Genomic DNA, 144,179 nt, shown 5'->3' with positions numbered 1-144,179 from the left:
TGAAATTTTTTCGGTTCACAGTTGGAGTTTACGTTTGGAGGCCTGAACATGCACGAAAACTCACCAAAATTTGCACATACATGCAACTTTGCGTAAATTTTGATAATCTACAAAAAAATTTAACAAAATCGCTCAGTGGCGCCCCCTTGAAATTTTCAAAAAGGCCTGTCCTATTAGGTTTTTTCAACGTAGAATGATGAAATTTGGTGAGTCGATACATTGTGTAAAACTGCTCCAAAAAGTCTCTTGCACCCATATTCCAAACCCAACAGGAAGCCGGAAATTTTGGATCAAATGTGAAATTTTATCGATTTACATTTGAGACCTTGTCGCTGAAGAAAATAGTTGGATCGTCTTCAAAATTGGTCAGACTATTCAGGAGACATATGAGATCTTAAGTTTTCAAAATGGTGAGTTTTCACTCAAGGGTCTGACCTGGGCGTGGTCCCAAAGTCGGCCATTTTTGGGCAAAATACCAAATTCAGAATATGATTAAAAACTCGGTGATACAACGTTCAATCTTTTTCATTTCTAGCATGTATATGAGATATCCCAGCCTGAACACGACTGCATTGAAATATTACCCATTAGGCCTGGCGCCCCCTAGTGGAAACAGGAAATGGCCTTCTTTACGAGACAGGCTCCTCCTCCAAGGGAAAAAAATCTATTGACCTCAAACCTGTTTCAGGGGAGCCTCAAGACATGTGTTCAGGTCCCTGATGAAAAATATTGAGGTTTCGTTGAAGCGGAGAGGTCCAAACTGGAAGTGAAAATGACCGTCAACAATTTGTCTCGCCAAAAATTTTGAACAGTCATAACTCGGCAGATATGCAACATATCTGCGCCAAACTTTCCGTGTTTGTTGAGAGTCATACCCTGAAGGTTTTTGTAGGGGTCATTTGCATCAACTCTACAGTGCCCACTAGTGGCGACAGAAAGAAGTTTTAAAAAAGGCCTTTCCTATTGGGTTTTTTCAACATAGAGCAAGGAAATTTGGGGAGTAGATACCTTATGCAAAACTGCTCCAAAAAGTCTCTTGCACCCATATTCCAAATCCAACAGGAAATCGGGTATTTTGGCTCGAATGTGAAATTTTCATGGGTTCACAGTAAGAGTTTACATTTGGAGGCTTGAATATGCATAAAAACTCACCAAAATTTGCACATACATGCGGCTTTGGATAACGTTCGATAATCTTGCAACGTTACGAAACAATTTAACAAAATGGCTCAGTGGCGCCCCCTTGAAATTTTCAAAAAGGCCTCTCCATTTAGGTTTTTCTAACATAGAGTGATGAAATTTGGAGAGTCAAAACTTTGTGCAAAACTGCTCCAAAAAGTCTCTTGCACACACATTCCAAATCCTACAGGAAATCGGGTATTTTGGATTGAATGTGAACTTTTTATCGATTTACAGTGTGCACATTTTACACCTTGGCACCTAGGGAATTAGTTTGATCATTCTCAAAATTGGTGAGACTGTTCATGAGGCATATGAAATCTTAAGTTATAAAAATGGTGTGTTTTCATTCACGGGCCTGACCTGGGCGGGGCGCCAAATTCTTCCATTTTTTCGCCAAAACACCGAATTCGGAAAATGACTGATAACTCCCTCATACAACGTTCAATCTATTTTAAATCTGGCATGTGTGTGAGGTATACCAGCCTGAGCAGGACTGGATTGAAAATTTACCATTTGTGCCTGGCGCCTCCTAGTGGGAACAGGAAATGCCCTTTTTTACGGGACACACTCCTCCTCTAAAGGGAAAAAATCAATCTACCTCAAACCTGCATAAGGGAAACCTTAAGACCTGTGTTCAGGTGCCTGATGAAAAATATTGAAGTTTCGTTGAAGCGGAGGGGTCCAAACAGGAAAGTGAAAATGACTGTCAACAATTTTTCTCTCCAAAAACTTTGAACAGTCATAACTCGGCAGATATACAAGATATCTGCGCCAAACTTCCCGTGCTTGTTGAGAGTCATACCCTGAAGGGCCTTGTAGGGGTCATTTGCATCAACCCTACAGCGCCAACTAGTGGCGATAGAAAGTCACTCGTTTTTCCAAAACATGTCCAGTTCTTTTCATGTTGGTCATTGTAGTTTCAAGACCTATTAAAATACTTTTTTACGGCCCATGTCCACGTGTCTCTGTCTGTTGCCGTGACGACCCTTTGTTCGCCATTTAAAGGAAATATTTTTTTTCAGAGACTCAGGGAGCTTATGGAGCCACAATAGTTGGCACACTTGGTCGAATTGGCCCAGTTAGAAGATTAATTTTGGTTTTGAATAAGGGCTTGGCTGCACAGCTCAGTAGTGGCTCCTTTTTTGTAGTACTCTTTCCAATAGTGGTTTTTATCTCTTGGGTGTGGGAATGTAAATAGGCGACTTTCGAGCATGTTAGGTTCTAATGAGATGATTAGAGAGGAGGATCTGCCACCACCCTGACCTGCACACAGTCCGAGTTGCGTGACGTCCGAGTTGCGCTAGATTGCGAGGGCCCGTTCAGTCCTGCTTGCAGGCCTAGTTATTATTATTATTATTCTTCTTTCTTCATGGCAAATGAAAATGGCCAATTTGGAGGCCTGAACATGCACGAAAAGTCACCAAAATTTGCACATACGTGCAGATTCGCGTAAAATTTGATAATCTAGCGTCGTTTTGAAAAAATTTCAAAAAATGGCTCAGTGGCGCCCCCTTGACCCTTAAAATTTTCAAAAAGGCCTTTCCTCTCAGGTTTTCAACGTAGAGCGATGAAATTTGGGGAGTAGATACCTTATGCCTAACTGTTCAAAAAAGCCTCTTGCACCCATATTCCAAATCTGACAGGAAATCGGATATTTTGGATCAAATGTGAAATTTTTTCGGTTCACAGTTGGAGTTTACGTTTGGAGGCCTGAACATGCACGAAAACTCACCAAAATTTGCACATACATGCAACTTTGCGTAAATTTTGATAATCTACAAAAAAATTTAACAAAATCGCTCAGTGGCGCCCCCTTGAAATTTTCAAAAAGGCCTGTCCTATTAGGTTTTTTCAACGTAGAATGATGAAATTTGGTGAGTCGATACATTGTGTAAAACTGCTCCAAAAAGTCTCTTGCACCAATATTCCAAACCCAACAGGAAGCCGGAAATTTTGGATCAAATGTGAAATTTTATCGATTTACATTTGAGACCTTGTCGCTGAAGAAAATAGTTGGATCGTCTTCAAAATTGGTCAGACTATTCAGGAGACATATGAGATCTTAAGTTTTCAAAATGGTGAGTTTTCACTCAAGGGTCTGACCTGGGCGTGGTCCCAAAGTCGGCCATTTTTGGGCAAAATACCAAATTCAGAATATGATTAAAAACTCGGTGATACAACGTTCAATCTTTTTCATTTCTAGCATGTATATGAGATATCCCAGCCTGAACACGACTGCATTGAAATATTACCCATTAGGCCTGGCGCCCCCTAGTGGAAACAGGAAATGGCCTTCTTTACGAGACAGGCTCCTCCTCCAAGGGAAAAAAATCTATTGACCTCAAACCTGTTTCAGGGGAGCCTCAAGACATGTGTTCAGGTCCCTGATGAAAAATATTGAGGTTTCGTTGAAGCGGAGAGGTCCAAACTGGAAGTGAAAATGACCGTCAACAATTTGTCTCGCCAAAAACTTTGAACAATCATAACTCGGCAGATATGCAACATATCTGCGCCAAACTTTCCGTGTTTGTTGAGAGTCATACCCTGAAGGTTCTTGTAGGGGTCATTTGCATCAACTCTACAGTGCCAACTAGTGGCGACAGAAAGAAGTTTTAAAAAAGGCCTTTCCTATTAGGTTTTTTCAACATAGAGCAAGGAAATTTGGGGAGTAGATACCTTATGCAAAACTGCTCCAAAAAGTCTCTTGCACCCATATTCCAAATCCAACAGGAAATCGGGTATTTTGGATCGAATGTGAAATTTTCATGGGTTCACAGTAAGAGTTTACATTTGGAGGCTTGAATATGCATAAAAACTCACCAAAATTTGCACATACATGCGGCTTTGGATAACGTTCGATAATCTTGCAATGTTACAAAAAAATGTAACAAAATGGCTCAGTGGCGCCCCCTTGAAATTTTCAAAAAGGCCTCTCCATTTAGGTTTTTTCAACGTAGAGGGATGAAATTCGGAGAGTCGATACCTTGTACAAAACTGCTCCAAAAAGTCTCTTGCATGCGTATTCCAAACCCAACAGGAAATCGGGTATTTTGGATTGAATGCAAATTTTTTATCGATTTACAGTGTGCACATTTTACACCTTGGCACCTAGGGAATTAGTTTGATCATTCTCAAAATTGGCGAGACTGTTCATGAGGCATAAGAAATCTTAAGTTATCAAAATGGTGTGTTTTCATTCACGGGCCTGACATGGGCGGGGCGCCAAAGTCGGCCATTTTTTCGTCAAAACACCGAATTCGGAAAATGACTCATAACTCCCTCATACAACGTTCAATCTATTTTAAATCTGGCATGTGTGTGAGGTATACCAGCCTGAGCAGGACTGGATTGAAAATTTACCATTTGTGCCTGGCGCCTCCTAATGGGAACAGGAAATGCCCTTTTTTACGGGACACACTCCTCCTCTAAAGGGAAAAAATCAATCTACCTCAAACCTGCATAAGGGAAGCCTTAAGACCTGTCTTCAGGTGCCTGATGAAAAATATTGAAGTTTCGTTGAAGCGGAGGGGTCCAAACAGGAAAGTGAAAATGACTGTCAACAATTTTTCTCTCCAAAAACTTTGAACAGTCATAACTCGGCAGATATACAACATATCTGCGCCAAACTTCCCGTGCTTGTTGAGAGTCATACCCTGAAGGGCCTTGTAGGGGTCATTTGCATCAACCCTACAGCGCCAACTAGTGGCAATAGAAAGTCACTCGTTTTTCCAATACATGTCCAGTTCTTTTCAGGTTGGTCATTGTAGTTTCAAGACCTATTAAAATACTTATTTACGGCCCATGTCCACGTGTCTCTGTCTGTTGCCGTGACGACCCTTTGTTCGCCATTTAAAGGAAATATTTTTTTTCAGAGACTCAGGCAGCTTATAGAGGAGCCACAATATTTGGCACACTTGGTCGAATTGGACCAGTTAGAAGATTAATTTTAGTTTTGAATAATGGCTTGGCTGCACAGCTCAGTAGTGGCTCCTTTTTTGTAGTACTCTCTCCAATAGGGGTTTTTATCTCTTGGGTGTGGGAATGTATATAGGCGACTTTCGAGCATGTTAGGTTCTAATGAGATGATTAGAGAGGAGGATCTGCCACCACCCTGACCTGCACACAGTCCGAGTTGCGTGACGTCCGAGTTGCGCTAGATTGCGAGGGCCCGTTCAGTCCTGCTTGCAGGCCTAGTTATTATTAGGGCCCGAGCACTAAGCGTGCGAAGGCCCTATTGTTTTGCAAAGGATTATTATTATTATTATTATTATTATTCTTTTTTCAGGGCAAATGAAAATGGCCAATTTGGAGGCCTGAACATGCACGAAAAGTCACCAAAATTTGCACAAACGTGCGGCTTTGCGTAAATTTCGATAATCTTGTGTCGTTTTGAAAAAATGTCAAAAAATGGCTCAGTGGCGCCCCCTTGACCCTTAAAATTTTCAAAAAGGCCTCTCCTCTCAGGTTTTCAACGTAGAGCAATGAAATTTGGGGAGTAGATACCTTATGCCTAACTGTTCAAAAAAGCCTCTTGCACCCATATTCCAAATCCAACAGGAAATCGGATATTTTGGATCAAATGTGAAATTTTTATCGGTTCACAGTTTGAGTTTACATTTGGAGGCCTGAACATGCACGAAAACTCACCAAAATTTGCACATACATGCAACTTTGCGTAAATTTTGATAATCTACAAAAAAATTTAACAAAATGGCTCAGTGGCGCCCCCTTGAAATTTTCAAAAAGGCCTTTCCTATTAGGTTTTTTCAACGTAGAACGATGAAATTTGGCGAGTCGATACATTGTGCAAAACTGCTCCAAAAAGTCTCTTGCACCCATATTCCAAACCCAACTGGAAGCCAGAAATTTTGGATCAAATGTGAAATTTTATCGATTTACATTTGAGACCTTGTCGCTGAAGAAAATAGTTGGATCGTCTTCAAAATTGGTCAGACTATTCAGGAGACATATGAGATCTTAAGTTTTCAAAATGGTGAGTTTTCACTCAAGGGTCTGACCTGGGCGTGGTCCCAAAGTCGGCCATTTTTGGGCAAAATACCAAATTCAGAAAATGATTAAAAACTCCGTGATACAACGTTCAATCTTTTTCATTTCTAGCATGTATATGAGATATCCCAGCCTGAACACGACTGCATTGAAATATTACCCATTAGGCCTGGCGCCCCCTAGTGGGAACAGGAAATGGCCTTCTTTACGAGACAGGCTCCTCCTCCAAGGGAAAAAAATCTATTGACCTCAAACCTGTTTCAGGGGAGCCTCAAGACATGTGTTCAGGTCCCTGATGAAAAATATTGAGGTTTCGTTGAAGCGGAGAGGTCCAAACTGGAAGTGAAAATGACCGTCAACAATTTGTCTCGCCAAAAATTTTGAACAGTCATAACTCGGCAGATATGCAACATATCTGCGCCAAACTTTCCGTGTTTGTTGAGAGTCATACCCTGAAGGTTCTTGTAGGGGTCATTTGCATCAACTCTACAGTGCCAACTAGTGGCGACAGAAAGAAGTTTTAAAAAAGGCCTTTCCTATTGGGTTTTTTCAACATAGAGCAAGGAAATTTGGGGAGTAGATACCTTATGCAAAACTGCTCCAAAAAGTCTCTTGCACCCATATTCCAAATCCAACAGGAAATCGGGTATTTTGGGTCGAATGTGAAATTTTCATGGGTTCACAGTAAGAGTTTACATTTGGAGGCTTGAATATGCATAAAAACTCACCAAAATTTGCACATACATGCGGCTTTGGATAACGTTCGATAATCTTGCAACGTTACGAAACAATTTAACAAAATGGCTCAGTGGCGCCCCCTTGAAATTTTCAAAAAGGCCTCTCCATTTAGGTTTTTCTAACATAGAGTGATGAAATTTGGAGAGTCAAAACTTTGTGCAAAACTGCTCCAAAAAGTCTCTTGCACACACATTCCAAATCCTACAGGAAATCGGGTATTTTGGATTGAATGTGAACTTTTTATCGATTTACAGTGTGCACATTTTACACCTTGGCACCTAGGGAATTAGTTTGATCATTCTCAAAATTGGTGAGACTGTTCATGAGGCATATGAAATCTTAAGTTATAAAAATGGTGTGTTTTCATTCACGGGCCTGACCTGGGCGGGGCGCCAAATTCTTCCATTTTTTCGCCAAAACACCGAATTCGGAAAATGACTGATAACTCCCTCATACAACGTTCAATCTATTTTAAATCTGGCATGTGTGTGAGGTATACCAGCCTGAGCAGGACTGGATTGAAAATTTACCATTTGTGCCTGGCGCCTCCTAGTGGGAACAGGAAATGCCCTTTTTTATGGGACACACTCCTCCTCTAAAGGGAAAAAATCAATCTACTTCAAACCTGCATAAGGGAAACCTTAAGACCTGTCTTCAGGTGCCTGATGAAAAATATTGAAGTTTCGTTGAAGCGGAGGGGTCCAAACAGGAAAGTGAAAATGACTGTCAACAATTTTTCTCTCCAAAAACTTTGAACAGTCATAACTCAGCAGATATACAAGATATCTGCGCCAAACTTCCCGTGCTTGTTGAGAGTCATACCCTGAAGGGCCTTGTAGGGGTCATTTGCATCAACCCTACAGCGCCAACTAGTGGCGATATAAAGTCACTCGTTTTTCCAAAACATGTCCAGTTCTTTTCATGTTGGTCATTGTAGTTTCAAGACCTATTAAAATACTTTTTTACGGCCCATGTCCACGTGTCTCTGTCTGTTGCCGTGACGACCCTTTGTTCGCCATTTAAAGGAAATATTTTTTTTCAGAGACTCAGGGAGCTTATAGAGCCACAATAGTTGGCACACTTGGTCGAATTGGCCCAGTTAGAAGATTAATTTAGGTTTTGAATAAGGGCTTGGCTGCACAGCTCAGTAGTGGCTCCTTTTTTGTAGTACTCTCTCCAATAGGGGTTTTTATCTCTTGGGTGTGGGAATGTAAATAGGCGACTTTCGAGCATGTTAGGTTCTAATGAGATGATTAGAGAGGAGGATCTGCCACCACCCTGACCTGCACACAGTCCGAGTTGCGTGACGTCCGAGTTGCGCTAGATTGCGAGGGCCCGTTCAGTCCTGCTTGCAGGCCTAGTTATTATTCTTCTTTTTTCAGGGCAAATGAAAATGGCCAATTTGGAGGCCTGAACATGCACGAAAAGTCACCAAAATTTGCACAAACGTGCGGCTTTGCGTAAATTTCGATAATCTTGTGTCGTTTTGAAAAAATGTCAAAAAATGGCTCAGTGGCGCCCCCTTGACCCTTAAAATTTTCAAAAAGGCCTCTCCTCTCAGGTTTTCAACGTAGAGCAATGAAATTTGGGGAGTAGATACCTTATGCCTAACTGTTCAAAAAAGCCTCTTGCACCCATATTCCAAATCCAACAGGAAATCGGATATTTTGGATCAAATGTGAAATTTTTATCGGTTCACAGTTTGAGTTTACATTTGGAGGCCTGAACATGCACGAAAACTCACCAAAATTTGCACATACATGCAACTTTGCGTAAATTTTGATAATCTACAAAAAAATTTAACAAAATGGCTCAGTGGCGCCCCCTTGAAATTTTCAAAAAGGCCTTTCCTATTAGGTTTTTTCAACGTAGAACGATGAAATTTGGCGAGTCGATACATTGTGCAAAACTGCTCCAAAAAGTCTCTTGCACCCATATTCCAAACCCAACTGGAAGCCAGAAATTTTGGATCAAATGTGAAATTTTATCGATTTACATTTGAGACCTTGTCGCTGAAGAAAATAGTTGGATCGTCTTCAAAATTGGTCAGACTATTCAGGAGACATATGAGATCTTAAGTTTTCAAAATGGTGAGTTTTCACTCAAGGGTCTGACCTGGGCGTGGTCCCAAAGTCGGCCATTTTTGGGCAAAATACCAAATTCAGAAAATGATTAAAAACTCCGTGATACAACGTTCAATCTTTTTCATTTCTAGCATGTATATGAGATATCCCAGCCTGAACACGACTGCATTGAAATATTACCCATTAGGCCTGGCGCCCCCTAGTGGGAACAGGAAATGGCCTTCTTTACGAGACAGGCTCCTCCTCCAAGGGAAAAAAATCTATTGACCTCAAACCTGTTTCAGGGGAGCCTCAAGACATGTGTTCAGGTCCCTGATGAAAAATATTGAGGTTTCGTTGAAGCGGAGAGGTCCAAACTGGAAGTGAAAATGACCGTCAACAATTTGTCTCGCCAAAAATTTTGAACAGTCATAACTCGGCAGATATGCAACATATCTGCGCCAAACTTTCCGTGTTTGTTGAGAGTCATACCCTGAAGGTTCTTGTAGGGGTCATTTGCATCAACTCTACAGTGCCAACTAGTGGCGACAGAAAGAAGTTTTAAAAAAGGCCTTTCCTATTGGGTTTTTTCAACATAGAGCAAGGAAATTTGGGGAGTAGATACCTTATGCAAAACTGCTCCAAAAAGTCTCTTGCACCCATATTACAAATCCAACAGGAAATCGGGTATTTTGGGTCGAATGTGAAATTTTCATGGGTTCACAGTAAGAGTTTACATTTGGAGGCTTGAATATGCATAAAAACTCACCAAAATTTGCACATACATGCGGCTTTGGATAACGTTCGATAATCTTGCAACGTTACGAAACAATTTAACAAAATGGCTCAGTGGCGCCCCCTTGAAATTTTCAAAAAGGCCTCTCCATTTAGGTTTTTCTAACATAGAGTGATGAAATTTGGAGAGTCAAAACTTTGTGCAAAACTGCTCCAAAAAGTCTCTTGCACACACATTCCAAATCCTACAGGAAATCGGGTATTTTGGATTGAATGTGAACTTTTTATCGATTTACAGTGTGCACATTTTACACCTTGGCACCTAGGGAATTAGTTTGATCATTCTCAAAATTGGTGAGACTGTTCATGAGGCATATGAAATCTTAAGTTATAAAAATGGTGTGTTTTCATTCACGGGCCTGACCTGGGCGGGGCGCCAAATTCTTCCATTTTTTCGCCAAAACACCGAATTCGGAAAATGACTGATAACTCCCTCATACAACGTTCAATCTATTTTAAATCTTGCATGTGTGTGAGGTATACCAGCCTGAGCAGGACTGGATTGAAAATTTACCATTTGTGCCTGGCGCCTCCTAGTGGGAACAGGAAATGCCCTTTTTTACGGGACACACTCCTCCTCTAAAGGGAAAAAATCAATCTACTTCAAACCTGCATAAGGGAAACCTTAAGACCTGTCTTCAGGTGCCTGATGAAAAATATTGAAGTTTCGTTGAAGCGGAGGGGTCCAAACAGGAAAGTGAAAATGACTGTCAACAATTTTTCTCTCCAAAAACTTTGAACAGTCATAACTCGGCAGATATACAAGATATCTGCGCCAAACTTCCCGTGCTTGTTGAGAGTCATACCCTGAAGGGCCTTGTAGGGGTCATTTGCATCAACCCTACAGCGCCAACTAGTGGCGATATAAAGTCACTCGTTTTTCCAAAACATGTCCAGTTCTTTTCATGTTGGTCATTGTAGTTTCAAGACCTATTAAAATACTTTTTTACGGCCCATGTCCACGTGTCTCTGTCTGTTGCCGTGACGACCCTTTGTTCGCCATTTAAAGGATTTTTTTTTTTTCAGAGACTCAGGGCGCTTATAGAGCCACAATAGTTGGCACACTTGGTCGAATTGGCCCAGTTAGAAGATTAATTTAGGTTTTGAATAAGGGCTTGGCTGCACAGCTCAGTAGTGGCTCCTTTTTTGTAGTACTCTCTCCAATAGGGGTTTTTATCTCTTGGGTGTGGGAATGTAAATAGGCGACTTTCGAGCATGTTAGGTTCTAATGAGATGATTAGAGAGGAGGATCTGCCACCACCCTGACCTGCACACAGTCCGAGTTGCGTGACGTCCGAGTTGCGCTAGATTGCGAGGGCCCGTTCAGTCCTGCTTGCAGGCCTAGTTATTATTATTATTATTATTCTTCTTTCTTCATGGCAAATGAAAATGGCCAATTTGGAGGCCTGAACATGCACGAAAAGTCACCAAAATTTGCACATACGTGCAGATTCGCGTAAATTTCGATAATCTTGCGTCGTTTTGAAAAAATGTCAAAAAATGGCTCAGTGGCGCCCCCTTGACCCTTAAAATTTTCAAAAAGGCCTCTCCTCTCAGGTTTTCAATGTAGAGCAATGAAATTTGGGGAGTAGATACCTTATGCCTAACTGTTCAAAAAAGCCTCTTGCACCCATATTCCAAATCCAACAGGAAATCGGGTATTTTGGATCGAATGTGAAATTTTTTCGGTTCACAGTTGGAGTTTACGTTTGGAGGCTTGAACATGCACGAAAACTCACCAAAATTTGCACATACATTCAACTTTGCGTAAATTTTGATAATCTACAAAAAAATTTAACAAAATGGCTCAGTGGCGCCCCCTTGAAATTTTCAAAAAGGCCTCTCCTATTAGGTTTTTTCAACGTAGAACAATGAAATTTAGTGAGTCGATACATTGTACAAAACTGCTCCAAAAAGTCTCTTGCACCCATATTCCAAACCCAACAGGAAGCTGGAAATTTTGGGTCAAATGCGAAATTTTATCGATTTACATTTGAGACCTTGTCGCTGAAGGATAAAGTTGGATCGTCTTCAAAATTGGTCAGACTATTCAGGAGACCTATGAGATCTTAAGTTTTCAAAATGGTGTGTTTTCATTCAAGGGTCTGGCCTGGGCGTGGTCCCAAAGTCGGCCATTTTTAGGCAAAATACCAAATTCAGAAAATGATTAAAAACTCCGTGATCCAACGTTCAATCTTTTTCATTTTTAGCATGTTTATGAGATATCCCAGCCTGAACACGACTGCATTGAAATATTACCCATTAGGCCTGGCGCCCCTAGTGGAAACAGGAAATGGCCTTCTTTACGAGACAGGCTCCTCCTCCAAGGGAAAAAAATCTATTGACCTCAAACCTGTTTCAGGGGAGCCTCAAGACATGTGTTCAGGTGCCTGATGAAAAATATTGAGGTTTCGTTGAAGCGGAGAGGTCCAAACTGGAAGTGAAAATGACCGTCAACAATTTGTCTCGCCAAAAACTTTGAACAGTCATAACTCGGCAGATATGCAACATATCTGCGCCAAACTTTCCGTGTTTGTTGAGAGTCATACCCTGAAGGTTCTTGTAGGGGTCATTTGCATCAACTCTACAGTGCCAACTAGTGGCGACAGAAAGAAGTTTTAAAAAAGGCCTTTCCTGTTGGGTTTTTTCAACATAGAGCAAGGAAATTTGGGAAGTAGATACCTTATGCCTAACTGCTCAAAAAAGCCTCTTGCACCCATATTCCAAATCCAACAGAAAATCGGGTATTTTGGATCAAATGTGAAATTTCTGTCCATTTCTAGTACAGTTTACATTTGGAGGCCTGGACATGCACGAAAACTCACCAAATTTTGCACATACATGCGGCTTTGTGTGGATTTCGATAATCTTGCAACGTTACAAAAAAATGTAACAAAATGGCTCAGTGGCGCCCCCTTGAATTTTTCAAAAAGGCGTTTCCTATTAGGTTTTTTTAACGTAGAGCAATGAAATTTGGGGAGTCGATACCTTGTGCAAAACTGCTCCAAAAAGTCTCTTGCACCCATATTCCAAACCCAACAGGAAATCGGGTATTTTGGATCGAATGTGAAATTTTTATCAATTAACAGGGTGCACATTTGAGACCTTGTCACAGAGGGAATCAATTGGATCATCTTCAAAATTGGTTAGACAATTCAGGAGACCTATGAAATCTAAACTTTTCAAAATGGTGTGTTTTCATTCATGGGTCTGACCTGGGCGTGGTGCCAAAGTCGGCCATTTTTTCGGCAAAATGACAAATTCAGTAAAGGACTAATAGCTCCTTGAAACAACGTTCAATCTTTTTCATATCTGGCATGTATGTGCGGGATCCCACCCTGAACACGAGTGCATTGAAATATTACTCATTAGGCCTAGCGCCCCCTAGTGGGAACAGGAAATGCCTTTTTTACGAAACAGGCTCCTCCTCCAAGGAAAAAAAAAATCTATTCACCTCAAACCTGCATCAGGGGAGCCTGAAGACATGTGTTCAGGTGCCTGATGAAAAATACTGAGGTTTGGTTGAAGCAGAAGGGTCCAACAGGAGAAGTAAAAATGACTGAAGCCATTTCGTCTCACCACAAGTTTTGAACAGTCATAACTTCTACAACATATCTGTGCCAAACATATCGTGCTTGTTGAGTCATAGTCTGAAGGGTCCTGTAGGGGTCATTTGCATCAACCCTACAGCGCCAACTAGTGGCAATAGAAAGTCACTCATTTTTTTAAATATATGTCCAGTTCTTTTCAGGTTGGTCATTGTAGTTTCAAGACCTTTTAAAATACTTATTTTACGGCCCATGTCCACATGTCTCTGTCTGTTGCTGTGATGACCCTTTATTCGCTCCTTTTTTGTAGTCCTCTGTCCAATAGGGGTTTTTATCTCTTAGGTGTGTGAATGTAAAGAGGCAACTTTCGCGCATGTTAGGTTCTAATGAGATGATTAGAGAGGACGATCTGCCACCACCCTGACCTGCACACTGTCCGAGTTGCGTGACGTCCGAGTTGCGCTAGATTGCGAGGGCCCGTTCAGTCCTGCTTGCAGGCCTAGTTATTATTATTATTATTATTATTATTATTATTCTTCTTTCTTCATGGCAAATGAAAATGGCCAATTTGGAGGCCTGAACATGCACGAAAAGTCACCAAAATTTGCACATACGTGCAGATTCGCGTAAATTTCGATAATCTTGCGTCGTTTTGAAAAAATGTCAAAAAATGGCTCAGTGGCGCCCCCTTGACCCTTAAAATTTTCAAAAAGGCCTCTCCTCTCAGGTTTTCAACGTAGAGCAATGAAATTTGGGGAGTAGATACCTTATGCCTAACTGTTCAAAAAAGCCTCTTGCACCCATATTCCAAATCCAACAGGAAATCGGGTATTTTGGATCGAATGTGAAATTTTTTCGGTTCACAGTTGGAGTTTACGTTTGGAGGCTTGAACATGCACGAAAACTCACCAAAATTTGCACATACATTCAACTTTGCGTAAATTTTGATAATCTACAAAAAAATTTAACAAAATGGCTCAGTGGCGCCCCCTTGAAATTTTCAAAAAGGCCTCTCCTATTAGGTTTTTTCAACGTAGAACAATGAAATTTAGTGAGTCGATACATTGTACAAAACTGCTCCAAAAAGTCTCTTGCACCCATATTCCAAACCCAACAGGAAGCTGGAAATTTTGGGTCAAATGCGAAATTTTATCGATTTACATTTGAGACCTTGTCGCTGAAGGATAAAGTTGGATCGTCTTCAAAATTGGTCAGACTATTCAGGAGACCTATGAGATCTTAAGTTTTCAAAATGGTGTGTTTTCATTCAAGGGTCTGGCCTGGGCGTGGTCCCAAAGTCGGCCATTTTTAGGCAAAATACCAAATTCAGAAAATGATTAAAAACTCCGTGATCCAACGTTCAATCTTTTTCATTTTTAGCATGTTTATGAGATATCCCAGCCTGAACACGACTGCATTGAAATATTACCCATTAGGCCTGGCGCCCCTAGTGGAAACAGGAAATGGCCTTCTTTACGAGACAGGCTCCTCCTCCAAGGGAAAAAAATCTATTGACCTCAAACCTGTTTCAGGGGAGCCTCAAGACATGTGTTCAGGTGCCTGATGAAAAATATTGAGGTTTCGTTGAAGCGGAGAGGTCCAAACTGGAAGTGAAAATGACCGTCAACAATTTGTCTCGCCAAAAACTTTGAACAGTCATAACTCGGCAGATATGCAACATATCTGCGCCAAACTTTCCGTGTTTGTTGAGAGTCATACCCTGAAGGTTCTTGTAGGGGTCATTTGCATCAACTCTACAGTGCCAACTAGTGGCGACAGAAAGAAGTTTTAAAAAAGGCCTTTCCTGTTGGGTTTTTTCAACGTAGAGCAATGAAATTTGGGGAGTAGATACCTTATGCCTAACTGCTCAAAAAAGCCTCTTGCACCCATATTCCAAATCCAACAGAAAATCGGGTATTTTGGATCAAATGTGAAATTTCTGTCCATTTCTAGTACAGTTTACATTTGGAGGCCTGGACATGCACGAAAACTCACCAAATTTTGCACATACATGCGGCTTTGTGTGGATTTCGATAATCTTGCAACGTTACAAAAAAATGTAACAAAATGGCTCAGTGGCGCCCCCTTGAATTTTTCAAAAAGGCATTTCCTATTAGGTTTTTTTAACGTAGAGCAATGAAATTTGGGGAGTCGATACCTTGTGCAAAACTGCTCCAAAAAGTCTCTTGCACCCATATTCCAAACCCAACAGGAAATCGGGTATTTTGGATCGAATGTGAAATTTTTATCAATTAACAGGGTGCACATTTGAGACCTTGTCACAGAGGGAATCAATTGGATCATCTTCAAAATTGGTTAGACAATTCAGGAGACCTATGAAATCTAAACTTTTCAAAATGGTGTGTTTTCATTCATGGGTCTGACCTGGGCGTGGTGCCAAAGTCGGCCATTTTTTCGTCAAAATGACAAATTCAGTAAAGGACTAATAGCTCCTTGAAACAACGTTCAATCTTTTTCATATCTGGCATGTATGTGCGGGATCCCACCCTGAACACGAGTGCATTGAAATATTACTCATTAGGCCTAGCGCCCCCTAGTGGGAACAGGAAATGCCTTTTTTAAGAAACAGGCTCCTCCTCCAAGGAAAAAAAAATCTATTCACCTCAAACCTGCATCAGGGGAGCCTGAAGACATGTGTTCAGGTGCCTGATGAAAAATACTGAGGTTTAGTTGAAGCAGAAGGGTCCAACAGGAGAAGTAAAAATGACTGAAGCCATTTCGTCTCACCACAAGTTTTGAACAGTCATAACTTCTACAACATATCTGCGCCAAACATATCGTGCTTGTTGAGTCATAGTCTGAAGGGTCCTGTAGGGGTCATTTGCATCAACCCTACAGCGCCAACTAGTGGCAATAGAAAGTCACTCATTTTTTAAAATATATGTCCAGTTCTTTTCAGGTTGGTCATTGTAGTTTCAAGACCTTTTAAAATACTTATTTTACGGCCCATGTCCACATGTCTCTGTCTGTTGCTGTGATGACCCTTTATTCGCTCCTTTTTTGTAGTCCTCTGTCCAATAGGGGTTTTTATCTCTTAGGTGTGTGAATGTAAAGAGGCAACTTTCGCGCATGTTAGGTTCTAATGAGATGATTAGAGAGGACGATCTGCCACCACCCTGACCTGCACACTGTCCGAGTTGCATGACGTCCGAGTTGCGCTAGATTGCGAGGGCCCGTTCAGTCCTGCTTGCAGGCCTAGTTATTATTATTATTATTATTATTATTCTTCTTTCTTCATGGCAAATGAAAATGGCCAATTTGGAGGCCTGAACATGCACGAAAAGTCACCAAAATTTGCACATACGTGCAGATTCGCGTAAATTTCGATAATCTTGCGTCGTTTTGAAAAAATGTCAAAAAATGGCTCAGTGGCGCCCCCTTGACCCTTAAAATTTTCAAAAAGGCCTCTCCTCTCAGGTTTTCAACGTAGAGCAATGAAATTTGGGGAGTAGATACCTTATGCCTAACTGTTCAAAAAAGCCTCTTGCACCCATATTCCAAATCCAACAGGAAATCGGGTATTTTGGATCGAATGTGAAATTTTTTCGGTTCACAGTTGGAGTTTACGTTTGGAGGCTTGAACATGCACGAAAACTCACCAAAATTTGCACATACATTCAACTTTGCGTAAATTTTGATAATCTACAAAAAAATTTAACAAAATGGCTCAGTGGCGCCCCCTTGAAATTTTCAAAAAGGCCTCTCCTATTAGGTTTTTTCAACGTAGAACAATGAAATTTAGTGAGTCGATACATTGTACAAAACTGCTCCAAAAAGTCTCTTGCACCCATATTCCAAACCCAACAGGAAGCTGGAAATTTTGGGTCAAATGCGAAATTTTATCGATTTACATTTGAGACCTTGTCGCTGAAGGATAAAGTTGGATCGTCTTCAAAATTGGTCAGACTATTCAGGAGACCTATGAGATCTTAAGTTTTCAAAATGGTGTGTTTTCATTCAAGGGTCTGGCCTGGGCGTGGTCCCAAAGTCGGCCATTTTTAGGCAAAATACCAAATTCAGAAAATGATTAAAAACTCCGTGATCCAACGTTCAATCTTTTTCATTTTTAGCATGTTTATGAGATATCCCAGCCTGAACACGACTGCATTGAAATATTACCCATTAGGCCTGGCGCCCCTAGTGGAAACAGGAAATGGCCTTCTTTACGAGACAGGCTCCTCCTCCAAGGGAAAAAAATCTATTGACCTCAAACCTGTTTCAGGGAAGCCTCAAGACATGTGTTCAGGTGCCTGATGAAAAATATTGAGGTTTCGTTGAAGCGGAGAGGTCCAAACTGGAAGTGAAAATGACCGTCAACAATTTGTCTCGCCAAAAACTTTGAACAGTCATAACTCGGCAGATATGCAACATATCTGCGCCAAACTTTCCGTGTTTGTTGAGAGTCATACCCTGAAGGTTCTTGTAGGGGTCATTTGCATCAACTCTACAGTGCCAACTAGTGGCGACAGAAAGAAGTTTTAAAAAAGGCCTTTCCTGTTGGGTTTTTTCAACGTAGAGCAATGAAATTTGGGGAGTAGATACCTTATGCCTAACTGCTCAAAAAAGCCTCTTGCACCCATATTCCAAATCCAACAGAAAATCGGGTATTTTGGATCAAATGTGAAATTTCTGTCCATTTCTAGTACAGTTTACATTTGGAGGCCTGGACATGCACGAAAACTCACCAAATTTTGCACATACATGCGGCTTTGTGTGGATTTCGATAATCTTGCAACGTTACAAAAAAATGTAACAAAATGGCTCAGTGGCGCCCCCTTGAATTTTTCAAAAAGGCGTTTCCTATTAGGTTTTTTTAACGTAGAGCAATGAAATTTGGGGAGTCGATACCTTGTGCAAAACTGCTCCAAAAAGTCTCTTGCACCCATATTCCAAACCCAACAGGAAATCGGGTATTTTGGATCGAATGTGAAATTTTTATCAATTAACAGGGTGCACATTTGAGACCTTGTCACAGAGGGAATCAATTGGATCATCTTCAAAATTGGTTAGACAATTCAGGAGACCTATGAAATCTAAACTTTTCAAAATGGTGTGTTTTCATTCATGGGTCTGACCTGGGCGTGGTGCCAAAGTCGGCCATTTTTTCGGCAAAATGACAAATTCAGTAAAGGACTAATAGCTCCTTGAAACAACGTTCAATCTTTTTCATATCTGGCATGTATGTGCGGGATCCCACCCTGAACACGAGTGCATTGAAATATTACTCATTAGGCCTAGCGCCCCCTAGTGGGAACAGGAAATGCCTTTTTTACGAAACAGGCTCCTCCTCCAAGGAAAAAAAAATCTATTCACCTCAAACCTGCATCAGGGGAGCCTGAAGACATGTGTTCAGGTGCCTGATGAAAAATACTGAGGTTTGGTTGAAGCAGAAGGGTCCAACAGGAGAAGTAAAAATGACTGAAGCCATTTCGTCTCACCACAAGTTTTGAACAGTCATAACTTCTACAACATATCTGCGCCAAACATATCGTGCTTGTTGAGTCATAGTCTGAAGGGTCCTGTAGGGGTCATTTGCATCAACCCTACAGCGCCAACTAGTGGCAATAGAAAGTCACTCATTTTTTTAAATATATGTCCAGTTCTTTTCAGGTTGGTCATTGTAGTTTCAAGACCTTTTAAAATACTTATTTTACGGCCCATGTCCACATGTCTCTGTCTGTTGCTGTGATGACCCTTTATTCGCTCCTTTTTTGTAGTCCTCTGTCCAATAGGGGTTTTTATCTCTTAGGTGTGTGAATGTAAAGAGGCAACTTTCGCGCATGTTAGGTTCTAATGAGATGATTAGAGAGGACGATCTGCCACCACCCTGACCTGCACACTGTCCGAGTTGCATGACGTCCGAGTTGCGCTAGATTGCGAGGGCCCGTTCAGTCCTGCTTGCAGGCCTAGTTATTATTGTTATTATTATCAGTGTTGCTAATAACGGCGTTAGAATATAACGGTGTTACTAACGGCGTTATTTTCTTTAGTAATGAGTAATCTAATTACCGTATTGGCCCAAATATAAGACGGCTCTGATTATAAGACAACCCCCTCTTTTTCAAGACTCAAGTTTGAAAAAAGACTTTTTGAACACCAAATTATTTTTTATACAGAAAATAATTACAGTACATCTGAAACAAATGATTATAACAATATATTTGAGAGAAAAAGCATGTTATTTTGCCTCATTCATATCTTAATATCTGAACATTTAAATATGTAAACTAAAGTGCAATCACATTCGTAAATGAATGGGTTCTGGTTTTTGAAATGTAAATAAACCAATCTATTCTGATAAAACAAAATTGTAATAACTGCATTAATCATCAAAGTGAAGTCTAACTAACTGTAGTCTTGAGACAAATCTGAATAAGGAAAAACATTGCAATAAAATAATGCAAACTGGTTAAACTTGAGAGTAGCTGAGATCTGTCATGACAGAACATCGCTTCAATGATATCTGGCAGCACCTAGTGTCGTGAATGGGTATAATGTCTACACCGCGAATATAAGACGACCCCCTCTTTTTCAGTCTTACTTCAATGCAAAAAACACCGTCTTATATTCGGGCCAATACGGTAATTGCTTTTCTCATCTTGGCAACGCCGTGACCGTTACTGAGGCGGGAAAGGCGTGCGTTACTATGTTGGTTGACTGACACGAGAAGTCTGGAAAAAGACGGACTCACGGAGACGAGAGAGCAGAGCAGGAGTGGGGAGGAGGCAAGGGAGTGTGACGCCGTTGCAAACGCGATGCTACTATGCTAGGTGGCTCCAATAATAGCCGATAGCCTACAAACTACACCCACATGATGCTTCGGTAGATATCACATCTATACAGATCTAGATGCAAATGACAGACACGGCGGCATTAGCAACAAATATAATACTAGATGCGTTAGTAAACAGACGCCATCTTAAAGCAGTAGACTTCTCATGAAGGCTCTGTTGTGGAGAACCTTCCTAGCGAACCTAAGTCACTTTTTATCTAAAATGCTCCTAAATTGGCAAAATCTAACTTAAATCTATCTTTAAATGATGAAACCGTTTTAAAACTTACGTCGAAAATAGACGGAAGGGAACTAATGCATTAATGGGAGCCACACTGACTGACACACAATGACTTCCACACATAGCAAAGGTTATTATCTAGTTTTCGCAATATCCGCAATACCCCTGTGTCTAGTTAAGTTTAGGGTAAAGAATTAGGCTAGGGACAATTGTCCCAAAAACTCTTTAAACTTCACATTGTGTGACCTGTATTTATTAAGGATTTAGTGTAGGTTTTTGGGCTGTGGAACGAAATACTGGGATTATAATCAGGGGGGAAAGTGGTTCGAATTTCTTGCCGGAACTCCCCGACGAGAAGGTCGCTATAACCCCAACCTCCATCTCCTAATTTTTATTTTCCCTCTTTTCCTCACATACTAAATCCCAAATCTCAATTTTAACTACTTAAGAACATGGGATGCACATTAAAATTGAAGATAGTGTAAACATTTACTTTTTGTTGTGTTTTTTTAATAATAAAGATATAAGTAACATACATTCAGAAAAATAAGTACAAATGACTTATATTACGCAGAGTGAAATGAAATATATTTTGAAGATTGCGCAAACATTGACTTTTTTAATCATAAGGAAATGAATAAGTAGCCTAACATAAATGAACAATATAAGTCCAAAGTGCACATTGGCAGCTAAAATGTTCTGAACCTCCCCATCAGAGCACATAAAAGTAAATATGATAAAAAGGCCAACTTAACTCTTTCTTTGCTCTTAAAGATTTGATCCATTTTCTGTTGCATTACTTTTTTGCTGTTTCAGAAAACATGCACATTTGAACCAATCGGAGCTAACTATCTCTGTTGATCACATGTCAGTATGTCAGCCAATTGAACAGATAAATGAGTCCAGGCGTTTTGCTTTGCTGCGTGCATACGCACATTGACGTGACTCGTCATCGTCAGACTCAGATAACTGCAGCAGCTGGGGAAACCTCCATGCAGTCTGTGGAATAAAAAAATAAATATCGGTGGAAACGGATTACCCTACACAAGCACTTTATTATGCTTGTTGTTAACACTTGTGTATGTAAATCTGATGTTGGTAGATTGTTTACTTCTTGGAGATGAAATGCATGTGTGGCAGCTTTGTATTTTTTTGTTTTTACATAGCGCTTTGACACTTGGTCTTTTCCACCTTTCAAGGTGCTCAAAGCGCTTTACACTACATCGCCATCTACCTACTGGTGACGCAGCACCAGGTTCAGTATCTTGCTCAAGGATACTTAGGCGAGTTCATCAGGGCAGAGAATCAAACCCACAACCTCTGGGTTGGGGGACAACTACTCTACCACTGCGCCACGCCATCCCTCGCCGTCAGTTGCCATCATATTTTCGGAATCAAAGCACCGTAGCTGTCCCGGCCCTGAATCTTATACCGGAACTGCGTTCCAGCCCTGAATCTTATACCGGAACTGCGTTCCTGACCGTTCCCGCCCACTTTCACCCCTGATTATAATATATTTTTATGGGAAAATCCTACTCGACATACAACCATTTCGACTTACAAAAAAGGTCCTGGAATGAATTAACTTCGTATGTAGAGGTACCACTGTGTATGGTTATGTTTGTTTTTAAATTGGCAAAAATAGTCACTTGCTCTATAAAGGGATAAATAATTGGGCGATTAAACATGAATCATCTAATCATCTAAATCATGAGTAATTCAAATAAAACATGAGAGTTCACTTTCATTTCACAACAAAATACAAATAGTACCCGGGTAACGACATATCCGACTTACGTGATTTCCAGCCTAGTTTTTTCCTTTTTTTTTTTTTTTTTTTAATTAATTTTTTTATGTTGACTTTTGTTTTGTGACGCATGCTTTTATCTTGGCGCAAGAAGTGTAGAGCAGGTAGTACGAATGGCACGTGAGTAAGAGCTCATGTACACATGAAAAAGAACGTATTTGCGCACACGAAGAAGAGCGCACAGGCACGAGCACACACGAGGAAGAGCGCATTGGTTCCAATGAAGAGGTCGTGCACCTTAGTCATTGCAATGTGGGAAAGTCTGTGCGCACATTTGTTGCTTGTGAAGTATCCACGGAGACAACACCTGTACATAACACCTATTGTACTGTTTATTGTGCGTCTTCGATTGTGGTCGAATACTTGGGGCGAGTTTTTGAGAGTGTTTTTGATGATGTGCGGACGCTAACTGCTAGATGATAATCGTTGGAGTGGATTGTTATTGCTGTATCAGCAGCTAGATATAAACACAAATTTGAATTGCTGCTATTGAAGATGAAACTGATTTAATTTCGTTTTTATCAGCAAAACACACAGATGTCTGACATCGTCATTTAGGAGCTTAAAGGGGAAGTTCGGAATTTTTTTTTTTAGATCAGGCTTAATAACGAGTTGGGGGGGTTAAAAAAATCTGTGCAGTTTATTATATCTTTATTATATTCAGAGCTCCAGGGTGGCTTAGCTAACGCAATGTAATAGTCCCCTCCTAGCATGGCAATAAAACAACATATGCACGCAGGAAAATCACCGATAACGCATGCAATCAATAGTGTTGGCTATGTTTTCAGGATAAAGTTATTAAAACTTACCATTGCATGTCAATAACTGCAGTATGAACAGCAACATTAGTAATTCAGCTGCTCTGAAGAGAACATGCTGCAAGCAGGGCAGAGGGATATCACATTGGTCTTTTCAGCGCTGATTTTTTTGTTTTGTTAATATGTTTGGTGCGACATTGTTTTGGTTGCATGGTATTTTTGAACATTGAGCTGCATTTTGAATTTATTTGACTATGTTAGATCTGTTAATATCGCTTTTTATTGGCATGCTAGGAGGGGACGATTGAGTTACGTTAGCTTAGCCACTCTGGAGCCCTGAAAATAATAAAAAACTAATAAACTATACGGAATTTTTAAAAATCAACTCCACAGACTAATTAAAACCCCCCTAACTCGAAACCTAATGTCAAAAATCCTGAACTTCCACTTTAATAAGCTCGCTGTGTATCTAGGACTTAGCAACAACATCTTGGGGAGGACAGTACAATGACGTATAATACATGTTATTGGATAGTTATTTTGACATTTCGGGGGGTGTTTAGGGGTACTAAAAGGGTTAATTCCGACTCAAGCGGAAATTCAGGTTACGTCGCCAACTCGTTCATAAGCCGAGGACGACCTGTATCTTATTTCACATATTTTACGGACATGTTTGAACTTTCAAATGGCCTAAAAATCAAATGTAGTCCTCGATCTCCATCATGTCGCATCAATAACACTGTGCATTTGTGTTCCCCGGATGGCTGAAGCAATAGCACTGAGGGACTTTGAGAAGGGCCTGCGGGAAAACCAGCCTCAGTATGTTTTCTTGTTTTGTTTTTCAGCTGAGGTCTCAAAGCAGCTAAAGGAGTACGACGAGGAACGCCAGTGACGGCAACAACTCGCACAAACCCAAAGAGGAATCTTCCTCTTGTGTAAAGCCAGCTTCACAACAACTCATCATTCCGTGTGCAAGTTAAACTGAGCTGTCTTCATTTACATTTGTGCGTTGTGTGTTTGTGTGTTCCCATGAGGTAAATAGTCCCAATTCAGTTTTTTGTTTTGTTCAAATCATATTGCAAAGTCCAACTTTTCACCGTGCAAGTTATTCACCAGGGTATACAAAAATTTCATGACAATACAATATTGATTTATTTGGACAACAATACAATATTACAAATATTACAAAGTCTGCCACCATTTGATTCCAATCAATCAATTTACCCCTTTTTAGGGAAAGTGATTATTATTGGTCATTTGGAAAAAAAACCCCAAAAAAACAGTTGTCCACATTAGAGATGTCCGATCCGATATTTGGATCGATCGGACGCCGATATGGGCAAAAAAATGCGCATCAGTATCGGATCGGCCGACACGGCAAAATTCCGATCCAGACTTCCGATCCAGTTTTTTTTTTAAATCCGGTCCGGGTTTTCCAGCGCACCGATTTACATAATCCATTCTAGTTTTTGCTTCGGTTTCCCCAAAATCCAGTCCGCATTTTACGGCACACCTTCTACACACTACATTACTGTCTCCCAATTTACCGAGAGACTATCGGTAAAAATGTCAGCTGTGTGGAATCATTTCACCTTAAAGGACAACAAAGACGAAGAGGCAGAGTGCAACATATGCCACAATAAAGTCAAGCGTGGTGGTAAAGCTGTAAGAAGTTTTAATACAACCAACCTAATCAAGCATTTAGCGAAATATCACCACAAACAATATGAGGAGTATGTTAAGAAAACCGGGGACAAAAAGAAAGCTCACACGCAACTAACACTGGCAGAAAATTTTGCTATTCGTGACAAACTGGCACTCGACAGTCCCAAAGCCCAGGGAATAACAAGAGTCATCGCCGATGAATTCATTCTGGATGACGAGCCATTATCTCTCGTGAGTAAAGACGCACCATCCAACAATTAAAACCAACGTACAACACGCCCAGCCGTCATTACATCCTTGAGCGAGTCGGCCATGGAAGATTCGAGAGCGATTCAAAAACATCCAAATTCCGATTATTGAAATATGTCAAGTAAAGCGGAACTAATACACAGCACGGTCTTCGGGACGCAATGAGAAACGGACTGCATTGCGTCCCGAGAGTAAATATCATGCTTGTCATAGACCCGGGTAATGCCAATGCTCGACTCACGGCTTTAGCTAAACTCATGCCGCTGGATAAAAAACACAAGAATACCTGACTGCTGCTGACAGCCACTACAAACTACGTCAACATCGTTTTACTGTAGATCATAGATATATATTGAACTAGATGCAAAATGACAGACTCAACGGCATTAGCAAGATTGAAGTATAGAAAACTAGATGCGTTAGTAAACAGCCGCCATCTTAAAGCAGGAGACTTCCCTAGTAGGCTGTTGTGAACCTTCCAAGCGAACCTAATTAACTTTTTATCTAAAATACTCCTAAATCGGCAAAATCTTGACTTGAATCTATCTTCAAAACAGTTTTAAAATTTTCACATGTCGAAAGTAGACAGAAGGGAAATTATGAGGTTGTTTGTGTGTTTTGCTTTTTTAAGACAGTTTACAATATTATTTGCACGTGTTACTGACTGACTATGCCATTTCTGTTTGTTATTTATAATGTTTTGTGTTGTGTTTGTCACTGAATAAACAGGTCAGTTTCTTGTTACCAACCGTTGTGTGTTATTCAAACTCACCTAATTCAGCTGGCTAGTTGTTATCAAGAGTACTAAAACCCTTTTCAATATGAGTCTGACAACTAAGTAAGGAGGCTAAATAACTTTAAACTTTAACACATGCTCAGATAGGCCGGTATCGGTATCGGCCAGTATCTGTATCGGATCGGAAGTGCAAAACAATATCGGTATCGGATCGGAAGTGCAAAAACCTGGATCGGGACATCCCTAGTCCACATACATGGAAGTGTGGTTTGCTTGATGTCTACATGTGTCGACACTGGGTCTCAATTACAGTGCTGGCCAAAAGTATTGGTACCCATGCAATTCTGTCAGATAATGCTTAATTTCTCCAAGAAAATGATTGCAATTACAAATGCTTCGGAAGTAATATGATAGCACCGCAGACGGACGCACATCGGATTTTCTTGTGAGAGAAATCAACACATATTTCAAAAAGGTTGGTAGAGGTGGTCAGGTGACGCTTACCATTGAAATGAAGATGCAAATGATTGACAAATATGAGCATGGGTTGCGCATCCGTGAAGTCGCTCAACAATACAGCCGTAAAATGTCTACGATCTCCATGGTCCTCCTCAGACCACCATTCGCCAGTTTTTATAAGTTAAGGTGACAATTATTATTGTGGTAACATCGCCAAAATCGCTACCTTCGTCAGGTTTATATCATTTATTTCAGATCTTGTCCAACACAAAATGCCTACTGCCTGCCGCAGGTGACGGTGTTCTCAACAAAACATTAAAAGGGAAAGTAAACTCTCAACCGCACCGCTCCCTGCCTCTGTCACGCCAGCCACGCGGTGCGTTTAGGTACAGCAAAAAATGTCAGCCACATTAGAACACGATTCGTTACATTATTACAGGAATTATTAGTATTATTATTAGGGCTGTCAAAATTATCGCGTTAACGGGTGGTAATTAATTTTTTAAATTAGTCACGTTAAAATATTTGACGCATTTAACGTATATGCCCCGCTCAAACAGATTACAATGACAGCGCAGTGTCATGTCCATTTGTTACTTGTGTTTTTTGGTGTTTTGTCGCCCTCTGCTGGCGCTTGGGTGCAACTGATTTTATGGGTTTCAGCACCATGAGCATTGTGTAATTATTGACATCAACAATGGCGAGCTACTAGTTTATTTTTTGATTGAAAAGTTTACAAATCTTATTAAAACGAACACATTAAGAGGGGTTTTAATATAAAATTTCTATAACTTGTACTAACATTTATCTTTTAAGAACTACAAGTCATTCTATCCATGGATCGCTTTAACAGAATATTAATTATGTTAATGCCATCTTGTTGATTTATTGTTATAATAAACAAATACAGTACTTATGTACAGTATGTTGAATGTATATATCCGTCTTATGTCTTATCTTTCCATTCCAACAATAATTTACAGAAAAATATGGCATATTTTATAGATGGTTTGAATTGCGATTAATTACGATTAATTAATTTTTAAGCTGTGATTAACTCGATTAAAAATTGTAATCGTTTGACAGCCCTAATTATTATATTATTATTCCGATTTTTATTTATAATTTATTTGTTTTGCTATGTGTAATTGCCATTTGTAATAGTACCAGCAGTATTTATTAAAGATTTATTGGGCTGTGGAATGAACTAATGTAATTTTAGTGTATTCTGATGAGAAACTCCTGCTCGACATACGACCATTTCGACTTACAAACAAGGTCCTGGAACTAATTAACTTCATATGTTGAGGTACCAGTGTATTTGGATAACATCAATAATAATATATTGAGAATTAGTACGAGTTTTACAATGAAGTGGATGTATTTGGAAAGATGAAATTCTGTTTCCACACAATACAACACTAGCTGTCTTCATTTACATTCATGCTTTGCATTGTGCGTGTTTGTGTGTGCACAGCTTTGCTTATTTTGGCCCGCATGCTCCAAAAATGAGCATTATGATCAAAACAAAGGTCACTTAATCCTGCTTTGTGGAGCAGAGTTCCATCACTTTGTTCTGTATACTTTGTGCACGCATGTGTGTGTGTGTGACTTTGTGTTGCCAGGCAACCGCATTGTCATTTTTACCTCCAGTGAAAATGATTTTGTGAACTCACCCAAAAGTGCACACCCGCCTCTGTGTCTAACGCACACACACTTGTGTTTTGCTGCAGTAAGCACCAACTCAAGCGTAATTTTACTTGAGAAAAGGTGCAGTGTTAATTAGAAGTTGATGTGAATGAAGTCAGAATATTAAGAGTAGTCATTTTAAGGGAAATGTTTCATTTTACCTGAATCCTTTGTTAGATGAATGGTAGGTGAATACTCAACATATGATGTGGGAAAAGTTATTTTTCGCATGTAAAAAGTTGTATTATTGTGCTACTTTTAGGGTCTTTTCTTAACCCTTGTAGGCACAGCGGTGACTACAGTGGAAAGCTATTTAATAGTTGCCGTTTAACACTATTAAAATATTATTATTTATAGGGCAAGTGACTATTTTTGATAATTTAGAAAGAATATTATGAATTATTTTTATTGTATTTTATTTATTTTTATTATTTTTCATTGATTTTTTTTTCTTATTGTTATTCATTATTGTATTTTTCTATAATATTTTTGATAATAAATAAAATCAGAAATGGACGCTGGTTACGACCCCAAGTAAAACTACAGTATTGCTGGCAGTGAATGCTCATGTTTCAGTGCCATTGACGGGGCTAGATGTCTAATCCATTTTGACTGGGAGGGGCAGATGAACGAACGTTCATTCACCCCTCCCACTCAAAATGGATTGGACGTCTAACGTCGTCAGTGGCAGCCAATGAGTTAAAGAAACACTAGGTAACTTTTCAAACTTTTGAAAATATTTTCATAACATTTGTGGTGATATGTTGACTGACAACCAATGGCGTACCGCAAGCAACACGTCACTTCCGTTCATTAATATTCATGACATTAGCTACTGTTGCTAAGTAGGGACAAGCCACCGTTTGTCCCTAATAGGAAATGAATGGAAACTGTGTACGAAGGAGATGTTTACAGAGCTAAACCTACCAATTCTCTCCCAAAATGATGTGCCTGGTGCCAAATTCACTGGCAAAGAAGTGGAAGAACATAAAAATGTTCAGTTAAAGAGATGGCTTGAGTGTCAAAGTCTGAAAAAGACGAAAAAAACGAGCCGACCTAAGCATAGCCTTAGCTTTTTTATCGACGCGACTGACAATGGCATTCTCCTGTTTCAACCAGCTATCCTTTACCATCAGCCCTGTCTTTCTTATATACTATCCTCTGGTTGTCCTACGTCTCTGACCGTTCTTGGGGGTAATTTAGTTTTGTGTAGCGATCGCAAATGCTACTCAGTGACAGCCAACAAACACTTTAAATTTTTTCATTGATAACAAATCTTAATTCTATAATTTATTTACACTTCCCCCTTACTAAAGTTGTTATATATATATATATATATATAAAACAGAAACGGTAACAGTGGCAGTCAGATACCATTGTAATTCTTTTCAGGTCATTCATTGTCAGACAGAAGCAGTACGGCACAACGTTACGCTAAAAAAATAAGTTCAAATATAAAAATGGCTTACCTCTTTGTCCTCTGAAAGACCATGCCAACCCAACAAAATGTTTACTGCATATGAAATGTGAATGGATTCACCGAGCTGGTGTTAAAGTCTGCGCAAGTTGATTCGGTCTTAACATTTTTTCTTCCTGAGTTTTTGGTTTCCGGAAACGTATGGAGAAAACATTCTTCGTGTGTCGTAATGTCAAGAGTCGTTTCTACAAGTTCCAAAAAAGCAATGTGTGATCGGCATGTTCGTTTTTGAAAGATTACCGGCGAAAAGTAGCACAAATTACGATGTTTCTATGCGAGGGCAGGTCTATAATATCCCACTTCGGCTTTACTTCTGCTTTACGATGCGACGTACCGGTCTAAAAATAGCATGCGTTCGGTACGCCATTGAATGACACCTCTTTTATATCTTCAGGGAGTCTATATCGCTTTCACCGGCACTAATTAACTTTGAGAAGGGTTGCAGGAACCCTGCCACACAAAAAGAACTACAAATGTGCTGCCTGCTTTAATGCATATGTAACTTCCCCCTTTCCCCATTCATTATAAAAACAGAAGTCAATGTACACGCTTTCGCTCCTGCAAAGTTGGCAGAGCAACAAAAGAGACAAAAAGTTTTGTCCGAGGAGGAAAAAAAAAGGGAGTTTACCAGGATATACAAAAGAAAGATTGGACCGGCTTTCAATCACTGGCGTGACATACGCTCCCCCAAGCCGAACTCGTCAGCGGGGTTGGGGGGGTAAGCCAAACTAAAGCCTGAGTTTTGCTTCTGCGTTGGGGTGATGGCAAAGCGATACGGCATCAATGAACATTCGATAGTTCTGCGGCTAGGGAACGCGTTGCTCTATAATTCACCACCAAGCCACTACAGGGGTGTGGCGTTGTATTTGTAGGGTTTGGGGGACTCTTGTCGACTTCCTCTAGTTTTCTACCGGGTACACACAAAAAAAAATAATGGCAAAGGAGATGGAACACCTGAATGTGGATCTTCAGCTCATCAACATTGAACAACAAATGTTGATCATACAAATGTTGAGGCGCAGGCGATGCAGAAGACTGTTTCGCAGGTGGTCTGTCCGACTGTTGATGCCGCACATAGACTTCTAGCCTTGGGTGGAAGCCACCAAGCTGTGGCGGCTAGCTTCAAACTGGCGTTGAGCACTTTGTCCAGCGTTTTGTCCGAGGTCTATTGAGTCTCATTTTTTTGTGTTGTATGTCCATCCTAACAAGTTGAATATATATTATCAAGCTTCAAAACGGTTAGTCAAGCATGTTTGGTTGTTAATGGGACATCAATATTATAAATATTGGGTCCATAATGTTGATTATAATTGGTCCGTGAAGAACAGTTTGGACATGAAGGTTATGGTGTCCTGAAAAAGGGGACCCGACCAGGACACTGAGGATATTTTTTTCTTTGAAATATAAAGGCAACATTAAAGGCATGCAAATTCAGACTGAAGGGAATAGGTACCGTTCTCGCACGCACCATATAATTGTTTGCATTGGTCTAACACATTCATCTAACTATAGTTTAGGCAGACTTCACTCCATGCCCTTGGACACAGTAAAGTGAATAAGCTTATCAGGGCTCATGAGGGGGAAATGGAAAAATGGTACCGTTTCTCGTAGGCACCGTCTAACTGTTTGCATTACTCTAACACACGTAATATAATTAATCAGGGAATAGTATCATTTCTCATATTTACTGTAGGACTGTACTATTTTAACACACACCTAATATAAAATAAATAGCACACCATACTTTAATGAAAAGAAGCAGAATAGATACACAACGCCATCTTATCACAGAAGCCCAACGTGTGCGTCACGAGCAAGACTGACGCACCAACTCTTGCAATCAGTTCTCCCGAACACCAACAAGGACAAAGAGCAGCATGCCTTGTCCTAAAACAAGTAGAGCCAGCCCGGATAACAAAGTTGATAGCAGGCGCTTGGGATGTCAAGACCAGCGTCGGGCATTGTGGCAACCACGTCCCATCCATGGACGAACCTAACCGCCCAAAACTGGCCATAGAGGGATGGCCCCAAAACAACACTCAGCCACAACTTCGGCCCGGCCTACTCCACCACGGACTTACAAAAACACTGGACACTGAGATAACACAGATTTTGCTGCTCGGAGACTTTAGTATGTAGCCTTGTTTTGGATTTAACATTGTTGTTCCGTCGTCTGTTTTTGCCTTGTTTTTGACCATTGTCGACGAATAAATTGTCAACCTGATTTTGGTGAGTCTTCTTCAAACTTTTGAAATATGGAGTCAGTACAAAGGGTTAACAGAAGAGGAGAACGCGCGGAATTTTAGCCCTCCCGGTTGGTGCACAGAAGCGGTAAGCAGCGGAGCACCATTTCCGTTCGGCTGTCGCTGTTTCCGTGCAGCTTGGCCGGGGGGGGGGGGGGGGGGGGGGAATTCCTTCAGGACAAAATTAAAGGGTTAATCCATCTGCAGGCGACCATCATGATTTCACAACACTATGCGGGTGTACGCTGGTCCGCATGGGAAACTCAGTCTTCCTTACGGCAAAACACTCCCACTTTTGTCCTACGGCATTGTTAAAATTAACCAGAACTGAAAAGTTACCAAGTGTTGCTTTAAATGCGTGACCAGTTGACTATAAAATAAAAATACTTTTGCACGGAAAGCACTAGCCTACAATAATTTTTTTTTTTTTTTTTCCCCTCTTATCGCAGTACGACACCGCCGTTCCCAAAGTTTGCAACTCCCTCGTCATTTTGCGTGTTTTTCTTCTCTTTTCTTCTTCTCCCCTGGTGACTTCTGCCTACGATCCAAATAAGGGCAGTGATGATAGAATGAGGCAATCTCGGCTCTTTAGGGCACTTGTGTGTGTCAGAGGAGAATGCGAGGCGCAAACATGGCAAAATGAGTGGAAATAAGAAATGTGTGTAAGTATGTGTGCGAGTGCTCATTAAAAAGGAGGGAAAAAAGGGGAGGATAAGCCCGGCCGTGGCCGTCAGCGAGGATTTAGCGATGAAGAAGTAAAAGGTCTCTCATCTCTCCTTCTCCCTCACCGTCCATTATTAATTGCCATTGTTCAGGAGTGTCAATGTCCTTTGCCTGTCAAGACACCCCCTCCGACTTATGACCGCTTTCAAAGGGAACTTTGACGCTGAAAGGAAGGGAAGCGCCTTCAGCCTTCAGTTTCCTCACGTTGTATTTAATCTATCGTTAAAATGCTCTGTACCGTATGAAGAAAAGGAATACAGAAATCTCTACCACACTGGGTTTCCCCGTAGCTTCAAAATGTGCCATTCATCAACGGGAAACTGAAAAAAAAGGAAAAAAACTGCAATGAATGCACGAGGAGGAACGAGATGCAACTATGAAAGAAGAGAAAAGTTGGGGAGAAAAAAAAATTCATTCCAAAAATTTCATTTATTTTACTAGGAAAAGGTAGTACACGGGTGTCTTGAGAATCTCAATGGGATATGCCAACCAACAAGTTTGCTTTGACTTGTGAGCAGAAATTTGAGATACACACATTGTTGGTGACCCATTCTTACAACAAGAAGCAATTTGACTGATATGATTTTTAAATAATCTTCAAAAAATAGACCCTACTCACATGACGTCACAACCACGCCTCCGCGCCATATTGTCCGTCTACTCGTCGTGTTGATGCATTACCGCTACGTAAATTCCTCCTATTATGGCGTGTTTTTCTGCTCGTTAACATTAATAATCAAAATGGTGCAGGCGTGTGTGGCGGTTGGTTGCAATAACAGAGAAGATAGACGGAGAGACTTGAAGTTCTACCGTCTTCCGAGAGACCCGGAGAGGAGAGCAAGATGGACTGCTGCAATTCGACGAGAAAACTGGGCTCCAAACGATTACCACGGATTATGTAGTAGTCATTTTATATCTGGTAATATATATATAATATATATTTAGAGGGTTTTGGGCTGACAACCACAATTAAGATCATTGCGAGGCTAATCGCCGACAACATACAGTTTCAAATTCAAGATGCTTATTTCTTCCACCATCATTACATTTTGAATAATATTTAGCTGGTACCAAGTGAAAGAAGCTGGCCTCGTCTACGGATCATCAGTTAAACAGGTGTGTCCAAACCTTTTGCAAAGGGGGCCAGATTTGATGTGGTAAAAATGCGGGGGGCTACCTTGGCTGATTTACATGGAACAATATATTTAAACAAACTTTAGCAAGCCCTTCTGTGTGTCACATTTGCTTTATTTTTTATTTTTATTCATAATTTCAACAGTCTCGTCTTTGTGGCTTTCTCTTTCGACACTCGGACTCTTGCGAAATACTGCTGCTGTGAAAAAATAAACTAGCTTCAAGTTGCTATAATTTCTCGCTGCGTATCTTCCCTTTAATGTGGTCGTACATGTCAGCGTGTCTTGTCTAGTAATATTGCGTCACATCGAACTCTTTGAAAACAGAGACTGTCTCTTTGCAAATGAGGTAGACAGTTCTTGCGTGTTTTATTGAAGAAATAGTCCAATATCCACCTATCCTTGAAGCGTCCGCCATCGCAGTCAACTTTTTTTTTTTTTTTTTTGATTGTCGCCATTTTAGAAATCACACAGGGTAATGTTGCTTAGAGTGCTGCTCTTAAAGTTTTTCAAACTTTCGTGAGAATACGCTGATTTTGTGTGGACAAGATAGTTGTAGATATCAGAGTAGCAGATGTCAGGCAGAGAGGGCGAAGACAGCGGGTCGAAAAATATCGATTTAGGCATCAAATATGGATCTGGCGAATGGATAGACTGAAGCTTTTCCACATAACGCCTTATATGCAACGCATCCAATGCGTTTACAGCGTCTGAAAGCACCGGGGCTTCCATGAATTGCTCTATAAACTGAACGACTAATTGAAACCATTGAGAATAGGGCTGAACAGAGACGGACAATATGGCGGCCAGATACAGCGACACGTCATTCTGTGACATTGGTGAGTAGGGTCTATAGGTTGCACTAAACTAAATAAAAGAGAATAGCGTACCGTGCGAATGATATTCTTAGACCGCGAGGCTGCGTGACTTCACCATCGTAAACCGCGCTCGCATACAACCAATGCTAGTACTGATTGTTTTCTGCCAGTAGTCTTTCAGAAAAGAACATGCCAAGCAAACACTGTTGCTATGGAGAACTTGTAGAAACCACTCTAGACATTACGACATATGAAGGATGTTTTCTTCGTACGTTTCCCGAAGCCAAAACCTCAGAGGAAAAAATGTGAACAATGGATCAACTTGTGCGGACGTCCAAAACAAGCGTCCATAACACTACCAACTTTTCAGGATGCTCAAATTGTCCCCACCAACTTTTACGCAACCTTATTTGCATCATATAATGACTTTAATTATATAGGTAATTTAGATTGTCTTCACATGTTGCAAGGATAGAATTAACCCTACCGTTTTTAAGTGAATTACAGTACTTTCAATATTTTCAGACTTACATTGACCCCTTTTTTTCACTTGCTAAATGGGACAGTCCATTTTTTCCCCTCAAACTCACGTTTGATTGGCCGACGACCCCCCACCCCACCCCCTAACACACATGCATTCACAGCCGGTGTTCTGTCAGATTTTTCACCCATTATGATATTTTGCTCCCGAAGCTTCTGGGGTGGTGCATAAGCACTCTTTTACATTCAGTTGGACTCTCAAATGTTATCGAAAGGTGCTAAATAAACAAGTTAGATCATAAACATTCACGTGCAACACGAATATGGCAAAAATAAGACTTAAGACATGGCGAAGACGTTGCCGGTGAGAGAGCGGCGTGCAGTTGAGTTGTGTCCAGTCACATGGCAGGATGTGTCTGAGGAGATGTTTTCTACATGTCCGTCCATGAGCGAACATAAGTAAATATCCCCTTATCGAAAGATTGTAGTATTGACTTTGGAACCGCTGCATTCACAGCCATTTTTAACATTACGTGCATGCACAGATTGGATTGGATATTGGATATTGCAATTTAAATCTGCTTATAAAATCCAGACACTTATTCTGGAAGTTTTTGAAAACAAAGGTTTGAATTGAGGTGTACCACACATACATATACACTGCAACCCCCCCAACAAAATTTTTCCTTGTTTACAGTGTAAATCTACAAGAAATAAGTAATATTATCTGCCAGTGCCTCAAGAAATTTTACTTGGTTACATTTGTTGAAATAAAATAGCTAGCTGAAAATAAGCTTAAAAGACTTATTTCAAGCAAAAAGTTTGTACATTTATTACATTTTATTTATTACAATTCTTAGATGTATGGGCTTAAAGTGATCCTCTAACTTATAGGCTCTAATAAACCACAATTGTTCTCTTGTACTAAAATATGTTGTTAGAAACACATAAAATGTTAAATCAATGGCAATATTTCATCATATTTAGTCCATATTTTGACCGTCACTTGATGGTTTGCGGGCTCGCAGTGATGATGTCATTGGTATCTTTCGTGTTCAACAACTGCTTATTGCTGCCTAGACTCGCGAAGTAAAATGCCACGATGTGCTGCTTTTGGATGCAATTTCCAGTCAAATGGAAACAAGGGGAGTGAAGTGAGTGGTCAAGGTGGAATTATTATTTTTAGTGAATAAATGTGCATATGTGGAAGCTTCTCCCCCTTTTTGGTCCCTGTATGCACATATCCTAACCACCACGCGTTACAACTAGCGCCCGAACATTTTTCCTGGATCCTCAGTCAAGTAAGGGATCCGTCTATTTTCTGGATCCAACGGTCCCACCGCGTCTGCAATATTGGTTTCGGATCTGTCCATTTTTTTGATTCGTCGGTCCCACAGCCGCTTTTCGGATCAGTCTATTTTGTGGAATCGACGGCCTAATCGCGGCTGTGACATTGCCATGGTATCGGTCTAATTCCTGGATCTTCAAGTGAGTAAAAAATGCGGATTTGGATTACTATTGCTATCTTTTTTGTTGACTATTCTTCGTGGGAGTTTTCCCCAAATCATACTAAATAATTAAAGCACTATGGCACGCTACAGTGACCCTGACATGGACCTTACAACAATGTTGGGAGTTCGTCAGGGAACGCGTGTTTGCGTACTGCTGAGCTCCCAAGTGAAGTGTGGTCAAGGTGGAAATATAATTTTTTTGTGAATAAATGTGCATAAGTGGAAGCTTCTCCGCTTTTTGGTACTTTTATACAAGTATCCTAGCTACCACGCGTTACAATGTACAAGACATGGATTACACAAGATATGCTCTTTGGCCTGTACTGTAAGCACACGACAGCTCTGGATGCTAACAATCTACATAATTATATCGGGATAAGTTTGAAAACGCAATATGCTTACCTTGAATATCTGCTAATAAAACCGGACAGCATACTCTCGCTCCCAACCGGACTTACTCTCTCGCATCACCAGTTTTGCCCAACTTTTGTCTTATCAGGTATTTGCTGCACGCATTTTTCCCTGAAGCCCGTCTTGTGAACGACCGACAGTGCTGTCCTGCTCTTCACTTTTCAGATCTAGTTCAAATAGGAAGGGTAGAACTGACGAAATGTTGGGAAAGCTAACGAGTGACATGCTGGAATTTCGGCACCGGGGCCAGTGACGTCACGCACTGCGACGTAACAAGAATGGCGACCTATCACTTAAAATAATTTTACAAACTTTATTAAAACAAAAACATTAAGAGGGGTTTTAATATCAAATTATTATAACTCATACTAACGTGTATCTTTTAAGAATTACTCGTCTTAAAAACAGAGGATCCCTTTAATAAGAACAAATACATGGAAATACTTAAAGTCAGTGTTGGGAATAACGCCGTTATAAATAACACAGTTACATGACGGCGTTATTTTTTCAGTAACGGGGTAATCTAACTAATTATTTTTTCCGCCGTTACCGTTACTGACGGTCAAAAGCGGTGCGTTACTTACTCTGAATAAATTGAAGAAACTACCAGCCGTAACGAGTCTACTCTGCTCTGTTTATTTGTCATCCAAGACTCAGGTTCCAGAATAGCGCCCGTGTTTTGTTTTGTGCTTTTTCTTAGCAAAGATATACCACACAGGACGTGCTGACACTCCGTTTCTTTAATAGCACATATAACTTCAGCATTAACACAAACGTACAGCTCTCGGCAGGCCGTGTCTCTAACTCACTCCCACATCATATGAGCAAAACAATATTGGCGCCGTGTGCACTTTAGGGTGCCTCGGATAATTCTGTATTAGAATATTACAGCACGTACTTCTTATGACTCCAGGCTGTTTGTCCCTGCTCACTCAATTAGAAAATGCTTTCCAAAGCTTGCTAACATTTCTGTTTTTGCTACACCTGAATGCTAGCCTCGTTCCCACTGTCAGCCAGCAAGAATGCTGCTTCCATCTTGAGGACGGCAGATGCTTTGAGGGTGACCAGAGGAGTAGGGGGACAAGGCTACCTGAATGCACCACCTGGATAGATGCGATGGAAGTGATTGTAATTTGCTGAGGGTTAGAGTGATGTGTCATGGTCAGCCGATCAGAGCCGGTGTTTTCACACACAAACTGGAACAGCGTGTGCGGCAAACACACACACGCAAAACAGATGCAGAGGGATATGATGGCAAAGCATTCAGAGGAAAATTTGTCCTTTACGAGGTGGAGATATAAACACTATTTCAAGTCAAAATACTTGAAGTACAGTAGGCTATGTCTACTTGACCAGTTGTCTCAGGTTGTGAGAGTTAGATTTAATTGATTAAACTCACTTTATATTGTTTACTGCTGATTGTTATTTTATTATATTGTTTACTGTTTATTTTTATTCCACTTCAAATGTAGGATAAATCTGTGGCTGGTGAGGTGTAATAAATATTACAAGGTTCTATATCACAACTACCTGTCTGTTCTTCTCTATTCAACTGACTCGAATACTGCTGAAAATTTCAAATTCTTTGACATACAACAACTTCTTTTTAAAGTAATGGAAATAATTACTTTCCCTAGTAACGAGTTACTTTTACTATAGAGTAATTCAGTTACTAACTCAGTTTTTGGAAGAAGTAGTGAGTAACTATAATTACTTTTTTAAAGTAACGTGCCCAACACTGCTTAAAGTAAGTGGAAGAATTTGACGCATTAATCTGTTAATTAGCATTTAACACTCAAAACAAGATGGAGAAAATTATTCAACTAGATTTAAGAAAACATATCAGATTAAGAAGTTATACTGTGTGCTTTTTAGTCTAAATTCAGCTGGTCTCCAGCAGCTGCTCACTATTTGTGCCAGGTACGGGGAACTACACGATATCAAATATAACGATGCTAAGAGTGTCGTCATGATCGTAAGGTCAAATGGGGATAAACAATTGGTCTTCCCTGACTAAGTTGGCTGGTCAAGTGTTAAAGTCCTGCAGTCAGGTGAAATACCTCGGCCATATGATCACCGACACGCTGACAGACAATGAGGACATATTTCACCAATGCCGTTCTCTATATGTCCAAGCGAATATCCTTTTCCGTAAATTTGGTCAGTGCTCTGATGAGGTCAAGGTGGCCCTTTTTAAGGCCTATTGTACACCACTCTACACTGCGCATCTGTGGTCTAATTATAACAAAGCAAATTTCCAGAGATTACAAGTGGCATATAACGATTCTCTGAGAATCTTGTTGAAAAGGCCCAGATGGACCAGTGCTTCAGAAATGTTTGTAGCAGCTCGGGTGAATACCCTCCAGTCTGTTTTAAGGGTATACATGTTTAATTTTATCAGTCGTCTGAATGGTTCAAAAAATGTGATCGTGTTGGGCCTGACCAACATTTTGTACACGGTACTTGTCACGGTTTTGGAGGCACTGGTATACGTGCCTTCTGAATGTGGGTCGCTAGGAGACCCAGTGCTGTGTTATTGTTTTACTATTTCTTCATTCTTATTTTATTCTTTTTTTTTTTTTTTAAAGCGATTACTGTGTTGTGTTGTTGGACCATGAGTCTGCTAATAAAAATCTATCTATCTATCTTATACTTTAAATTTGCAGTCTGAAAGTTAGTATGAGTAAATACAGATTTATTTTGCAATAATCATTTAGCCTATCAATTAATTAGGTTCTTATTGGTGAGAAATGTAGCCCTGATCCCTGTTCACCCAATCTGTTTGATCTTATTGTTGTCCAGTCCCCAGCAAAAAGTGTACATGCAGGTTATGCTGTTATATCATCCCTGCCAATATTGAGCCCAAACCTACGCCCTTGGTCCAAAAGACCAGTTTTACGCAAGCAAGGTGAAGCCATTCACCTTCATATGCAGTAAACATTTTGTTGGGGCCATTGTCCTACAGATGACAATCCTGATCCATTAGTAAGCCATTTTGATATTTTTACTGATTTTTTCGCGTAGCGTTTTGCTGTGCTGCTTTAGTAGGGGGAAAGTGTAAATAAATTATAGCATTAAGAATTGTTATTAATGAAAAAATTAAAAGTGTTCGTTGGCTGTCACCGAGTGGCAGTTGCGATCGCTACACAAAAATATAAATATAAATTACCCCCAAGAACGGTAAGAGATGTAAGACAACCAGAGGATACAGAGGATACCTTGGGCGCCTCTGAAGTCGATTTGTACGACGGTTCAAAAAGTCTGAGGAGGTGCGCCTTGAGCCCCGTGTACTTGCCCACCTTCGGCGGATAGACCACGAAGCGCTGTGCTCTAACCGCCGTTAAGTATCCGAGCGCGGCCACCACGTGGTAGAAGCGCATGGTGTCGTCGGAAACACTACGGAGGACGAACATCTCCTCCGCGTTATCGAACCACGCGGCCGCAGAAGACTCATTGAACATCGGTAGCTTGAGAAAGCCAGTAGCCGCCATTGCTAAAAGTGTTCAAAAATGCCTCTGAGACTTCAGCGAGGCTCGTCGGGGTCACCAGTGAAGCGGCATGCAATGTTAAAGAGTCTTGTGAGCTCCAATTGCTGTGTCCAGCGCGGTAACTGCTGCACTCTGCGAACTCTCGTGCACTCTCTGGAACTCTCTAATGAGCCGGAACGCATGCGGCTCTTTATAGTGTCTGTCACGTGACTGTGACGCAGCCGGTAACGCGCTCGGCCAAACAGACACACAAGTACGGTGGGTGAATTATGACAAACAAAGGGTCACCACACCGCGTTGTGGACGACAAAGAATCACCTGTTGCTCTTGCTAGCCTCTTAGCATCTATTCTAACATAAGCAAATTTAAACCATAGGCCCCCAACTGAGTGTGCACTTTTCAAAATAAAAGTTGTAATGAAACAGCATTGCTTAAGACAAAACAAGATACTTTGACATTTTAAATACTAAAAATTAAAAATAAAAAAAAACAAGTGAAAGCTTTATAGACTATTATCCGTCAAACACCTTTGAGTGTTCTCCACAGTCAAGTGCACTAAAAACACTAAGCAGCTAAACAAAAGCAGGTTGTCACCAATTACATTTTCAACATTTCAAGGACCAAGCTGACATTTGGCAGGGAGAGGACATTTTTTTTCTTCCCTAGACATGAGATAAGACCACGGAATTAAAAAGTCCTCCAGCCACGGTTGTGTTGTTTTGCCTCTCTCCATATCAATTCATCAGGTTTGGCCTTGGCGAGCTAGTGTGCGACTCCGACAGGCGCCAAACAGCACATTTCTCCATCTTCTTTACTCTTTCAATCTGCACTTAGTTGTTATCCAAGCCATCAGTGGGAGACGAAAGGGTGGGGCTTTCATTGAAGGCCCACTTTGGCATCGGCAGCTACTTCAAATTGCTGACGCACACCGCAATAAGGTTTCCGCGTTCTCCACTCGTAAATCTCCCTCCCCGAGACCAACGGGATAATGTCAGAGAGCCGTTGTCGTCGCCACCGTACAAAAGCAGAATAGTTTTTCCTCTGTTAATCCAGTGTGACTTTGTCAGAACACTTTGCAGATGAGATTCAAACTGTGACCCAGCCAAAAAGAAATGATAATTTCACGAGGGAAAAGTTTTTTGTCAATTTTACCAAACAAAAAAGCCTGGGTTTATTGGAGTGTAATATGGAATGAGTTATATTAGTAGGGGACTAGTAGTAGTCACCCTCTCACACGCTCTGGATAAAATCAATCTTAAATTGTGTCCATCTAGAAAAAATCCGGTGTACGCTCGGCGGCTACGAAAACAAATTTTATGCAAGGTGGACCCCTTTTCTGGTGTATGTGGGAGCCATGAATTTCCCTCAGATTCCAGAATAATGTTTAGTTTATTTTTGCTGTTGTGTGCATTACAAAAAAACTTTCGGTTAGTAACGTACGGTATGAGACTGCTCCTTCCGCTGGACCCAAAAGTTCATATATTTCCATGTATACAGCATTGGATTCTGATTTTTGGGGAGCACTGTGTAGGACTAATTGCTGCTGCTGAACTGCGTAGACAGAATGCTAATATACAGTATATCTTAGGACCGACGAGGTACTGTTTGTGTGTTTAAGTATGATTTTTTGTGTTTGCATGTATGGTTTGATTTGTATTTTCTGTTTGGGGGGGGGGGGTATTGTTCTTTATACATTGTCACATAGTTTGCTAGTTTGATTCCACTGCTTAGAAATGAATGCTCAATGTAACATGTGACTGGAAAACAATAAAAAACAATTTAAAATATATATATATTAGTAGGGGACAGGGGCGGACTGGGACTAAAAAGCAGCCCTGGACTTTGACTAAGCCCAGCCTACAAGAATTGCTGTACGAAGGGAAACACAGACCCTCTTAGGGGGATCCGGGAGCATGACCCCCTGGGAGAATTTTTTTTTTTTTTTTTACATTTTATTGTAAAATGCATCAATTTCGTGCTCTTTGAGAGAAAAATGAAGCGGCTATGAAGAACTACACATTGCATTATTATACATATGGCGGAAAACACAGACAAGGCTGAAAAAGCAGTTTCTGCTCTTGCACCCCTCTTTAAAATAAACTGCTGTATTTTAAGCTGAAAGAACTGTTGTGTTTGATAGAACAATATGTCTATATGCTGCCATAGCAGATTCATGGTGCAATTAGCCCCCGAACTATTTTTAATTTGTGCGTTTAACCCTGAAAACCGCCGTTTACAGACATCACGCAACCGCTTTTGTTTCAACCTAGCCATAAAAAGAAGGTAAGTAATCGTATTTATTATTCGAAATGTCTGTCATTTTTAGCTTAGAATCATCTATTGATGTCTAATATTTAGTAAAAAAAAAAAAAACGACTTAAAAAAATTATTCACTTGCATTTTTTAAACTTTTAAACAAATTACGTCACAATGAAAAAATTAGAGTCTGTAAAAAAGCCACAGATATCTGCCTCATAACCAGGGGTGAAAGTGGGCCAGAACGGTCAGGAACGCAGTTCCGGTATAAGATTCAGGGCCGGAATGCTGTTCCGGTACATGGCGCTTTGATTCCGAAAAATATGACGGCAACTGTCAAAACGCTATGTGAAAAAAATTAGATTAAAAATATGCTAAGCTGCCACACATGCGTTTCCTCTCCAAGAAAAAAACAATCTACCAACATCAGATTTACATACACAAGTGTTAACAACAAGCATTTTAAAGTGCCTGTGTAGCGTCATCCGTTTCCACCAATATTTATTATTTATTTTATTCCACGGACGGCATGGAGGTTTCCCCAGCTGCTGCAGTTATCCGAGTCTGACGATGATGAGTCACGTCAATGTGCGAATGCCCGCAGCAAAGCAAAACGCCTGGATTCATTTATCCGTTCAGTTGGCTGACATACTGACATGTGATCAGCAGAAATGGTTAGCTCTGATTGGCTCAAATGTGCATGTTTTCTGGAACAGCAAAAAAAAAAAAAAAAAAAAAAATGATGGGGAGGTTCAGAACAACTTAGCTGTCAATGTGCACTTTGGACTTATATTTCTTCATTTATGTTAGGCTACTTATTCATTTCCTTATGATTTAAAAAAAGTCAATGTTTGCGCGATCTTGAAAATATATTCCATTTCACTCTGTATAATATAAGTAATTTGTACTTATTTTTCTGAATGTATGTTACTTACATCTTTATTATTATTTAAAAAATGTTTACATTAACTTCAATTTTATTATACATCCTATGTTCTTAAGTAGTTAAAATTGAGATTTGGCATTTAGTATGTGAGAAAATGAGGGAAAATAAAAATTAGGAGATGGAGGTTGGGGTTATTGCTGTTTTTGTCAACTTTTATTTTGCAAATCATTGAAAAAATTCAATTTTGAATGAAAATCAGTTGTTGTATGTGTTATAGAAATAACCGTGCTAAAACAGTTTTCTTTGCATTTCAGTAGCTTACGAGGTTTGACCCCCAACCCCCCCCAAAATGAAAGACAATAAATAAATAAATAAATAAAATTTCTGGCTCCGTGGCGGCCTTCATGTCGGGGAGTTCCGGCAAGAAATTCTAACCACTTTCACCCCTGCTCAAAACTATCGCTTAATTGTATTTTTTTGGTTACCGTCGCATTTTCCCCAATATTTTAGATGATAAATAATCGATCCAAACAAAGAAAAATTGAAAAAAAAAACATTTAAAAGGGTAAATATATGAAAAAGTATATCTCGACCACTCCTTGATGTCTGCGATTTCTGCATCGCGACCCTTGTTATATTAACATGTTTCACCCATAAAATCCCCAAAAAAATCCAACTGTGGCCATTCACAGCTGTGTCTTGACACTCGGTGATACATGCTACATGGAGTTTTTGGATTTAAACAAGGTAAGTACGCGATAATATCTCGTTAAAGTAATGGCGTCTGTATTTCTGCTCTCGCATGCTCTCACCTCCAGATAGAGTTTTGCTGTTTAAAAAAAATATATATTTTTTTTTTTAAATGCCCTCCTGTTCAAAATTTTTCTTCCCCCAGAAAATTTAGATTTTAAGCTTTCCAATGATGTATCACACATGCATATCGGACAATTTTGAAATTTGGCCAAACTGGGGGTCTCAGAGCGGAACTTCAAGTCACCTGAGTGTTTTCCGCCATATACAATATGGTTAATATTGTATTATTTAGGAATAGTCAGTCAAAGGCGGCACACGCTCATATCAAAGCCAGGTTTAAGCTTGGATTTTGGAAGAACTACGAAAGCTGTACCGCATACAAACAGAAAGGATTGTCTCAGGAGTGATTTTTTCGAGGATTCAAGTAAATATTATATTTTTCGTACCATGCATGCATTTTGAAACGTTGTGAAAAACATCAATGGGAGAATGGGAACCACTACGGCATTGGCGTCATTCTTCGACATAAATACATAAAATAGATGCGTAACTGCCCGTTTTTTTAGCTCTTTCAACACAGAATTGAGACAGTTTTACGTCCATATCTCTAAAGAATTCAGCGATTGAAGCATTTATTCGCAAGAATTTTCTCCTTTGTTTACACATGGAAGCGGCATAAAGACAAGCCGCACATCCGCCGTTTTTACCTGAAATACATCCTACCTGCACGGTTTCTTTTGCTTTTAACTAAGAATCGAGACTGTTTTACGTCCATATCTATGAAGAATTCAGGGATTTAAGCATTTATTCACAAGAGTTTTCGCCAGTAAAGCTCTGTTTACGCTAGGGGGCCGCTAGCCTCATTCGCTAACAGAGTAGCATTGTACTTCAACAATATACGTAAAATAAACGCTAACTGCACGGTTTGTTTGCTTTTAACCAAGAATCGAGACTGTTTTACGTCCATATCTATGAAGAAGTCAAGGTTTCAAGCATTTATTCACAAGAATTTTCGCCAGAAAAGCTCTGTTTACACCAGGCGGACGCTCGCCTCATTCGCTAACAGTATATGGTGTATAATGATTATTAAGGGTTATTCTATTCTATAAGTTCTGACTCTATATTGTATTTATTAATAATTTATTTACATATTATTTAAAATTGATTCTGCATGTTTTCCTCAAGTATTAAATTTCTGATGTTAAATTGAGTGATTTATTAGCTGTTGAAAACTTGCAGTAAATTTAAAAAAAAAAAAAAATTAAGTTGCTATTTGGTCAAAAACTTATATGATATGTTAAATATCGCTAATGATCCTGAAATATAGATGATTATCTCTGCATTTGGTAATTTTTGTGCATCTAGTGTAAAATCTGAGACTTTTATAGCCATTTTAAGTTGTGTTATACTTCTATAAAAAAAGAATTAATCGGGATTTTATAAGGGAACGACTTTGAATTTTTTGATGCTGCTTCTCATGGAGACCCATAGATGGCTAAGGTAGGTGCCTGTTTTGGTTTTAGGTCGGTAGCAGCTTTGGTTTTGAAAATATTTGAATTTGAAGTTTTTGAAAATATGCCCCCTACGAATCGGCCCCGTTTCCCGTGTCACGTCAATAGGTTATGAAGTCTATGGCATGAGTGTCCTCTAGAGGAGAACGTAGTTGTAGTTCTAGTTTGAATAGTTGAATGGTCAATAATTCCTTCATAGTTCCTATTATGATTATACACTCCAATGTCCCCAGGGAAAAGGTAGAAGTGTTTCGAGCAACACATTTTCCAAGTTGCAGATTGTGGAAACACGTCCTAGAATTTTACAATGGCAAAAATGTGGTTTTATTATATAAAGTATGCCATCTCTAGGCATTTTCCCAGCCACACCCAGATATATGAAGAAGGGTGTGTTGGACGGCAGAGGCAGGAAAACGGGGGACGGGGAGGTAAGCTTGAGCGTAATGGAGTGGGGGCTTCGCAGCAGTGGATGGAAATCGATGCTACCAGTGCGATCCATATAACTCTCAATTATTCTGCTGTAGTCTGTCAACAGCTGCTCGCAAGGAAGTAAACGGCAGAGACGAGCATTCACAGTAGAGGGCTGCCACAATTAATCGGCAGCTAATCTGTGATCAAATTAATCAACCCCTTATTTTGATAGGCCATTAATGCTTTCATGCAGGAATATTCTATTCTTTAATGTCTTTATTACATTCGTACAGGACAGTGGTCACAAACTTGTGGCACATTGGCCAATTGCAGCCCAAGGGACCATGTTTTGTGGCCCCCAGCTGACATCCAATTGTAGTATTAGTGCTTCCCGCACGAATTTTTGATGGGCAATTTAAAAATATGTATATAAAAATTGAGTTAAATTAAGTGACTTGATTGAAGGATACACGCGATTTCGACGTTACGATGCCAGCGTGTCGTTCGCAATTGTCTCCAGTCGTTTTTTTTTTTTTTTTAAGCTGCATAAACAATGCCTTATTGTACCACACAGTATCTTATGTTTAACTTTATTAACTTGACATCTTCTGTCCTCACCAGTGCTTAATTTGTAAATCATAAGGTGCCGGAACGCAAAGTACATATGACAGCGCAGGGATGACGAGACAGGCATAGGTCCAGGAACATATGCAGAAAATTATGCTGAAAACAACACACAAATGCCCACTTGCCATGCTGTGGGACAAGCCTCAATTCAGTACTAACATGGGCTGTATGCGAGCTCGCTTCTATGTTGCCCCCTTTCCGGTTTACGATGGTGACGTCACGCAGCCTTGCGGTCTAAAAATAGCATTCGTGCGGTACGTTATTCTTGGGATTTGTTCTGTAAATGAATTTATGCATATTATTATTTTATTTTATACTTTAAAAAAAAAAAACATTTTTATATTATTATTTTTTATTCTATACACGAGAGGTACCTGATCTGCCCAAATAAGTACCGGAACACAGGGAGGCAGAAATCAAGAGGTGCCAAATCTTGTTCCGGCAGGATCCGGTACAAATTAACCCCTGGTCCTCACCAAACGTGAAGTTGTTCAGTTTGACAGACAGCAAACAAGGCAATTGTGGTTTTTGAAACTTTTTCCTTCCTTCACTTTCGACAATTTGTAAAGCTGTCGTGCAGATGTACACTTATGTTCAAAACAACACACATTTTAACAATAAAACACCTGACACAGAACAATTGGTGTTCAGACGTCCATCTTGTCTGATCAAAATGTAAATTTTGTAGATCAAATTAGCCTAATTTGCCTAGCAAAATTCCGCTACTTTAAATGCTCGAATGCTAACGTATTTACAGTTTTAATAGCAAATCACTCACACATAACTCCACAAACTGAAGCTCTAAACTTAATCACAAATGCATACACAAACATATATTAGCTGAAAAAACGTACCTCATGAGGGCCAAACGAGAGGGCAGCTGTCCTATATCCATGTCAGACGAGTCTCCTACTCAGTCATAGAAATCAAGGCGACAGTCCAGCCACACACAACGCTGCCACCAGAGGGCAGCGTATCCTTCATCATAAAACATAAAGAAATACTTTTAGACTTTTTTGAGAGTTTTGTTTTTTAAGGGTTAATTCAGATTTACGCAGAAATTCGGGTTATGTCACCAGCGTAGGAAAGGAACTCGTTCTTGATCTGGGGACTACATGTAGATTTAAAAAATTGCAATAAATTGAAAAATGACATTGATTGCTGTCAATAGGTGTTTTCAATATCAATTTCTCTCTTTTACTCACTATCACACACATATTCTGCAACCTGGGCTGGCAGTGAAATTTTATGAACCTTTTAATTGTAAATATTCTCTTATTTATTAAATTTTTTTGTCAATTTGTATTCATTTCTTGACATTTTTTATTAGAAAAATAAAAAAGGGAAAAAGTATACTCTATTTTTTATTTAACAATATGTTTTAAAAGAAAAAGGCTAAATATTGTCCTTTTTATGTGTTTTTAATTAATGTTTAATAAAAAAAGAAAGGAAAAAGTAGATTTATGATTTCTGTAGTCCTTGATGAAAGCAATCTTTGGCAACAACCTGCTTTTGCTTTAAAAAAAAAAAAAAACAACAATAATACAGTCACAGTTGTATAATATTGATAACATTATGTTTTGTCAGGGAAATGCGGGAAGGCAGGTGGTGTGGACCCAATTGCAGGGAAGCAAAAAGCAGCAAGGCAGGTGGCGGTGAACTCAAAACACGTTTTAATAACAACTAACCAAAAGCACAAAGTACAACCAAAAGGACTGGGGATCAAAAAGGCAATGTTCAATGACTGGTACACAAGGGCTTGGACAGGACTTGAAAGTGACGTTGACATAGAAAATGACGCAACAAGGAGTGAAAAGAAACTGGGAGCTTATATACACACACAGAGACAAGGGGTAACGACACAACGAGGAACAGGTGAGCACAGGAGGATGCAGATTGGAGGATACACTAGTAGGGACAACAGGTGAAATCAATAGGCAATCACAGGGCCAAGTCACACTAGGAGAAAACCAACACAAAACCTAACAATGTTTAGTTGCAATGCAAATTTCCAGCTAAAAAGTAAAGCCCAAAGTAATATTGTCAATGGCAGCCAATGAGTTAATTGTTAGCAATATTACCCATCCATCCATTTTGAACACTGCTTATCCTTGTAAAGGTCCCGTGGTGCTGGAGCCTATTCCAACAGACCACTGGCAAAATGTGGACTACACACTAAACTGATTGCCAGTCAGTTCTAGGGCACATTTCTGGCAATATTATATTAAGATTATTCCATGTTTTTGAAAAACACGGTTCATCTTGAATCTCTTGTCTCACGCAGAGTTATCGACATTGCCTAACAGAAGCAATATTCATAATTTGTCATGGTTGTGTTTTCCCAGCACCCGTATTGATCCTCGCCCAACATGTTTTTAAGCTGCCGAGCAAGACATTCGTGGGGAAGAAAAACAAGAAAACACTGGCATCAATCAATACTCATTCTTATTTCGGACATTTTTCACTGACTTTTTATTTATAGGACATACCAACACATCGAAGTTTTTGCATTACAATATCAATGTTGCCCTTTTACTCTACTGTACACACTTTTCACTCTCACCACAAATGTACATTCATGGATTGGTCACCCCACCCTCAGTACTTTCCTCCCGATTTAAAGCAATCTATTAATTCCGAGGCCCTTCAGTAAGCGTCGGCCGCCTCCTATCGATTGAAATCAGTCATCGACGTGCCTTGAGTTGTCATTTATTTTTCAGTGGAGCGTATTGCCTCATGTATTTATTGTAGTACATTGAAAGTGAATGTGTGGATGGACATGTTTAGAGGCCATTTCTCGAAATACAAGTAGGGCTTACAGGCAACCTCGGATTTAAAGACATGTGGGCTCGAATAAGCCTGTGCTAAAATATATTATTACAAACACATAAAATATTGCCATAGATTTAAAAATATATAATATTTAGTTTATGGTTTGACCTACGGAGGGCGCCACGTTTAATGCGCGCAATTGACGCTCAGGGTGATGACATATTTTGTCACTCACTAGACAAATAGACGTTCAACACATCTGCATATCGATTAAAAGCGGTGAGTACTTACTATTTGTGTTTTTATTGAGCCTCAAAATACTTTTTGCATGTGTTTCCCTCTCATATTTTTAAGCATTGTGTATTGTTGTGGTAGCTTTAGCAGATTGATCTGTTGACCACATTAGTCACGTAGCGTGTTTAAACCACGCTTATTTGATATTACTACGTTTAAGTATTTTCTTAAGGCATATTTAGTATGTTCTGTCTGTATGCATCTAAACAAAACAAGCTGAAAGCGCACAATAGTACTTTGGGTGTCAAATTCTTCTATTCGCTTTCGCGTTTCGCCGGTGTAGCACATTTTGACAGAACACCGGTTTCATACTCTCGTCTCATCCCGTTTTCCCTGTTCATTTTGCTTTTGCTGCTCGTTTTGTGAAATATTGTGCTGTCATGCCCATTAATGTTCCTCTTGGGTTCAAATTGAAAGGGTGGAACAGATGACATGTTTATGTCGCTAAAGTCACACTCTGGAACCCGGTAGCGTATCCAAGTAACTTCACTGCCCTGCAACATCAACAACAATGGCGACCTATTAGTTAAGTAAACTAATTTTACAAATTGTATAAAAGGGAAAACATCAAGAGGGGTTTTAATATCAAATCATATCAACTCATAATAATGTTTATCTTTTAGATCGACAGCTTGAAATTTTTTTTTTAGGTCAATCTCGGTGATCGGCCGTGCCATATTTATTGATCAAACATAGTGTAAATGCAGCACAATTATTCGGACAGAGAGCAAACTGTCACTCCTAAAGTCAAATTATCAATTTTTTAAACTGTTCATTAGACTCCAGTAGAAAATGTAAAACTCAGTAGACACAACAAAGAAAATTAAGTTAAATTCACTGTGCATTGAACTACACAATGCATTTTTCACTGGTTTGCTACCATTGCCGTAATGCTAATTCATTCGCACGCTAACGAAAAGGAGCATGAGCCGCGGTGTTTAACACTCAATAATATCCACACACAAACCTGCCAAGAGCCTTTATAGACAAGAAATATTACAGTATTAATTGGCATGTGCTCTTTGTATGATGCCAAAAACAAGATACATCAATATATTTGAGCTCTGTTCTTCAACGACTATGCTCTTTTTCTACAAGTTGTCTTACTGTCAGTGGTTCTCTGGAAAGAGCCACATGGCCTCCTAGTGGCCGATGTGCGCACAGATTTAGGATAGTTCTTTTTGGAAATTCCTTGCATCGTTAAGTGAAGTTCTTTTTTTTTCTTTTATGTATATTATCTACTGTAATTTTTGGACTATAAGACGCACCTGACAATAAGCCGCCACCCACCAAATTTGACACGAAAACAGCATTTGTTCACAGATAAGCCGCACTGGACTGTAAGCCGCAGCTGTCCTCACTGTATTATTGGATATTTACACCAAAAGATATTAACCGGTAACACTTTATTTGACAGAGGCATCATAAGACTGCTATAAGACCAAATGAAGCACCATGAAGCTTTGAACCAATTGGCTGAAAAGCTTCATTGCTTCATTTGGCCATCACTGCTGTCTTCGGGGAGACAGTCAACCCTGCTGCCACCTGCTGTCAACACTGTTGTCGTCCAACATGCCTCATAGCATGCAGTGCAGTGCTACAGATGTAGATAACAACTAGGCCTGTCGCGATAACAAATTTTAATGTGCGATAATTATTCTCATAAATTATTGCGATATGCGATATTATTGCGTCCCCCCCAATTTTTTTTAACCAATTTACAATAACACAGTAAGAATACAGTATATATTAATAGATCAAGTACACCCATTTAAACGCGATAAATATTTACTCTTAAATTCAAAAACACTTTTTAAGAAATCACAACTAAAAACAATAGACTATGCCTCTTAAGTAAAAAAACAACAATATTGATACCGGACAGAAACACAGAATAAATAAAAAGTGTTTAAAAAAAAAAAAATTGCACTTAAAAACTTAAGCATTTAGGCAAATGAAAACTTTTCCCGTCGTAGCTTCTACAATGGTGTTCCATAGGGATGCAACGATTCAGTTAAGTCATGGTCTGGTACGAATTTTGATACGGGGGACACGATTTTCGATCCGATTCTATACATTTAATGCTCTGTAAAAAAAAAAAAAAAAACAATTATATATATATTAGGGCTGTCAAACAATTAAAATTTTTAATCGAGTTAATTATAGCTTAAAAATTAATTAATCGTAATTAATCGCAATTCTAACCATTTATAAAATATGCCATATTTTTCTGTAAATTATATATATATTCTGTAAAATAAATTGTTGGAACGGAAAGAAAAGACATAAGATGGATATATACATTCAACATACGGTACACAAGGACTGTAGTTGGCATTTCACTCTACTGTCATTTAAATCTGTCTATGATGTCCTCACTCCAAAGCGTCTACTTTTTCCAAAGCTAGACAGCTAGTGAACGACGCCATAATAATCAGACTTCTTTCTTTTTCATCTGATTTATTAATAAAATGGCCTCAAACCATTGTCCTCTTTAGACCGTCGTAAAACTACAAAAAAAAAGTATACAAGCGTTGCATTAGCAACAACGTTAGCTTAGCACGCTATACAGGTTCACAAAAAAATAAACAAAAAGCGTCTCATACAAAAAATAGAACATTTCCCTTATTAACATAATATGTGCATTATTTACAACAACCATACTTATGGACAAATCTTGTCCAAGGATCATATAAGCACAACATTACAACGTAGGCGTCAGCCCGAGACGTCGTGCAGCCATATTGAACTGGCAAGAAAAAAAATAAACCATGTCGCAAAGCGACCACAAGAGTTCGCTGTTAGACAGCGCAAAAAGCCTTGCTGTAAACTTACCAAAAGGCAGAATACTGTCTGAGCGGGACATGTGCGTTAATTGCGTCAAATATTTTAACGTGATTAATTTAAAAAATTAATTACCGCGCGTTAACGCGATAATTTTGACAGCCCTAATATTTATGCATATATATATACATATATATATATATATATATATATATATATATATATTTTTTTTTTTTTTTTTTTTTTTTTTTTTTTTTTGCTAACGAGCAAAAATTAAATTGCCATCATATAAACATGCATTTTAATGCATAATATTTATGTGCTTACTTCTTACTGATCTGAAAAAAATGTGTATAAAAGTGCTGAGAACAATCTTTACTGTTTGTAAAGTGAGGCAGGGCACACTGTTGATTGCTACAGCTCTCTTAGCAGGTAGGTTTACTACATGAGCAAGACATCCTATTTGTGGTCCGAATCCATCTGTGTCACGTACTGAATTAACAATATTTGCAACATTATCTATAGTCACTGGTATGGATTGATTTGGCCTTCTTAACTTCTATTCAGTCATGACAGTTTAGAATTCATCGATGTAGTATATGGACTAGGTGTCCCATAATCATTCTGGGCTCACGTAGCCAATGGCATGGCCGTAGCACATCTACTTTGCCATTTCATGATATCTAGTGTGTGCGCGCTTTAAAAAAGTTAGCAGGTGCCGCTGAAGTCACGTCTGCTCATTACTACACAACACCAGCATATGACAATCGACTTTTATAAACAGGACGAGTTTGAGGCAGCTGTTCGTTGTGAAAGCGAGGTTGTTCGTAGCAGCCAAGTCGGTAACAATGTTCTGGCGGACTTCGTTGTAAATATCCGGCATTGTGTCGAAAAATAGCAGCCCCGCGTGAAATGTCACTCCTGACGGGAGCGCCCACACGTCGACAACACCGGCGCGCCATAGATGGTCCACAGTCACTCTGGAGCACTGACGCGGCCGGTATACGTTGAACAATAGGATAAAATGGGAACGATTGGCTCCGGCGTTAGTTTTTGCCGGACCCGGAACGAAGATGCATTTTGCGCAGTTGGTAACGAGGAATCCGAACTTTTAACAGCACGTCTGCCGCACGCGCGCACACACGTGCACGCGAGGCGATAAATCGCAGTGGAAAAATTACCGCCTTCATTTTTATTTATCGTGCGATAAATGGAATTATTGCATATTGCGACAGGCTTAATAACAACCAATATTCATGTTCTGTGCTAATTATTTCTTCACTTACTGTTCCAGTTGTTTCATAAATTGCTAGTTATGGTATATCGTAACACTTTATCTGACAGTGGCGCCATAAGACTGTCATAAGACCCAATGAACCACCATGAAGGTTTGAACCAATTGGATGAAAAGCTTCATTGCTTCATTTGGCCATCACTGCTCTTTTCAAGGAGACATTCAGCCTCTGCTGCCACCTGCAGTTAACACTGTTGTCATCCAACATGCCTTCTAGCATGCATTGCAGCGCTACAGATGTAAATAACAATCATAATTCATGTTCTGTGCTAATTACCGTATTGGCCCGAATATAAGACGCTGTTTTTTGTATTGAAATAAGACTGAAAAAGTGGGGGTTGTGGTGACCCTTTGTTGTTTGCCATAATTAACCGACCGTACTTTTGTGTCCATTTGGCCGAGCGCGTTACTGGCTACGTCACAGTCACGTGACACAGACACTTAAGAGCCGCGCGCGTTCCGGCTGAGTTCCTAACGAGACACATGAGCCGCCGAGCACGGCAAATAAGACTCCATATAATGTCTTACCGCCACAGGGTCGTCTTATATTCGCGGTCTAGACATTATACCCATTCACGACACTAGATGGGGCCAGATATCATTGAAGCGAATGCTGAACTTGAGGAGTAATGTTCTGTCATGACAGATCTCAGCTGCTCTCAAGTTTAACCAGTTTGCATTATTTTATTGCAATGTTTTTTCTTATTCACATTTGTTTAAAGACTACAGTTAGTCACAATTAGACCTCACTTCGATGGTTAATGCAGTTATTGCAATTTTGTTGTTGTATCACAATAGATTGGTTTATTTACATTTCAAAAACCAGAAGCCATTCATTTACGAATGTAATTGCACTTTAGTTTACATATTTAAAAGTTCAGATATTAAGATTTGAATGAGGCAAAATAACATGCTTTTTCTCTGAAATATATTGTTATAACCACTTGTTTCAGATGTACTGTAATTATTTTCTGTATAAAAATTAATTTGGTGTTCAAAAAGTCTTTTTTCAAACTTGAGTCTTGAAAAAGAGGGGATCGTCTTATAATCAGGGCCATCTTATATTCGGGCCAATACGGTATTTCTTCAGTTCCTGTTCCAGTTGTTCCATAAATTGCTAGTTATGATATTTAGTAACACTTTGACAGTGGCACCATAAGGCTGTCATAAGACCATCATAATTATGACATGACACTGCTATGAGCATGAATGAATGCTGACATGTCATTTTGTATCCTCCGGCAAATTATGTCACCTTTGAATGGATGTAAAAGATGGTCATAAATGGAGTTAGTGACATAATTTGCCGGATGACACTTAAATGACATCTCTCATAAGCATTCACTCATCCCAATGATAGTGTCATGTCATAATAATGACAGTCTCATGGCAGTGTTAGAACGCCACTGTCAAATAAAGTGTTGTCTATTAACCCAAATACATCAGCAAATTAACCGCGCTGGATTATAAACCGCAGGATTTAAAATAAGGGAAAAGAAGTAGGGTCTTATAAACAGAAAATTACAGTAATCAATTATCGTATTATATTATGTTAATATAAAGTCACTGTCAATCCCTTGTTATTAAACAAGATGCACATTTCAAAGAACCAGGAATATTAACTGGAAATTTGCTTGTGGTTATTATTTAGTTAGATTGTGGACCAGCGATCACATGTGACTTAATGAGCGATGTGTGCATCATCGCCAGATAAAATGCACGTCAACAACACAACAGAGTCATTAAGAAGGTGCCATTTCCGTCTTGCCTCACATCTATTGTCTTTAAAGGTGCCTGGGATTATGATTGATGGGCCTTTTATCTGTTGTGTGTGCGTCGGCCAGATAAGTGAATAGCCCCTCCCATGGCCAAGAGAAACAAGTCAATTAGCGCAGAAGTGACACAAGTCCTGATTTGAAATTCCAATCTTGGCTTGGCACCTTCATTTGAGACCATAACTTCAAATAATAGCCCAGGTTTAGAACCCTGAACCATTTTAAAAACCCTACTTCAAACAAAGCATAACACAGGCTTGAAAGTGAAACATAAACTGATCCAGGGAAATGCAAAAAAATAGTGAATTAGGTTTTCCTTTTGGCTTTTACAAATATATTTTGAAATCCTGAATTGTGCTTGAAACTAGTGCCGCAACGATTGTTCCATTATTTGAATAATTGGATTAGCAAAAAGATTCAAATTAAATTTTGCTGCTTCGAGTATTCCTTTAATTAAAGTGGCGTTGTGGTGTTTTGAGAGTGTTTGCATTTAGTTGTCTTGATTTGGGTGGGTACACTGCCCTCTAGTGGCAACAGTGAATATGACATAACTCATTTCACATGGCTGAATCCAGCTGCTCTCCGTTAAGACCAACATAGCTAAGTTTTTGTTTGAGCTAAAAAAAATTTTTTAAATGAATTTCTAATTTAGGTTATAGGTATATTTAGCCATTTTTTGTGGGAATATGTGTTTGAACCATTTGTTAAGAGCATTGTAAAAAACAAAAATGTTTGCATTCTAAAGCATTTAAGGTAGCGGACTTTTGCTATGTAAGTTAGACAATTGTTCTTTTGTTGTTGTTTTTATTAATTTTATAAAACTGTTTCAGGCTCAGCTCAGGTATTTTAATGTTTTATGTTCCTTATCAGACTGCTCGATTATTCGAACTAACTAGTTTATCGATTAATCGGCTACTAAAATTGCTACAGACCTACTTAAAACCCTACTTTAACACCTTAGCCCTTTCAGGGACAGAGTTCACGTCACTACAGTGGACAGCTATTCAAGATTGGAAACATAGGACATTTAGCCCAAATGACTATTTTAAGTCATTTAAAAAATATTCATTAGCAAATACTACAAATATGATTATTTAAACATTAGAAATTCATAAATACAATGCTTGTAAAAAGAGTTAATGAAATTACAATTAATAAAATAAGAAATACACACTGATTGCACCCAAGTAATCATCACAGTATTTAACTCACTGCATGCCATTGATGGTGATAGATGTCCAATTCATTTAAACTGGAGGACTGGCTCTGAATGCTCATGTTTAAATGCAATTGACGGAGTTTGTTCATTCAACCTTCCCAGTCAAAATGGATTAGACATCTAGCGCTGTCAACGACTACCAAATATTTAAATGAGTGCCCAGTAAGGGTTAAAAAAATATACATGGCGGAAAACACAGACAAGACTGAAAAAGCAGATTCTGCTCTTGCACCACTCTTTAAAATAAACTGCTGTATTTTAAGCCAAAAGAACTGTTGTGTTTGATAGAACAATATGTCTATATGCTGCCATAGCAGATTCATGGCGCACTAAGCCTTCGAACTGTTTTTAATTTGTCCGTTTTACCCTAGAAACCCCCGTTTACAGGCGTTGCGCAACCACTTTTGTTTCAACCTAGCCATAAAAAGACGGTAAGTAATTATATTTATTATTCAAAATGTCTGTCATTTTTAGCTTAGAATCATTAATTGATGTGTAATATTTCGTTTAGAAAAAAAAAATGACTTAAAAAAATTATTGACTCACATATTTTAAACTTTTAAACAAATTACGTCACAATGAAAAAATTGGTGTCTGTAAAAAAGTCACGGATCTCTACTGTACCTCGTAACTATTGCATAATAGTATTTTTTTTTGTTACTGTCGCATTTTCTCCGATATTAGATGATAATCGATCCAAAGAAAGAAAGATTAGGAGGGTGAAAAAAACGTTTAAAAGGGTAAATATATGAAAAAGAAAATCTCGACCACTCCTTAATGTCTGCAATTTCTGCATCGCGACCCTTGTTATATTACCATGTTTCACCCATAAAAAAAAAAAAAAAAAAAAAAAAAAAAAAATCCCGCTGTGGCCATTCACAGGTGTGTCTTGGACTCTTGACACTAAGTGATACATGCTAAATGGAGTTTTTGGATCGAAACAAGGTAAGTATGCGATCATATGTCGTTAAAGTCATGGCGTCTGTAATTCTGCTCTTGCGTTCTCTCATCTCCAGACAGGGTTTTGCTGTTTAAATTTTTTGTTTGTTTAAATGCCCTCCTGTTCAAAATTTTTCTTCTCCCAGAAAATTGAGGTTTTGCGCTTTTCAATGATGTATCACACATGCATATAGGACAATTTTGAGTTTGGCCAAATTGGGGTTCTCAGAGCGGAACTTCAAGTCACCTGAGTGTTTTCCGCCGTATATTAGTATATCCTGCATGAAAGGGTTATTGATTTGAAACCCCAAATGTTTGGAAGCCAACACTCGAACTTGGAACCCTATTTTGACAGTACAAGTCAGAGTAAGGTTTGAAGCTCAAACTAGTTTGAAAGCCCTTGTTTTTCCCCTGATGTAACATTACATGTTAGTTCATGATATTTTCATGAACTTCATTTCTTTGAAGTTACAAACTCGATGGTAGAACAAAGAGGTGCTACAGTGACATCTACTGGTTTAAAAAAAAGGGTTTGCTGGGTTATTTTGACAACAGATGCAAAGTCGCAGTTACATCGACGTCTTTGATCCACGGTTGAAAAAAAAAACTTCAAATTTCTTTTATCTATTGCTACTCGAACATGAAAACATTAGTCGTGATTATAGGGCTTTTTTCATTTGTTTGATCAAGCAGTGAAAAAAACTTCGATTGGGACTATTTGGAGGTTTGCAATATATATTGCAATAATAAACGAATTTTCACCAGATGACTTCGGTTGACTCACTATTTTATTGTATTAATGTATTGCATTCAGTATTTTATTAGTTTTCCCTGAGTTGCTCCCATTTATCCTTTCGTTCGTTATTTTCTTTATTTTATAATCTTTAAGCAATTCATCATATTTATATGGGGGTTTGCTTTGCAAAGGCCCATACAGTAAAATTCATTTTATCTTTTTTAAATGGCGTTTCTTCTGCACGCTGCACTGCCAAAACCGTTTGACCGACCGTCAGTTAAAATGACCGTAATTTTCATGCGACGTACGGAATTTTTCGAAAGACCCCCCGCCCCCCACCAAAAAATGAAAATTTTTCAAAACACTACTTGTCCAACAATTTTTTTTACCAAATCGCATAATTTACACATAAAAAAAATTCCAGGACGGTAAGGGGCCTAGACGTTGCATACAGAATTTGGCAACAACTTAAGACTCTCCCAAAATTCTCCCAAAACTGTCCCATTCATTTCTAATGGGATGCCATTGACAGTCATGTACGTCTAAATTTTATGTTCATTTTCTATAGCAGGAAAACAGAAGTTCCTGTTATTTTTTTACCATTCACCATTACAGCGTACGTAGGGAATTTTTCAAAAGACCACCCCCCCCCCCCCCCCCGCAAAAAAAATGAACATTTTTCAAAACACTACTTGTCCTACATTTTTTTACCAAAACGCATAACTTACACTTTAAAAATTTCCCCAAAAATTCCAGGACGGTGAGGGGCCTAAAAGTTGCATACAGAATTTGGCAACGACTTAGGACTCCCCAAAAACTGTCCCATTCATTTCTAATGGGATGCCATTGACAGCCATGTACGTCTAAATTTTATGTTCATTTTCTTTAGCAGGAAAACAGAAGTTCTTGTTATTTTTTTACCATTTCAGCCCATTAACATTTAACTGGCATCCAGGTAAGTCAATGCCGCTGACAGACATTAACGTCCATGCCATTGACTGCCATGTGCCATGTACATCCAAATTTCCCATTCATTTCCAATGGCTTTTACATTGCATTGACACCCATGTACACAGATGCCAAAGAGGGCTATGTACGTCCATGCCATTGACGGCAATGTATGTTGATTCTATTGACATACAGTATATGTAAGTCAATGCCATTGATGGCAATGCATGTCCAAATTTCCCATTCATTTTCGATGGCAAAAAAAACCTGTGTGCCCAAATCAACATGAAAGGACCTGATATCAAACGGACGTGTCCCCCAAATATCCAAGTGACCCGATAACAGGAACTGGTCCAGAAATGTCCCCAAATAAACAGCAAGTGACCTGATTTGTATTTACCACAGCAAAGCCCCATCGTAAATTCTCCGGAAATTGCAGTTTCTAGTATAACAATGTTATCTTCGTTTCTGTAATATTTTGTTTCAGTATAGATTTGAGGCGCTTCAATTGTAATTTATTTAAAAACGAAGCGCAAAAAAAATTGCAAAACTTCTATATAACTGTATTCATATACTGCTTAATGCAGGCTGATGGGTTTTTATCTGTGAATGATGAAGATCGTTGTATATAAAAGGGATACAGGAAGCCATGTCTCTGCACACTTGGTGCTTTTATGAAGCAAACCAAATGTTTCCGTGTTCAAAAAATAATAATCACACTTTCTTGTGATAGGACTATTGCACATGCACACATCGCGATGGCGATATTCAAACGATATACTGTGCAGGCCTAGCTGTTACCAAGTTTTTTTTGTTGACAAAACATCCGTTTCGCCACACAAGCACTAATTTTTGAAAAACCCAATTCACAAACGATTTTCCCCGTTTATGATTTTTCCACATCTTCTAAGAGGTACAAAAAAGACAGTGTTCCAATCACATCTTTTATTTGTAAGGCACCAAAAAAAACTCCCTTACTGCTAAAAGTGCCATGCATTCCTCCTTGCCGTTGTTAGCGTGGTACTCTTGCTTTTACTTTTTTTTTTGTTTAACATTCAATTACACACATGGTTTGTTCATTTTTTCCCCCCATTATCTCTGCTCAAAAGAGGATCAAACATTTACAAAGTGAGAAATGACTTGCAGAACTTGAAAGAAAATAATGTCACACACAAATGTGCTCCTTACATGATACACACATTAAAAAGCAGCTTTGGAACGTACAAAAATGCTTTAAAAAATATGTATATTGATATATTCATATGTATACAAATTGGCCCTTCACAGAGCGCGCTAGAGGCTGATGCATGTGGATTTTGAGTCCCGCTTTCGAAATCGTATAGAATTTCATCTCCATCCGTTCCCCATTTTCTTGAAATGACATTTGTGATTGGCTTGCCTTGGTGTTGCTTTTTAATGAGCTAAACATGCAATTACAATGGGGTGGAAACTACAAAATTGATTTTGAGATGAATATCCTGTGACATAGTTCTTGCCGAATTAAGCGATCTTTAATGAAATTCCCTCCCATCTGTGTGAATCGTGAAAAAAATCAGCCTCGAGCGCGCACGCACACGCTCACACAACTTGCCTGGGAGAACAAAGATTATTACTATCATTAGAAGCAATAGAGCACACAGACGACACGTAAGTGCTTAGACTGAATAATAAAAATACAAATAAGAATACAGAATAAAATATGAAAAAATAGAGAATTCAAAATACAGGAAAATTAAAATCATAAAAATAAAATTAAAATACAGAAAAAGTTTCAGCTTTCCAAAAGTAGTTTTTTTTTTGTTATTTTGTTTGTTTAATCGTCAAAGCTCTGGAATCCATGTCACGTCAACCCAAAAGCCAATGAGTCCACCACCCTGTTGGCCGAAGTGGAAACGCATTCGCTTCACTTCACTTCCAGGATGGTTTAAGACAACAAACCTGTTTGATGAAAAATAATTGACACCAATGTCATCGTTTTGCTTCAAATTTGGAATATGACAAGACAAAGTGACAAGGAGAAATTTGCCATGTTTTTTTCCCCTCAACTTGTTAACTGCTATTGATAGCAATAGAACCGTTGACTTAAACCCTTGAATTAGGAGGGCTTGCAGTATCGCAGTCAATTTATGGAGGACCATGAGTGCCAAAATCAAATACAAGACTAAACAATTAAATGTTATTTCAAAACTAATTTCAAGATATGTTTATGTACACTACCGTTCAAAAGTTTGGGGTCAAAGCGACCCCAAACTTTTGAACCGTAGCGTATCATATGGGATTTTTAATTATGTACAATACGGTTCAAAAGTTTGGGGTCAAAGCGATCCCAAACTTTTTAACGGTAGTGTATGTGTGTGTTATTTTGGCATTTCTGTTCCATCGAGCATTTGAAATTTTTTCAATTTCCTTATAAACAAAAAATACAAATTGCATAAATTGAAATAAACGAACACTAAAAGGATATATAGTATGACAATTATTTATTCAAGTATTAAAGGAATCCACAGATAGACTTGTAGTTCTTGAAAGATAAGCGTTAAATATAAGTTAAAATAATTTGTTATTGAAACCCCTGTTGATGTTTTCGTTTTTATACAATTTGTAATATTAATTTAACTAGTAGGCCGGCATGGTTGTTGACGTCGCAGGGTGGTGACAGCACATAGTTACGCTGACTTTAGCAACATAACCATGTCATCTGTTCAACCCTTTCAATTTGAACTCGAGAGAAACATTAATGAGCATTACAGCACTGTCGATATTTCACAAAACAGCAAAAGAAAAAAGGAACTAGAAAGACAGGATAAGGAAAAAAAAAACTTCTGCCAAAATGTGCGACAAATGAGGCAAATTTGACACCCAAAATACTACCGTGAGCTTTCAGCTTGTTTAGATGCATACAGAAAGAACATAACGTACTAAAGATGCCATAAGAAAATAGTTCAACGTAGTAATATCAAATAAGGGTGGTTTAAATACGCTACCTGACTAATGTGGTCAACAGATCAACACTCTGCTTCAAAGCTACCACAAGAAAACACAATGCTTACAAGTATGAGAGGGGGAAACATATGCAAAAAGTATTTTGAGGCGATGAAAAGGTAATAAAAGACTCTATAAAAACAAATAGTAAGTACTTGCTGCGATGAGCGCATGTGTTGGACGTCTCGCGTGTAGAAGGAATTGCAGTAACTCAGCATTATTCGTTGAGTGACAGTGACAATCTACATCATCAGCCCGAGCGTCCATTGCGTGCTTAAAACATGGCGCCATCCGCAGGTCAAAACATGTAGTAAATATTATAGATTTTTAAATCAATGGCAATATCTTATGTGTTTTTAATAACATTTTAGTAAAAGAGAGCAATTCTGGCTTTTTAGAGCCTACAAGTCCAAATCCGAGGTTCCCTTTAAATTTTGGCATTCTGGTCCTCCATAGTCAATGGCAGCCAATGAGTTCATTTTATAAAAATACATGAAATATTTCCTCAAGTAGGCAAAGGCGCAGGAAGTGGGGTGCTGAGGGGACTGCAGCCACCTTGGTGGCGGTCAGGTGTAAGTGACAATGGCACTATGTAGCACTGACTGCACTCTTTTTGCACACTTACCACTAACTTTTGCAGGCACCTTTTGTTGTTTACTATCCTCACATTTTTGGTGTGCTCTTTTTGTTAAATTATTTTCATTATCTGTTATCAAAGCTTGCAAATAGCTTTGTTGGCCTCAGAGTCTGCTTTGGGATCCATATTAACAGCCGAGCCGTTCATAATAATGTGAATGAGATCCTCCCTGGAGTGTGTGTGTGTGTGTGTGTGTGTGTGTGTGTGCGTGCGTGATGCCATAAGTAAAAATTCATTCCCAAGTTATAAATGGTATTTACTGCCATTGATTTTATTTTACTCTTGTTTTTATATAGCGAATTACTGTCTGCCTAGTTATGAGGAAAAATAAAATTCAAATTTGAGAATTTATTTGTGTGTAGTTTAGAGAAATTCAGATGCCGAATGAGTACTTTTGTTTAAGGGTTGCACTGATGCATCCGGATAAAAATATGTCACTCATTCTTTATTCAGTCAAAAGCCCCCACCACCTCGCTGCGCCTCTGTAAGTAGGCGTGATAAAGAGTGAGCCAACAGAGAGAGCTGCATCGAGCATACAGACGAACAAACAAAACAAAAAAAAGTCTTGATTTTCACACATAGGAGCATTTCTCTTCTCTCCCACGGCCTCCATTTTACCTGCACTCTTCTAGTCAGACTTATCGCCATCTTCGGGCCTGGGCGGTGGCCTGTCAGCTTGGCCTTGGGCAGGGGCAGCGTCGCCGCGAGCCTTGTCGTCCTTTGCAGCTTGGGCGGCCTGGCCGTGCGAATAGTTGGCCAGGATGGAGGACAGGGACAGCAGGCCCGAACCAGATGAGGCAGCCGGCAGGCTGGGTGGTGTCAAGCCCAGCGGAAGGGGCGCCACCGGGAGGGCCAGGCCCTGCAGCTGGGACAGGTGCTGCACCTGGAGCTGTTGCTGCATACAGTAATTATTAGAAAAATAAATAAGCAATCATTCGCTGCCAGCCTTTCCCTGTCAAAATGAATTGGACGTCTAGCACCGACAATGGCAGCTCAATAGCAGTATAGTAAAAATTAGGGAAGTCCCGATTTGAGCATGAGTCCGAGTCACCCGATTTTGAAGATCTACCAATACAGTCCTAATCCGATACCTTAGAAATGACTTAAGGACGGAAAAAAGGCTAATCCAAATGTCTTTTATTCCCCCAATTTCAGCAAAGCTATTCCAAAATTCTTTTGCTTTCGGCTTTTCTCTTCAGGGGTCACCACAGCGAATCAGTTGCCTCCATCTAACCTTGTCCTCTGCATCCTCGGCTCTCACACCAACTACCTACATATCCTCTTTGACTACATCCATATAGTCATATAAAAAGGGTTATTAGTATAGCAGCGGTTTTAACAACGCACTAAAGAAATCACAAATCCCTTTTTCCCCCCATTCACTCACTGACATTGAGTTATAGACATCAGATCCATTTCAATAGCGCACGACACGACACGACACGAATGCAAGGCTGCGTGACATCACCATCGTAAACCGGAAGGGGGTCAACAAAGAAACGCACCCTCATACAACCAATGCTAGTACTGCTTGTTTTCTGCCGGTAATCTTTCAAAAAAGAACATGCAGAGTAAACACTGCTGCTATGGAGCTCGTAGAAACGACTCTAGCCATTACGACCATCCACATATGAAGGATGTTTTCTTCATACGTTTCCTAAAGCCAAAAACTCAAGATGGAAAAACTGAACAATGGATTAAAATGTTTGGACGTCCGAAAGGCCAGTTTAACGACAGGAAGGTGAAGCCATTCACCTTCATATGCAGTAAATATTTTGTTGGAGAGGCCCTGGAGAGGTGTTCCGGGCATGTCCCACCGGCAGGAGGCCCCGGGGTCGACCCAGGACACGCTGGAGAGACTATGTCGCTCGGCTGGCCTGGGAACGCCTTGGAATCCCGCCGGAGGAGCTGGCTGAAGTGGCTGGGGAGAGGGAAGTCTGGGCTTCCCTGCTAAAGCTGCTGCCCCCGCGACCCGACCCCGGACTAAGCGGAAGATAATGGATGGATGGATGGATGGATGTTGTTGGAGGCCATGGTCTTACAGATCGACAATCCTGATCCATTGCCTGCCCCGAAGAGGTAAGCCATTTTGATATTTTTACTTATTTTTTTAGCGTGGCGTTTTGCCGTGCTGCTTCTGTCTGACAATGAATGACCTAAAAAATATAAATTGTATTTATTTATCACAACAGTCATTTAGGCTTATTTTTCTAAAATGCGGATATTCAAATAAATTGGCCATGTTTGGCCTCGGTCTTTTTGTCGTACGCCTGTTCATGCCTACAAGTAGGCTCTAGATTTAACAGCTTTACCTTTTCTGTTGTGAAGAAACAGGCTGAGTAAGCGGGAAGTGTAAATAAATTCATAGAATTAAGATTTGTTATTAATGAAAAAATCAAAAGTGTTCGTTGGCTGTCACTGCATTTGCGATCGCTACACAAAAATAGCAATATAAATTACCCCCAAGAACGGTCAGAGACGTAAGACAACCAGAGGATATAATACATAAGAAAGACAGGGTATATAGTAGTAAAGGAAAGCTTGTTGAAACAGGAGAACGTCATCTTCTGTGTTGTGAGCCAATGCACACAAGAAAAAGGTGCCCATAAAAAAGCTACCTCTGGATCAGGTCGGCCTTTTTTCAGCCCTCGACACTCAAGCCATCTCTTTAACTGAACATTCGTATGTTTTTCCACATCTTTACCAGTGAATTTGGCACCAGCGACACCATTTTCGGACAAAATTGCTAGGTTTAACTTAGTAAACATCTCTTTCGTACACTATTTCGTGCATCCAGCATGAGGGACAAACGCAGGTTTGATCCCTCCCCTAGCAACAGTTGCTAACGTCATGAATATTAATGAGCAAAGGTGACGTGTTACATGTGGTACGCTATTAGGAATAGACAACAACAATAATCGAGTTATAATCCAATCATTAGGTGCCCCAAGATTCCAACCTCTGATTAGAAAGGCTGGCATTGACTGATCTTGATTCCCAGCCATCGACAGCGATAGACGTCCAATCCTCCCAGGCAACACTGATTGGACGTCTATCGCCATCAATGACAGCCAATCAGTTAACACTTAGAAATAATGAATATTAACAGAATTTTTTTTAACAGTTACCTAGCTTCTGAATATTGCGTGATCGATGTAGGAAAAAAAAATTAGCTCTTGGTTTACTACTTACAAAAAGAAAAAAAGGCCTTATCTGATTCGTTTTTTGTCCATAATTCAACATCAATGTGTAATTTATTGATTTATTTATAATTTTTGTTTTGTTTTTCACGAAAATTAAAAATTGTCATTTTATTTGATTTTGCCTTCATTTATCCATGTAAGGCAACAGAGAACACTTGCTGATTAGCAACGCCGACCCGGCTGATTTTACCAATTCATGTAGGCAACTATGAAAAACTGTAACATGTAACAAACCCGTATGATGGAGTTCATCTCTGGGGGTGTGACCTGCTTGGCTCTCTCGATGGCACCCATGACTTGCTGCTGGTGCTGAAATAATTTGTTACCACATTAGCACAACTTCTTAAAATATTCCAAAAAGATTTATTGCTTTTAAAAAGATTTGTCACAAGCACGCACGCCGCGTTGCATTCACCTCCTGCGACAGGTAAGGTAGCACTTGAGCGCAGATGCCATTTAGTCTCTTGACTATTTCAGCCTGAGTGGTGAAAGCGAGAATGAATGAAAAAAGGCGCACGGCACAACGACATGAACACGCCGTCAGAATTGTTACCTGTTTGTGCATTTCGATATTCAGGCCGTATGACATTTCATAATACTGAAACACATTAAGGAGATGAACCGTGTTAGCGGGTATTGGCAAGGTGGATCCTAATTGAATTCTGTTCTCACCATGATATAGTGGCGCTGCATCTCTGACTTTTCTGATGCCAGCTTGTCGCATTCCAACTTGAGACTGGACAACAGAGCAGTGCAAAAAAACAAAACACAAACTGTTATGTCAGATTGTACAAGGACAGTTTTAATTTGATGATTACATTTTTTTTTTAAAGCTTTCTTTTCAGAGAATAGTAAATTTATAAGGGAGAGGTCCTAGTTTTAAGCCACAGCCCAGACTAATATGACAGTAAATGATTTATATATGAGCCAGTTCATCAATTAATTAAAAAAAAATAGTAAATGAATAATAAGCTATCAAAATATTCATTTGTAACAGCTAGGGATGGGAATTGATATGATTTTTACGATTCCGATTCCATTATCGATATTGCTTAACAATTCGATTCTTTATCGATTCTCTTATCGATTCTAATTTCGGGAAAAAGAAGAACAAACATTTTGATTGGCATCAAGTTTGTTTAATCAGAAGTCACAACCTTACAAACTCACAACGAGGTCAAAAGAGGCCCAAAGCCTCAATGTTAACTGTGGCAACAAGTGGCAAATGCACAAGAATGTGTAACATTTTACTGAAACATTTTTCTAATAGAAATAAAAAATATTGGTATATTTTGGCATATAGGTCGTTGTTCTGCCTTTGGCAATGTCCCCAAACTTTTTCCTGTGAGGGCCAAATAACTTTTCCCTTCTCTGATGAGAGGCCGGGGTCAGTTTGTAACAGAAAAAGTGTGACGATTGCAGGAGTGTGAAATGTAAAAAAATTACTGTTTTTCAGAAAGCCACAATCAAATAACCCTCTGTGGATTCTTCACGGAACAAAAGTAAATAAATTAAAAATAATAATATAATAATAATAAATAATAATAGCACTAGTAATTAAATAGATAATAACCAAATAACCCTCTCTGAGTTATTAACTGAAAAAGGCCAGGAAATAAATAACACTACTGAGGGAGAAAAAAACAAAAAAAAAATTCAAAATGCTCTCTGGAATTGTTCAGGGGGCCGGACCAAATATGGAGCCGCGGGCCGTAGTTTGGGGACCCCTGTTTTTATTTACCAGTATATTGAAATGCATGCCTTTTAGTTTTTATGGCGCTTTCACGCTCAAGTGGTGGCGCCCTTGCGCTTCCTCACGCGAAGAACAGCGCGAAGAAGAAGAAATGCCGCATCCAAGCCAGTGAGCGAGTTAGTGAGAAAGGGGAACACTGCCACGAGTCTACGTTCTTTGTTAATGTTTGTAAAATATCCACAGAGCCAACGCCTGTATGCATCATCTTCTGTGTTGTTGTTGTGCGTTTCCACTCGCGATCGGACACTTAAATCCAGTTGTGTAGTTGTTTAAACGATGTGCTAATGCTAGCGAACGCATGCTAACTGTTTGTTATGACTGTATTAGCAGCTAATCATCGCTGATTTACGTTGATGCAAACCTGTTTGTTATTGGGGACGAAATTGATTTGTTTCATTTCTATTTTTAGTTTCAAGTGATGGTTGAATAAAGTCAGCAAATTATACCAACGTCTTCTGAATCGTCATTTGGGAGTTTAGCTAGCTGTATAGCCAGGACTGAGCCTTAGCGTCCCGGTGAGGACAGTGCAGTCTATTCCCTCCTGATGCAGTTATTTCCATCTCGCAATGACTGCAAGTCGCTTTGTTGTAATTTTTCCTCGTGAAGTGAAGACACACTTTCGAGCGTTCGAACCTACGTCATTGTTATGTTTACGGCAGCAACGCTCGTACTAAACTATCGTAACCTTTCATTTTCACCCTTTTCCTGGTGAAGTGTAGCCAAACTTTGGAGCGAGTGGTTCTTGGCGCCATGCTAGTTTGATGCCTCTGGACAACAAGACACGTCACAATGCAATATGCGTCTTTAGGGATCGTTAAGGCTTTTTCAGTGTGATGTCGAGGCCTCGAAACACTCGGAACCGGTTCTGAATTGGAATCGGATTTCGATTCCCATCCCTAGTAACAGCTCTACTAAAAGGTAATGTGTAGTAAGGGCATTGTGTCACCTGTGGTATTGTGCTTGAAGGAACTGGAATTCATCTTTGATGCGGTCACATGAGTCGGAGGTGGTGAACTTAAGAGCTTGTCCGGACTGAGCAGATGCCTGCTGACAAAAATCAAGATAAATGACTTGCATGATAATGTGATGCTTATACTAATTATAAAACAGCAATTACATTTTGTAAACAAGCCATATTGCCTGTCAATTAATGTGCAGTTGAATCCAGAGGTTTACATACACTGTGCAAAAACACATTTTCCCCCTCACAGTCTGATATGAAATTCACCTGGTTTAATTTAAGATCACCAAAATTATCTTGCCATCATCATATCATTTTGCTTAAACGCAACAACAATAAAATTGATAATTTCTTGATTTTTATGTTTCTTTCTTTCAGGTCAAAAATTAGCACAGACAAAAAGTCTTTAAACAACACGAGGAAGCCCAGATGATGATGTAATGGCTTTGGGAACCTCTGATAGCTTAACTCAGTACTTCTCAAATAGTGGGGCGCATGTGACCTCGGGGAACATGTTTTTTTTTTGCCGTACTGGAATAAAGTGTACTTGCACATCCACTCAGTAGGTGGCAGTGGCGCTCTCATTTTCAGAGTGCGCGCAGTATTTTTGAACTAAGGAAGAGCACTCAGCACACACAGACAACAGATATGAAGAGCAGTGTGCCACCGCCGTTTTTGAAAGCCGTTTTCCAACCGGACTCACTCACGCAGCGACCCACTGTCTTGTCCGGTTCTCACGTTGCTGCCCGAGAAGTGCCATTTTCGGCTTGGGATCGTCACGACGACCGCCCTCACCTACGGTTCTACCTCGGCCGCCGTGAATGCGCTTTTTTCGTGCCGTTTGCCTTTTAGCTTTGACTTTTAATACAGTGGGTGATGATGAAAGACCACTGTTTACTGTGTCTAAAAATAATTATAGCAGACAGCCAGAAGCCAAATCAATTAAGACGCCACTTAAAGACATTAGACCCCAATCTCATTGTTAAGCCGCTTGATTTTTTTCAGTGAAAACGTGCCGAATATTCCCAACAATCATCCTGCTTTGTCAGTGTTATATCAGTAAGCCAGTGAGCATTGTTAGCATGCTCATTGCAAAATAATTCCACACCATTGCAAAGGAGGTAAATACTGTGAGCAGCAAAAATAAAAACTGTCCTGTCCAAGGACACTTTTTTCTTCTTCTTTTATTCAGATTTGTTTTTTCGGTCAAAATTTTTGGCACATTGTCCTCATGAGTGAATGTTCCTAATCAATTTTAATTTATTATTTACTGATTTTATTACATTTTATTTTTCTGTATCAAATGGTCAAAAATGTACCTTCAGTGTATTTTTTAGTTTGGATGTGAAATTTTTTTTTTTTAATTCAGGCAAATTGATGCACGTCAAGTCTTCTCTGTTACAAACAAAACAATGTTAATAAAGTTATACTTTATTATAAGTTGATCTATGTTACTTTTTTTCTTTATTAGAAGAAAAGGACACAATGTTAGGCAGATGCGTATTTATAATAGTAATTTTATAGACGAATGATACTATTTACAGTGGCGGCAGAGAGTTTGGGGGGGGGGGCGCGAAACATTTACGTCTTCCTTGGGGGGGCGTGACAGAAAATAATTGAGAAGCACTGGCTTAACTGAAAGCACAACTTGGGATTTATTTAGAGGTCACAACTCAAACACTGCTTTCTTGTTTGAAATCATGGAAAAATCAAAAGAAATTGGCCAAGAAATCACGGAGAGGATTGTGGAACTTCTCAAATCTGATTCATCCTTAGAAGGAATTTCCAGATGTGTGAATGTGCCATGTTCAATAGTTCAAATAATTACAGTATAAGTAAATATAAACATCATTGGAATGTCCAGCCATCACATCGTTCGGGAAGGGGGACGGGAAGGGCTCTCTGTTCTTGAGATGAATGTGTTTTAGTCTTAAATCTGCAAATCAAACCCAGAACAAAAGTTATCATGAAGATGCTGGCTGAAGCTGGTAAGAACGTGTCATTATGCACTAGTGAAACTAGTTCTTCACTGACATGGGCTGAAAGGTTACTCAGCAAGAAAAAAAGTTGTTACTTCTGAGGAAAAATTAAGAAAAAAAGATTACAGCTTGCAAGAAAGACAAAGGGGCAAAGATTAGATCTTCTGGAGACATGTCCTGTGGTCTGAGGAAACTAAAGTTGAACTGTTTGACCATCATTATATTTGGAGGAAAAAAAAGAGATTCGAGTAGATTTGAGATCACCATACCAACTATGAAGCACAGAAGAGGTAGTATCTTGTTCTGGGGCTGTTTTGCTCTAGCAGGAACTGGAGCTCTTCATAATGAAGAACATTGGGTGGAAATATTAAGGCAACATCTCAAGACTTCAGCCGCGAAGCTAAAACTTGGGTATAAATGGGTCTTCCAAATGGACAATAACCTGCCGCTCAGTGCCAATATAGTTTAACCAAAAAAAAAACAAAAAAAAAAAAAAGTGGCTTGTGGACAATATAGTCAATGTCTTGAAGCTCTGATCTGCTATCAAAAATTGATGTCAGAGCTGAAGAGGCATGTGCGGACAAGGCGACCAACAAACCTGACTATATTACACCAATTCTATCAGAAAGAATGGGCCAGGATTCTAGACGTGTACTGTCAGAGGCTTGTGGAAAGTTACCCACAATATTTGACCCAAAGGCAATGTTACCAAATATTAAGGAAATTGACACCAACTTTTGACTTAGAAGTGATGATAAATCATCTAAGATAGTCATAATTGTGGCATTTAGCAAAATTAAATAACTTTGATAATCCTAAATGACCAGAAGGACAGGTTTAGTCCAATTTAACTTTAGACAGTGAGAAAATTTGTCTTTTTGCAGTGTAAGTAAAATTCTGGTTTCAATTGCATATACAAAGAAGAAATTATTAAATGTTTTAATGACAAAAACATTCACAAACACACTTCGGTTTTTAAGAAACTAGTTAAAATAATTCAAAATGCTCTAAAAGCTTCCCTGCTAAGAAATGCATCGTATGGTGGCTTCTGTACAACAACACATACAACACAAATCCAGCAGAATCTTGCTGGATGCTGGGTTGTGTTTTGGTATTGTTCTTTTTGGTACAGACACCAGCATATGCTGAATTTCTCAGCAAGATTTGAAAACAGCATTTCTGGGGGAAACGAATTTAAGACAAAAGATGACAGGCTTATTACGAAAACGTGCAAAATAAATTGGCGATGCCTACTTCACATGAATGGTGGCTGTTTGTATACATTGGCTCGCTGCTGTTCGTAATATACTGAGAGTATAGCTAGAACTGTTTTCGTTTGTTATTATGCAAAAAGAGACAGGGAGTCATTGTGGAAGACGCGAAAAAATGCTGACATTTTTTGTCCTGCGGCGTCAGCTTACGAGCAACCTAGCTCGGGTTAGCTTAGCCTAGCCTAGCGTAGCCGCGGTGTTCCGATGACTGACTTTGACGAGTTCAGCACGAGGGGACAATACTCACCGAGTGTCTCGATTGAGGAAACATCATGTCAGCTGCAAAGAAGCACGCTGCAGCGTCGCTCGCCTCGCCGAGGAGTCTCCGTCCTGTCGAGCACCGAGCGAGCTGGCTATCCGGCTAAAACGAACGCCTTTCCCGGATATGGGATTTTAAATGCTCGCTATTCGCACTTTGTACCCCGTCATTGTTGAAGAACGCTCGCTTCACGTTAAATTCGCTCGCACTCTCCGGCGACAATATTTGTTCGTTTTTGTGTCAATGCGGGAAAACGGAAGAATTTTTTTCAAGGCTTTACGAGGGAATATTTTTTTGTAACAACCCTACGCCTCCCTCTGGAAAACCTGACTGGATGTTGACACATGAGCCCGCGACTCTCCAGCCTCCTCTCTTCTTCTATGGTGTTTCCCGGGCTAGATGTATAATGCGCGCTATGAGCTACAATCGGTTGGCGTTATCACTTGTCGGACATTTTGAGTCAGTACAACTTCAATGGCGCCTGGACTTTGAAATTGCTATGAACCCTTTTCAAACGGCTTATTTTATTTGTCAGAGATGGAGTAAATAACTGCATACTTGAAAATATTTTTGCCAACACCCAGCCTGAATCATAGCCGCGTTAATATTCTCTTGAAAACCAAATCGTTTGAAGGTAATGTATTTCGAAGAAAATCAGAACCTTACAGTCACTGCAGTGCAGCCTGCCAGGAAGTCCACTGCTTTAAGATGGCCGTCGGACTCAAACACCGTCGACTCCGACTTTTGCATCTAGTTCTATATGTTACATCTGTAGCAGAAAAGAACAGAAGTGAAGAATCTCTAGCTTCCAAACACAACAGCCCCATCGCGTGTTCATTTGGGGAACTGAACCCAAAAACAGCCGCAGTTGTTATTCTCGCGTTGGGTTATGATAGCAAGGCCGTAGTTTGAATAGGGACGGTAGGGACAGAACACAAACATTTTCAGGATGCTCAAATTGTCCTTTAAAGCAACCTTATTTGCGTTATATAATTATAATGACTTCAGTTATATACTGTAGGTCTTTTGGATTGTCTTCCCATGTTTTGATTGTTGTAATTGACCCCACCATTATTCAGTGAATTATTTTCATTATATTCAGATTTACATGTACCACTTTTCACTTGCTGAATGTGCCAGTCCATTGTTTCCCTCCTAAAAGCACATTTGATTGGCTGATGACTTGACCCCCCCCCCCCACACACACACACACACATTAGAGCGGGGGTGGGCAAACCGGTCCTTGAGGGCCGCAGTGGGTCCTGGTCTTTGTTCCAACTGAGCCAACAACGATAGCTTAACCAATGAGGTTTCAGCAGAAATGGGAAGCACCTGACTGCAATCGACTGATTGCACTTGTAAAACAGCAGATTGGTGAAAAGGTGTCCTCTTAATGGGTTGCAACAAAAACCCGCACCCACTGCGGCCCTTTGTGGAATAGTTTGCCCACCCCTGCATTAGAGCTATAAGGGATAATAGAAGTTTTTTTTCAGCCAGCAGCAGCCACTATAAGAACTTTAAAAAGACGTCAATGTTGTGGAAGTGGGGAACACCACTAATTTTGCCACTGAAAGTCCCACCTGCATCAGAGTTAGCATAACATTAAACTGTGTGAACTTGCCAACCTGCAAAACTGGAGTAGGAAGCTGCTTAGAGAGAAGTGTCCTCCTGTATGTGTTTTCAAAAGTGTCGAGAAATGTAGAGAACCGAGGTTTACCCCCATCTCCCCAATTTTACTTTTTATTTATGTGGTCTTAAATCACCCCACAGGAGCTTTCATTGTTTTGTTGAATTTGGCCTATTGTGGACAAAAGCAGTAGTGTTTTACCTGAAGGACAACTCAATTTTTATTTTTGTTATTCCCTGACAAAAGTTTTTTCAGTTATATTTAATTTCTTTATTTAGACAATGTTGAGTGGTCTTAAGACAAATGTTTATTTTTTTACATTCATGGACAGTTAAGAGATGATTAACAGGCTTGTATTTATTGTGTATGCCAATATAAATTGTGTTCAAATAATGCAATTTAAATTTGATCATCAATTCCGGACATTTTTTCTGGCAGTTTTCAAAATGTTTCTTTAGTAATTTTTAAAAACAAAGGTTTGAATTAAACGGTGTAGGCTGAACAAATACACATAAAAGTATAAGTCAATACAGATTTTGCATTGATCATTAAGAATGTCCCGTCCCCAGTAAAAACTGTTAATGCAGGTTATGCCATATCGTCCAACCAATGTTAAGACCAAACCTACGCCCTTGGGTTATAGTTTGTTTTTACATTATAAAGTAAAACCTGACATTAAAACACCCGGTTTAAATCATTGGCGGAGTCCTTTTCATGTCCTGTTAATCAGTTTTTTTTTTTTATACATGTATATCGCAACTGCATTTAAAAAATGTAGTTACTAACTTAAGTATACTATCATAAAATAATGGAGAGTAGTTCAACTGTATCATTGTATTTTATAGGCCTGAAGATAATTGCATACTATGACTAGCGCGATTAAATCGATAATTGAAAACGATCTTGATTGCCAAATCACTGCTTCGACCTAAAAACGGTCCAAATCCTTTTTCAGCACCTCAATAGAAGTATTTATCTTGATTTTTTTTTCATCTTTTAAAATTTAAAAAGTAAAAATAATATAACATGACGAGACTGACTAACCAATAACAATGAAAATATTCAGTTCTCATTTTTGTTTAAAAAAAAAACAAACAAACAAAAAAATAAAACCATTGACGATGAGACATCCAATCAAGGGACTCTTCATCTTTCAGCTGTAAATTTGACTTGGTTCGTCACTAGTACCCTGTCAACCATTTGGAATTTGAAGGCTTACAGCAAATGAACAAATTAATTTGATGCCAGCCCTCCCAGATCAAATGGACTAAGCATCTATCAGTCAATGTTAGCCAATGAGTTAATTAAAAATAGAAAACCAAAACAGCTAAGATTCAGGTTTTTGTAGCGGCATATGATAAATGATTATCTTTGAAAATAATCAAATTGAGATACTTTTGAGTTGGAAAACAAAAATAATCATGGATTAGTCAATTATCAAGACAACTGTTATGGAAGCCAGGCGTTAGACGTCCAATCCATTTTGACTGGTAGGACTCCCATTTCAAATGGCTTGGACATTTTTAGTCATTAATGGCCTTTTATTACATATTTTCTTCTTTAAAAAAAAAAAAAAAAATCAGCCCCACGTGTGATCAGCAAGTATAGGAACAAATTTATTTCAACGTTTAAAACAGATAACCTTGTCGTTAAGTTTCTTTCTGTAGAAGGCGGCGATAATGATCATATGTCACGTTCGAATAAGGATCAGGCAACAGTGGTCGAATAAAACGACAACAAAACAAACCCATGAAAAGACTTTAAAAAATATGGCAGAGTTATGTAAATCAATAACCGGCTAAAGGGCTCAAGTAAATACATCCAAAGCCCCTCGATTGCAAAAGAAACAGCACATGCAATTCTTATACAGTTTCTTCTGTAAAATAAACAAACAGCAGATTATCTGTTTACATTTTCTTATAGAATAAAATCTTTACCCAACTTAATCCTTTTTAGTCTCTTTTGTTTTTAAAAAGCGAGTGGTAGAGGGCACACGGGTCTGGGGCATTTTGGGTGGGGTGGGGTGTTGGCACTTAAAGAGAGCCTGGTACGCTCCTATCATACATCAGATCAAAAAAAAAAAAAATACAATGAAGAAAAAAAAAAATGAAACAAAACACCACTCTACATTTGCGCCTTAAAGACGAGGAGGGGAAGTGGTCCTAAAATGAAATCAAAAGTAGTTTTCTGGTCATTTGTGAACATACAGAGAAACTAGCATCAAGGCAACAAATAAAATCTTTTAGTCAGAAAAATGAATACAGAGTGAAATTTTCAAGTGTAACGCAAACACTGTCCATCTTTCTGGCTCATACAACAGAGTGCCCATAGCATACAACTGTGCAACACAAAGTAGCAAAAACAACCCGAAAAAAAAAAAAAAAAAAGTTGTCAATTTTTGCACTCGACACACGAAAGTTTGTGTAATAAATATCAACAGAACAGTGTTTAAAAACAAAAAAACAAAAAAAACTTTAAAATATTGGCCTGCAGAGCAATTTTTTTTTAGCCTTTTTTAAACCCTCTCTCAGTAAATCATATTTAATTGCCGGTGATAGATACCAAATCCATTTGAACTGGGAGGGGCTAGCAGCGATCGAACAATCCCAGTCCAAATGGATCCATTTCCGTCACTGGCAGTTAATGAGTTCAACAGAAACCGTTTTCAATTAGTTTTCAACCTGTGCAGCAGCCTTTGGTTCCATGTGGTTGAAATAAACGATTTCTATCATTTTTCTCAATATAACCATTACAAATTGCATCATAAAGTGACAACAGACCAGTAAATTCTATGGTTACGACGATGCATTCAAGTCCTTCGGTGGGAAAAACAAAAAGGAGCTAAAATAAGTCGCTCAACAATAGCAAGCTTAAGATAAAACAAATTACCAGGAGAACTTTACACACAAAAAGAAGCAATGACTTGAATATTGGGATCACAAAAAAATACTTTACAGTTGTGTTTAACTGACATGTTTTTAATGTAATAGCCTAACAGAGCTGCTTGGCAATTAGCTTACATGCAAATACTTCATGTGGCTGTAGTGTTTTTAATAGACTGCATGAGGTTGTAGTCACTTCAGAAGACTAAAGGTTTCTCATTTCGATTGGGATTCTTTTTGGGATTGCATGAACATTCTCTCTGGAGTCAAACTAATCATCCATGTAAGCCCACCCCCCAAACCCACTGTGATAGCCCTTAATGAGGATGAGGGATTATTAAATCACCTGAAGAAGACTGAAATAGTTCGTTACTTCACTGGCACTCATACAAAGCAAGCCTGAAACAACGCAAAAAGAAAAAAAGTACAGTCAAAAACTCATAACACTAATGTATGTTATGTACATTTTCTAGGTAGGTAAAGCGTTACAGCGCTGTCTTTATATGTAAATATAACCTAGAGGAAATATAGTGTTGTTTTCTTGTCAAAACTAAAACAAAGATAAGGTCTCCCTAAAGGGAAAGACAACTTTATTATGTGCATCCCAGCGGGAAAAAATCCCATTTAACAAATTGAAAAAATACAGAACTTCATTTTTCTGATGTGGAAAAGCAGAGAAAAACGCACATAAAAGTAACTTTTTCTAGAAAGTGGGCACCTAACATGGGGGCAGAAATTTTGTCACTGTTGGACTATTTTAGCCAATCAAATGTAAGTATCCCAAATTGCCTGCCCTTCCTCATGATGTCAATAATACCCATTGTACCTCGAGTTCGAGTCTATCACCGAAAAAATGGCTGGGCCAGTAGGCGGTGTCAATTTTTGTTGAAACATTATTTTCTGTATTATCAGATTAACGATTTCATACTTGAATACTTCGAGTGACATTAGCGTGAATGTCATTGCCGTGTTGTCTTGCCCTTTAAAGAAAACAGTGGATTGAGACAAACGGAAATAGTCTTCAAATAGAAAAGACAGAAATAAGTCCTTACGATACCAGACATTCGTGGTTTTTTTCTTCTTAGTTTTTTTTGTTTGTTTTTTGTTTGTTTGTTTTACAGCAGTTCAGACTCAAGTAGGGCTCAGTTGTGAGGAAATACAAAGAGAGCCTTTTTAAACACTGAGAAAATAAAGAAATTAAAATTATCAACACCTTCAAATCTGGTCCATAAATTAGATAAATAAAAAAATTCTTAAAATCGTCACCATATTATATAAACTGCTAATTGACCACTTGGCTCTGTGGTGTCTGCTTTTATAATTAACAAAATCCATTATCACAGTATCAATACTATTCATAGAAGGAAATAAACTAGACTAACCGAAGAGGCTAACTTGTTTTTTGTAATCGCTGTTGTTGTGATGCCAAAAAACGGTGTACCACAGAGCATTATTGTACACTGCTGTTGTGTATATGTATTTACAAACAAATATACACAAACAATACTAATTTGCAAACGTCAAGCAAGGTTTGTCACTCAGTCTCTTTTCCCCGATCCACTCAAAAACAGCAAACCATCATTCTTTTTTGTCTCATTTCAAAACAAAGTGACTTTACAGTAAAAAACAAAGTAAACAGAAGCACATCCTGATATATAATAATGAGTAAGTGACTGCGTTAGGAAGCGTCTGATTGGGCAGCGTGGCATGAGGTTACAGTTGGGGAGGAAATTGAGTGACACTCCTGGTTGGTGGTTGGGGGACGGGAGGAAAGAAAAAGACAGTCACATGATTGTCTCTGTGAATCCCGGGAGGAAGAAAGCGATGCATTCAACTTCAAAATGAATAAAATCAAATATATAATATCAGCACTCAACCAAATTTGGATCTATTTCTTGGCTCTCTAATAACTTGACAAACCAGCCTGAATTTCATCATGTACAAGGTACATGGCATGTAAAGTTTAATCTTCTGTGGTTTGAGCTGGATTTCAAAATAGATGCTAGAGGTGAAGCTAACGGGCACGAAATGAATCTGAAAGAAGCAATCACAGAAGCATGGATTATTGGACGCAAACGCAATAGTCAATATGTAGTTTACAAACAATGAACGGTAACTGCCGTGTGAGAAATCTAAGAGTACAAACAGTAGTGTATTTTCGTGTACAGTACTTGTTTTTGAAAAGAGAACAAATACTAAAAGTCAGTTCGAATGACTTGCCGAGTTAGGTCTGCCTTTGACTATCTGCCATCAAGCCAGAGCGCTGAAAAAAAAAAGGGTCATCGTGTTCACTATGGCAGCATCTTTGTCGGATATACAGTAAAAGACGAGAACTCACAACACCTTCCGAACATTGTGGTTTTCGTCAACGATAACGAAAATATTTTGTCGACGAACAATTTTTTCATGACAATGACATGGTAAAAACGTGTCTTGGGAGACAAACACACTTTTCAATAGAGGCGTGCAAAATTTCCGATTCTTTGATTATTCACGATTCGGCCGTGGGAGATTCGAGAACGATTCACAAACATCCAAATTCCGATTATTGAATTATTCCAGGTAAAGCGAAACAAAAACACAGTCGGCGCCGTCTTCGGGGTGCAATGAGGAACGGACCGAGAGTAAATATCATGTTCAAAACAGTCGTACCTGACTGCGTCCGACAGTCGCTACAAACAACGCCCAGTTGTTAGTTGCTACAAACATACGGCTAAAGTAGATATCACATATATGTGGAACTAGATGCGAAATGACAGACTCGGCCGGCGTTAGTAAACAGCCGCCATCTTAAAGCAGTACTCATGTCTAGAAGGCTTTGTTGCAGCAAACCTAATGTACAATTTATCTAAAATACTCCTAAATCGGCAAAATATTGACTTGAATTTATCTTTAAATGATGAAAAAGTTTAAAAACTTTGACATGTCAAAGGTAGACGGAAGGGAAATTATGGAATAACGGGAGCAATTTTCACAACTTTAACGGTTGATTCGCAACAGTAAATTAATTGATGGTAGTTTAAAGCTGCTAATACAGAATGGGGACTTGAGTATTTTATTTACTATTTTGAACTGTTAACTTGATACTGCACTAGTAGTTTGGTTTAGCCTGAGAGGATTTTTGAACATTGATTTTGAACATTAAAAGTAGGGGTGGGGGGCGGGGTGTATCAATAATCGATTTATAATCGAATCGGAGCCTCTGAATCGAATCGTTAGGTGCCCAAAGATTCCCAGCTCTACTTTTCATCCGATCAGAAGAAAACGTGACAGTTTCTGTCATATGTTCACAATGCGTGACATTTACTTATTTTATGTGTAGTACGTCAGCCTGCTTCATAGCAGTGTTTGGGTTGTGTCACTCATTTGACATGTGCTGCTGTTTTTCGGCTGAGTGTGTATTATTAACAGGAAGTTATTCTCCTTGAAGATGCTAAAATATATATCATCTGTCAATGTTCATTCAAAACTGTTGGAAACCTTTAATTTAGCACTAAAATCTTTTTAAAGAAAAAAAACATTGCGAGTAAGCGTCAACTAAAACTAAACGAAATGAGTTTTCATCGACGAAAGGGCTGCCAAAAACAAAAAACTGCTTCCAAAAATCCCAGGACTGTAAAAAAAGATTTGCCATCCCATCGTTCCCTTTCATGACGCATCACAAAGACCCACGTCATGTGCGGTAATTTGTCGTCCAGATTAGACCGAGTGGTAATCTGATCTAAACCACAGAAGACCGGAAATACTTGCCATGTATCTTATTTCTGGCGGAAGTCAGGCTGGCTTGGCTAGCTGTTATGTTCAGTTGGTCCTAAATTTCTTAAATATAAGCAGGTGTGTCAAAACCAGCCAGCCAAGGTAGTGGTTATGGGTTAGTGGTATGCATGCACTGGTGTCCAACTCAAGGCTCGGGAGCCAGATTAGGCCCGACGCATCATATTTTAAGTGGCTCGCTAAAGCAAATCATGAATATAGACTCCAAGTTTCTCGTTCAAAAAACAAAACTTGAAATTGTTTGAAAACATGAAGTTTTTGCAAGCATTTTTTGGATTACCAATCCGGAAAGACTCTGGAGTATCATTCAATGTGATTAGTGTATGTGAGCCCGCAACAAAAATGAGTTTGACACCCATGCTCTAGTGGAATGCCAAAGATTCACTAATTTAAGTAAATAGTCAAAGTGCCTTGAATATTCACAACAGCACATTTACTAATTCACTGTTATTGTCAGGGATAGACAACCGATCCATTTGAACTTGACTGGAGTGGTCGCTAAAAGGCTTGACAGCCCCTCTCAGTCCAACTGGATTGGACATCTATGGCCATCAATGGCAGCGAATTAGTCAAATCAAATTGTGTCTTCGTATAGAATCATTGCATCTAGTTATGATGCACACCTCTGGTTGTAGATGTTAAACTGGGGAAGAATTAGGGGGGGTTGAGTTATATTTTTACTTTAACTCATCGGCTGCCATTGACAGCAAATTAATTCAATCTGGCATGGCTGGCATTGAATGATCATTTTCCATTGGATTGGATGTCTATCACCATTCACTGTTACTAGTAAATAAATTTATCAAAAAATAAAGATTTTACAATAGTAGGAAAGTTGTTGATGTGTTTCCTTAGAGTGTGGTGACTGGTGAGTGGTAATATAACAAAGTAACTGTGTGGTCAATGTAAAAACAGTTCATTTTAAGAGCAATTTTGGTTCGTCATTAGCAGCCAAGAAACTAAAATTGACATGCAGATTCCAAAATTTAGTAAAAGTACAGTAATTTCCATACTTTCATTTCCGATAGTTTAAAAAACTGAGATCAGATTCCACACTCAAAAAATGGTTTAAAACAGCCATCAGACTTCACAAAATTTGTTTTCCCCAGTGTTATATATATATACTTAATTGACATTCACACAATGAATGATTATGTTTAGTGCCATTAACAATCACTATTAACGGCAGCAAATGAGTTAAATTAATTTACTTGTTTCTTTTTTTTTTTTTTTTGCACAATTGCACTTCTTGCACACTGGTGGGTACATTCATCGATGTGAAGGAGATAAAATCCCATTGTAGCTCCTGGCGGTGTCCCTTCTGGTCTCCCCTTCAATGTGCCAGACCCATCGAAGCAGCTGTTTCTTTAACATGAGCTGCCCAGGAAAATGCAAAAGAGAGGGACGGCGTTTTTTTGTGTCTGTGTTTGTTTTACAGGGGAATTTTGAATTTGCCGGACCAAAAAAGGAGTGTGTGTGTTGCGTTAAAAGTCGAGCGCACTCGGAAAAGGAGGTTGTGCAAAAGGTGGGAGAGAGAGCAAGAGATAGGGAGGGTGAAAACAAAGACTTCGAGGGGCTCAAACCAGGTTGTACTCCTTGAGGTTGAGCTGTAGGATGGTGTCCTTGACAGCAGCAAACACAAAGCGGATGTTCTCAGTGTCCGTGGCGCACGTGAAGTGGGAGTAGATGATCTTGTCGCTGTCGGGGTTTAAGTCCACAAACATCTTGAGGATAAATTCCCGCGCTGCCTGCGGATCTCTCTGTGGACCTGTAATGGGACACATGCCAACAGTTTGATGGGGTCGCAGTACACATAGGCTGCTAAAGGCCACATTTGGAGAAGTGACCTTTGAATTGCTCGTACAGCAAACCCTCAGCATGGTCCAAAACATGCCGCCAATAGCGAAAATCTGAGGGTACTAACCATTATTTCTCTAGCATAATACAAATTTTTTGGATGAGTAAAATCATCATAAATCGGGGCAGGCCATAATACAGGTAGTAGGGCTGGGCGATATGGCCTTAAGTACGTATCACTATAAATTGAGCAGATTTACCTCGATAACGATAAATGACGATAAACTCGCCCAAGCGGACTGTTATATAATTTGAAAATTTGAATCAATGCATGGAATACAAATTAACCGTTTCTCGTTAAATTTATTTACCAGCTTTCGATTTAACAATTGCACATGCAATCTAAACATTAAGTATTAAAAAAATCTTGTTAACAATAAAAATTTTAGTGTGAACATTTATAACAGCTTGTATGACTTGAAAAATGTACATTATAAAAATCAATATGACGACTGTGCAAACATGTCATTCTAACACAAATGACTTGCAGCTTTAACAGAACACTTCAGACAACGTATTGGTAATGGCTGCTGTGACATGATTATTCAACACAAGTGTTTACGTCAAGGTTTCAGGTTTTTTTTTTTTTTTTTCCCCGAAACATTTTTTAATACATGCACCCCCCACACAGAAACAACCAGATTAAAGCTGTACTGCTCTGATGCCAATGAAACATTTAAGATTTCATGATTGCAGAATAAAGCAAGCACATACATGAAAATAGCTGTGGCCATTAAACTGTCATATTATATATAGGCTTCACTGTTGGATTATACTTTATGCCGAGTGCTTTACCATCATGAAAGCGTTCAGAGAAATCACACAGAGATGCCAAATAACGCGACATAATGATTGCTACATGAAGTCCGTGCCCAGTCCACTCATTAATTTCAGCCGTTTCGACAAGGTTAGAGCCGCTATCCGACTCCATCACGTTCATTTGTAGCCGCTGTTACCCGCTAGGGTTAGCCTCTGGCATGGCTACCAGAAGAAAGCATTTAGCATCCTCTCCTGAAATCGTGAGAACCAGGGAGGACAGTGGGTGAAAGCCCGTCTGGAATCCGCCAAGAGTTTACTTAATGTCGGGTGAAAGTTTGGCAAAGCTAACTTAGGCCCGACGACATCCCATTTACTTGTAGCGTTAGCCGATAGCGTTAGCCTACCGGGCTTCTGTTTGTTTGGCTTCCTGAAAACCATGTGACTCCATACGTAAGCACACTGCTTTCTTAAAGGGGAATGAACATAGCCGAACAACACAGAGTCAAAGCAGGATGAAAAGACTATATTTTCTTGATTTATTAAATTACCGAATTTACCGACATGGTCAAAATTAAGTCGGTCATCGTGAAGAATTTCGGTAACGGTAAATTTTCGGTTTACCGCCCTGCTCTAACAGGTAGTACCTGGGTTTGGAACGAGTTCCATTCCTACGCTGACAACGTAAACCAAATTTCCGGATAGGTTGGAATTAACCCTTTAATCACCCCTATATACCTCCTAAATCTCAAAATAACTATCCAAAAACATTTATTATACGTCACTGTACAGTCCTCGCCTAGATGCTGTAACTAAAGGTTGAGTTATGCTTCTGCGGCAGACCTACGCTGTCAAGGCAGACCCGATTTACGACTCTCCGGCGTAGCCTGACGTGCACCCCCACAAAATCCAGACTAGGCGTCACGTCAATGCGTGGTGACGTGACGCAAATGGACTGTGATTGGTCTGCTCAGACTGTTTTTTACGGTTCAGCGTGAGATCACTGCCATTTTCAAACACTGTTGTGCTACACGCAAAAACGGACCAATCTGACGAGTATCATCGAAGAGGTTCGCAAGTACGACAACCTCTACAATGTCTCGTGAAAGCATTATGAAGATCGCCAAATTGCAAGCAATTCGTGGAAGGAGATTGCTGAAAATACGGAGGTGGAGGTCAGGAAATGCATAAAAAAAAGGAAGAACCTCCGAGAAAAGTATGTTTGTGTATGAAAGTTCGGAATGGCAACACGAAAAGGTGACCCAGCCGTCCAAAAACTGCCAACTTTTTATCATGTCATATTTTTGGTTGATGCACTTTATAATTTATTCCGTACATATGTTTGCTGTGAGTCTGACTTATTTAAATTTTACACTTCAAGTATATGAAGAATAAAGCACGTTTGGTGTCGAAAGAGTTGTTTTGATGTTTAATTTTCAACAACAGACAGTTCACACACTTGGTGCATCATCACTGATTGAGAATGCCTCACTGCTTTTATGATGACGTGTTTACCATCCAGGATTCCAACGCAGTTTGGAAAGTTCCATAGCCGCCAGAAATCTGCTATGGCTTCCCACTGGCTAGTTGTAGGACACAGCAAAAATTCGGACCAAACGCTAGACAACGCAGCTTGCTGGCTTCCACCCGATGCTAGAATTCGTAATGTGACTGTCAGTCTCTGTGCGGCATCAACAGTCAAACAGACCACCTCCGCAACAGTCGTCTGCGTCGCCTGCGCCTCAACATTTGTATGAGCAACATTTGTTGTTGAATGTTGATGAGCTGAAGATCCACATTCAACCATTCCATCTCCATTGCCATTGTTGTCTAAGCGGAAGAAAAATCAAGGAATTCGACAAGCGTCCCCCAAATCCTAACACAACACAACACACCTCTAGTGGCTAGGCGGTGAATTACCCTTGCCGCAGAACTATCTAATTCTCACTGACACCGTAGGGTCTACATCGTCACCACGCCGTCACCACAACACAAAAGCATAACTCAGGCTTAACTCCAAGCTAGACAGCGAGCTGAGCTCCGAAATGACGATGTCAGACGTCTGTGTGGTTTGATGACTTTATTCAGCTGCTCATGACATCACTTGCGGAATGAAACTAAAATAAAAATTAAATTAAATCAGTTTCCTCTTCAACAACAATTCAAATTTGCGTTTATAACTAGCTGCTGATACAGCAATAACAAACGATTAGCATGTATCCGTTAGCGTCCGCACATCATCAAAAACAATCTCATAAACTTGTCCCAAGTATTTGACCAAAACTGAAAACGCATAACACACAGTACAAAAGGTGTTATATACAGTAGTTGCAGCTGTGGATGCTAAACAAGCAACAAATGTGCGCGCAGGCTTCCAGCTGTCATCTGCCATCTGTCTGCCCGCTTTCTCACTTGGCTGCGAGACTTGCCTCTTCGTGTGTGTGCACATGCGCTCTTCCTCGTGGGCACAAATACATTCTTCTTTGTGTGTATATGCATCATTACTCGCATGCGGAAGTACTACCTGCTTTATGCTTTCTGCGCCAAAATAAGAGCATGCATCACAAAACAAAGTCAACATTATTAAAAATATAAAATAAAATAAACGAGACTCCAGTGTCGTAAAGTCGAAATCACATAAGTCAGGTAAGTTGTAACTAGAGCGGGGAATCTTTGAGCACCAAACGATTCGATTACGATTCAGAGGCTCCAATTCGATTATAAATCGATTATTGATGCACCGCACAACACTTTTAATGTTTTGTACATTAGTTCCAAAATTGTTCAAAAATCCTCTCAGGCGAAACCAAACTATTTTAGTATCAAGTTAACAGTTAAAAACAGTAAATAAAATACTCAAGTCCCCATTCTGTATCAAAAGCTTTAAACTACATTCAATTAATTTAATGTTGTGAATCAACCGTTAAAGTTGTTAAAATTGTTCCCGTTGTGCCATAATTTCCCATCCGTCTACTTTCGACATGTCAAAGTTTTAAAACTGTTTCATCATTTAAAGATGGAGTCAAGTCAAGATTTTGCAGATTTAGGGATATTTGAGATAAAAAGCAATTAGGTTCGCTGCAACAGAGCCTTCTAGAGAATCTACTGCTTAAGGATGGCGGCAAATCTGTCATTCCGCATCTAGTTCTTTGTATATGTTCCAACGCTGTAGTCGTCTGTCATTTCACATCTAGTTCTACAATATGCTATATCTACCATAGCCATATGTTGCCGTATGTTTGTAGCAACTAGCAACCGGTCGCTGTTTGTAGCGGCTGTCGGCCGCAGCCAGGTATGATTTTTTTTTTTTTTTTTTTCTAATCGAACTGCATGAGTTGAGCAAGATATTCCGTTCCTCACTGCGTCCCGAAGACCCCGGCGTCCCAAAGACCGCGCTGACTGTGTTTTATTTCCGCTTTACCTGGTATAATTCAATAATCGGAGTTTGGATGTTTTTGAATCGTTCTCGAATCTTCCACGGCCGAATCGCGAATAATCTATGAATCGGAAATTTCGCACGCCTCTAGTTGTAACCCTGGGACTAACTGAATACAAGAGTTTAAACTAAATTACGGAAATTTTTCATACTGTCTAGTCGTTTGTTGGTATCAAGCAGGGATGAGTATTGTGAAGAACCTTACAAATGGATTTACTGTTGGTCATCATCATGGGCAGGGTACCCTATAAGTCTGGCGTGCCGCCAGGCCAGACAAACCTTGTTTTTGATGTCCATGAACCAATTCTTACAAGTGATTACACACTTACCCTGCCCTGTCCTGTCCTACCCTATTCTTTCCTGTCCTTCCATTTCCGTTCATATGTGTTACTTGGTAGGGGTGTGCCAAAATATCGAAATGGTGATATATCGTGATACTTTGTATCACAAAAGGTTATCGATATGCTCCTGCCAAGAATTGAGATATCGTTTTAAAAAGGTGTCAATGTCTAAAAAAATAAATAAAAAGGAACCAACAAGTTGCTACCAAAATCTTCCACCATAATAGTGTCTCAGTTAACTCTAAGGCTGCATTGACGGTGCACGACGCCGAATCCATTTAGACTGGGAATGTTTGTTCATTCAAAACCAGAGCATTCAGTCATTCTGTCTGATTTTCAGGATATTTAGGATATTTACAGGTCATTACCTGTTGAGTTTGAGTCATTGCTTATTCATTTGGGTGATTCTCAGGTCCCTTCCTGTTCTGTAACTCAAAATAAACAGGAAGTGACCCGTAAAATACCCCAAAATCAACAGGAAGTAACTGAAAATCAACAGGTAAATGACCTTAAATAGCCCAAAATTACCTCATAGCCTGGCATTAGCAGCCAGTGACGGCGATAGACGTTAAATCTGTTTGAAGTGGGAGGGATGGCAGCGAATGAACCAATGTTCATTCACTGCCACCCTCCCATTTCAAATGGATTGGACGTCTACTAGTGATAAACTCATTCCAATTCACAGCAGAAACTTGTTTTTCTGTTTATTAGTTGGTTGTAGAATATTCTTGAATGATTTCCTGACCAATGTATCGATAATTGTTGTATCTAGAGCTGAAACTAATACTTGAGCAACTCGAGTTTAAAAACTGATCCAAGTAATTTTATTCACCTCGAGGAATCGTTTAATTTTGCCAGCTCTAAGCATCACGTTTTGGTTCCCACTCCTATTACTTGGTGTCTTTTCTTTACAGAGTGTCCCATCAGTATACACAGGTGTGACTGTAACAGTTATCCATTCATAATCTTACCATCAAACTCTGGGAAATAGTCAACCAAGTGTGAGTAGGAAATCTTCTCCTCTAACAGGTCCTTCTTGTTGAGGAACAGGATGACGGAGGAGTTTTGAAACCATGGATAGGTAATGATAGTCCTGAACAAAGCTTTGCTTTCCTCCATGCGGTTCTAATGGGAAAAAAAAAAAAAAAAAAGGTTTCTTTATTATCAACCACTTTGCTGTCAAAATCTGAATAAAAACAAGTTTGCGAGTGTCAACCTCGTTGTCAGACTCCACCAGGACTTGGTCATACTCGCTCAGTGCCACGAGGAACATGATGGAAGTGACATTCTCAAAGCAGTGGATCCACTTCCTCCTTTCTGACCGCTGACCACCCACGTCCACCATCCTACAGGGTGGGCGTGACGACGTACAAATGAGCATTCATACGTGTAGGTCATGTATGCTCACTAGAGGTGTGATGGTACATCTATTCAAGTTTGGGTATTTACGGTACAGGACATTGGCTACGATTTAACCCCTTCAGACACGCTTTTTTTCTGCTGGCTCAAAAAAATTATAATAATCTTTGTCGATTTTTACTCAAACACCAGAACAAAGTGCAATTTTTTGGTCAGTGATTATTTCATGCTTTTAGTGGTTGTTTTTAATGTTAATGTGTTTTTGATTAGAAATGAGCACTTAAGTTTGCCTTTTTGAAGTTGCGTTTTGTCTTTGCCATTTTCAAAGATCGTGCTTAACCTCATGATTTGATTCTGATGAGTCAAGTTTCGTCCAATCATCTCCCAGAAGAGGCAATAGCCACTAAATTCAGTGTATTTATTGGTTTAGAGACGCAAACGCATCATGTCCTTCAGCAGCATGCTCAGGTCTGAAGGGGTTAAGGTGCAGAGGCTTATAGACTTTCTACACTGGATTAGCTGTCCGAAACAATCAGAGAAAGTAAAATCAAGCTGTGAATAGAAGCGTGATTTTTTGACGTACCATTGCACCACCAGTGTTTAATGATCAGTCGATCAAGTATATCGGACTGGGTTCAGCTAGTGTTTTGTTTGCTTTGTCAGGTTAACTAACAGTGACATAGGATTAGCAGTGTTTTCAGTATTTATGTCTATTTTTTTTTTTTTTGGTTGACCTTTAGCAAACCCAAATATTGCATATGATGCATTCAACCCCTTAAAAGCAAATGAAGCAGAGATCTAGACAGAGTTTTATGTGCCATTGTGAGTGAATCTATGTGATCGAGTCATGCATGCAACCACCAAAGCATCAAAGCATCTCACTTTGAAAACTGACTGCAAATATTAAATGAAAGCCACTCAATTTGGGAAAGTCAATGTTTTTCGGAAAGGCATTCATCTACTACCCACTTCTTGCAAAGTGAAAAGCCAAAACATGTGGCAGAAATTGAATAATGTTGACGTGGCAGAGGGTGAGTGTGAATGCATTTTTCATCTCAATGATTAAAATCGCCATGTGGGGATTCCTTTTGAAGACTGAGAAAATAAGGTCAAGGGCAGAAACCTACAACACACTCGGATGATGAAGTCCCTTTCACGGCAAGACCTCTCCAAAGTCACCTAATAAGGATTATGTAGATCCAGTGAAAATATTCAAACTAAATGGCTGGATAACTAATTGTGAGATAAATCTACTATAATTCTTCAACTATTGTATAATTAAAAAAAACAGGGGCTTAGCAACAAATGTGAACATAGTTTTCAAATCCTCTTGGTTCAGCTTGTTTTTTTGCAGGTTAATGATCAGATGGTAGGGTTCTTATTTGACCAAATGTACCATCCTTCGCCCAAAATGAACCAATTTCGAAAAGTTTGGACACAGCCTTCTAGCAGTTTTGTAAAGGACTGGGTAATATTTACAACCTATCGTCCGATCTTGTTTTTCATGATTTTATTTACTTACCGTATTGGGCCAAATATAAGACGGCCCTGATTATAAGACGACCCCCTCTTTTTCAAGACTCAAGACTCAAGTTTGAAAAAAGACTTTTTGAACACCAAATTAATTTTTATACAGAAAATATTTACAGTACATCCGAAACAAATGATTAGAACAATATATTTGAGAGAAAAAGCATTTTATTTTGCCTCATTCAAATTTTAATATCTGAACATTTAAATATGTAAACTAAAGTGCAATCACAATTGTAAATGAATGGCTTCTGGTTTTTGAAATGTAAATAAACCAATCAATTGTGATAAAACAACAAAATTGCAATAACTGCATTAACCATCAAAGTCTAACTGTAACTATAGTCTTGAAAAAAATCTGAATAAGGAAAAACATTGCAATAAAATAATGCAAACTGGTTAAACTAAAAAGAGTAGCAGAGATCTGTCATGACAGAACATCACTTCAATGATATCTGAAGCCATCTAGCGTCGTGAATGGGGAGAGTAGCTGAGATCTGTCATGACAGAACATCGCTTCAATGATATCTGGCGCCATCTAGCGTCGTGAATGGGTATAATGTCTAGACCGCGAATATAAGACGACCCCCCCTTTTTCAGTGTTATTTCAATGCAAAAAAACACCGTCTTATATTCGGCCAATACGGTAATTTATACATTAGATTTCAACTGGTTTCAACAATAAATAATATAAATGATTGGCAGTTTTCAAGCACATTTCCACTACATTTTCTTTGAATACTTGGGTCATTTCCGGTGGATAATTCCTAGTGACAGCTGTCTTTAGATAAGCGATCAGCTCCGTGTTTGGTCATTTTGTTCAACTTTGGTTAGTTCTCTAGGAGAAGTCTGACTAGCTCAGGGGTTCTCACTATTTTTTGCACCACAATCTACTTTTTAAGGAGATAACCGCCCGCAAACTAACTTTGACAGCAGGGGGTGGGTGGCATTTAGAAAGCTCGGTAGCAATGTACGTTACGAGCTACTAATGAAATGACTAAGTCAAAACGATCTGGATTCTTACCCAATTTACGTTGATGTTTCATAATTGTACAAACAACATAATTAACAATGTAAATCCCCCCCCCCCCCCAAAAAGAAAATTGTTTTGATGCCGCGATCTACACGCACTAGTGTTGCGATCGACTGTTAGATCGCGATCAATGTAATAAGCACCCCTGGACTAACTTGTCATGCACATTTCCGCCACATTTGATCAAAGAAATATGCTGACGGCTTATCACCAAAATTGATCTAAAATTTTCTAAATCAAATAAATGCCCAGCCCTACTGTTGTGCACCAGGATTCAGATAACCTTCATGCTTGACCATACGAACACGTATTGATATTTTCAACAGAAACACATTTTCGTGGGGGAGATTGGACTACAGATGTTGTAATGGAATTATGGAAAATTGGTACTACTTCTTAGGTGCACAGAAGCCCAGAATTCCGGAGGGCTTAACTTCTAATCACTTTGAACTGTCAATTTCTTCGAAGGCAAGTTTTTTATTTAAAATCATTTGAACGGTCTGGTTACTTTACATTTTTTATCTGCAGCGGAGCCATTCACAAGCAGCTCAATGATTTGAAACACTGATTAGTAGAAGTGCAAATCCTCGAGAGGTTTCAGCTTTCTAGAGCTGTTCTCCTAGATGAGGTCACCTGCCAATCTTTGGGGAGTTTTAGGTCCCAGTTTCATTAAGTCTCCATTTGAGAAGTCATTCACTGGACTCCTTAACAACTATTACGCACCCTTGTCAAGTGGTGACACAAATGACACCAATCAACTGACTAAATGTGCAAACATATGCACAGGTGCAAGATGCGAGGCCAGGTGAAGCTTGATCTGTATTCTGGTTGACAACGCAAAGCTGTCCTTTGGTGTTGGCCCAGTCCACTGTGGTCCGCAGAGATCTAGGGCCATTATAGGCCCTGTAGGACCCACTGCCCAAAAATAGCACATCCCTCCAACGTGGAGAGGACGACCTGGTTTCTTATGCCAGCCATAAAGGAAAAGAGGCGATGAGGTGACCCATTTACCAAAATCAGGCACCAGAATGTGGGACTGTGTTTGCTTTCAATTGTATGGGGGGAGTAGATAGCAGAGGGTAAACGGGAGGGGTTGGGGAGTCATTAAGACATGGTTTATCAAGGAATGAGTTAATGGTGTCTGCTGAAGAAACAAAGGGAACAGGGAGCCTGCCAAGGCATCTTTCTACCTGAAAATGATGCTCTGCAAGTCGAAGGGGTACTCTATGATGCCTGTGGTGGGAATGCGCACCCTGAGCACATCCTGCTGAGTGGGAAGATAGCTGGGATCTGCAATGCGATCCAGATCGGAAAGATAGCTACAAGGCAAGCCGGGCAGAAAAGACAGAGACATACACACACACACAAAAGACAGGAAAACAGTTACATAAAGCGTGACAGGCATTAGAGCAACCCTCTGCCAAGTGTGGAAGAGTGGCTAGATCCCATCAAGGAAGCCTCGTGGAAAACGGCCAACACTCAAAAAAAAAAAAAAAAAAAAAAAAAAAGAGGGTTAGTGTCTCTCCTCCACCAACACTGCTTCCAGAGACGTTTCAAAGACATGAACTCTGATAGCCTACAACTTGAGTATCCAAGTAAAGCAGGGTATACACATACTATTAATTGCGCCAAGTCTGAACTTTTCTCGCCACTGTGAGTTAAGTCCACAAATATTAGCTGTCTCTGAAAGATTCTGTGATCTGCTTGTTTTCAACCTGTTTGAGCAAGTCAACCCATGGTAAAAAAGAAATCCAGATGAATCGGTATCTAATGCTGTATACTATGGGTGTAATGGTACATCTATTTGTATTGAACCGTTTCGGTACGTGGTGCTCGGTTCGGAACGGAGGCGTACCGAACGAGTTTCTGACATTCCTTACTTTTCGAGCAACAACTAGCACATATATATTTTGCATTTTGTTTTCTTACTGTACCGAAAATGAACCGAACCGTGACCTCAAAACCGAGGTACGTACCGAACTGACATTTTTGTGTACCGTTACACCCCTAATGTATACTGTGTTTCGAAATTACTTGAATGTCAGATTTGAAGCCAAGTTTGACTGGGAGGGGATAGCAGCGACCAAATGACCGCTGCCAACCTCTTCCAGTAAAAATGGATTGGACATCTATCGCTTTCAATGTCAAAAAAACAACAACAAAAAAAACAAAGCAGAACAGTTGGAAGGTTTCTCATTTTGAGTGTTGTAAGTTTTAATATGCCACGAGTTGCAGTGTGGTCAATGTAGAACCAGTTAATCTTGAAAGCAAGTCTGGTTCATCTACCACCGCAAATGGCAGCCAATCAGTTAAGAACATTAAGAACAATTTTTTTTTTTCAACATTTTTTTCTCATATTTGAAAAGTGGGTTAAAAATATATATATATATTTTTTTTAATCTTTATGTGTGTACCCCACTTGAGTTGGCCATCTGCAGCTCTTTGAATTTCTGAAGTCTGTTGCCTAAAGTGATGGCGCCATCACTGACAAAAGCAGGAGGAAAGTCAGCACGTGGAAGCTGATAAAGAAGGGTTGGACAACTGTCAGGTCAAGGACGACAGTCAGGAACACAATTTCGAGAAGTTCCTGAAGTATCCTTGATGTTGACAGTTGCAAGCCATCTTCAACAAGAGTGAGGTGGTTGCCCGTCTTAAGCATGAGCGTAGCCTTTGCTTCCAGTCCTGTGAGCCTGAACCTCAACACAACTAAACACGAACCACTGATGTCTGGGTAGGCTAAACAACTGTTGGCCCTTTGGCTGCTTTCTGGATATTTTGGACTGCATATCAATTTTTTTCCACCCAAATTGTGGCCATAACAGAATGTTGAGCTTCCGTCCATTAGTAGATTTGTGCTAGTGACGCTGCAGTCCTGGTATCACGCCAGGGAGTACCTGAAGATGACATTCTCCAGATCAAAGGGGTACTCTATAATGCCCGTGGTGGGAACACGGACCCTGAGCACATCCTGCTGGGTGGGGACGTAGCCGTCGGCGGTCACTCGATCTAAATCGCTAAGGTAACTGGAGATACACGTGGATAGTAGCAAACATGGATGACATGACACAATCTGCTCACCTTATTTACCAGTGATTCCCAAACACTGCGCTGTGGCACATTTGTGTATTACTTTCTTACAGCAGGTGTATTGTCGTAAATTATTAAATTTCACTTGATTGGTCTGAAAACTATTACCATATTTTTCGGACTATAAATCGCACCAACTAACAACACATGAGGGTAAAAAAAAAACAAAAAAAAAAAAAAAAACAAGCCGCACTGGAGTACACGTGCATTTTTGGGAGGAATTGTATTTTTATCAGAGATAAAGAGAAAACATTATATGTTATACTAGTAATAAATTGGACAATAACAGGTTATATAGGCATCAGATAAGGTAACATATTAACACATATTTAGATAACTATCCTAAACAACACAACTCTTTTACCAGTCTCAATCTTACTCCGAATCACTGCAAAATCTGTTAGTCTTCATCTTAAGTATCACTTCTGACCAACTAAGTCAACTGGAATTAGAGGGCACTAGAGCACACTTCTCACATGGATGACAGCAATCGATTAGACTTAGATCAGCATTAGTCCCGCCCACTGACTTTGATGGGCGAGTTTGACAGATGAAACAAATGTACTAAGTGCTGCAACATGTGTCCATGAAATAATTAATTAAATAGTGAAACAATTATGTTTTTACTAGGGCTGTCAAACGATTAAAATTTTTAATCGAGTTAATTACAGCTTAAAAATTAATCGTAATTAGAACCATCTATAAAATATGCCATATTTTTCTGTAAATTATTGTTGGAATGAAGATACGTACATAAGTACTGTATTTGTTTATTGTGACAATAAATCAACAAGATGGCATTAACATTATTAACATTCTCTTAAATCGATCCATGGATAGAGAGACTTGTAGTTCTTAAAAGATAAATGTGAGTACAAGTTATAGAAATTTTGTATTAAAACCCCTCTTAATGTTTTCGTTTTATTAAAATTTGTAAAATTTTCAATCAAAGAATAAACTAGTAGCTCGCCATTGTTGATGTCATTACACCATGCTCACTCCCCAAACCCATAAAATCCTTTGGACCCAAGCGCCAGCAGAGGGCGCCAAATAACAAAAAACAAGTAACAAACAGGCATTACACTTCTATCATTTTTATCTGAGCGGGTCATGTGCGTTAATTGCGTCAAATATTTTAACGTGATTAATTTTAAAAAATTAATTACCGCCCGTTAACGCGATAATTTTGACAGCCCTAGTTTTTACATTAAATGAGCTAGTGAGTGAATAAGCTGGGCGGCCCTGGCGCAGTTGGTAACCCAAGTGGTCCTGGGACCAAAGGGTCAGCGGTTCTACTCCCGGCTATCACTGCCCACTGTCGAACTGCCCTTGGGTGAAGCACTGAACCCTAAGTCTGTGAATGTGTCTGTGAAAGTCTAAATGCGCGCTAATGTAAAGCGCTTTAACTGAGAAGAAGTTGCAGGCCAAACCCAAACAATGGGAAAAAAAGTGTGACTTATAGTCCGTAAAGTACAGCACTTATCTACGACAAATATTCAATATGTAATTTCTATGCCATATACATGTTGTCCATGTCATGAGTGAATTTGTGAGTAAATTGAGACGAGCTCATCATTATTTTTAGCATGGTTCAGTATGCCAATTTTTGATCACACCATGCTGTGACACTTTGACGATGTAAAATATGTGCCATAGCTCCATTAGGTTTGGGAAGCACTCAATGCAAGTTGATTTTAAATCTGTAATACATCTTGCATACAGCTAGAGGGCACTACAAAACACACCAGTTAGCCCAAGGATTTCTCATGGAGGAAAAAAACTAAATAACAAAAAAAATAAAAACATTAAAAAACAGCAGCCATAAATCCTCAAATACAGTATTTTGCCATATTTTCCAAATATAAAGTATCCCCAGCTATGTGCTGGGAAATACAAAAATATCACCAACTCACATTCTTGTGTTTATTCTTTCTTAAAGGGAAAGACAACACCTTTATGCCAATCAAAGTGGAAAGAATATTGTTTAGTAAATTTAACAAACACAGAAGTTCATTGTATTATGTGTAATAGTAGAGAAAATCAAATAAAAGCTAATAAGGAACGAAGACATGTTATCAATGCCGCTACTATTTTAGCTAATCAAATGTGAGTACCCCAAATTACCCGCCCTTCCTTATTACATCACTAAAACCAGTTGTCACACCACCTGTGCTCAGCTATTAGTGTATGCATGTGGGTACAACTGACATAACAAAATGGCTGGTGCCCGTAAGCTGTCTTTTTTTTTTTTTTTTTTGCTTAAACAGTTTTTTTTTTTATTGATTATCAGAGGTGGAAGAAAGTTGCAGTTTAGCTACTCAAATAATTTAAGCTGCAACTGGCTGGCAACCAGTTCACGGTGTACCCTAACTCCTACCCGTTGTTCGCGGGATAAGCTACAGCTCTCTCGATGAATAAACGAAAATACTTACAGTATAGCAACCATCTTTCACGTGGTCATTTATACTAGGTATCGTATTTCCCTTTAAGATGCCACAAGATACTGCCTAAACCATTTGTGAAATTCAGTTGGTATAATTTTGAAAGTACTCTTTCAGAGATACATCTCAACAGAGATAAGTTTTGTATGTCTGGTAGGTTCAAGTTGTGGATAGTACTCACCACGTGCACTCGGGTTGCTTTTTTTCATCCAAATCAAATCAGTGAGCTATTCAGTCCATTTCCATTAGCCATCAATTACTCACTGTGGCACTCGGTGGTCCCGATTGTAATGTCACCATTTACAAACAGCTCTCGAATTGCGTCACAGTCTTTTGTGATTCAAAGTTTATGTACCGCCAGAGTTTTCAGTATTTCTACTTCATTCATCTAGGAGCAGTGGGCCGCTCCCACACTGTACTTTTATCTTTTGGTTTTATTCATTGTAAACTAGAAGTGGGAATCTTGAGGCACCTAACGATTCAATTACGATTACGATTCAGAGGCTAAGATTCGATTATAAATTGATTATTGATTTCCCCCAGCTATTAGCTGCTTTTAATATTTTGTACATTAGTTACAAAAATTGTACAAAAATCCTGTCAGGCTTAAATAAACTACTATTTCAGTGTCAAATTCAAACAAGTAAATAAAATACTCAAGTCCGTATTCTGTATCAGCAGCTTTAAACTACATTCATTTAATTTAATGTTGTGAATCAACTGTTAAAGTTGTTAAAATTGCTCCCCTTATTCCATAATTTCCCTTCTACTTTCGACATGTGAAAGTTTTAAAACTGGTTCATCATTTAAAGATAGATTCAAGTCAAGATTTTGCCGATTTAGGAGTATTTTAGATTAAAATTACCGTACGTTCGCTACAACAGCCTTCCAGAGAAATCTATTGCTTTAAGATGGTGGCTGTTTGCTAACGCCGCTAAGTCTGTCATTTCGCATCTAGTTCTTTATACATGTGGGTAGCATTTTGTGGGCGTAGTTTTTAGCGGCTGTCGGCCACAGTCAGGTATTATGTTTGGTTTTTTTTAATCTAGCGGCATGAGTTGAGCCAGAGCCGTGAGTTGAGCATTATGTCTATTCTGGGTCCAATCCTCATTGCGTCCTGAAGACCGTGCCGACTGTGTTTTAAATCCGCTTTTCTTGGCATATGTCAATAATCGGAATTTGGATGTTTGTGAATCGTTCTCGAATCTTCCACGGCCAAATCACGAATAATCTAAGAATCGGAAATTTCGCACACCTGTATTGTTAACGCACCGCACATATGCTGACATTTTTAAACCCCGCAGACATTTGGCAGACAAACCGCTTATGTCTAAAAGCTATTGCTCCTGTCATTTTGCTGTTAAAATAAAAACATTTGTATGAATACATTTTCCTGGTATTTGAGGAAATACAGTATGAACAACGTCACAAATGCAAATAAACCCCTGAGCTAATATTAGAGGAAAGAATATAATTCATCCCCTTTAGTGGGGGGTGACGTACTATTTCGTAGAATCGGAGAGTTGGTACTCTCGGCGACGATCATAGGCCTCCTGGATCCCCGGGTCGGACCACAAGCATTTGATGGCCGCGATGTAAGGTTGATCAAAGCCGTTGATCTTCTCAATGTCCACTTCTTTTACCAGCATGGCATTAGACTACACAGGCCAGGGAGATAAGAAGAAGAGAGATTGGTTGTGACCTGCTTAATGTTTAATGTTTTCTTAGTGACAACATACCATAACTGGAATTTATTACTGACGATGTAAACAGTATTGATCTGAAGGCCAAATTTCATGACGACATAATGCGATAGAAATTTGGGGGAAAGTATACGATATTTAATTAAAAAGTCAGTTTTAATTCCATTTAAGGCTATTCGATCAATCTAATTCAATATTATTTTAACATCTAACACAATCAGTTACATACCTTAAGCCAGTGCTTCTCAATTATTTTCTGTTATGCCCCCCCCCAGGAAGACAAACGTTCCGCACCCCCCCAAACTCTCTGCCGCCACTGTAAATATACTGTAGTATCATTTGTATATAAAATATCCCTCTGCATAACATTGTGTTCTTTTAGAAAGAAAAAAGTAATATCGATCAACTTACAAGTTTAAAAAAAAAAAAAACTCATCCATACTGTAAAAATACACTCAAGATTTTTTCACCATTTGATAATGAAAAAAACAATTTAAAAAAGTCAATAATAATACATTCAAATTAGGGCTGTCAAAATTATCGCGTTAACGGGCGGTAATTAATTTTTAAAATTAATCACGTTAAAATATTTGACGCAATTAACGCAGATGCCCCGCTCAGACACATTTAAATGACGGTACAGTGAAACGCTCACTTGTTAATTGTGTTTTATGGAGTTTTGCCGCCCTCTGCTGGCGCTTGGGTGCGACTGATTTTATACGCTTCAGCACCCATGAGCATTGTGTAAGTAATTATTGACATCAACAATGGCGGGCAACTAGTTTATTTTTTGATTGAAAATTTTACAAATTTTATTAAAACGAAAACATTAAGAGGGGTTTTAATATAAAATTTATATAACTTGAACTAACATTTTTCTTTTAAGAACTACAAGTCTTTCTATCCATGGATCGCTTTAACAGAATGTTAATAATGTTAATGCCATCTTGTTGATTTATTGTTATAATAAACAAATACAGTCCTTATGTACCGTATGTTGAATGTATATATCCATCTTGTGTCTTATCTTTCCATTCTAACAATAATTTACAAAAAAATATGGCACATTTTATAGATGGTTTGAATTGCGATTAATTGCCATTAATTACGATTGATGAATTTTTAAGCTGTAATTAACTGGATTAAAAATTTTAATTGTTTGACAGCCCTAATTCAAATTGATTAGCAACATTAACTTACGAGGACAATATGCCAAACAATTAGACCGAAAAAACAAAATTAATAGAACAAAAACGACAGTGTCATTGGACAGAGGGACAGTTTATTTTTGCTGCTGGCAGTATCAGCTCCTTTCCTATGTTGTGGAGTTATTTTGCACGGAGCAACTTGGAGTGCCACCTTATATGATTATATGAAAGTGCTCGCTAGTTTACTGATGTAACACTGACAAAGCGGGAGGATTGTTGGCACGTTTTCGCTGAAAAAAATTATTCCTGCTGTCCGCTGCAAACATTTTTAGACAGGGTAAATAGACCGGTCTTCTCTTGTCTCCCACTGCACTAAAAGTCAAAGCCAAAAGCCAAATGCGGCATACGCTTTGTCATATTTCCTTGTCTTAGCGTTTCATATCTCCAGTGCTCTTATCTGTGTGCTCTTGTTTGGTTAAAAAATGAGAAGGTTTGGTTAGAAAATGAGAGCGGCACTGCCACCCACTGAGTGGATGTGCAATTACACTTTATTCTAGTACGGCAAAAAAGTATATTCACCAAGATCACATGCGCCACCCCCAGCATCGCACTGCGCCCCCCTGGGGGGGCCCGCCCCACTATTTGAGAAGTACTGCCTTAAGCAATAAAAAATACAATGCAATGTTGACATTTTTCAGAGTTTTGTTGATGAAACGTTAGAGAACTGAAAGAATTATTTTTAACAAAAATCATATCTAAAAGATGACAATGGTGATCAATGTTTTGCTTTCAATTAACTTGGGTGGATCGTTGCCTATCCCGGTGTGTTTCAACCACTGTGCGGCAGCATCGCACAGTGCTGTGCCGTTGAAAATGATCCATTTTCACTTAATTATTAGGTGAAAGTGGAGGATTTTCACACCAGGCACTACGCCACCGCACAGTGGCTGAAAAACACTGGCCAACCAATCAATGAATTACCCCTATTCAGGTATTAACAGATTTTTCACTCTTTTGACGTCAATAGATGTACAATCCATTTTAACCTGGAGTCAAGGTCCAAATGATCTGGGCGTCTATCGCTGTCAATGGCAAGGGATGATGATCCTTCAATGCCAACCCTTTCAGTCAAAACAGATTGGGCGTCTATTGCCACCAATAGCAGCTAATGAGTTATTCTATAGTTGTTCAGTATTAAACCTAGTCAGTAAATCATACTTTTGATATGAAAAGCCATTTACAATGTATGTGTTACAATGAATTGTACTGATTGGATTGTTCTCAGGAGCCAGACCCTTCACTCAGCCCTGACAGGTTCTACTTTATTTCCTGTTCCTGTTCTGTCTGTTATATCAAAAATATTACATCAATTGAAAATAAAAATTCCAGGAAGGTGATTAGCAAACTATTATGTCCTGTGGACTAAATTCACCGTATATCCCAGGAGATCATAATCAGTCCTCAATTAGAGATTCTCTGGGGGGGCTGGAAATGAAAAGTGGTGTTGTTTAATAATAGACTTCCAATAAAACAATTGCATGTCGTCACACATCCTACCCGATTCTGTTCAAATTTGTAGGGGATCTTTAGGTTCTCAGTGGCCCGGATCATAGCCTGCATGGAGGTGAAGATGTTTTGATAAACCAGTCGGATGAAGCCTCTCTTGTCTTCATCGGAGTAACCGGCGCCGTGGATGATCCTCATCTGCTTGATGAAAGTACTCTTGCCACTTTCTCCTGTGCCTAAGATGAATGCACACAAAGCAGTGAATGTTCACTGTTTGAACTCAAATGTAATCAAAGGCGAGACAAGACAATGTTCAACACTTGGCCATATGCTCAGATTTGAATATTTGATTTGAAATATTTAAACAATTGGCTGCAAGCAGGCTATGGAACCACGGGAAGCTAGCGCCATTTTACCTCTGAACCCATCTTATAGTCTTTGTGACATTTTTTGTAGTAGAGCCTCGTCAAACATTTTGATAAAGTGTGAGCTGCTTGCAACAGTCAGATTTACAGTGCTTCTCGATTTTGTCTTTCTCCACCTCTTTTTATTCACATCTTGCTCCCATTTTTTGGATATAGTTCCTCATTTCAGCACTTTCCCAGCTGAAGAAAGGTTGAACACTAAGGGTGTAACAGTACATGCATTTGTATTGAACCTTTTCCATACGTGGGTCAGTTCGGAACGGTGGCGTACCGAACGAGTTTCTGACGTAATGTAACCCTTACTTTTCGAGGCTGTGAGTTGATCGGGTTACAGTTTCTTTGTGTATATTATATTTACTCTGTCTTCTCTACTATAATGAGGACCAACACGATAGGACAGTATAACCCAGAAATGTCAACGGCGCGACAACGTGGCCGCCGCGAGAACGCAGTGCAGAATTCTAGCTTTATATAGGCTAATGTTCCTTACTGTTGAAAGCACAAAGGTGTGCAATAAACAACTAGCACGTTTATATTTTGCATTTTGTTTTCTTACTGTACCGAAAATGAACCGAACCGTGACCTCAAAACTGAGGTGCGTACCGAACCGAGATTTTTGTGTACCATTACACCCCTATTGAACACTAGGTTTGATAGTACTGTACTCTATTGAAGGGTTTTTTGTGCTTTCACTGCCTCATGCAGATTTGAGGATTTCCTATGAGCATGCGGGTATTGTTTTACGGTCACCAATGTAAGTATAAGAGTGGTTAATGTCTACTTACATCATTGATAATATATGTTAAACAAACATTGATCTATTCTTCCAACTCTATATGTAAAAATTAGCTATTCTGCCGTCTGTTGCATTATACGACTCATTACTCTACAAAGTGGCTCTGCTGAGATTGTAAATTGATTGAATGAAATGGTTTCAAACACTTGTAATGGAAATATTAGCTTTCCGGCTATGTAAAAAGTGAGCACACTAGAAATGATATCTTAGGAGGAGGAAGAGGAGGATCCTAATTCAAAAATGATAATTCATCTGGCCTACATTCTAGCTTTAACACTGTACTGCCTGAGCAGGCAGATGACAGTAGAGGTCTTTGCATTAATTTAGCAACCCTTACAGTGATCTTGACTGATCTCGGTATTACAGTTAACTCGAAGAGGCATCCATCACATGCACAATATCTGTAAAACACACTTATCTCAGCAGCACCTACATTCAAGGTTTTTGAAGAACAGCCATATTTCTGTCACCATGGAAACTCCTCTTACAGTCTCCTTTTTTTTTTTAATCATTCTTGTTATTTTTTTCTCTTCGTCTACCCACCCCTTCAATCTTTATATTCTGTGGTTGGGAATAAACAATAATATATAATGGCCGGGAATCGCAGTTCTTCGGGTTACACTTCGAAAAGGTTGACTTTAGGGAATGGGGTAGGTGAGCTGGTATGAGGTCTGTCCCGGGTGCTTAGTTACTAAAGATGATGCATGGTGATACACCTTAATTGGCGATACAATAATAGTCCTTGTCTCTTCTTCTGAGGGGATCTCCAATTTTGGCAAAGAAACAGAGGAGGGATAAAAGTCTGATCCGTTTACAGACCAAAGTACTAAAAACTAAACACAGACTGAAGACAGCCCATATTGGCCCAAGTAAAGCTGTGGCATTCATTTTTGGGAATCTCATCACAAACATTCTCCCATGCATGTCCGCATTGTCGTAAGACTGTACACATCTCAACCACACAGAATATGTGTATACTGCATGCACATTTGGCTTTAAGTGTTCCAACACTTGCAATGAGCTGATTCAGGGTGTTTGCTGACTTTCTAAATGCGTGGTTCTGACTTTCAGAATGGAAGCGACGTGACACCAGTGGAATCAGTGCTTGGGGTTGAAAGCGTGGCAGCTGGTAGTAGTGAGCAAAGCATTAATACGCTGCCCTGAAGAAACTGGCGAGGCTACGTCCCCCACGTCCTGCCGCGGGACAGCAACAGTATGTGGGACACTCGCCATGTAGCCTAAATCACCCTGAACCTCCAGAGATCCTCACATGCCCCCATTTATGAATTTGTGCGCACCGGTGAAAAATGTGAACAACAGTATAGAGGCAGGTATATATAAATATATAAACAATATCCCAAATAAAATCATCCATTTTCCAGATTGTGGAGGTATTTGATTGATGAGAGGTGGATTGTTTTGGCGCATTCAAAGGACACGTCCACAGCATTTGAGAGTGGAGGCAATACCTTGATATGGATGAAAAAACTAGGGTTGTTCTGATCATAGTTTGAGTATCTGCCGATCCCGATATTTCCCGATCCGATTGCTTTTTTTTGCTCCTGATTCAATTCCAATAATTCCCGATAATTTTTCCCGATCATATACATTTTAGTAATGCATTAAGAAAAAAATGAATAAAACTCGGACGAATATATACATTCAACATACAGTACATAAGTACTGTATTTGTTTATTATGACAATAAATCCTCAAGATGGCATTTACATTATTAACATTCTTTCTGTGAGAGGGATCCATGGAAAGAAAGACTTGTGACTTTGTATATTGTGACTAAATATTGCCATCTAGTGTATTTGTTGAGCTTTCAGTAAATGATACTGAAGGCCATGCCCAATGCATGATGGGAAGTGGAACCATGACAAGTGAAACCACGACTGTGCGTAGTGCTACCAATTCATATATCTTCTCTGCAATGGGATATAATTCAAGGTGTTAAGAAAAGATCAATTGCTACCTTGCTTCCCCACAGTGCATCCCATGATAATTCTAATCATAATCAATTCTAATCATAGGGAGAGGGATTGTTGGGTTTTGGCCAATTAAATTAAGGTTCCAAACGCTGCCAAACTCTACTCAGTTTGCGTTGCCTTTTAGCTTTTTGTATTGGCAAAACGGCGCCATTACAGATGGTGCGCGTCAATGCGTGAGTGGGTCGTGGAGCGCATGCATTAATTTAAAACTTTTAACAAGATACATTTATAAAAAAAATTAATTACCGCCGTTATTGGGATAAATTTAAGTGTGATAAGTGTAACATATTATGTCTGTAACGTTAAATACAATTAGAAAACGATTTAATCAAAAAATATATATATATTAAAAAAAGGCATGGCCGATATTTTTTTGCCGATTCCGATACTTTGAAAATGACGTGATCGGACCCGATCGACCGGGATGATCGATCGGGACATCTCTAGAAAAAACTGAACATCATCAATTTCATGATAACATGATACAATATCCATTCTTCGAACGATATATTTGCCAGGGTTAAAAAGTTTGTAACAATTTAATTTCTATTCAGGGGTCTTTGATTAATCTAATAATTACATAATTTAAGATGCAAACATTTAACACAATTGCATTTGACCAAAAGAAATTTCAAAAATGCTAGGCAAATTTGACATTTTGGTTACTAAAACTATTCAGTAACAAAACAGTATATCTAAAAGATGATGATGAGTGTTTTATACTTCCATCGATTTGATGTAGTGCTGCAACGATTAATTGATTAACTTGAGTATTCGATTAGAAAAAATTATTCGAATTAAATGTTATTGCTTCGAGTATTCGTTTAATTAAAGTGGCATTGTAATGGTTTATTTTGAAAGTGTTTGCATTAGGTTTTATTGATTAGGGTGGATACACAGCCCTCTGGTCGGCCTCATTTCACTTGGCTGAATCCAATTGCTCCCTGTTAAGACCAATGTAAGCTTGTAAGTTTTTGTTTGAGCTAATGTTTTGTAATGCATTTGTAATTTCGTTTATATATTTAGCCGTTTGTTGTGGGAATATGTGTTTGAACTATTTGTTAAGAGCATTGTAAAAAAATTAAAATAAAAAAAGTTAGCATTTTATAGCATTTTAGCTAGCGGACTTTTTCTAAGTAAGTTAGCCAATTGTTCTTTTGTTGTACTTAGATCTGCATTTATTTTTTATACCGTTTCAGGCTCAGCTCAGGTATTTTAATTTTTTATGTTCCTTATCCGATTACTCGATTATTCGAACTAACTAGTTCATCGATTAATCGACTACTAAAATAATCGATAGCTTCAGCCCTAAAGAAAACCATTATTTTTGACAAAACGGCATATTGAAATGATGACAATCAATGTTTTGATCAATAAAGAGATCCACATCTTTTAATTCCTACACTCATAGTTGATATTGGAGAGTGACAAAATATGAATCCAACTGCTCCATGTTAAGACCAACGTATGCTAAGTTTTTGTTTGAGCTGCATTCATAATTTAGTTTATAGGCATATTTAGCCGTTGTTTTATGGGAATATGTGTCAGAACCATTTGTTAAGAGCATTGTAAAAAAAAAAAAAAAAAAAAAAAAAAAAAAAAAAAGCATTTTATAGCATCTAAGCTAGCGGACTTTTGCTATGTAAGTTAGCCAATTGTTCTTTTGTTGTACATAGATCCTCTTTTTTTTTTTTAATACCGTCTGAGGCTCAGCTCAGGTATTTAAATTTTTCATGTTCCTTATCCGATTACTCGATTATTCGAACTAACTAGTTCATCGATTAATCAACTTCTAAAATAATCAATAGCTGCAGCCTTAATTTCATGTGATCGGTACTTGACCAATGGATGTATCGATCCAGATCGATGTATCCCTCATTTCATGTTTTTGGTGATTTTTGTTTATAAATCATTTAAATTTAGCTGGGTTGTTAACACTCCTAATAGTGATGTGTCAACTCAAAGCTCTCTATCAAAGATGATTTCCTCCACCTTTGCACTACACACACAACCCCCCCCCCCCCACACACACACACACACACACAAGAGGAGCAGAGCTGTAAGACCCTTATTGCCATATATGATCAAGAAAAAGATGGCTTGGCACCAAACGGGAAGGTCAGCAATGAACATTTTGAGGCAAACCCCTAATCCTTTCTCTGCCGGCTCTTTTTCAAAAAAAAAAAAGACTTAAGGCGACCTATAATCAATACACATCACCAATGCGATCATGGAAGTACTGATCAGACCTTGTCGTGGAACTTCCTGTGGAAAGACTTCTGGAGCGCCCTGGAGCATTTCATGCAGCCGGGCCAAAGCTGAGCTTCAAACCTTTTTTTTTTTTATTTTGTTTTGACCAAGTACAGGCAAACCAGTGATGTATGAAGCAGGAAGCTGGCTGTATGACCTGATATGGTGACCGTCGGCAGTCAGATAGTGGGCATACTGCAGCAGCAACCCTGGCAGAGTGCTTTTCAGTTATTTAAAAAAAAAAAAAAAAAAGCACAAAGAATTATCACAGCCAGCCCAACCACTTCAAATGGAATGGAGGTCTATCGCCTTTGATGACAGCCAATGAGTTAAAACTAACAACGTTAAAATTAAATGGATTTAAGCATTCAAGTATTTTCTTAAAACTATACGCATTAATTTCTCTTGGAAAAAAACAATCAACTGGGAATTTCAACAATATGGCTACATTCAGACCGCTGATCTTCATGGACAAAATCTTTTTTTTTTTTTTTGTCTGGCCATTTGTATTTTCTGTACATTGCGGCTAGAAAGTGACACTCGTTAGATGCTTCACATTATTTCGACCAACTTAATTTAGCTTTAAGGGGCACCCAAGTCATTTTCCAACATTTTGAGCTGTTTCAGCTGTACATTGGTTGAGTGTTTAGCACGTCCGCCTCACAGTTCTGAGATCAGGGGTTTGATCCCAGGCTCCGGCCTTCCAGTGTGAAATTTGCATGTTCTCCCAGTGTCTGAGTAAGTTTTCTACAGGTACTCGAGTTTCCTTCCACATCCCAAAAACATGCATGGTGGGCTGATTGAACACTCCAAATTGTCCATAGGAATGAGTGTGTGCGTTAATACTTTTTAGAATTGCTTACCACTTACTGGCCACCTTAAATTTAGAACTGTATTTTAAACTAGATACATTTTGAAACTTTTTTTTTTTCGAAAAATTGGCATTATGGGCGAATGGAAAATTTTTCAAGGCCATTTGAAAAATTCCCTGCGTCGTGTGAAAATTCCCGTCATTTCGATACTTGAATGGTGCATTTCGGTCAAATGGTTCGGGCTGCGCGGTGCGCCCAAAAAAAAAAAAAAGAAAAAAAAAAGAATGTTTATGGCTGAAAACACAGACAAGACTGAAAAAGCAGTTTCTGCTCTTGCACTCCTCTTGAAAAGAAACTGCGGTAACTTCAAGCCCAAAAAACTGTTGTGTTTGAACGAACAATATGTCTATATGCTGCCATAGCAGATTCATGGTGCAATAAGCCCCCGAACTATTTTTAAATTGTCCGTTTTACCCTGGAAACCCCCGTTTACAGACGTCTCGCAACCGCTTTTGTTTCAACCCAGCCAGAAAACGAAGGTAATTAATTATATTATTATTCAAAATGTGTCATTGTTAGCTTAGAATCATTAGTTGATGTCTAATATTTTGTTTAAAAAAATGACTTTGAAAAAATTATTCACTCGCATTTTTCAAAGTTTTAAACAAATTACGTCACAATGAAAAAAATGGTGTCTGTAAATAAGTCATGGATATCTACCTCATAACTATCGCTTAATTGTATTTTTTTGGTACCGTCACATTTTCTCCGATATGTTAGATGATAAATAATCGATCCAAACAATGAAGAATTGGGAAGGAAAAAAAAAAAAAAAAAACGTTAAAAAGGGTAAATATATGAAAAAGAAAATCTCGACCACTCCTTGATGTCTGCAATTTCTGCATCGCGATCCTTGTTATATTACCATGTTTCACCCATAAAATCCCCCCAAAATCCAACTGTAGCTATTCACAGCTGTGGATTGACACTCAGTGATACATGCTACATGGGAGTTTTTGGATCGAAACAAAGTAAGTACGCGATAATATCTCGTTAAAGTCCTGGCATCTCTAATTGTGCTCTCGCATGCTCTCACCTCCACATAGGGTTTCGCCATTAAAAAAAATAAATAAATAAAATAAAATAATGTAAATGCCCTCCTGTTCAAAATTTTTATTCCCCCAGAAAATTGAGATTTTAAGCTTTCCAATGATGTGTCACACATGCATATCGGACAATTTTGAAAGTTGGCCAAATTGGGGGTCTCAGAGCGGAACTTCAAGTCACCTGTGTGTTTTCCGCCTTATATATACATCAATAAATAAGAATAAAATTGAGCAGTTTTATTATCTGGGCCTTTGCAAGGCAAAGCCCCATATAAATGTAAGATTCCGTTTGATTTTGCCTCCTCATACCGTCATGAAAGAATTACACTCCAGTCAGTTAAGGTTAAAAGATCCAACTTGGGTCACTTCAAGCTGCGGTCTGAATGTAGCCTATGTGATAGTTCTCATCCTATAAATGACATTTGCTGAAGTCTGATTCTTCATACCCCCTACTGTGAAATGTGGGGAGAGAGTGGGAAGAGCTCGGCCACAGCCAAGGGAATTTATACTGGGGTGGTGGGGGTGGGGGGGTTCTAATAGGAGTCAGTGACATCTCAAAGTTTGAGCGGCAGATGTGTTTAACCAAGCCTATTAAGCCCTCCTGTGCTAATCCTACCTTTGCATGTCCTTATCCAGAGGTCCACAGAAAAGCCTCAACCCATACGGCTTTGAGATTTTTTTTATGTCTGATGTCAACATGGAGGGGAATATGGCGTAACCACCAAAAATACCTGAAGTGGTACAATTTGGAGGGAAAATAATATGGCCTTAAAAGTCTAAACCATCATGTTGGCGAGACTACAGCATATTACGCCAGACTTTGGCTAGGCATTTAACGCCACATGTTGCTTTTCTTCTGGCTTTTTGTGCTACTTCACCATAGAAAAAAGCCGGTATGTAACAATAACCTTATACTAGGAAAGTGAACTTACAGTTATGTGGGAAGAAAGGAAGAGTAACAATGAAATAGTGAAAGAGGATGAGTGAGTACACAAGCACGAGAAAGAAGACCAAGGAAAGCAGAAGTCGAATGATCGCAGGTTAAAGGAAAGAAATGAGTCAGAAGTGAGATGGTAAAGAGCAAGTAGAGAAATATCAAGCGCAAGAAAAAATTAGGGAGAGGAAAAAGTCAAACACCTCCATGGCCAGATATAATAATAGGTGTACAAAACAATCCAAAAAACTACAAGGAAGATGAAGCTCAAGATGAGTAAAAAGCAAAATAGGACATTGAGGAAGAAAAAGCTGAAGAGACCATGAAGGTTATGACAAGGAGGAGAAATATGAAGAAATAATGGGGGACGGTAATACTACCAAAACTACTACCCGTACCACACCATCCTATTCAGCCTCCAGTATGCATATGCTAGGTGGTCCCAGTAGTTTTACTACACAGCATTAGTTTGACTAATTTTCTCACACTCGTTGACAAAAGTTGTGTGGCCTACTTCTCTAGAGTGGAAGGTAATCAGCGGGGAAATAGAAAGGCGACGCATGTGTCAAATGAGTAGAGGGATGAGAGGAATGGGACAAAACGTCCTCAAAAGTACCACTCAGGCAACCTATATAGCAACTAGACATGTGTCAGATTATAACTGCACCACCACCTTGGACAAAAATAACAGTTTTCAAGGTATAACACTCATGAAGTGATCATTCAAATGACAGCAGTACCAGATTATCCGAATCCTAATTTTGGCAATGAAAACGAAGCCACAAGCCTAATTTGGGGCCAAAAAAAAGGTATACTATCATTTTTTTTCCTTTTGGGATATGTTGACTATGAGTGGGAACCTCTTGGTACCTCACGATACGATACGCGACACAAAGCTCACGATAACGATGATCTGACAATATGGCGATACAACGATTATCGATACGTTGGTCAGGAAATCATTCTAGGATAGTCTACAAAAAACTAATAAACAGAAAAACAAGCTTCTGCTGTGAATTGGAATGAGCTTATCACTAGTAGATGTCCAATCCATTTGAACTGGGAGGGTGGCAGCGAACGGATTGGACGTCTATGGCCGTCAGTGGCAGCCAATGCCAGGCAATGAGGTAATTTTGGGCCATTTGAGGCAATTTACCTGTTGATTTTTAGTTACTTCCTGTTGATTTTTGAGTATTTTATGGGTCACTTCCTGTTTATTTTGCGTTACAGAACAGGAAGTGACCTGGGAATCACCCAAATGAAAAGGTATTGACTCAAACTCATCAGGAAATGACCTATTAATGCCCTAAAATGAACAGTAAGTAACCTGTAAATGCCCTGAAATTTTAACCGAATGACTGTGAATGCTCTGGTTTTGAATGAACGAACGTTTCCAGTCTAAATGGATTGGGCGTTGAGCACTGTCAATGGCAGCTAAAAAACTGACACCTTTTTAAAACGATATCTCGATTCTTAACAGGAGCATATCGATAACCTTTTGGGATACAATGTATCACGGTATATCACCATTTCGATATTTTGTCACACCCCTAATGTTGACTAGGCTTGCTACGATTAAACAACAACTAATTTGGTAACAAATTAAATGAAAACTATTTTTTGAGAGTAGATTTTTTTAGGATGTTTCCATCGCACACAAAACACTACACCACAGCACAGTAGTGTGCCACCACACAATGGTTGAAAAACACTGTTACAGAGTTTTGGTTTTGCTGACCTGAAAATTACTCACACCCTCTTTTCAGCTTCATACGAGCAAATATCTCATGATTTAATTGTATTTATTTTACATGTTTTACTTAAAAAAAAAATGGGGAAAAAGTACAGAAACAATTTCATATATTTAAAACACCTTTTTTTTTTAAATTCTTGTTTTATTGAAAAAAAAAAACCCTGTCATTTTCTCTTTCATTTGTTATCCTCAAAAGCAGATGATCATCCAGGTAATTGATCAAAAGCACATACTTACAATAATCTGCCTCAGAAAACAATACCGTTACAAACATAGTTACCGTATTTTTCGGACTACAAGTAGCACCTGAGTATAAGTCGCACCAGCCATAAAATGCCCAACGAGAAGAAAAAAAACATTAGTTGCACCGGAGTACAAGTCCCATTTTTGGGGGAAATTTACTTGATAAAAATCCAACACATAGAACAGATATGTCATCTTGAAAGGCAATTTAATAAAAAAATATAATAGAGAACAACATGCTGAATAAGTGTACATTGTACAGTGCATGAACAACGAAATGCAAATCTACTGTCCTCACCAGAACGCTACGGCTCGGTCCTGGCTATTCAGCAGGCTAAACTCCCAAATGACGATGCTGGACGTCTGTATAATTTGCTGAATCAATTTCATCCTCAATACCAAACAGGTTTGCATCAACGTAAATAAATGATAATTAGGTGCTATTACAACAATGACATAAATTGTTAGCATGTGTTCGCTAATCGCTAGCATTAGCATATTGTTCAAACAACCACACAACTGGCTCTCAGTGTCCAATCACAGGTGGAAAACACACAACAACAACAGAAAAGATTATATACACAGGCGTTGCCTCTGTAGAGATATTTTACAAGCATAAACAATGAACGTAGGTTCGCAGCCGTGTCTCTCGCCCACTCGCTCAGAGACGCTGCGTAGTTGTCAGTCTTCTTCTGGCATGTGAGCGCTCTTCTTCGCGTAAACAAGTGCGAGTGCACCCCCACGTGGGCGCGAAAGCGCCACAAACTAAAAGCATGCATTTCAATATAAAAAAAGTCAATAATACAATTGAACACACATTGCCAAAGGCAGAATGCGAACGTGGCTATAGCTATTAAGAGTAATTCAGATAACTATAGCATAAAGCACATGCTAACAAGTTTACCAAACGATCAGTGTCACTCCAAAACACCAAAATAACATGTGAAATGATATCATAATTTGTTAATAATTTCACGAATAAGTCACTCCTAAGTATAAGTCGCACCCCCAGCCAAACTATGAAAAAACTGACTTATAGTCCGAAAAATACGGTACATGATGTTCATAGCCCAACTTTTCTGAGGGCAGATTTTTGTTCCAATACACATTTACAGCTAAAATGTGTGTGGCGCCTGCAGTAGCTGTTTGATTTACACTGGACCTGAAGAGTCAACTAATCCCAAAGATAATCGATGATAAATATAAAAAAATGATCATTTGTCGCAGGCCTGCATTTGACAAAACCACGTTACCGACAGCTGTTTAAAATTGCTGCAAGAAAAAGCACAACAGAACTCCTTCAGTTGTACGAGCTACATTCACGATAAAAAGCACGTCTCGAGCTATGAATCAATGCCACAGCAACTCCCCCCTGCCCACACAGTGGCTATATAAATAGCTAACTCACTGTGATACTCAAAGATGGGGGAAGTTGGGGGAAGAGGAATGGGGGGCCTGGGTGGGATGTAGTGCTGCTGAAACCTTGTGACTTTTGGTGCATGTTTAACAATGCACCCATCCATCCAATCGTTGGTGGCGGTCATCTTTGGCATCACCAGTCAATTGCAGGATATGCAGAAAAAACATTAATGCACAAGATTAAATCTAAGGGCAAATAAATTATTCTTTTTGATGTATTACAATGAATAATCATTTGCCAACATACATGATCTGGAATTTAAGAAGAAGCCAACGTACCCAGAAAAAACCAAAAGGCACAAAAAGCCAGTGTCAGGATTACAACCCCGGACTTCAGAACTGTGAACTGTTCTAACACCACCCATTCAAAGTTTATATTCTTATACCTACAACCTAAACGCTGTTATGCATAAATGATGTTATGCTGAAAGGCAAAGCCGTAAATCAATGATTAGTCAGACCTAAACCCTACAGAGCACAACTTTTACCATCTTAAAGGGAATCTACATTTTTTCCCCATTTATTTACTGTTATGTGTGCCACCAGTGAAAGAACAATCTTGTGCTAAATGGAATTTGAAATATTAAAAGTGCATTTATTCATTACAACATGGCAAAATAACTTCATATTGGTCAAAACTGTCCACTTCTTGTACCTCCCAAACTACATTTTATGCCACCGGAGTTAGTCCGCCTTTTGTCATTTCCCTGCCCCGGCTTCAACAAACCAGGAGGATTGACAGCTAGCCGACATGCTAACCTGTACCGAGTGATGTTTCAAAGTCTACTCTCTGCTTTCGAAGCGAAAAATCCCTCAAAACTACCAAGGATCATGTCACACGGTAGCAGGGTTGTCAATTGTATATGCCGATCTGGCAACCTGCCCGGCGGTGAGCAAGTTACAGCTCGTCTGACTCGTTCTCCTGCCGCTGGCAGGAGAGGTCGTTTGCCAGGGAAGCAGCTTGAAAAAGACCGCCGGACGAACCGGCCGACGCCAGAGGAGCGTGTAGCTGCCACATGGTCAGTACGAATATCGCATAAATTAATGCTTAAAAATACGGCGAAGACGTAAACAGTGAAAGAGTGGCGTGCAGTTGTTGTGTGCAGCTAACAAGGCAGGATGTGTCTTAGGAGAACTTTTCTACATGTCCGTCCATGACCAAATGTAAGTAAATATTCCTTTATTTAAAGAAAGTTTGTCGTGTTTACTTTGAAATTGCTGTATTCACGGCCCTTTTCAACACGAAGTTGCAATTTCTGATGGGGTGGAAAATTTGACAGAACGCCGGGCACACAAAGAGGGCAAAAAGCAGAGTATAGCGGGTATGCGACAAGCCGCCAGTCGTCAGCCGAGTGGCATTCTCGGTGGACAAGGAGCATGTCAGTCACAAAAGGCAAGCTACCTCTGTATTAAAACGTGTGCCATGATCCCAGTATTTGACATAATATAAGACACGATGTTTACTTACTTCCTCTTAAGTCCAATGGTCCCACAGTTGTCGCACGCTTGTTTTGGCTGATCTCGGGGTGAACGAGAACTTTTTGAAATTCAAAAAGGGTCACACGCCTCTCCCTCGTGCAGCTACAAAACCCTGCAGCCGTTTGGCTGGCGTGATGCGAAAAGTAAACGAATTAATCCCCAAAATCAGCTGAATCCCCAGTCCATCTGCATGCTATAAAGCAATGCTGAGTTGTGAGATGCTGACCCGGGTGACATCACATTCGCATTTGTCCTGAACCCGAGACTGGAGTCAGAAGTCAATCATTTTCATGGCGTGGGATTCAAAAATTGAATAAATAAAACGATCGCTTCCACACACATCCAAGTGGTCCATTTCATTCCAGAGCATAAAACACAGCATGAAATATGAAATAAACAAGCTTTTTGGTGTCATACACACCTTAAAGGTGTGTTGATTTTTTTTTTTTGTCTTATGGCAGTCATTCAAGCTATCCACCATATCTGCGAGCGGTGAAAATAAGCTTCACTCTTACTGCCGAGTGGGATAGGTATAAAAATATGGTTCATTTTTGCCTTTGCAGTCATGTGATGATGTGCTAAATTTCATAACAGAGCAATGACCCTCTGTACCAGGGTACAAACAGGTTCAGTAAAAGGAAAGTTAAGACAATTTGCATCATTCAGAACACAATTTAATGCCAATTTAGGGGGGAAATTTAACTGCAAAACTCGCAAATGAATTCTAATTTGTCGAATATCGATTTGAGTTTGGCCACTCCATTTTTCTTTCACTGACTGGTCACCTCCTATATTTTTCAGTAATAAAGCATACCGGTATTCCTTTTGCTTTTAACTGACTTCGGCTCCTCTGGCCATCATTGCTTTTCTGGCAGTTTGGCCAAACAGTTGTGACGGCTGTCATCTTTTAAAGAGGTAAATGTCTGATGAGCTAGACCTCCTTTCTATGTCCAAATACTCAAAATGTGACAAAATCTGTAGAAGAATTTGCTTAGTTATTAGCTTTCTACTAGAAGCTTAGATATAACAGGTATAGATTTCTTTTTAAATGCTTTGTTATCTAATTCTGAAGTGTTCGGTGAATGCACATGTGAAACTCATGAGGTTGGGTACCTTTACCAAGGTAAAGAACCACTGCCTTAGAGTGTTTGTGCATGTACTAGTATGTTTTTTGGAATGTGGACGCTAAATACTAGGCAGAACTCGCCAACTCCACAAAGGAAGGCTGGAGTCAAGGGCGTAGGTTTGCATAGGGACGGTTGGGACAAAACACTACCAACTTTTCAGGATGCTCAAATTGTCCCCACCAACTTTTAAGCAACTTTATTTGCGTTATGTAATGACTTCAGTTATATAGGTCAATTACTAGTATATTGTCTTCCCGTATGTTTTAATTGTTGTAAATGACCCAACCCTTAATAAGTGAATTATTTTCCATATATTTAGATTTACATGGAAAATGAATGAATGAATGTACATCGTTTGAATTGCTGAATGTGCCGGTCCATTTTTTCCTCCTAAACGCACATTTGATTGGCTGATGACTTGACCCTTACACACACGCACATTAGATATTAGAGATATGAGAGGGGGTTTTTTAGCCAGCAGCAGCCATTGTTAGAAATGTAAAAAGACATCATTGTTTTGGAAGTGGGAAACACACCATTAATTTTTCTACTGTAGGTCCGACCTGCATCAGTGTTAGCATAACATTAAACTCTGTGAACTTGCTAACCTGCAAAACTCAAGTAGGAAGTTGCTTCGAGAGACGTGTCTTTCTCTTTGTGTTTTCTAACATTGAATAAACTATGAGAAATGTAGTGAACTCTGCTGTAAACTATGGAACTAGAAGAACGTTAGCAAGAAGCTGCTTAGAGAGAGAGGGGTGCTGCATAACCTCATATGTAGCTCACACAACATAACATACACAAAACAATCATAATTAATTATGTATATTAAAAAAAGTGTTTTTGGGGGGGATGCCGCGAGCTACCCACACTAGCTTTGCAATTGACTGGTCGATCGTGATCGATGTCATGAGCACCCCTGATTTAGCATATCAATTAATTAGGTTCATATTCGTGAGAAATGTAGCCCTGACCCCCGTTCACCCAATCTGTTTTCAGTGGCGCCCCCAGGGGGTAGCCAGGGGTGGCCACGGCCACACCTATAAATTTGTTGGGCACCCCACTGGCCACCCCGCTCGCCAGTAAATCGTAGATTGTTGTAGCATCAGTTATGCATTTCATCCCAAATGCAAATCTGCCAGCACCTGCTTTTCCCCGGTAATTATTTTGTTTTGTTAAATGTACACCTTATGCCTAATATATTCATAACACAATAAAACAGAATTGTTGTGGAACACAAAATGTTGACTGGACAGTTATGGATTATACACATTAAATCAATAGCAGAGGTGAAAGTGGCTAGAATTTCTTGCCGGAATTCCCCGACGTGAAGGTCGCCACGGAGCCAGAAATGTTCTTTCTTTTTTCTTTTTTTTTTGGGGGGGGGGGGGTCAAACCTCTTAAACTACTGAAATGCAAAGAAAACTGTTTTAGCACAGTTATTTCTATAACACATACAAAAACTGATTTTCATTCAAAATTGTATTTTTTCAATGATTTGCAAAATAAGAGTGAACAAAAACAGCAATAACCCCAACCTATATCTCCTAATTTTTATTTTCCCTCATTTCTTCACATACTAAATGCCAAATCTCAATTTTAACTACTTAAGAACATAGTATATTCAAATTGAAGTTAATGTAAACTTGTACTTTTTTTAATAGTAAAGATATCAGTAACATACATTCAGAAGTACAAATTACTTATATTATACAGAGTGAAATGGAATATATTTTGAAGATCGCGCAAACATTGACTTTTTTTTAAATCATAAGGAAATGAATAAGTAGCCTAGCATAAATGAATATAAGTCAAAAGTGCACATTGACAGCTAAGATGTTCTGAACCTCCCCATCAGAGTAAAAACTAAATATGAAAAATATGCCTCCTCTACTCTTTCGTTGCTCTTCAAGATTTGATCCATTATATGTTGCATTGCCTTTTTTGTCGCATCAAATCAACAAGCTTTTTTTTTTTTTTTGCTGTTCAGAAAAATGCACATTTTAACCAATCAGGAGGTAACCATCTCACATGTCACATGTCAGTATATCAGACAATTGAACGGATAAATGAGTCCAGGCGTTTTGCTTTGCTGCGTGCATTCGCACATTGAAGTGACTCATCATCGTCAGACTCAGAAAACTGCAGCAGCTGGGGAAACCTCCATGCCGTCCGTGGAATAAAATCAATAATAAATATTGGTGGAAACGGATTACGCTACACAAGCACTTTATTATGCTTGTTGTTAACACTTGTGTATCTAAATCTGATGTTGGTAGATTGTTTTCTTCTTGGAGCTGAAATGCATGTGTGGCAGCTTAGCATTTTTCATTTATTTATTTTTTTACATAGCGTTTTGACAGTTGCTGTCATATTTTCGGAATCAAAGCACCGTGTACTGGAACAGCGTTCCGGCCCTGAATCTTATACCGGAACAGCACTCCGGCCCTGAATCTTATACCGGAACAGAGTTCAGGCCCTGAATCTTATACCGGAACTGCGTTCTGGCCCTGATTCTTGTACCGGAACTGCATTCCTGACCGTTCTGGCCCACTTTCACCCCTGATCATTAATAACATAAAATATTACATAAAACATCAAAGTATATCAGTAGCCGTGTCCTTAAGTCTTTCTGATAGTTTTCCCCTGACCTTTTTACTGCAATAATATAATGAAAACCTGAAATTATGGCTGTTAGTTTTGGTGTGCCACCCCAAAATTTTAAGTGACCCCATCAGGCAACCCCTCTGAAAATTTTCTGGAGGCGCCACTGTCTGTTTGGTCTTATTAATGTCCCATCCCAAGCAAAAAGTGTACATAAAGGTTATGCTGTAATATCGTCCCTACCAATGTTGAGACCAAACCTACACCCTCGGCTGGAGGAGCAGAGATTCAAACTCAAACCACTCATCTGTGAGGCACTTTTTCTAACCATATGACCATTGTGCTGTCACATGTTTAACTTCAGTGGCAGCCATTCAAACGGAGAATGTCGGCAGTCAATGATAAACGCCAGCCCTCCCTGGTCAAATGCAGTAGACGGCTGTAGCCGTCAATGGCAGTCAACGAGTTTAACAGAGCTGAAACCATAAAGAGAGGAACCTGAAGAGCTACTTAGGTGAAGTGTCCCATCTGCTGACAAAGCACATAACATCAAGTAGCATGTGGTTGCCTCTTGGTTCCAGATTCTTTTAGGGAGTTACAATGAAATGAGACTGCCAGTGCCCAGTCAAAACACGCACTCTTCACTAAAAACACCGACGTATATCCACATTCTAGTCTATTTTGGGGCGTTTTCCAGCAGCTAATATGCACTTGCAATCTCAGACAGGCATTTTGTTAGGTAGGACAAATGACACTGCTCTTCCCTGGCTCCCAGCTAGCACGTTTGTTAGCACTGGGAAGAAGAAGGCCCCAAGGAGGTCAGTTTTCCATTCAAATACAAACGATCTTATATATATTTTTAAAAATATTATTATAATGAATAAATAAAGATAAAACACGACAGTGATTTAACACGCGGCACTCACCGAGAAGAAGTAATTTCAACTCCCGCCTGGAATCTCGCTTGTCTCGGCGAAGTTGCTTGTCAATTTCGGCATTGATTCGCTTCGACTCCTTCGCCTCCTCGCTCAGGCAACAAGCCATCATGGACTCCAGAGTCATCCCCTCTGCTGTGTTTGGCCAGCCCCGCTTGGACCCGAAAAACACTCGGCGTTCTCAGCCTTCTTGCCGCCACAACCACCCCCAGCGAAAAAACAAATTTAACTGCGGTCCTCGCGTGGACGTGGGGCGAGGGGGAGGGTCGCTTGGCGGCGGTCTTGTCCGCACCAGACCGGGCCGGGGAAGGTGGAGGGGGGAGGGGAAGAGTAGCTCGGGGCCTCGCTGCCAAGTTGTCCCCGGTCTTCTTCGATAGGAAGTCGGGGGAAGACGCGTTGAGGGGCGGGAAGGCTCCTCCGAGAAATGCTTAAGTCAACTTGCCTGAAAAATGTGAACAGGGCGAGTTGTTGCCGATTTGCAATCAATTCTATCTCCTGAAAGACGGTGGCGGTATCGCGTGCATTCAACAGCCGACAAATCGACGCGCTGTAGCCGATGCTAGCCGGCTAACGGCGCCCGGGGGGTGAAAAACGCTGAAAGGACGGACTGCACCGCGGCTAGTCGAATTTTATCCCTCACCCCTAGGCGACGCCTTCCTTCCCTCGGCTAAAAAAAAAGACAGAGGGAGCATGCATTGATTGAAATCCGCAGGAATTAAAGGGGTTCCGCCTTTACGATCTAGCGATACCGGCGTCCATCACCCCCAATGCGTTCCATTTTGACGCTAGAGTGCAACATGCAGGTTGCCCTCCCCTCCTCTGTTTACTTATAGATAGAACCCAAAATGAGGGGTCTCCACCGCTGGAACAAGGTGGGCAGTAGTGTGTCCACCAACCTGATGCATAACAGGGAGGAGGAGAAGCTGGAGTGACAGGAGGTGGGTTGCATGGAGACCAATTGGACCAACGAGGTGGGTGGGCTCAATAGGCATGCGCACGCACACCAAGTGAAAATATACAAACTAGGGCTGTCAAAATTATCGCGTTAATGCGCGGTAATTAATTTTTTTAATTAATCACGTTAAAATATTTGACGCAATTAACGCACATGTCCCGCTCAGACAGTATTCTGCCTTTTGGTAAGTTTACAGCAAGGCTTTTTGCGCTGTCTAACAGCGAACTCTTGTGGTCGCTTTGCGACATGGTTTATTTTTTTTCTTGCCAGTTCAATATGGCTGCACGACGTCTCGGGCTGACGCCTACGTTGTAATGTTGTGCTTATATGATCCTTGGACAAGATTTGTCCGTAAGTATGGTTGTTGTAAAGAATGTACATATTATGTTAGTAAGCGAAATGTTCTATTTTTTGTATGAGACGCTTTTTTGTTTATGTTCAGTGAACCTGTATAGCGTGCTAAGCTAACGTTGTTGCTAATGCAATGCTTGTGTACTTTTATTTTTGTAGTTTTATGACGGTCTAAAGAGGACAATGGTTTGAGGCTATTTTATTAATAAATCAGATGAAAAAGGAAGAAGTCTGATTATTAAGGCGTCGTTCACTAGCTGTCTAGCTTTGGAAAAAGTAGACGCTTCGGAGTGAGGACAGCATAGACAGATTTAAAAGTAGAGTGAAATACCCACTACAGTCCTTATGTACCGTATGTTGAATGTACAGTGGGGAGAACAAGTATTTGATACACTGCCAATGGGAAAACCCATTGGCAGTGTATCAAATACTTGTTCTCCCCACTGTATATATCCATCTTGTGTCTTATCTTTCCATTCCAACAATTTATTTTACAGAATATATATATATATAATTTACAGAAAAATATGGCATATTTTATAGATGGTTTGAATTGCGATTAATTGCGATTAATTACGATTAATTAATTTTTAAGCTGTAATTTCATAATTCATAATTTCAACAGTCTCGTCTTTGTGGCGTTCTCTTTCGACACTCTGGCTCTTGCGAAATACTGCTGCTGTGAAATTAAACTAGCTTCAAGTTGCTATAATTTCTCGCTGCGTATCTTCCCTGTAATGTCGTACATGTCAGCGTGTCTTGTTCGGTAATATCATCATCGCATCACATCGAACTCTTTGAAAACAGCGACTGTCTCTTTGCAAATGAGGCAGACACAGTTGTTGCGTGTTTTATTGAAGAAATAGTCCAATATCCACCTATCCTTGAAGCGTCGGCCATCGCGGTCAACTTTTTTTTTTTATTGATTGTCGCCATTTTAGAAAATTGGAAGTACAGGGTCACACGGGGTAATGTTGCTTAGAGTGGTGCTCTTAAAGTTTTTCCAAACTTTCGTGAGAATAGGCTGAGTCTGTGTGGACAAGATAGTTGTAGATATCAGGGTAGTAGATGTCAGGCAGAGAGGGCGAAGACAGCGGGTCGAAAAATATCGATTTAGGCATCAAATATGGATCTGGCGAATGGATAGACTGAAGCTTTTCCAAATAACGCCTTTTATGCAACGCATCAAATGAGTTTACAGCGTCTGAAAGCTACGGGGCTTCCATGAATTGCACTATAAATTGCACGACAAATTGAAACCATTGAGAATACGGATAAACAATGACGGACAATATGGCGGCCGGATACAGCGACACGTCATTCTGTGACGTTAGTGAGTAGGGTCTATAGTAGCCCAACGTCAGTGAATGTAAACAGTAAAGTTAGCTGTGTGCTGAGGGCGGCACACCTCAGCAATGGCGGACAGGGTGCTTCTGGCCGTTTTGCTCGGATTAGTCTTGTCCTCAATAATGACGTAGGCGCATCGGATTTGTTCCCAGAAATAAACCCACACGTTGGTGAAGATGACTGAAAAACAGACGTCTTTGGAGAGCATTTTTTTACAGGGAAAAGGCGGCCTGCTGAGCGGAGAGCCTACAAACCAGTCCATTCTGCATAAAAGCTAGCAAATGAGGCAACAAAAGTGCATGCACTGAGAGCATCATATCTTGTGGCGGACCTTATTGCTAAAGACAAGAAACCTTTCACGATTAGAGAAGAACTTTCATTATGCCTGCGACCAAAGATATTTGCAGTCAAGTTTTAGGAGAGGCCACTGTTAAAAAAAGGTTGGTTCAGCGTATGGAGTATATTACATTTTCCCTGCACTTTATGTTTGTTTTTGGCCCCGTCGTGTTATTTTAATGTCATTTTCTGTCACACATTTCTGGGCTCACATCCAACTGGTCCGTGGTGCAAAAAAAGTTGGGGACCACCGCTTTAGAGGGTCGGGACCAAAACCGGATTGAAGAATGGCGCATTCTGAATAACAAGGTTTATTTACAAAGTATATAAGAAAACACGTAGGATAAACAAACCTTATGGTTTAACTACACACACTATTGACAAAGTGAGTTTTTGTGCAATGCACAACTATTGCAACTTTTTAGCGATGCAGTCTTAGACTCAAGCGCCGTCCCATTCAAAAGTTTCCCCTCCAGAGGCTAAAAGGACATCTACATGAACCATGACTACTTGGGATGAGACAGTGCAGGTGGAGAAAGTCATTCATTGAAATTGACGGTATCTCACACAATATCCGACGTAGGCATGTGCCGGTATGGTATTCTGACGGTTTAATAACCTTAAGCCAAAATATCACGGTTTCATGGTATTGCAATTACAGTTCTAAAATGTGTTATTTTGAGATATCTGGGTTAAAATAAACAATTCCATTGAACAGGATTTTTATTTTTCAAAACATATTAGCAAATTGGAACATAAGTATATTGTTAAATTTTTTTTTTTTTAATTCTAAAAATAAATGTAGTCCTTTAGGTGAGCCTAAACCCACAGCCACAGCTCAATATTACCAACAGAAGAAAAATAATTGAATGATTTTCCATGAAAAGCACGTGTGTATGACTCGAATCATAATTATGTTATACACACTCACATTCACACTCTTTCTCAACACACAGTTGCCAGAGAGGAAAAAAAACATTTTACCACCCCTCAACACACCAAACATGCTAGAGTTAACTCTCGTAGCTGGTGGGAAACGTTCATGAGAGTGTTTACTAACCTTTAATTTTGTACAAATGAGAAGTCATATTGGAGGTATTGCCTCCTTGGTAGCCACCCTCCGCAAACATGTTTTACATGTCTGTTGGCCCTCCTACTCTAAGCCGCGGCCGTCTGTAACTTTTTTGTAGCTGAAGTATTACCATACCACTGATTTCGTTTTCTTCGATGGGGGTTAAAAGTTAAGGAGTTTCACCTCCTCCAGCCATCGTGTAGCACAGCTGACTCACTGACACTGAGCAACAACCGGTGGGGAAGGGTTGAACCTTGCAGCTGCAAGCAAGGGATTTCTCCATTCATTTTTGGGACATAAAAAATAGCTAATTCCTTAGGGACGGTATGACGGAAAATTTTTGCAGTTTTGAAACCTTGACGTTTTCACACCACGGTATACCTTGAAACTGGTAATCGGCACATGTCTATATCAGAGTAGTCATTTTGTTTGGCGATAGTTAGAGCTACAGTACTTTTGGCCGAAATGGTGGTCTAAAAGTGAGTTTAGAACTTTCAAAGTAGGTTTTCTACACATAGTAGTTCAGTGGTGTCAATCATTCTGTTGAAAATAGTCACAGAAGAGCTGCCGAACCTCCTCGCCTCCACTTTGGTCGACATCAGTTTCGGCCTCGGCGTAGGCAGGCTGCGGGCTCTCAGCCTCCGCAACCTCTGCCAGCCACTCGCCATTGAAAGAATCGCCATGCGACTCGCACACGTTGTGCAGAATGCAGCAAGCCTGGATCATGGCGGGAACCACATCCAGGCCGCAGTCATTGCGTTTACTCAGACACTGCCAGCGTGCTTTGAGCCGCAGCAGCGCCTCCTGGGCCACACGCCGGGCACGTCTCAGTCGCCGGTTGAACAGGTTTTGCCGTTCGTTGGGCACCGCCGGGTGTGCCCTGGTGGCCCGCTTTTCCGGGTAGGCCTTCAGGAGCCAGCTCTGGAGAGGGTAGCATGGCTCACCCAACAGCACATACCTATAAAGCAGGGCGGGCAAAATATGATAAACTCATCCAGGGTTATTGCACCATTTTAACAGTCAAATTTAAGGCTTTTTAAGACCAAAACATGTTTTTTTCCCTGTAAACACTGAGCTGCTGCCACAAACAACTGGTGTTTTTCTCCTCTCATGGGAGACTCGACGGCTTCTACCCCCATTGCTCCTGACGAAAAAGTCTTTTTGTAGACTTTGCTCCGGGCACTGTTATTTTCACTTCGTGCCAATCACATCTTAAATAAATCATCTCCTATCCATTTTTGATTACATTTAAAATTCCCCATCTCTGCATGTTCCCACTCACCTCTACAACCGCGTATCACCAGGAAATGGCATCAAGGCAACAACTCAAGTCGCTGATGTACGCTGAGGTTGTGGACACAAACCGCATAATATATATTATTCCAAAACCCTCATATTTAGTGCACAACTATTAGTAATGGAAATACACAACATTAGATGTTTTATGGAAGGCAACAGTAATTTCCCTGGCATTAAACACATCGTCTGGAAAATTAATACTTACAGCAATTTTCCATTAAATTTAAGACATTTTAAGACCTTGAGTATCAGGATTTTAAAGGCATTTTAAGACGTTTTAAGGTCCTGAGGGAACCCTACCATCAGCTGTCCATTTCAAATGGAGTGGCCATTTAATTCCCTCGATGGCACTGAAACATTATCATCAAGGTACAGTAGTATTTACAGGGATTTTCCCAAAAAAATGTGCCAAAATCATCACATGTAATATGTCAAAAATTCAAGACAATACAAAACTCTAATTTCTAGACTGGCACACAGAGAACCCGCAAACTCCACACAGGAAGGCCAGAAGGCAGGATTGAACCCTTGACCTCAGAACTTTGAGGCGTACATGGCAACCAACATGCAACCCCTTTAAAAAACCAACGATGGTAAAAGAGCATCACATAAAAATTGTAAACAGACCATTTCTCAATCATTTACAGCAGCTTTGCGGAGTCAGTTGACAAAATTAGCACTATTATTTTTTCTGAATTTAAAAAAATATACTGTATTATGTAAAACTGACAAGTATTACAATCTAAAATTCTCTAAGAAATTATGTCATTATTGTGGCTTTATGAAAATTAAATATAAAGCAACACTTTGCAACTTTTTGGTTTGCTCGATTTTATAAGTTAATGAATCCAGTTGTGGCTAAACAATAGCATATGTCGGTTAGCAACCGTGTGGCTAAATCGCCCACCCCACCCGAACTCGTCAGCGCTGACGAGTTCGGTTGAGGGGGCGACACTCCAGCAAGTGGAAGCCGGGCCAATGTTTATTCTGTATGTCCTGGTAGCAGCCTTTCCTTTTTCCTCCTCAGACAAAACTTTTTGTCTCTTTTGTTGCTCTGCCATCTTTAAAGCATTCCCGCAAAAGCGTTTGCATCGACTTCAGTCTTTATAATGAATGGGGAAAGGGGTAAGTGACGTATGCCCGTAAGGCAATCAGCACATTTGTACTGTAGTTTTTTTGTGTGGCAGGGTTCCTGTCACCCTCTTCAAAGTTAATTAGTGTCGGTGAAAGCGATACAGACCCCCTTGAGATATAAAAGAGGTGTCATTCAACTAATTGTCAGTCAACATATCACAAATGCAATGGAAGTATTTTATAAAGGTTGAAAAATTACCTAGTGTTGCTTGAAAGAAAGAGGAGAGGTTTAGTCTGACTAGACTTTAGACAGTAGGCCTAAGACAAAAAAATAAATGTGTGCTCTTGCACAATGTATAAAAACTTCTGGCTTCAACTTTGCATTATTTTTATTTTATTATTTAATTTCAAAATGGAGTTATCGGATCAATATAAGCAAAACATATGAAAAAAATCAGATCGGAAGTCAAAAAATGTTTATTGGGACATGCTTAATAGATGTAGTATAATTAAAATGGATAGGACTGCATTTACCTGAGTTGTCTCCCCATGAAGAAAGACAGCGACGCCGGCGACAGTGTGCCCTCCGTTGCTGTGGTCCAGAGCAACGACTTCTGTAAGACCTCCGCTGGCTCGATGCTTCCGGGAAAACAGGCGCATATATCCCAGATCTGCCCACGACCGTTCACTGTCACCTGTCACATGAAAGACCATTGACACTTTCTTTTATCCCATTGAGGTCTCTTCTGGTATTCTGACATCCTCTCATATTCCAAAAGCATACAGTGGGGCAAATAAGTATTTAGTCAACCACTAATTGTGCAAGTTCTCCCACTTGAAAATATTAGAGAGGCCTGTAATTGTCAACATGGGTAAACCTCAACCATGAGAGACAGAATGTGGGGGGGGGGGGATCACATTGTTTGATTTTTAAAAGAAATCATGGTGGGAAATAAGTGTTTGGTCAATACCAAAAGTTCATCTCAACACTTTGTTATGTACCCTATGTTGGCAATAACGGAGGCCAAACATTTTCTGTAACTCTGTTGCTGGTATTTTGGCCCATTCCTCCATGCATATCTCCTCTAGAGCAGTGATATTTTGGGGCTGTCGTTGGGCAACATAGACTTTCAACTCCCTCCACAGATTTTCTATGGGGTTGAGATCTGGAGACTGGCTAGGCCACTCCAGGACCTTGAAATGCTTCTTACGAAGCCACTCCTTTGTTGCCCTGGCTGTGTGTTTGGGATCATTGTCATGCTGAAAGACCCAGCCACGTCTCATCTTCAATGCCCTTGCTGATGGAAGGAGATTTTCACTCAAAATCTCTCGATACATGGCCCCATTCATTCTTTCCTTTACACAGATCAGTCGTCCTGGTCCCTTTGCAGAAAAACAGCCCCAGAGCATGATCTTTCCACCCCCCATGCTTCACAGTGGGTATGGTGTTCTTCGGATGCAATTGAGTGTTCTTTCTCCTCCAAACACGAGAACCTGTGTTTCTACCAAAAAGTTCTATTTTGGTTTCATCTGACCATAATACATTCTCCCAGTCCTCTTCTGGACGATCCAAATGCTCTCTAGCGAACCGCAGACTGGCCTGGACGTGTACTTTCTTCAGCAGGGGGACATGTCTGGCAGTGCAGGATTTGAGTCCCTGGCGGCGCATTGTGTTACCGATAGTAGCCTTTGTTACTGTGGTCACAGCTCTCTGTAGGTCATTCACTAGGTCCCCCCGTGTAGTTCTGGGATTTTTGCTAACCGTTCTTGTTATCATTTTGACGCCATGGGGTGAGATCTTGCATGGAGCCCCAGATCGAGGGAGATTATCAGTGGTCTTGTACGTCTTGATCTTTTGTAATAATTACTCCCACAGTTGATTTCTTTACACCAAGCGTTTTACCTATTGCAAATTCAGTCTTCCCAGCCTGGTGCAGGTCTACAATTTTGTCTCGGGTGTCCTTTGACAGCTCTTTGGTCTTGGCCATAGTGAAGTTTGGAGTGTGACTGACTGTGCTTGTGGACAGGTGTCTTTTATACCGATAATGAGTTAAAACGGGTGCCATTAATACAGGTAACGAGTGGAGCCTCATTAGACCTCGTTAGAAGAAGTTAACCCTTTAAGGTCTGGGCCTATTTTGTCTTATTTTGCATGCCTTTGAAGTTGCCTTTATATTTCAAAGAAAGAATTGTTTACGATGGCCTGGTTTGGTCCCTTTTTTTGTGACACCTTGAACTTCATGTCCAAACTGTTGTTTCCTTTACTGACCAATTATAAATCATCATTTTGGGCCCAAAAAGACCAAAAATTCCAAAATCGTTTTGTCAAAATTTGTAATATTGATGTCCAATTGACAACCAAACATGCGTAACGAACCGTTTTGAAACTTTGTAATATTTATTCAACATGTTAGGATGAACATTCAACCAAAAAAACTTAGAATAAATAGTCTTATATTTGACAATTCAACATAAACAACAGGTATAGCCATAGGCGTTTTTTGCCTTTATACATGCTCTAGTCAAAACAGGTTATATACAGCAGACCAAACAGTGAAAAAATATACCATCTAACACAAAGTGTTTAGAGGCCATCTCTATATGAGTTTAGGTATTGCGGCCCATCACCTGATGAAAACTATGTACACACAATCAAGCTTCTTGAACACACATTTATATACACAAATTGAGAAGACTGATTGTGGGAAAAAATATATATATATAACATTGGGAAAAAAAGTATTTTCAAAAATATTTACAATAAATAAGTTAAATTTTTTTCAGGCATGCCACTCCGAAAAGCAGTTTTGTCCTGGAATTAGACACAGGGCTACATCACACAGCGCACACTTCCATGGGGTGTCGGTCCTCTTTCCACCCTTCCATTTTCATTTCACTTTACTTTCATTGTCACTATAAATGTACATGAAAAAAAAGTCAGTATTTATGAAAATAATAAAGTATAAAATAAAAATATATACAGAAATAAATAATAATGGAAATCTATATGTATGACAATAGAAAGAATACCATAGCTGAATATGTGCTTCATCCCTAATCTTCATATAGAAGGAAGACCACAAATTATACTTTGATCCGATATGCACATTTTATTATTATATACACAAACACACACTTATATTGCATCAAAATTAACTTTGTCTTGCAATATCAAAAGAAACTTTCAAAAGAAACTTTTTCAGCAGCATAAAAAAAAAAAAAGTGGGTTGGCTTACCTCTGCTCGTCGATGGCGTCACCCACGTGTTCAAATCCGTCACTATCTTCACTCGAGGACTCTTCCGAAGAAGACGATGATGACGAATTTGGACCATCCTCTTCCTCACGTTGATCAAAAAGCACAATTGCTTGCGCTAAATTTAGTTATCCGTTCATTCTCAAAGTCACACAAAGTCGCTCGCTCGCTCGATTCAAACGGCCGTCAGTCGCCACCTCGCTGCTTCAGAACACTCCTCCCTCTCGTTCGGTGGAACCTTGCACGGCAGTTATATTTATTTAAAAAAAAAAAAAAAAAAAAAACGCATGTTGTGCTTCCACTGTGACTTCGAAAGGGTTCGTTTGATTTGTGTTTTTTTTCATGGAGCTTCCGTTTTGAAAAAGGACAAGAAATGATGGAAATATAGACATAAACAAATTATCCATGCAGCGTTTTAATGTTTTTTTGAGAGGACAATAAAACTATAAAACTTAAATGACAATATCTCACGTTTTAGTTGGTCGATTGACTTCAAATAACAACGAGAGTAAACCGCAACTTCCGCACTTTAAAACGAGACCAACCAACGGCATGTGGGTGACGTAATTACAACGGGAGGGCGCTTCAAAGACGACGTGCGCTGAGGACGCGCCGGCGCGTCCTTCGACTCTCAAGGGTTAAACCTCTTTGACAGCCAGAAATCTTGCTTGTTTGTAGGTGACCAAATACTTATTTTTCACTCTAATTTGGAAATAAATTCTTTAAAAATCAAACAATGTGATATTCTGTTTTTTTTCCACATTCTGTCTCTCATGGTTGAGGTTTACCCATGTTGACAATTACAGGCCTCTCTAATTCAAGTAGGAGAACTTGCACAATTGGTGGTTGACTAAATACTTATTTGCCCCACTTTATCTTTTAGGTTAATGCAAGACTTTGTCCACAGTTTGAATGGGACTGTTATTGCTTTTCTATCAGTTTGTAGTCTTGTTGGGGTTTTTTTGTTTGTTTTTTGTTTTTGTTTTTTTTTTGGGGGGGGGGGGGTGTTGACTCCAACCAAGTCTTCGAGTCTGGAAAATTCTTTCTTTAGAGTTTAAAGTTCAGAAATTTACTTGCCATTACTAAAACCGTCATGACCGGCTTCCTCCTCTCAAATCCCAAATACATACCTTAATTAAGTTGCGTTTATGTCTCAACATTCGAGCTCAACCACAACCCTAATGGGGATAAGCAGTTTAGAAAATGGTCTAGAGCACCCACCTGAGATAGCACCGACAACCAGCCAGCAGGATTGATGTAGTCTGATGCGTTGTTGGACGGCGTGATGATGGCTGTGTGCAGCGTGGCCACAGCAGCAACACAATGGGGGAAGCCCCACTGGGACAGGAACAGCCGTGCCGACTCCTCCAGCTCGGGCTCGGCTGGAGGCCGCAGGTAGTCGGCACGCAGCAGAACCACGATACTGTGGCACATGTCCCTCACACATTTGCACACAGTAGACTTGCCCACACCAAACAGGGCACTGATGGTGCGGTACTCCACGTTGGACGCCAGGCGCCACAGTGCCACGGCCACGCGCTTCTCCACGGGCAGCGCCAGGCGGAAGCTGGTGTCTTGACGTGTCAGGCGTGAGCGCAACTTGTCGCAAATGTAGAAAAAGGTCTCTCGGCTCATCCGGAACTTGTCCAGCCAGTCGGAGGGCTGAAATTCTGTCATCACCACTCGCTCCCACCAGTCTGTGCTTGGGACGGTAGTCCAAGGGCGTGTGCGGATATGAGCTCTGGAGCGTACGCTCCCCGCTATCATCATCTGCAGTGACAAAGAGATAACACATATACAGAGCAAGGTTTCCCCTGGTGCTTTATTAGTCTGGCAGGCCAAACTTTTCTTGGCCCTTTTCGTGCTAAAACACTGCTACAAAATAATGTATGTACTAGGGCTGTCAAAACTATCGCGTTAACGGGCGGTAATTAATTTTTACAATTAATCACGTTAAAATATTTGACGCATTTAACGCACATGCCCCGCTCAAACAGATTAAAATGACAGCACAGTGTCATGTCCACTTGTTACTTGTTTTTTGGTGTTTTGTCGCCCTCTGCTGGCGCTTGGGTGCGACTGATTTTATGGGTTTCAGCACCATGAGCATTGTGTAATTATTGACTTCAACAATGGCGAGCTACTAGTTTATTTTGTAATTGAAAATTTTACAAATTTTATTAAATGAAAACATTAAGCGGGGGTTTTATATAGAATTTCTATAACTTGTACGAACATTTATATTTTAAGAACTACAAGTCTTTCTATCCATTGATCGCTTTAACAGAATGTTAATGCCATCTTGTTGATTTGATTTTATAATAAACAAATACAGTACTTATGTACAGTATGTTGAATATATATATCCGTCTTGTCTTATCTTTCCATTCCAACAATAATTTACAGAAAAATATGGCATAGTTTATAGTAGAGCCGTGCGAAATTTCCGATTCTTAGATTATTCGCGATTCAGCCATGGAAGATTCGAGAACGGGTCAAAAACATCCAAATTCCGATTATTGAATTATACCAGGTAAAGCGGAAGTGAAACACAGTGGGCGCAGTCTTTGAGACGCAATGAGGAATGGACCGAGAGTAAATATCATGTTCAACTCATGCCGCTAGATAAAAAAACAAATCATATCGCCCAGTTGCTAGTTGCTACAAACATACGGCATAGTAGATATCATATATATGTAGAACTAGATGCAAAATGACAGACGACGGCAGTGTTAGAACATGTATTATTAAACATGGATGCGAAATGACAGACTTGCCGGCGTTAGTAAACAGCCGCCATCTTAAAGCAGTAGACTTTTCTAGAAGGCTCTTTTATAGCGAACCTAATTAACTTTTTATCTAAAATACTCCTAAATCAGCAAAATCTTGTCTTGAATCTATCTCCCCTCTGGGGAGGGGCTATTTTTCAGCTGCAGCCTCCTGACTGTCCGGACCCCAAGCTGGATGGACGTCCTCGTTGCTACCCCCGTCTCATCTGGCTAGATGGACCTCTTCTTGTTCCTTTACTCCACCCCATTTTTTACGGACTGTAACTTCACCTGCTAATTCCCGTTAGCGGTCCTGGGGCTTCCTGTCTATCCGTCCTGGGGGTGGATCTCTCCTGACTGTGGTACTCCCCAAGGTTTCTCGTTTTCTCCCGAAAACTCTGGAGTTTTTGGAGTTTTTCCTTGCCGACATGGAGGGTCTAAGGATGGGGGATACCCAGGACTTGAATTTATTTATTCATCTTTGTTGCTTCGTTTGCTGTTTCTGATTGTGTATCATATTGCCTCTGCAAAGCCCTTTGAGACAACATTTTTGTGATCTAGGGCTATACAAATAAAATTGAAAATTGAATTGAAACTGTTTTAAAAGTTTGACATGTCAAAAGTAGACAGAAGGGAAATTATGGAATAGCGGGAGCAATTTTAACAACTGTAACGGTTTATTCACAACATTACATTAATTGATTGTAATTTAAAGCTGCTGATACAGAATGGGGATTGGAGTATTTTATTTACTGTTATTTTTGTATATTTGTTTACAGTTATATGTTAACTTGATACTGAAATAGTAGTTTGGTTTAGCCTGAGAGGATTTTTGAACAATTTTGGAACCAATGTACAAAACAGTTTAAAAAAAAAAAAAAAAAAAAAAAAAAAAGGAGGGGGGTGCATCAATAATCGTTTTATAATCGAACCGGAGCCTCTGAATCGTAATCGTAACCGAATTGTTAGGTGCCCAAAGATTCCCAGCTCTATTTTATAGATGGTTTGAATTATGATTAATTACGATTAATTCATTTTTAAGCTGTGATTAACTCGATTTAAAATTTTAATCGTTCGACAGCCCTAGTATGTACGTGTTATAATGGCATTTTAACTTCATCTGATGGTACGGTTAAAAGCAAAATAGCGACATCTTACGGCCAAATATGGACAAACCTGTCCTAGGTCTCTGACATTTCACTAAATTGCATTATATTTTGTTAAAACAATTTCAAGACTGCACCTTTTCGTAAGACTTCAATGTATTCTTTATAAATGACTTTTAACGTATAATTCCTGTCATGTCAACCTAACATTTCTTATTTTTTCCCCCTAGATTTACGCTGGGTCGCTTTACCATTAGGCTTTGCAAGTTTTCGAGATGGAAACCGCGCGGTAGTACATTGACTTTTCAACTTGTCTTCATGTTTAGGATAAAAAAAAGTAGTTGCTTCTTATTACTGACCATCATCATTCTCCTCTGCCTCTGGAAGTAGTACTGCCGCTGTCGCAGGCGTCTTTGAATCTCGTTGCGCCGCTGTACATCCGCGTTGTTTAAGTCCCTGCGACGCTTGAGCAGCATGTATGTCATGAGAAACACGAAAGGTCGCAGTCGTTCATCATCTTCTTCCATTCCGAAGCGTAGTTGAACAACACACCCTATTCAGATGAAGTACTACAAAGACAAATTGCCGCAGATGATGTTTTCATTCAGTACAAGGACAGATAACTATGGACACTTCCGGCTTCGTGCAGGAGAATTCCACGCTTTTTTTCTTCGTTTTCGCTATAAATTTAATCGAGTGACGACTGTACATTCCCCATACTTTTGTCCAATTTTCCACTTGCTAAAATATAAGATTCAACTGCATAACACATTTTCTTTAAGTGGGTTATGTGAATTGCGAGAGTAACGATCTCACTTCCGTGTTTTTCTTCTTCGCTTGCCTGAGTTGTAGCATCTGGCGCTCCCAAAGGATGGAGTGTGGAACAGTGACAAGATCCCAATGGATTACAGTACAGTATTTAGCAATGTTTTATTTATTATTGTCATCGTGAACTGCATTTCATTTTAAAAAATATTATTTTGTATGTACTGTATTTAAGAATGAATTACATAAGGAACAGTGTACTTTTCTGTGACTACTGAGGGTTTAACACAAGGGCGTAAGTTTGGATAGGGACAGTAGGGACCAGGGGTCGCGTTAACCGAATATTTTCCGTCGTTGACCGGTTTTTTAAAACGGTGACGGAAAAAACTGAAGTCCGTCCATCATTTTGACAGGTTGCAATTCACACCCCAGACCACAGGGTGGCGAGTGAGCATATTAATCAGCTATTGTCTCTCTTAATGCATGACGTCGTTGGCTATTCTGTCAGAATATTGTAGCGTCACCGGGGTCTGGCGGCGGCACCGTGATTGACACATCAACGCGAGGTTCTTATTGGTGCACCCGGTGTGCCAGCACGTCATCCAATTGGTGGACTAGATTGCCGCCTGTAGACCCCAATCACATGACGTCACAACTCCGCCCCCTTGACTGGAGCCGCCATATTGTGTGTCAGCTTGTCGTGTTTACACATTACCGCTACATACATGCCTCCTATTACGGCGTGTTTTTCTGCTCGTTAACATTAATAATCAAAATGGTGAAGGCGTGTGTGGCGGTTGGTTGCAGTAACAGAGAAGATAGACGGAGAGACTTGAAGTTCTACCGTATTCTGAGAGACCCGAAGAGGAGAGCGAGATGGACTGCTGTAATTCGACAAGAAATCCAGGCACCAAACGATCACCACAGACTATGTAGTAGTCATTTTATATCTGGTAAGATGCATTTAATATATATTTAGAAGATTTTGGGCTGACAACCACAATTAAGATCACTGTGTGACGTTGGTGATTGGGGTCTATATAGTTGCCTCTTTTTCTTTGGGGGCGGAGTTGTTGTTCGTTGGTGTTGTTGGCGGTAAGCAGAGTAAAAAGAGGGAGAAAAATACCACGACTTCTGTGTCTATTTTTTCGCCGCCAAGCAAGCGTAACAATATTAATTAAAAATGAATGAAAACTAAATAATATTGAATATGTCATCATTATCATTTTAAAAATTTAAGTGACAGATAAAAATAGATTATGACCGGATTTTTATGACCGTCAGTCAAAATGACAGACAACGAAAATGTCTAGCGCAACCTCTGGTAGGGACATATTCCGACATAACCCTTCCAACTTTTCAGGATGCTCGAACTGTCCCCATCAACTTTTACGCAACCTTATTTGCATGATAAAATGAGTTTAGTTATATAGGGCGGAAAAAACAGACAAGACTGAAAAAGCAGTTTCTGCTCTTGCACTGCTGTATTTTCAGCCAAAACAACTGTTGTGTTTGATAGAACAATATGTCTATATGCTGCCATAGCAGATTCATGGCGCATTAAGCCCCTCAACTATTTTTAATTTGTCCGTTTTACACTGGAAACCCCCGTTTACAGACCTCGCGCAACCGCTTTTGTTTCAACACAGTAATAAAAAGAAATTCAGTAATTATATTTATTATTCAAAATGTTTGTCATTTTTAGCTTAGAATCATTAATTGATGTATAATAGTTCGTTTTAAAAAATTAAAAAATTATTAACTCGCATATTTTAAACTTTTAACAAATGACATCACAATGAAAAAAATGGTGTCTGTAAAAAGCCACGGATAGCTACCTCATAACTATCGCGTAATTGTATTTATTTTGTTACTGTCGCATTTTCTCAGATATGTTAGATGATAAATAATCGATCCAAACAAAGAAAAATTGGGGGGAAAAAAACGTTTAAAAGGGTAAATATATGAAATAGAAAATCTCGACCACTCCTTGATGTCTGCGATTTCTGTATTGCAACCCTTGTTATATTACCCAGTTTCACCCATAAAAGCCCCCCAAAATCCAGCCGTGGCCATTCACAGCTGTGTGTTGCCACTTGGTGATGCATGCTACATGGAGTTTTTGGATCGAAAAAAGGTAAGTACGCGATAATGTCTCGTTAAAGTCATGGCGTCTGTAGTTCTGCTCTCGCTTGCTCTCCCCTCCAGATAAGAGTTGCTGTTAAATTTGTTTTTTCTTAAAAAATGCCCTCCTGTTCAAAATTTTTCTTTCCCCAGAAAATTCAGATTTTAAGCTTTCCAATGATGTATCACACATGCATATCGGACAATTTTGAAAGTTGGCCAAATTGGGGGTCTCAGAGCGGAACTTCAAGTCTCCTGAGTGTTTTCCGCCATAGGCAATTTAGATTAGTCTGACCTGCATCAAAGTTAGTATAACATTAAACTGTGTGAATTTGCTAACCTGCAAAACTCGAGTAGGAAGCTGCTTAAAGAGAAGTGTCCTCCTGTATGTGTTTTCTCCTGTTAACGTTAATTAAACTGTGATGAATGTAATGAACTGAGGATTACCTCCTTCTCCCCAATTTAAATTTTATTTATATGGTGTTAAAGCAGGCCAAATGAGCTTTCATTTTTTTGTTCAGTTTGGACAAAAGCAGAAGTGTTTTACCTGAAGGATGGCTCCATTTTTATTTATTTTTGTTGATCCCTGACTAAGAAGTTTTTTCAGTTATATTTATTAATTTAGACAGAAAATAGTCTTAAGACAAATGCTTATTTTTTGCACTCCTGGAAAGTTGAGATTATTAACAAAAAAAAAAAAATTGTTTATCTTAATATAATTTAAGTGAAGTTCAAATATTGCAATTTAAATTTGCTAATAAAATCCAGACATTTTCGAAGTTTTCAAACCGTTTCTTCAGTAGTTTTTGAAAACAAAGGTTTGAATCAAATGCTGTATCACCTGAACCAATACACATGAAAGTAGATTTTGCCCTGATCATTTAGCCTATCAATTAATGAGGTTCATATTCGTGAGAAATTTAATTTGCTAAAAAATAGGTGATGAAGTCTAAATGTCCCAAGAAAGAGCCCTGAGGCACACCAGATAAGAAAAGGGGAAGGATGAGATTTTATTGAATTGAGTTGGACAAACTGAGTGTGACCTCAGAAAGGCGGATCTGAAGAAGTGGAGGTATTTTATGTGTGATTCCAATTTTGTGACGCACAGTACGTTCATAGTGCTTTGCCGTCTGTGTTTTCACGTGTAATCCAAGTACCTTGCGTTCTCTTGCCACTTGGAACTATGTGCGATATCACGGTTAAAAAGAAAGCTACGAGACCACTTTGACACGTGCGATAAAGAGTTCTGCGGCGGCGTTTTCAAATTCCTTGGCGTCCATATGTCCAGCCGGGTCTCGTGTCTGTGCATCAGTCATCGCGCATGCCAGCTGGTGCGGCGACATCTTGGCGCTGGCCTCCAGGCGACGCAGCGCCTGGACGCTGGGGTTGTCGGCATCATGCGACGTCTCCAAAGCCTGCCTCAGAGCACCCAGCACAGCCAGGCACGGGGCCCGTGAAGCCGGACCCTCGTCCGGGCGACAGACCTGGGCGTAGAGCCGCTGGGCCAGGCGGATGTAGTCGGAGAAAACGGCACACGTCAACACACCGTGGCGGAAGACACCGTACGGGACGGCCTCGTGGTCATGGCAGTGGAGGCGGCACAGTAGCGGGGCGGAGGTGGAGGCCGGGACGCCGCCCTCGCCGCACAAACACCGCAGGGTCTGAGTGTATAGGCCACCCCTCACCCCACCACCCGAAGCTCCCGTGGGGCTGCCATCGCCTGCGTGCTGGAAGGGTCCCGTGGCACTCAGGAGGTCGTAAGCCACACGGATGTTGTTGCCAAATGCAGATCTGCATTCAGCAACAAAAAATTTTTTAAATGAGTTTCAAAGTTTTCCATTTCTTTACATATTCCCATTGTTTTTTGTACTCCCTTACAAATTAAGACTCAGCTCCAGTGTACTGTAAAACTCATTGCCATTGCTTGTTTGATTGCTTCCAGTCAAAATAGATTGAACGTCTAGCACCGTCAATGGCACTTAAACATGAGCATTCACAGCTAGTCTTCCCGCTTTTAATACATTGGATGTCTGTTTCCATCAATGGCACCATGAACCACATAATATGGAAAAATACGGTATACATCCTGTGCTGGGCAAAGGTATTGGCATCCCTGCAGTTCTGTCAGATAATGCTCTATTTCTCCCCCAAAATGATTGCAATTACAAATGCTTTAGTACTAATATCTTAATTTATTTTGCTTGCAATGAAAAACCACGGGAAGAGAATGAAAAACTAAATTATTATCATCTTACACAAAACTGGGCCGGACAAAAGTATTGGCCCCCTTAGCCTAATACTTGGTATCACAACCTATAGACAAAATAAGTGCGAAAAAACGCTTCCGGTATCCATCAATGAGTTTCTTACAATGCTCTGCTGGAATTTTAGACCATTTTTCTTTGGCCAACTGCTCCAAATCTTTGAGATTTGAAGGATGCCTTCTCCAAACTGCCATTTTCAGATCCCTCCACAGGTGTTCTATTGGATTCAAGTCTGGACTCATGGCTGGCCACTTTAGAAGTCTCCAGTGCTTTCTCTCAAACTATTTTCAATTGCTTTTTGAAGTGTGTTTTGGGTCATTTTCCTGCTGGAAAACCCATGACCTCTGAGGGAGACCCAGCTTTCTCAAACTGGGGCCTACATTATGCTGCAAAATTTGTTGATAGTCTTCAGACTTCATAATGCCATGCACGCGGTCAAGCAGTTCAGTGCCAGAGGTAGCAAAGCAACCCCAAAACATCAGGGAACCTCCACCATGTTTGACTGTGGGGACAGTGTTGTTATCATTGAAGGCCTTTTTTTTCCCTGTAAACTCTATGTTGATGCCTTTTCCCAAAAAGCTTTACTTTTGTCTCACCTGACCAGAGAACATCAATCCAAAATGTTTTTGGCTTTCTCAGGTAAGTTTTGGCAAGCTCCAGCCTGTCTTTTTTATGTCTCTGGCTCAGAAGTCAGGTCTTCCTAGGTTTCCTATCATAGAGTCGCTTTGATTCCGACGCCGACGGATATTACGTGTTGACACTGTTGTACCCCCGGACTGCAGGACAGCTTTTTGGATGTTGGTTGAGGTTCTTTATCCACCATCCGCACAATCTTTTGTTGAAATCTCTCGTCAATTTTTGTTTTCATCCACATCCACACAGACACAGGAACATTCAGGTCTTTGGAGATGGACTTGTAGCCTTGAGATTGCTTCCTCACAATTTTGCTTTTCAAGTCCTCAGACAGTTCTTTGGTCTTCTTTCTTTTCTCCATGCTCAATGTGGTACACACAAGGACACAGGACAGAGGTTGAGTCAACTTTAATCCATTTTAACTAGCTGCAAGTGTGATTTAGTTATTGCCACCACCTGTTATGTGCCACAGGTAAGTAACAAATGCTGTTAATTACACAAATTAGAGAAGCATCACATGATTTTTCAAAGGGTGCCAATACTATTGTCCGGCCCGTTTTTGGAGTTTTGTGTAAAATGATGATCCCCCCCCCCCATTCTCTTTTGTGTTTTTTCATTGTATGCAAAATAAATGAAGATATTACTACCAAAGCATTTGTAATGGCAATCATTTTCTGGGAGAAATTGAGCATTATCTGACAGAATTGCAGGGGTGCCAATACTTTTGGCCAGCACTGTAACTTTAGAGCGTTACTCGGGGATGCAACCAGTGCGTATTTCCGTTTTTACTCAGTTTTATTTCATTCATTTAGGTTTTATTACTGTTGTGTTAATTTAAATATTTATTAAAAATGATTGTTTTAAAAATAATGTAACGGAGTATATTCAAAATATATATAATTAATACTTGCTAATATTTACGTTTTTTTTTTTAATTAATAAAAATAGTCACTGGCCCTATAAAGGGTTAAAGGTCTTAAATTTAAAAATGTGCATTTTTTTAAATTACCCAAAAAATTGCTGTGTCCAATTTCGTGAGCACTGTCCCTGAAAGGGTTTTAATTTGATTTCATATCTGCCTATAGTTTGGTTGAAATCCATTTTTAAAACATTGATGAATTAATTTATGAGGTAGTTAAGAAACGGGAAGCCAAAATAGAGATGAGACGATGGTGGTACCTCTGCGAGTGGTGAGCCAGGCGCAGGTGCCACAGTGCCCGGTTGAGTCGCTGCTGAGCCCGGGCACCTCCTGCTCCTTCCCCTGACAGGCCGTCAACCTGACAGGGCTCCTTTTGGTCGTCGCACCCGTTCTCCACCACTGCGGCGGCCAGGCTGCCGAAGTGGTCGGCCAGAAAGCCAATTGGGTCGTCCGGCCGGGCCTCCACCATCTTCAACACGGCCCCGCGAAGCAACTCGCCGATGCCCGCCTGCGACAGAAATTCTCGGTCGGTCCCCGGACCGGAAGCTTTGGTTCCCTGGCCCGGCTCAGCCACTACCGCGGCGGGAGACCCGGCGGACCGGCGTTTCTCTCTGTCGGCCATGTTTGTTGACGTCCCGTGTCGCAGCAACGGAAGTGAAAAGATTTTCGAGATGGGTGGGGGAGTGCGACAGATGGCTTCATGCAGTACAATCAAAGTGCCTGTGACAGCCAGTAGCGCCTCCAGAATTTTTTCATAGGGGTGGTCAGATGGGGCCACTTAAAATCTTGGGGTGGCCAAAACTAAAAGCCATAATTTCAGGTTTTCATTATATTATTGCAGTAAAAAGGTCAGGGGAAAACTATCAGAAAGACTTAAGGCAGACATGTCCTAAGTCCGGCCCGGGGGCCAAATGCGGCCCGTGGTCAAATTTCATCCGGCCCTCAGCCTCTGTCATAAAATCAATAACGTCTGGCCCGCACACAGACTTAATAAATTGGTCAGCAGTACTGCTACCGGCATATGAAGTAGCTTACACACTAAATGCTGCTCCTCATTTACCCACTAAAAGGCAGCAGCACTCTAAGCAACATTGCCCTGAGTGACTCTTTACTTCCAATTTTCTAAAATGGCGACAATCAACAGAAAAAAAGAAAGTTGACTACGACGGCCGACGTTTCAAGAACAGGTGGAAATTGGACTATTTCATCACTAAAATACTGTGTCAGCCTCATTTGCAAAGAGACAGTCGCTGTTTTTGAATAGTTCAATGTGAGGCGATATTACCAAACAAGACACGCTGACATGTACGACAAGATTAGAGGGAAGATAGGCAGCGAGATATTGAAGCAACTTGAAGCTAGTTTAATTTCACAGCAGCAGTATTTCACAAGAGCCCGGGAGTCGAAAGAGAACGTCACAAAGGCTAGTTGCGAGATTGTTGAAATTATTAATTTTAAATTAAATAAAGCAAATGTGACACACAGAATGGCTTGCTAAAATTTGCTTAAATATAATGTTCTACGTAAAGGATGTCAGCCAAGGTCGGCCCCCTACATTTTTACCACACCAAATCTGGACCCCTTTGCAAAAAGTTTGGACACCCCTGACTTAAGGACACGGCTACTGATATTCTTTGGTGTATTGTGTAATATTTGATGTTATTAATGATTTAATGTGCATAGTCCATAACTGTCCAGTCAACATTTTGAGTTCCACAATTGTTTTATTGTGTTATGTATATATTAGGCATAGGGTGTACATTTAACTAGGGCTGTCAAACGATTAAAAATTTTAATCGAATTAATCACAGCTTAAAAATGAATTTATCATAATTAATCGCCATTCAAACCATCTCTAAAATATGCCATATTTTTCTTTAAATTATTGTTGGAATGGAAAGATAAGACGGATATATACATTCAACATACTGTACATAAGTACTGTATTTGTTTATTATGACAATAAATCCACAAGATGGCATTAACATTATTAACATTCTTTCTGTGAAAGGGATCCACGGATAGAAAGACTTGTAATTCTTAAAGGATAAATGTGAGTTTGTATATTGTGACTAAATATTGCCATCTAGTGTATTTGTTGAGCTTTCAGTAAATGATACTGTAGCGATTTAACTGTTCTACCCAAATGCATGATGGGAAGTGTGCAACCATGACTGTGTGTGTTGGCTGCAAATGCTATATCTTCTCTGTGTTGGGTACACTACAGGTGTTAAGAAAAAGATCAACTCCTGTCATTCTTCCCCATGTCGCTTCCCACAATATTTACAGTTGCTGTGGGAGAGATGACAAAGCTTTTGCCAATTAAAAGCACGGCCCCAATGAATGCTTGTTAAATACTGTACTCCACTCACTTGACTCTGCCTCTTATTTCTGTATATACGCAAAACGGCACCATTGCAGGCTGTCTGTGACAATGCGTGAATGAGTCGTACCGCGAATGCGTTAATTGCAATAAATAGTTTCATGTGATTAATTTTTTAAAAATTAATTACCGCCTGTGAATGCGATAAATTTGACAGCCCTACATTTGACAAAAAATAAATGCATTAATTTGTGATGAAATGCATAACTGATGCTACAACCATCTAACGATAAACTGGCAAGCGGGGTGGCCAGTGGGGTGGCCAACCAATTTATAGGGGTGGCGCCACTGGTGACAGCATCATTTTAAAAAAATTAAAAAACAATTAGATTAGATTAGAAACATATTTTGAGACGATTTGACTAAATACAACAATTTGGCAAAGCGCAGATGATGACAAATTAGTCTTTTAATCTGCCGTTTAGACCCGCCTGTCATTATAGCGCTCTAGCGTCCTCAGCTGGATGATGACGTGGCCAGGCTCATGATTTCATCTGATTTAGAATTCAGCCCATTGAGGGGGAAGATTCAGAACGAGGAAAGTACGACACAAAGCAGCAACATGTTATCATTGTTTCAATCTCCGTACTCCAATATTTTTACCGTATATTCTTTTTAATCTAAGTATTTTTTACCAATTCCTAAATAAACGGTATGGTCATGACCAGTGTTGTTAACTCATTTGCTCCCCAAAACGTATAAATACGTTCTATTTTTAATTGTTTCAGTGACCCAAAGACGTATTTATACGTCTTTTACGTTTTTTTTTTTTCATAAAAGAAATCTCTGGGTCCTAATTCAACTGAGCTCCAAAGCACAAAGCTGAAAATCCATTCTAAAGCAATAAAACTGGCCACTAGAGGGCAGTAGCGCATTTGGTAAGACCCGCAACCCGATTCAAAAGCAACGAACGGCCGGGCCGCACGGTCGGAGCACTGGCGGAATAATGCCAGGCGGCGGACGACCGAGTAGAACAACCGAGAGGACGCCCTTGATGCCAGGCGCTGGACGACCGAGCGGAACAACCGGGACCACCAGTGCAGCGGAAGATGCCGTTGAGTCCGTGCTGCTCGCCAAGCAGACCCCGCAGAGACTCAAAAAAATCCATCTTTATCAGACAGGCAGCGATGAGAGAAAAGTTTACCCGGCTGTTGCGGTGACAACAGCATCATCTCGGCGACAACAGCATCATCTTTCAGTTAGTTATGTGTAAATAAATTGTTACTTTGCTATCAAAAGCTCTATTTGTCTTGTTGTTAATGATATTTTGTAAAAGGAAAACATTATTCAGATGTTTGTGATGTAACTAAAGCAAAAAAAATTGATGTGTTAAAGTCAAAGTTATGTTTGAAATGTATGCTTTCACAAAAAGCTTTATTTCTCTGTTTTTTCAATAGAAATTGGAAAATTACTCAAACTAAGCTATTTTCTAATGCTGATTTCTATAGAATGGAAAAAGATATGAACTTACTTTTTTTCCTGCTGAAAGAAGAGAGTCTTTCTTTTGGTGGGTTCCATGTTTATATAGCAATAGAATTTTCTGTGGGCCTTGCAAAATCAGTCAGAATCCAGTAAAACGGCCGGGAGCGAAGGGCCTTGGTCCAGTGAAAATGGCGGGGAGTGAATGAGTTAATGTTGTGAATCAACCGTTTAAGTTGTTAAATTTGCTCCGGTTACTGCATTAGTTCCCTTCTGTCTACATTATACAAAGTTTTAAAACTGTTTCATCAATTAAAGATAGTTTCAACTCAAGATTTTGCCGATTTTGGAGTATTTTAGATATAAAGTTACTTAGGTTCGCTAGGAAGGTTCTCTACAACAGAGCCTTCCTGATAAGTCTACAGCTTTAAAATGGCGGCTGTTTACTAACGCCGGCGAGTATCATTTCGCAACTACCTCTCTATACATTTGCTAACGCCGCCGAGTCTGTCATATCCCATCTAGTTCTATATACATGTGATATGTTGCGTAGCTTAATGTGGGCGTAGTTTGTAGGCTGTCGGCTACAGTCAGGTATTATTGAAGCCACCTAGCCTTGCATCGTGAAGCAACGGCTTCACAACTCCCTTTTCTTGCGTCATTCAACCAAAGTAGTAACGCACGCCTTTACATCCTCAGTAACGGTAACGACGTTGCAAAGATGAGAAAATCAATTAGTTAGATTACTCAGTACTGAAAAAAATGACGCCGTTATTAACAACACTGGTCATGACAAATAATAGTCGTGTTCTAAATGGAATATGAAATATTAAAAATGCATTTATTCAGTACGACATGGCAAAATTACTGCATAATGGTCAAAACTGCTGACTTCATTCTCTCCTGAACGATATTTTATGCCACCGGATTTAGTCCGGATTTTGTCCCTGCTCCGGCTTCGGAGATGGAGGAAAGAGCATAAGCAAAACAGGAGGCGTGACAGCTCGCCGACATTCAAACCCAAACCGAGCAGCTTTTCCAAGTCTTATTCTCGACTTTCAGACTAATGTCACACACAGCGGCGGGATTGATTGTCTTCACCGATCGGCCAGCCCCTGGCGGTAAGCAAGTTTTGGCTCGTTGTTCCCCTGCTGCGGGCAGGAGGGCTCATTGCCGAGGATGCAGCGGGAAAATGATCGGCGGACAAACTGGCCCACGTCGGAGCGGGGTTCTGCTCGTGGCCAAGCCGAGGAAAGCGCATTCTCGGCGGGCATGCCAATAGGACCGAGAGGGCTGGATCGGCCAGCCAAACCGGCCCACATCAGGGGAGGGGTCTGCTCTTGGCCAAGCCGAGGAAAGCGCATTCTCGGTGGGAACGCCTTCATCGGCCGGCGACCATGGTGTGCAACAAACTGCCGGTCGTGTGGCCTTCTTGGTGGACAGGGAGTATTTTCACCCACAAAATGCAAGTCACCTGCTTATTAAAACG

General features: G+C 39.7%; 4 protein-coding genes across 7 annotated transcripts; all 4 read right to left on the bottom strand.

Annotated features, from left to right (window-relative positions):
- Nucleotides 1-60,162: 60,162 nt before the first annotated feature.
- LOC130930667 (TLE family member 5-like) lies at nt 60,163-72,643 on the bottom strand. Of its 3 annotated transcripts, XM_057858673.1 has the most exons (8): nt 72,253-72,643; nt 68,741-68,841; nt 66,714-66,777; nt 66,595-66,639; nt 66,457-66,519; nt 66,276-66,350; nt 63,457-63,733; nt 60,163-61,157 (listed from the first exon to the last, which is right to left on the bottom strand). In XM_057858673.1, the coding sequence occupies exons 1-7, from the start codon at nt 72,277-72,279 to the stop codon at nt 63,467-63,469; spliced, it is 642 nt and encodes a 213-aa protein (XP_057714656.1). In that variant the 5' UTR covers nt 72,280-72,643; the 3' UTR covers nt 60,163-61,157; nt 63,457-63,466. The 3 variants fall into 3 exon arrangements, with proteins under 3 accessions (XP_057714656.1, XP_057714655.1, XP_057714657.1); XM_057858672.1 differs by having other exon boundaries at nt 60,163-63,733; XM_057858674.1 differs by having other exon boundaries at nt 60,163-63,733; nt 68,741-68,838; nt 72,253-72,642.
- A 3,700-nt stretch (nt 72,644-76,343) lies between these two features.
- On the bottom strand, nt 76,344-119,548 carry gna11b (guanine nucleotide binding protein (G protein), alpha 11b (Gq class)). 2 transcript variants are annotated; one of them, XM_057858670.1, is made up of 7 exons: nt 118,613-119,548; nt 100,796-100,980; nt 97,891-98,045; nt 93,754-93,882; nt 88,154-88,283; nt 87,909-88,062; nt 76,344-82,315 (listed from the first exon to the last, which is right to left on the bottom strand). In XM_057858670.1, exons 1-7 carry the CDS (start codon nt 118,746-118,748, stop codon nt 82,125-82,127), a joined length of 1,080 nt encoding a protein of 359 aa, XP_057714653.1. In that variant the 5' UTR covers nt 118,749-119,548; the 3' UTR covers nt 76,344-82,124. The 2 variants fall into 2 exon arrangements, with proteins under 2 accessions (XP_057714653.1, XP_057714652.1); XM_057858669.1 differs by lacking the exon at nt 93,754-93,882 and adding an exon at nt 92,050-92,178 and having other exon boundaries at nt 118,613-119,543.
- A 2,063-nt stretch (nt 119,549-121,611) lies between these two features.
- Nucleotides 121,612-133,067, bottom strand: LOC130930664 (putative nuclease HARBI1). The gene is made up of 4 exons (XM_057858668.1): nt 132,543-133,067; nt 129,531-130,079; nt 125,590-125,750; nt 121,612-123,640 (listed from the first exon to the last, which is right to left on the bottom strand). The coding sequence occupies exons 1-4, from the start codon at nt 132,708-132,710 to the stop codon at nt 123,214-123,216; spliced, it is 1,305 nt and encodes a 434-aa protein (XP_057714651.1). The 5' UTR covers nt 132,711-133,067; the 3' UTR covers nt 121,612-123,213.
- A 2,832-nt stretch (nt 133,068-135,899) lies between these two features.
- On the bottom strand, nt 135,900-139,522 carry tpgs1 (tubulin polyglutamylase complex subunit 1). Its single transcript, XM_057858671.1, has 2 exons — nt 139,149-139,522; nt 135,900-136,863 (listed from the first exon to the last, which is right to left on the bottom strand). Exons 1-2 carry the CDS (start codon nt 139,508-139,510, stop codon nt 136,284-136,286), a joined length of 942 nt encoding a protein of 313 aa, XP_057714654.1. The 5' UTR covers nt 139,511-139,522; the 3' UTR covers nt 135,900-136,283.
- Nucleotides 139,523-144,179: the final 4,657 nt, after the last annotated feature.

Source organism: Corythoichthys intestinalis, chromosome 15 (assembly GCF_030265065.1).
Source record: "Corythoichthys intestinalis isolate RoL2023-P3 chromosome 15, ASM3026506v1, whole genome shotgun sequence".
Taxonomy (NCBI): domain Eukaryota; kingdom Metazoa; phylum Chordata; class Actinopteri; order Syngnathiformes; family Syngnathidae; genus Corythoichthys; species Corythoichthys intestinalis.
Note: the sequence above shows the minus strand (reverse complement) of the source record. Positions and strands in the feature narration are given on the sequence as shown.

What these genes read in the sequence shown, in the direction of transcription:
- LOC130930667 (XM_057858672.1), bottom strand. Translation starts at nt 72,279, where the DNA reads ATGATGTTTCCTCAATCGAGACACTCG. An exon ending in ATATCGAAATGCACAAACAG is followed by an intron (nt 66,520 to 66,594) that starts GTAACAATTCTG and finishes TTCACCACTCAG; the next exon opens with GCTGAAATAGTCAAGAGACT. An exon ending in TACCTTACCTGTCGCAGGAG is followed by an intron (nt 66,351 to 66,456) that starts GTGAATGCAACG and finishes AAATTATTTCAG; the next exon opens with CACCAGCAGCAAGTCATGGG.
- LOC130930664 (XM_057858668.1), bottom strand. Translation starts at nt 132,710, where the DNA reads ATGGAAGAAGATGATGAACGACTGCGACCTTTCGTGTTTCTCATGACA. An exon ending in GGCAGAGGAGAATGATGATG is followed by an intron (nt 130,080 to 132,542) that starts GTCAGTAATAAG and finishes TTGTCACTGCAG; the next exon opens with ATGATGATAGCGGGGAGCGT. An exon ending in GGTTGTCGGTGCTATCTCAG is followed by an intron (nt 125,751 to 129,530) that starts GTGGGTGCTCTA and finishes TTCATGTGACAG; the next exon opens with GTGACAGTGAACGGTCGTGG.
- gna11b (XM_057858670.1), bottom strand. Translation starts at nt 118,748, where the DNA reads ATGACTCTGGAGTCCATGATGGCTTGTTGCCTGAGCGAGGAGGCGAAG. An exon ending in CTCTCCGATTCTACGAAATA is followed by an intron (nt 93,883 to 97,890) that starts GTACGTCACCCC and finishes GTGTATCTCCAG; the next exon opens with TTACCTTAGCGATTTAGATC. An exon ending in CTGGAGAATGTCATCTTCAG is followed by an intron (nt 88,284 to 93,753) that starts GTACTCCCTGGC and finishes CCCACCCTGTAG; the next exon opens with GATGGTGGACGTGGGTGGTC.
- tpgs1 (XM_057858671.1), bottom strand. Translation starts at nt 139,510, where the DNA reads ATGGCCGACAGAGAGAAACGCCGGTCCGCCGGGTCTCCCGCCGCGGTA. An exon ending in CTGGCTCACCACTCGCAGAG is followed by an intron (nt 136,864 to 139,148) that starts GTACCACCATCG and finishes TGCTGAATGCAG; the next exon opens with ATCTGCATTTGGCAACAACA.